Source organism: Heteronotia binoei, chromosome 5, assembly GCF_032191835.1.
Source record: "Heteronotia binoei isolate CCM8104 ecotype False Entrance Well chromosome 5, APGP_CSIRO_Hbin_v1, whole genome shotgun sequence".
In the NCBI taxonomy this organism is placed as follows: domain Eukaryota; kingdom Metazoa; phylum Chordata; class Lepidosauria; order Squamata; family Gekkonidae; genus Heteronotia; species Heteronotia binoei.
Genome location: NC_083227.1, coordinates 36,141,208 through 36,284,158, shown reverse-complemented (window position 1 = coordinate 36,284,158; position 142,951 = coordinate 36,141,208). Strand labels below are relative to the sequence as shown.

At 45.3% G+C, this 142,951-nt stretch overlaps 4 protein-coding genes across 5 annotated transcripts; 2 read left to right on the top strand and 2 right to left on the bottom strand.

The window, feature by feature from the left end:
* Positions 1 to 22,627: 22,627 nt before the first annotated feature.
* On the bottom strand, positions 22,628 to 56,766 carry LOC132571943 (C-type lectin domain family 2 member D-related protein-like). Its single transcript, XM_060238735.1, has 8 exons — positions 56,620 to 56,766; positions 55,749 to 55,876; positions 39,953 to 40,020; positions 38,742 to 38,837; positions 35,579 to 35,683; positions 30,052 to 30,236; positions 27,980 to 28,083; positions 22,628 to 22,781 (listed from the first exon to the last, which is right to left on the bottom strand). Exons 1-8 carry the CDS (start codon positions 56,764 to 56,766, stop codon positions 22,643 to 22,645), a joined length of 972 nt encoding a protein of 323 aa, XP_060094718.1. The 3' UTR covers positions 22,628 to 22,642.
* An 11,441-nt stretch (positions 56,767 to 68,207) lies between these two features.
* Positions 68,208 to 90,369, top strand: CCHCR1 (coiled-coil alpha-helical rod protein 1). 2 transcript variants are annotated; one of them, XM_060239161.1, is made up of 18 exons: positions 68,208 to 68,275; positions 69,955 to 70,038; positions 73,577 to 73,808; positions 74,387 to 74,897; positions 75,045 to 75,187; positions 75,292 to 75,412; positions 75,492 to 75,602; positions 77,363 to 77,506; positions 78,504 to 78,614; positions 78,868 to 78,974; positions 81,318 to 81,430; positions 82,872 to 82,950; positions 83,519 to 83,649; positions 84,523 to 84,732; positions 86,093 to 86,194; positions 88,164 to 88,315; positions 89,283 to 89,385; positions 90,155 to 90,369. In XM_060239161.1, the coding sequence occupies exons 2-18, from the start codon at positions 69,972 to 69,974 to the stop codon at positions 90,310 to 90,312; spliced, it is 2,595 nt and encodes an 864-aa protein (XP_060095144.1). In that variant the 5' UTR covers positions 68,208 to 68,275; positions 69,955 to 69,971; the 3' UTR covers positions 90,313 to 90,369. The 2 variants fall into 2 exon arrangements, with proteins under 2 accessions (XP_060095144.1, XP_060095145.1); XM_060239162.1 differs by lacking the exon at positions 68,208 to 68,275 and adding an exon at positions 68,285 to 68,802.
* Positions 90,370 to 93,479: 3,110 nt separating this feature from the next.
* On the top strand, positions 93,480 to 103,855 carry TCF19 (transcription factor 19). Its single transcript, XM_060239163.1, has 3 exons — positions 93,480 to 94,871; positions 96,264 to 96,897; positions 100,399 to 103,855. The coding sequence occupies exons 1-3, from the start codon at positions 94,598 to 94,600 to the stop codon at positions 100,631 to 100,633; spliced, it is 1,143 nt and encodes a 380-aa protein (XP_060095146.1). The 5' UTR covers positions 93,480 to 94,597; the 3' UTR covers positions 100,634 to 103,855.
* A 1,971-nt stretch (positions 103,856 to 105,826) lies between these two features.
* On the bottom strand, positions 105,827 to 131,940 carry POU5F1 (POU class 5 homeobox 1). The gene is made up of 5 exons (XM_060239138.1): positions 130,586 to 131,940; positions 111,746 to 111,857; positions 110,257 to 110,387; positions 109,664 to 109,825; positions 105,827 to 107,575 (listed from the first exon to the last, which is right to left on the bottom strand). Exons 1-5 carry the CDS (start codon positions 131,207 to 131,209, stop codon positions 107,279 to 107,281), a joined length of 1,326 nt encoding a protein of 441 aa, XP_060095121.1. The 5' UTR covers positions 131,210 to 131,940; the 3' UTR covers positions 105,827 to 107,278.
* Positions 131,941 to 142,951: the final 11,011 nt, after the last annotated feature.

The following is a 142,951-nucleotide window of genomic DNA, read 5'->3' as shown; positions in this document are numbered from 1 at the left end:
TTCCAATTTTCCATCTGAAAATAATGCCAACACATTGTGCAACGTCTTCTGCACTCCATTGAGTGAGCATGGGGAATAAATACCATAGAGAAGTTTGCCTGCCAAAACCAGACAACTGGCAAGCCCATCACTTGTCCTCCATATGTCCTAGGAACATAACAGAAAATGCCAAAAATGGGATCTAGTGATTAGAGAGTTGCTTGAGCCGCATTCACGATTTTCTTCTGCTAGGGGACATGGGGGTAGGGGCAGTGTAGGAAGGACCCAGCAGTCTAGTAACACAAGGATTGTCAACTTTTTCTTCCTAGCAGGGTTCCTGTCTCTTTAATAACTGCCTGACATGCAGAAATGCTGGGATATGCGAAGTGACAGGAAAGAGGAGTATATCTGAGTACGGGCAGAATAACGTCGCAGGTGGGCTCCCAGCCAGGAAGACTGGATTTTATATGTGAGGAAAGTGGCGTCAAGGAGGGAGAGGATGCAGAGAAGCAGGACTCCCAGATTCTGTTCCAAGCCCAAACCAGGGCGGGGAATATGATCTTGCTGTGAGGCAGTAGCTACTCTATACGTGAGTAACGGGAGCTGCTGCTACTCAGAGGGTTCCCCTTGCTGATGTCAGACCCTGCTGGCGTCTGGGCGGTGATTCCAGTGTCTGACCCTCTGGGTGTAGACACAGTGAGAGAGGGCAGGTTGCACAATCCCCTGAATTGCGGGGCTGGTTAGAATTGGTCAGTAGCTGACCTTCAAATCCGGCTTCTCTGTTTTCCTCCCTTCAGGCAACTGAACTCAGACACCCCCCCTAGCAGTAATACCGTAACTCCATTGCAGGGGGTGGAAGTGATTGGGGTTAGGCAGAGTAATAATTAGACCAGCTTCCTGGATTAATTGCTGGACCTTCAAACAAAATGCATATTATGTGGGAAAGACTTTTCAAAAACAGCAACCATCGTGTAGGTATGTATATGATCGTACACCCCGGAGGGCTGAGAGAAATGCCAGCTGTACAAACAGTCGTTTAGTGCAGCAATATTTTTATGGGTGCCAGAAGAGCAGCGGTTGATTGAGCTGACAGGCGTATCCCAGCATTCCTTGCCATTTGTCACTCAGTGCCCCAGGGGCAGCTCCTGGATTGCACAGGGCAGCTTGCAAAGGCAGCAAAATATCCTGGGCCAGTTCTGGGTGTTGTGTCGGCATGAACAAATTTAAGAGATTACAGTAGCCGGAGAGCAGGATTTAATTTCCCTCTCTGTTTTGCACATGTTGTGTTTTTGTAGACCAATCTAGGGTTGAGAAGTCTTGGGTGCTGGATTGGAACTGAAAGGACACAGGAGCAGTGGTGGGGGTGGGGTGATTGTAATGGCAGAGACTTTGACAGAGAGAATAGAACACTTTGCAGACTTCAGAGCACTCTAAATGTTTCATAGAAGCAACAGGCACTGAATGGGACAACATCCACGCACTAATGTGCACAACATGACTCTCCGTCTCCTGTAGTGTCCTCTAGGGAGGGAAAGTGTCACTTTTCTGTGCAACTCCTGGCACACAGTTAGCAATTTCTAGACACAAAAGCAGATGAAAAGTGGACTGTTGCCCCTGAAGTTCTCCAAATGACTAAGAACAGTTTGTCTGAAGAAAAGGGTTGCTTTGAAGGGTGGATGTTATGACACTGAATCCTTCAGAGGTCCTTTCTCTCCCCAGACTCCCCTAGGCTCAGCCCCTCAGGTCTCCTGGTGTTCCTCAAACCAGAGCTGGCAACCCTTGAAGGAATTATGGGATTATTTTCTCCTTGTAGAGCCAATTCTGGCAATTTGCAACTTTGTGTACATCCTTCATGTCCTCTCCTTCCCCCCATCTCCAGAACAGAAGTTTCTCAGTACAGTTTCATACTTCCTGTCCTTTTCGGAAGAAGAAGACTGCAGAAGACTGCAGATTTATACCCCGCCCTACTCTCTGAAACAGAGACTCAGAGTGGTTTATAATCTCCTATATCTTCTCCCTCCCACAACAGACACCCTGTGAGGTGGGTGGGATTGAGAGAGCTTTTTACAGCAGTTGCCCTTTCAAGGACAACCTCTGCCAGAGCTATGGCTGACCCAAGGCCATTCCAGCAGGTGCAAGTGGAGGAGTGGGGAATCAAAACCGGTTCTCCCAGATAAGAGTCCACACACTTAACCACTACACCAAACTGGCTCTCAGCTCCTGTTACTCAAGTATAGAGTAGCTACTGCCTCACAGCCAGATCATATTCCCCGCCCTGGTTTGGGCTTGGAACAGAATTGAGGGTTGCAATAAATTGGTTGCAATTGGTGACACCTCACTTTCTACCCTTTTCACACATCAGAAGTAACTCACTAGGCATGTGTGTGGGGTTTCTCATATATGTGAGTTTTATTTTTACACATAATTTCTCAATATTCACATTTCCTTGTTTTGATGCTCCCTGCTCCCCTGAAACCACCATCTGTTTTGTTTGCTGGAGGTGCCCCCAAAGCAATTGCAGAGTTTCCTTTTTCCCAGGATGCCCTGCCACCAATCATCTGCTTTTGGGTTAACCCTGAACAGGCTTCCTGCTTGCGTTCCTAACAAGTTCAAAGTGGATCTCGGGGCCGCTTCCTTGTGGATGCAGATTCTTGGCGATTTTGAAAAGCCTAGGAATGAGAAACATCTAAGAAGAACAAGAAGAGTTAAAAAATAATAATAAGTAGCAGTTGCAGGGAGACACATTGGTTCAAAGCATTTTTCATAAACAAGAGCCATAATATCTTTGAACTAAAAAGGTAAAGGTAGTCCCCTGTGCAAGCACCAGTCATTTCCGACTCTGGGGTGACATTGCTTTCACAATGTTTTCATGGCAGACTTTTGACAGGGTAATTTGCCATTGCCTTCCCCAGTCATTTACACTTCACCCGTCCCCCCCCCCCCCCCAACAAGCTGGGCACTCATTTTATCGACCTCAGAAGGATGGAAGGGTGAGTCAACCTTGAGCCAGCTACCTGAACCCAGCTTCTGCTGGGATCAAACTCAGGTGAGCAGAGCTTAGGACTGCAGTACTGCAGCGTTACCTCAATAAAACACAAATCATTTTGCAAACTTTTAGCATAACTGAATGTTAAGGGGGGGATGCTTCAGGCCCTGATCTCTTAAGATGTCTAAGAATTCTGATTGGGAGGGAAGGTGGCCTGGTATAGCCCAATCTTGTCAGAAGCTAGTAAGGCATGCCAGGTCTGCGTTGGAAAATACCTGGAAACTTTGAGGGTGGATCCAGAAGAAGGCATGGTTTGGGGAGGGGAGGAGCCTCAGGATGGTACAGATGGGCCACCCTTCAAAGCAGCCATTTCCTACAGGGGAGCTGACCTCTGCCAGCTGGAGATCAGTTGTAAAAGTGGGAGATCTCCAAGCCCCACCTGGAGCCTAGCAACCCTAGAAGCTAAGCAGGGTGGGTGCTTGGAAGGGAGACCACCAAGGAAAGAATGAGGAAGGAAGTGGCAAGTTGCTTCTACTTCTCACTTGACTTGGAAGCACCTTGTTGAGGGTTGCCATAAATTGGCTGTGACTTGGTGACACAGAGAGAGAGAGAGAGAGAGAGAATTACACAAAGAGAGTTAGTGTCAGGTTATAATTTTGATCTTCTGGAAAGAAGGACCCAAGTTCCTTCCAAGGTTAAAAGCAGAGGAAAATACATGGTAGCCTTCATAGTAACAACACTGGAGACTAATTTCAGATGATGCAGTAGGGCAAAAGTTAGTGGAAATGAAATAGGGTAGTATTAATTGGGGGGAGGGGCAAAGAGCCCCTCCAGTGTTGCCAGAGTGTTACAGGAATATTGTTTCAGGGGTTCCATCTAAAATAAATGAAATATGAACTGCTGACTTCCATTTCAATATTTCTGAAGAAGTATGCTCCTTCTAGAGCTTGGCAATGCTAGCCTGGAGACCAGTTCTGGGAGCATTCCCGCACCCACCTGGAGAATTCCCATGCCTAGGTGTGTCTCAGCAGAGAAATGGAAGAATCCCCTGAAAGGGAAGGGGGGTGATGCATAGCAGCAAACTTCCTCAGGCCATTTTGAAAGCAGAACTTGGCCTTCCCCCCTCCCCGCCCTCTCTACAGTGGCAATGGAGGGAATGTGCACACACCCTCCGGGAACCCTTCTGAACATTCCCACTGAACCTAAGAAAAACATATTTTGTTTTTGTTTGACTCAAAGGGGAAAGCCCCAGGAACTTTCAAATTCATGCTCAAAATGAGTATGATGTTGCATGGACTTTGAACCACATACAGGCTTCCTGCTTTCCATGTGGTAGGGAAAAAATCCCTCTGTCTAAATCCCCTTGTCTAAATTCCCCCTCCATGCATGTCTAATTTGCCTTTGCGAAACACCAAAGCTGTGAGTGACAAAAGCGCAGGACGGTGTTTCTGTGCATTCTTGCAAAACAGCCAAACGAATTTCTGGGGCAATAGGGAAGGACAGAAGCACAGGTGTTAGAGGAACAGGTCAGGGCAAGCCAAGAGGCCTGAGGCAATCTGGGGATGAAGTACACACAGCCCTACAGGGTGACAAACTTGATGGAGCAACACTGGGAAGGGATATGTGACTACGAATATCCCAGAGACATTCTTAAGGGCTGAGACACTTTAATGGAAAAGCACTAGCCCACAATCATTCCGATGACAATGGAAAATTACCAGGGGGGAGTCCCCAAAGAAAACGGTGCCTGAAGAGCTGGGATTGACTTTCCAATTAGGGTTCAGAGCACATTAGCTCAGACCATCTGTTAGAGACACCCCCCCAAAAAAAAAATCAGAGATAGTCTAATGCATGTTGGCAGATTCTAATAAAAATCATAAAATAATGAGCAAGACTCTGAGTTCCTCTGAAGTCTTCTTTTATCATGGGTGTTCAGAATTTTGAAAAAAGGGGAGGGGAGAAAGGCATTTTAGGGCCAAAGTTCACAGTTTGTTAAAACCCAGGGTTTTTTTACAAGGGAACATCCAGGAGAAGTTGTAAATGTAATGAGTCCTGATGGTATTGGATGGAAAAGCAGTTCTCAAGTTGCACCAAGGGGCTCCGAGACAGAGAACGTGCTGCTACTGAGACAACAACTCCAGGCTGGGTGTTTGGGTTATGCCCAAATTCAAGAATCTCATTCGGGGTACTGTCTGAGCAGGGTCTCCTCCCTCCCTTGCCTCTGGTCCCATGGGATCATTCCTTTGTAGTTTGTATTGTTGGCTGTTATGGACATTGATTGAGTTGGCTAGCCATATTACTCTGTGGCAGGAGGAAAGAGCAAGAATTCAGCAGCACCTTAAAGACTATTAAAATTTGTGCAGGGTAGGAGCTTGCATGAGACCATGCTCACTTCTTCAGATAGATAGATATGGCTATTATGGAGTATTTTTTAAAAAAACATCTGCCAAGAAATACATGGCAATTTTGGAGGGCAGGTTGCCTTTGAACTTTGCTTTAAATGGTTCCCTCAGCAGTAAACCCCCTGAAATGGCATTCAGGGTATTTTTAATCATTACAGAACATGTTTGTGACCCCTGGCCTTCTGCAACTTGCCTGCTTTCAAGACTTCCACCTTTTCTTGTCCTTCCCTGCATACCTAAAATGCTTACTTCTGGTCTCTCTGGGTAACTGTGCCCAAATATAGATCTCCTTTCTTCATCCTTTCTTACAAGCTTCTGAGATGATGGTCACTTTAGCTGTGAGGCAATGAGTCATGCTATAGGATCAGTGAGGCCCCTTGTAGGGAGAGAATTTCAGGAGAGCAGACAAAAAGGAGAGTCTGGACAGAGTCATCCGCTTTCAGGGGGGGTGGGGTGGACAGCAGGCCCAGCCTCCTTCCATCCCACCACAGAGAATGAAGGTGACTCAAGGCCATAAGAGGCATCTCCCATTAGGATGCGGAAGCCAAGGGGTCACACATCAGAAGTTCCACTGAAATAAAACCTCAACGTACTTTGATTGCATGTTGGAATTGAAGGACAGAGTAGACCTTTCCGTCCAGTGTTTCAACTGTTTGTTTTTTAAGACAGACTAACTTCAAAGTCTCCCCCCACCCACTCACCGAACTCCAGTGCCTCTATCCTGAGACTCCCTCATTTCCTGGTGCGGCTTCAAAGAAAAGAGTGGAAAACTAGCAATTTCCTCATAACCAACAGGGACTTATAGAACGCTGTCTCCAAGCCCAAGTGTCTCTGTGTATTTTTGTATATATGAATGTTTAGTGTGAGAAACGTATGTGATTAAGAAGAGTTATTTTTAAGTTCTGATGCTTTTGCCTTATTATAATGTCTGTCTAGGTATCCATTTCTATCTCACCCTTCCTCTGTGGAATTTGGGGGGGGGCATGCATGGCTCACTCCCTCTGTTGTTTATCTCCACAACAATGCTGTGAGTAAGGGAAGAAGAAGAAGAAGAAGAAGAAGAAGAAGAAGAAGAAGAAGAAGAATTTTGTTATGTGTGGAATTAATCCACTTGATACTACTTCATCCAATAAAGTTCTGTATAACTTGGAATTTTTACAATAAATTTATCATAAGTTAAAAAAGAAGAGGAGGAGGATTTATAACCCCACCCTTTCCTTGGAGTCTCAGTGCTGCTCACAATCTCCTTCCCTTCCTCTCCCCAAAACAGGCACCCTGAGGGTAGGTGAGGCTGACAGAGCTCTGAGAGAACTGCTCTTGAGAGAACTATGACTAGCCCAAGGTCACCCAGCTGGGTGCATGTGGAGGAATGGGGACTCTACTCTTAACCACTACACCAAGAGCCCACTACTCTTAACCACTACACCAAGCTGGCTCTCAAGACGATCTTGACTCAAGACGGTTCAATAAGCTTTGTGCAGAATAGACATTTGGACCCATCCAGTCCTGTTCCAAAACTCTAATCACTGTATCACACCAGAATGAAAATCTCTTCCTTAAACAAAGAACTTGCTTGTTACCACTTTTAATTGCTTTCCCATGCTCCCAGCCAGACGATAAACTTAGGGAGCAATCTAAGCTGCCTAGTTGGAAGTAAGCCCTATTTTATCCAGAAGGTTTTACTCCCAAGAAAGTGCTTGCAACCTTTGTCATGGACATGGTTAAGTTATGCCAGTGGTGTACCGAGTCCGTTACAAAGTGCTGGTTATCACCTTTAAAGCCCTATATGGCCGAGGACCTGCCTACTTGAGGGACCGTCTTTCCCCATACAAGCCCCAGAGAGCACTGAGGTCAGCAGGGAAGAACCAGCTGAATATTCCTGGGCCAAGGGAGGCCAGATTGAAGACCACCCGGGATCGGGCCTTCTCCATTGCAGCTCCACTGCTGTGGAATCAGCTCCCGGAGGAGGTACGGGCCCTACAATGCTTAGACCAATTCCGCAGGGCCTGTAAGACCTACCTCTTCAAAATAGCCTTCACCTAATACCGAGCCAAGAAAGTGCCACTGGACATGTTTTTAGCCACAGAATTTTACTAAAGACCTAAGTTATAGCACCACAATGTTAATTTTGATACAACTTGTAAATTGATTTAATGATGATTTTATAATTATAATTGTAATCACTATGTATGGTTTTATTGTATATTACATTCGTATGTTGTGAGCCGCCCTGAGCCTGCCCTGGCGGGGAGGGCGGGATACAAATATAAAGTATTATTATTATTATTATTATTATTATTATTATTATTATTATTATTATTATTATTATTATTATTATTATTATTATTATTATGTGTTCTCACCTACCTTGTTGCTAGGCTTATGTGCATGCTTACTCCTTCTAGGCTTGCTCCTATTTTAATTAAAGCGCGGTTGAATTTTACTGCCTGTGTTGGTGTAGTAGCTGCATGGGGATGTTTTTCTGCGATCATGATAAGGATGGTGATCTTGCAACATCCAATGAACTTGGGGAAACTTGGGTGGGCTGAACTAGGCAGGCCAGTGTGTACACTGGAGTGCTTTCACTTGTGAGGTGTGCCAGATACCATCAGATAGTCTCCAAAATATCTAATTTTTTTAGAGGAGGGTGTCAGGCCACAAATGTAGAGGTCTGATAGCTCCCCAAAAACCTTAAGTAGGGAAAATCATTGTATTCAGTGGAACAGCGCACCCTGCCCTGTTCCCAAATTAGCTGTTGGGGTTGCCAACCTCCAGGCAGTGGCTATAGAACTCCTGAAATTCTGACTCTCCAGGCTTCAGTTCCTCTGGAGAAAATACTTTGGCAGGTGGACTCTATGGCATTATACACCACTGAGGACCCTCACCTCCACAAATCCTGTCCTCCCCAATCTCTGACCCCAAGTTCATCAGCAATTTCCCAACCCAGAGCTAGCAACCCTATGGTCCAGGTGAGGAAATAGACATTAACCACTCCATTCCACCTCTAAAGCATCTTCCCACTTTGGCAGCATCTCTCTTTATTCTCCCTGCTTCTTTGTCACAATCCCATTCCCATGGCAGTGTAAATAGATGAGGCACCAGGCCTGGGACCCAAGATTGCCAACTTTTTTGCTAGCTGCTGTTGCTGGGCTGTAAATAGCACTCAGATTTTAGCTGCTAAGTGTTAACATTTATTTCTGTGCTCTGCTTCACATGCTGATTTATGCATTTGAAATAGGGTTGCCAAGTCTCTCCGACACTGAGGCATAAGTGACATCATCGAGTAGAACATGTAGTGCCGGGGATGCTCTAGGATTCACAGTAAAAACCCTATTATACAATGGAATTTTACCACAAATCCTAGATCATCCTGGTGTGGCATGCCCTGTGTGATGATGTCACTTCCAAGTAGGGTTGCCAAGTCCAATAAAAGAAAAATCTGGGGACTTTGGGGGTGGAGCCAGGAGACTTTGGGGGTGGAGCCAGGAGACATTGGGGGTGGAGCCAAGAACAAGGATGTGACAAGCATAATTGAACTCCAAGGGAGTTCTTGCCATCACATTTAAAGAGACAGCACACCTTTTAAAATGCCTTTCTTCCATAGGAAATAATTAAGGATAGGGGCACCATATTTTGGGGCTCATAGAATTGGACCCTCTAGTCCAATCGTTTTGAAACTTGGGGGGTATTTTGGGGAGAGGCACTAGATGCTATACTAAAAATGTGGTGCCTCTACCTCAAAAAATAGCCCCCCAGAGCCCCCAATACCCACAGATCAATTTCCTATTATTCCCTATGGGAATCGTTCTCCACAGGGAATAATAGAGTGCCTCGTAGACATTTCCCTCCCCCCCCCACGCTTTCTAAAGGGGGGGAGGGCCTCCAAACTAGGGAATCCCCTGCCCCCTCCCTCTCTCTCACACACACACTTACCAGATCTTCCTCCGGACAACTCTACTTCCTGTGAAAACGAAAGCAAAGAAAGGGAGGGGCCGTTCTCAAAAGCCCTTCCTGCTTCCGGCTTCCTGCCCAGCCTTAAAGGGGCAGACATTTTGCAAACGGCTCAGGAGCTCTACATGAAGCCTATAGGTATGTTCTCCCCCCCCCTCCACCCCCGCTTCCAGAGTTTTGAAAAGCGGGAGGTGAGGCTGTGAAACCAGAAGTCTCCCGCCAGAGTGGGAGATTTGGGAAGCCTACTTCCAAGTGACATCATTGTGTGGGGCACATCGCTTGACGACAGGACTTTTTTGGGGTGGGGATTCCCCTGGTGGCCTGCTCTGTGTCTGTGGGTTGGGGCCCCCCAAACGGGGGGATCCCTCACATCTAGTGGGAGCTTGGCAGACCTAATTTCAAACTGCTATAAAAAGCAAAAGAGCAAGTCAAGCCGTTTGTTTTGGTCATTTGGCAGCCCTATGCATTACAAGGTGCACAGAGTGACTTCGGACCACAGAGATCCACAGACAAGAAAGATCCCCAGAGGACACCCTGGGGGGCGGGGCTCTGTGGCCTTATACCCCGCTGAGGTCCCTCTTTTCCCCAAAACTGGTGCCGGGGTCTGCTTCTGCCCCTGGCCCTGGGCGCTATTTTAGTGGCGGGAACAGAGGCTGGTGGTGAGAACGATTCTCCCTGCTGCTCTCGCTGCCGTCTTCCCTTCCTGCCACTAAAATAGCATGTTGGGTCAGGGGCAGAAGCAGCTCCCAACCCCTCCTACAAGTTAAAAGGTCAGATCTGCTGGAGGTCTGGGGGCTGCTTCTGCCCGACAGCTATTTTAGTGGCGGGAAGGAAGGGCAGCGGCGTTGAGAGTGGCAAGGAGAATTGCTCTCACCACTGGCCTCCGTTCTCACCACTAAAATAGCAAGCAGGGCGGGGGCAGAAGCAGCCCCCGGCACCAGTTAAAGGGCCTGCGTGGATCAGCTGGGGGCAGCTCATGCCCCCGGCCCCGGCTCTATTTTAGTGTCGGCTAAGAAAGAAAGGCCAGCAAGAGAGTGGCTCTTGCTGCTGCCCTCCCTTCCCTGCACTAAAATAGTGTGCAGGGACAGGGGCAGAAGCAGCCCCTAGCCTCCCGCACTAGTTAAAGGGACTGCCGATCAGCTGCTGATCGACAGTCCCTTTAACAAGTAAGGGAGGCTGGGGGCTGCTTCTGCCCCCTGTCCCCGCACACTATTTTAGTGGCAGGGAAGGGAGGGCAGCAGCAAGAGCAGCAGGGAGGGAGGGGGGAGGAAGGAGAGAAAGGTTGTGTGGGCGCTGGGGGGGTTGAGTGCCCCCGACAAATTTAAATGCCCCCCAACCTTCCATATTCTGACTACAGCCCTGGCAGAAACTGGTAAAACTATATAGTCTATAGAAAATTTGGAATGGCCTCCTCCCAGATGTCATGACATCACTTCCAGTTTTTGCCAGAAATGTAGAGTTGCCAGTCTCCAGGTAGTGGCTGAAGATCTGGAATTAAAACAGGTCTCCAGGTTACAGAGATCAGTTCCCCTGGAGAAAATAGCTGCTTGGAAGGTGGACTTTACGGTTCCCAGCAGTGGAGGCAGCTGTTTTTGAATGGGTACTCCCTGCAGGTATAAAGGTGATGCCTCCTGGGTCATTCTGAAGCCTGTTCTGTTCCAGTGAGGTGAAGGTAAGCCAATACTGGCCCTTTGCTTTGGGGTAGAAGCCAGAAAATAACATGAGCACCAAGAAAGCCATTGGTGGGTGCCATGCTGGGGAATCATTACCCCATCTATTCAGCATTCCATGGATAGCAGCTCTCTTAAACTAATTATCCCCCTTCAAATGCACAGTATTTATATTCTGTAACATAACAGCTCAGTCAGCAACCAAGGTGGCTTCACAGATTGGTCATGTTGTTGTTCAGTCGCACAGTCAAGTCCGACTCTTTGCAACCCCATGGACCAAGTCACTCCTGTCTTCCACCATCCTCCAAAGTCCACTCAAATTCATGTTAGTTACATCAGTAGCACTGTCCAGCCATCTCATCTTTTGCTATCCCCTTCTTCTTTTGCCTTCTGACTTTCCCAGCATCAGGGTCTTCTCCAGTGAGTGCTCCCTTCTCATTTGGTGGCCAAAGTATTTGAGCTTCAGCATCTGACCCTCCAGGGAACAGTCAGAGTTGATGCCCCTTAGGACTGACTGTTTTGATCTTCTTGCAGTTCAAGGGACTCTCAAGATTCTCCAGCACCACAATTCGAAAGCATCTGTTCTTCACCCAGGTTTTAACTCATGCTAGGCTTGCCATCTCCAGCTTGGGAAATTCCAGGAGATTTGGGGGTGGAACTTGAGGAGGGTGAAGTTCTGGAAGGGAGAAGAGTTCAGCAGGAATGTAATACAACCTCCATGGCTGCCATTTTCTTCAAGAAAACTGAACTCCGGTGTCTGGAGATAAGTTATAATTCTGTTCTTATGAGATCTTCTGGTCCCACTTGGAGGCTGGCAACCCTAAACCCATCCTCCGATATGCATGTGGAACAGAGGAAAATGTCACAGCTGTAACCCAGCTAGATCTCTTTTCTTTTTACCCGCCCCCCACTGCCAAGTTACACGTGCAAGTTATACCCCATTAGTCTCCAAAGGTGATTTTGAACCAAGTTACTTATTATCAGTCACTGTTCGGATTTCCGCTTGCTCTTTAGGGTGGGGGAAGATGTGGATCAGAGCATTACCAGTCCTGGAGGCAATGCTAATAGGAATCTAGGAGGTAGGGTGCAAGGATAGCCTGCATGAGCGTGCATTGTTTTGGGCTTGATTGAGGCCCCTGGGAGAAATGCATAACCAATGGTGGTGGAGAACTGCTAAGGAATGCATCTTTGTATTGAAAATAAAGAGCAAGTCTGACCTGGATAGGCCAGGCAAAACCAATTTCGTCAGAGCTCAGAAGCTAAGCAGAGCCAACCCTGGCAAGTATTTGGATGGGATACTCCTTGGAATACCAGGGTTGGGAGGCAGAGGCAGGCTGTATCAAGCCACTTCTCTGAATGTCCTCCATGCCCCACTAGGAGTTGCCAGAGGTCACTACCAGGCCATGGGTACACACACACACAAATGCAGAAATACCAAAAAAGAAAGAAAAATAAAATAAAGGGCAAGCAAAATCTTAGATTCCTGCCTCCACCACTGTTTCTTCTGAAAAGTGTTCATTGACAGTGAACCAGCTCATACAACTTGAAGAAGTCTCTTTTGGCATTACTAGGCTTGTTGTTACAGTCTAGAAGGAGAACAGATGTCTAAAGTGCTCATTAAAAAGGAGAAGCATCACTTTACAAAGAGGACACACAGAAGTGGGGTTGCCAGCTTCCGGCAGGGTGAGGGCGCTGCAGTTCTTCCAGAATTCCAACTGATCTTTAGACTGCAGCAATCCATTCACCTGGAGAAAATGGCTGCTTCAGAAGTCAGACTCTGTGACATCACTTCCCCACTGAGCTCCCTTCCCAGGGTCACTGCCCCAGAAATCTCCCAAGAATTTCTCATTCCATAGTTGGCAAACTCTGCCTGGAAGCCTCCTGTGTGCACTGGCTGATCCAGGAAGGAGGAGGAGGAATTGGATTTATACAACACCCTACACTCTGGATCTCAGAGTGGCTTACAATCTCCTTTACCTTCCCTTCCCCCTCAACAGACACCCTGTGAGGTAGGTGGGGCTGATAGAGCTGTCCCAGAAGCTGCCCTTTCAAGGACAGCTCTGCCATAGCTATGGCTGACCCAAAGCCATTCCAGCAGCTGCAAGTGGACAAATGGGGAATCAATCCCGGTTCTTCCAGATAAGAGCTGGCGCACTTAATCATTACACCAAACTGGCAAGCAATAGATTGCTTCCTCATTTCATGCTTAAAACTGGTGTTCTGCCCAAATGGCAAGCCAGCTCTTGGTTTTCAAAAAAGCAGAGACATGAAGGTAGAAAAGAAACAAAGCCTGTATTCTACAGAACCGTGGCTCCATCTGTCTGTGAAGGCCCTGTTGTGCCCCCTTAATTGATGGCGGCAGAAACTTTCATGAGCTAGCTGCAAGAGCACACTTTATCACATACACGAAGTGAACATGCATGCAGGAACACACAAAGCTCCCAGGCCACCGGTCCATCAAAGTCAGTTCTTTCCGCTAAGACAGGCAATTGGCCCTTCAGGGTCTCAGGCTGAGGTCTTTGGCATCACCTACTACCTGATCCTTTTAACTGGAGACGCCAGCCCAGAGATTGAACTCATAACCTTCTGCAGGCCAAGCAAATGCTCACTGAGACACAACCCTGTGGGTTTTCCTTTGTCAGGGTTTATAGCTCTGTATCTCCATATTCAGGTGTGTAGGTCTGAAACAGTAGAACAAAGTTTGAGACCGGTGTTACCTTTAAGAACAAATAATATACACCTAAATTCTCCTGAAATTCCTCCCCCCCCCCCCCCGTTTAAAAACCATATGGCAACTTCTAGGGGCAGTTTTCTTTAAATTATATGGGATGGTCACTCAAAATGAATCAAGCAGAGGGGCACAGTTGGTAGATACTGCCACATGGTGGCTAAATTCTGTTACTGCAGTTGGTCACGCTGAGCATTTAAAAAGGGGCTTCCTTCTAAGCTTTTTCTCCTTTACCCACCCACCCCCAAACTCTATACCAGCCATCTGTTGTCCAGATGATGATTGTGCATGGACTTTGACCTTCACTCATGCATGTGCTACATGAAAGGATCTATGGATTGTCAAGCACTAATCACAGCCCAGAATTGAGTATCTGGCCCTCTGAAACTTTTATGCAGCAGAAAAATATCAATAGAACAAAGCAGTGGATGGTATCCAATGGCTGCATGAGCCCAGCACACTCACAGTGACCAGACTTCAACCTTTTCCCACAACAGCTGTCTGGTATCCCAGGAAAAAAAATGGCAGAAGTCAGGGGAAGCCATTGGTTGACGGCCTTTCATACGACCTTTACCTTCGCCAATGAAATCTTTCTTGAGCAATGTTCCCTCTAAGCTGCAGAGTCTTGTGAGCAAAAATTCTACTTTGTGAGCTACTGGCATTAAAGTTGTGAGCTCCTGCATAAATGAATTTGCTCTAGAGCCATCCTTTTTGAGCTAAGACAAAAATGTGTGAGCTGGAGGCTAAAAAATTGTGAGCTAGCTCACACTAACTCAGCTTAGAGGGAACATTGCTCTTGAGGGGTAGATTTTAAAATGAATCTGAAATAAATACTTTCTGACAGATGATCAGTCTGGTATGCTCTCTTTAGGAGTGCTGTGATTTTATAATGTGATTTCCCTCTGTCTCCTTGGTTGGCCTATGGGCATAATTGTAAACTGCCATGGCTTGAATAGAAATGGCAGAATATAAATATCATAAATAAATTAATCCCACTCTAGCTGCCAGTGTTTTCAAGTCACCCCCCTTGATGTCAATGGGGCTTACATCCAAGTAACTGTAAGTAGCATGTATCTTCCCTCCAATGGCATGTTTGCTGTTTTGTATGAGGGAGTGGAAATATCCCCTGGACCGATTTCTGAAGTGGGATGGGGGGGACACTTCCCAAGGTTTGTCAGGCCGTACCTGGCAAAAACAGGAGCTTGAGGGGCATAGATGTTGGAGGGACACTAGTATTGAGTATGCTGTGATGTCATTTCTGGTGGGAAATAGAAGTGGTCTCACATTGTTTTAGGAATCCCTGGGAACCCTACGCTTAAACCATATACTTTCTGGGAGTTCCTCAAACAACATGACATGCCATGTCATGCTATATGCGATGCCAGCTTTCTTTTTCTTCTACCACTTCGAGCAGCAGCAAGCAAAAAGGGGTGCCCGAGAGAGGCCGCTTGCAATAGAGGGAGGCCTGACAACACTACTTCTTTCCCGCTTCTTTGTTTTTGCATATTGTGTTGACTATTCTGTTGTTTTTGTGAGCTACTTTAGGTCTCCATTTGGAGAGAATGGTGATATATAAAAGAATAAATGAAATGGTATGACATGAAATAATTTCTCCCCTTCAACTGTAGATCCCCATTTCTTCCCAGTGCTGTTCCTGAGAACCTGATAAAAACAACCCAGGTGGGGTGGGGGGACTCAGTAGCTGCAGCAGAAGGAAAAACAAGGAAGTCCAACTCCACAAAATCCATGAGTGGATGGGAACATGGCAGTATGTTTATGGACAGATACCGAGTTTCACTTACAGAGCTTGAGTCCAATGGCACCTTTAAGACCAGTGAAGTTTTATTTTGTGTGACACCATGCCCCTTTTGCCTGCCAATGTCAGATTACGCTGGTACTATGGAATGAAGAAGTCTCTGATATCCTAGACACAATAAACAAGTTAAAACAAACCAACAAACACCAGCGCTCTGAACTGCGTCTCAGGCCTAATCAGAAGCCAATGTAGATTGTTCAGCAGGGGGGCGGCTAGCTCTCACTAATGGGAAAGAGGGCACTGTATTTTAAAATGAATGGAAATTTCCAGACAGTCACCAAAGGTAACAAAACCAATTATAACAGCATGAACTGAATGTTCTGAGGACTCATATCCATGGTGAAATTACCATTCTCCAGGAGCAGCTGCAGATGACATAGCAGACCGGGGAGGCAGGGGGTGTGATGTCAATGGCCTAAGTCAGTTCTCTGTCAGATCTTCGGGCTCTAACAGAATAGCCAATGGACCATTGGCTATTCTGTCATAGCCCAAAGATCTGACAGAGAATGCCAAGGAATATCAAGAAACTATTTTGCTCCATCAAGCTTTGAGGACAGCCCATATGCCCCCCCCCCACACAAATTGCTTTCCTCAGACCGACCCTGATCTGTCCATGACAAGAAGAGATTGATTCCCATGTTCCAAAGCTGAGTTCTCTCAAATCTTAGATGAGCCCAAATCCTAAAATTCTCTGTTCTGTACAACTATTCATCTCTCAGCTCAACCTACCCCTTGGTGGGGTTTTTTTTGGGGGGGGGGGGGGATAGTAGGATGGTTTCTGCAGCCTGGCCCCACTGGTGGGCCTCCTGATGGCACCTGGTTTTTGGGCCACTGTGTGACACAGAGTGCTGGACTGGGTGGGCCATTGGCCTGATCCAATATGGTTTCTCTTAAGTTCTCTTATGTCACCTGTGGGGTCATCATTGTGAGGATAAAATAAAGGAGAAGAGAGTGCTGTTGTGAGCAGGGCTTCTTTTGTAGAAAAGGCCCAGCAGAAACTCATTTGCATATTAGGCCACACCCCTGATGTCACCATTGTTTCACACAGGGCTTCTCTGTAGAAAAAAACCCAGCAGGAACTCATTTGCATATTAAGTCACATCCCCAATGCCAAGACAGCCGGAACTGCATTCCTGCTCAAAAAAAGCCCTAGTTGTGAGGCACTTTGGTGCTCTGTGAGGGAGAAAAGTAGGATACAAATACGTAAATAAATAAGACAAAGAGCCTTTCCTTCTTGTGCATATGGCAACCCTACATCAAAATCCTTTAAAGGCATCTTCCCCCTCCTAATGCAGACAAAAGGACTTTTGTTCACTTGGCAGTGTGGTAGTATTGCCTTGCTGGCAATTACTATTTCCACTCCAGTTATACATTGATGATTTAATTGCAATTTAAAATGAGCAGCATTTTGCTTATCCATAGTGGGCAGCAGCTAAGCAGGGTTGATACTGGCAAGTACTTGGATGGGAGATCTCCTTGGAATACCAGCAGTCGAGAGGACAGGGACAGGCTTGATTCAGCCACCTCCCTGAATATTCTCCAGCCCCCCCAGTAGGGGTCAGTCACCAGAGGTCGCCATGACTTCCAGGTGTGCACACACAAATACAAAAATAAAATAAAAAATCAGTGCTCTGACCTGGATAGCCCAGTCTCGTCAGATCTCAGAGACTAAGCAAGGTCAACTCTGGATGGGAAACCTCCTTGGAATACCAGTAGTCAGGAGGACAGGGGCAGGCTTTCTTCAGCCACCTCTCTGAATATCCTCCAGGCCTCCAATAGGGGTCAGTCAGAGGTTGACATGGCATCCAGGTGCAGACACACATACACATACACACAAATAAAAAAAAATCAGTTGAATTTTGACTGGCTGTGTAGCAGTGCTCATCCGTTGGGTATTATTTATTCATCATTTTGGAGCATGCTCAGAGCTTGCTGGAATTGCAGTGTCCACAGCTCATTTCAGAACACTCATCAGTGAATACAACCATACTGAATGTTGTAAGGCTGGCTGGCCAAATGGGCAGGGCTGGAATCAATGTTGTCATTTTCCTGCTGCGGGAGAGGGGGGAGAAATCACTGTCAGACTGTTTTCCCTAGAAGTAACATTTCTTTGTTTACGTTACATACGAACATATGAAACTGCCTTATACTGAATCAGACCTTTGGTCCATCAAAGTCAGTATTGTCTTCTCAGACTGGCAGCGGCTCTCCAGGGTCTCAAGCTGAGGTTTTTCACACATTATTTCTAGTCCTCCTTTCTCATTGGGACTCAAGGCAGCTTATGTAGAATAAATCAATGCTATCAACAGAGTGGGACATCCAATAAACAGTGCAGTAAGATCTGGCTTGTAAAGCTCTGAAAACCAACCAGCATGTGTTAAAATGACACATAAAACAAAAACAAAATTGACATAGTAGGAATCTACTTACAGCAATATATAATACTATACACCAGGGCTGGCCAACGGTAGCTCTCCAGATGTTTTTTTGCCTACAACTCCCATCAGCCCCAGCCATTGGCCATGCTGGCCGGGGCTGATGGGAGTTGTAGGCAAAAAAAGTCTGGAGAGCTACCATTGGCCACCCCTGCTATACACAGTGGTATAATCTACAGCCCTTAAACCCCAAGCTTCTTTCTGAACTGCATTGTTACAGTGCAGCTGTATTCCTTGTGCAAAAAGCTTTCTTGAATAATTCAGTTTTGCACAATTTGTGGAAAGCCAGGAGGGAGGGAGCATTCATGACCTCATCAGGCAAGCCATTCCAAAAGAGCATGCACGTGTATGGGCTGCTGTTGCATTTGCTCATTTGCAGGGTGGCACCTGCACAAGGCCCTGCTCTCATGAGTGAAGCTGTTGTGGTGGAGCATAGAGGGGCCGTACCGCAAATATGAAGGATCAAGGCCATGGAAGCCTTTGTGTGTGATAGCCATAGGCAGCCGGTAGAAGATGGTAGGACACATTGCTGTTGTCACACAGGAAGTGATGTCATCATACCAGCAATTTCCAGGTGATGCTCTGGTATTTGGGCAAAAACTCTCTGGTAAAACCAGAGTTTTTGCCCAAATACAAGAGCATCACTTGGAAATCACTGGTGTCATAATGTTACTCTCTGTGCAGCACCAGCAATGTGGCCTAGGCCTTCCTCTTTCCACTGGAAAGTCCCCCTTGTCAGTTGATCAGCTGCTGGGGAACAGGGCCTGGTGGCATGGGACCCCCACCTCCACTGAGAGGGTCTGGCAACCTTAGATAGCCAGTTCCTTGAACCAAGCGCTATAAATGATGGGTGTCCAATGAAGTAACTACAGAATGGAAGTAATAGGCATGATCCATCTGGCTCCCAATAATAACCAAACTGGCAATCTGTACCAACTGGTGTCTCCAAATTGTCTTTGAGAGGGGGATATATGTAAAGGCATCACAATTGTCTATTCTCTGTGCTTCCGTGGCATGGATCCAGGTGGTCAGATGTCCATATCAAGGTACCAGGGCCATCTTCCAGGCTAGGCTGAGTTGTGAGAAGGTGGGCTTTTTTATTTCCCCAGCTACATTTCCTAGACCTCAAAGGTTTTCTCTTCCTCTTTCAGTTCGGTTGTTGCCACCACTTGGCCTTTTTAAGGAACTCCCTGCTGAGAGGACCAGGGCTCCCAGCTTCCCTTGTCTGCATAGCCATTCCATGGCCTTGACTCCATGGTTACTACGGAGACATCATTCTACTCTTGGAATCACCAGAAACTCTATGGTGATTCTGAGAGAGGCATGACATGGCTGCCAGGTTTTCTCAGCAAATGACATTACACCATCGCCTGACAGTGGTCCCCCACGTCCCCACTGCCCTGGGCTCCTACCAGTTGTCAAACCAGGCAGCTTTCAGCCCCTGCTTCCTCCTCTGCAGGTTCAATACAGTGAAGGAAAGGCATTTCTTCTGTAAGTTTCTTTTTTAAAACAAAAAATCTAGTTGCTTCATCGCTTCATAGGGACAGGGACAGCTGCAGGAAAGCGCTGTGAGAACTTCCATGAGCAAAATATTTGTGACACAGCATTTCTGAACGTTTGATGAAAGCAGAACATTTTTTGAGTATTTGCGGGTGCTGTGTGTGGCGTACTCCCTCATCGCTAGTTGTTGGCTCTTGTCTCTTTGGACCTTTGAAAGTGGCTCCACAGTGCTGTGCTTTAACATTAGTCCGGGTAACGGATACTGTATCTATGCACAGTATGACAGCTATGTCCCCATACATGAATATGATAGGGAACACGGGTTGCTAGCATGGCTCCAGCAGAGCCTTGCTTCTAGGAAATGGTCCCTCTACTAGAGTAAAAGTTATGAAGCAATAAATGTGCCAAAGAAAAATCCTCTTAGTTATCTCTACATTGACTGATAGCAGATCGCCTCTACTTTTACACTCTTATTTCTAGGTCACGATGACTTCCATTCCTGCAGGGCTAAAAATATCTTTGTAGTACATGCTGTGTGTTTTTCAGATCACCATTTCTTTATGGGAGTGGGCAGGAGCAACCTTCAGCTGCAGAATACTAATTCTCTGTCTAAGACATTTCTATACTGGGATTTAACCATGACAGAAGACAAACCTTCCTGCAAGAGCAGGGGCAGCGCACATCCAGAAATGGTTGACCTTATTAAATTTTATTAAATTAAATTTGCCAATGATACTAAATTGGGATGGATTGCAAATACAGTAGAAGACAGAAACAGGATACAGGATGACCTTGACAGGCTGGAAAACTGGGCTAAAACCAATAAAATAAATTTTAACAGGGATAAATGTAAAGTTCTGCATTTAGGTAGGAAAAATCCAATGCATGATTATAGGATGGGGGAGACTTGTCTTAGCAGTAGTATGTGCGAAAAGGATCATATGCTGAACATGAGTCAAAAGTGTGATACGGTGGCTAAAAAGGCAAATGCAATTTTGGGCTATATCAACAGAAGTATAGTGTCCAGATCACGTGATCAATGTTTCCTCTAAGCTGCAAAGTCTTGTGAGCAAAAATTCTACTTTGTGAGCAACTAGCATTAAAGTTGTGAGCTACTGCATAAATTATTGTGCTCTGTGGCCATTTTTCCTGAGCTAAAACAAAAATGTGTGAGCTGGAGGGTAAAAATCTCTGAGCTAGCTCACACCAACTCAGTTTAGAGAGAACACTGCACATTATGTGATGGTATCGCTTTACTCTGCACTGGTAAGACCTCACCTGGAGTATTGTGTTCAGTGTTGGGCACCACATTTTAAGATATAGACAAACTGGAACAGGTCCAAAGGAGGGCGACGAAGATGGTGAGGGGTCTGGAGACCAAGTCCTATGAGGAAAGGTTTAAGGAGCTGGGGATGCTTAGCCTGGAGAGGAGATGGCTGAGAGGTGATATAATAATAATAATTTTTAATTTATATCCCACCCTCCCCGCCGAAGCAGGTTTAGGGCGGCTCACCATCTTCAAGTACTTGAAGGGTTGTCATCTAGAGGATGGTGTGGAATTGTTTTCTGTGGCCCCAGAAGGTAGGACCAGAACCAATGGGTTGAAATTAAATCAAAAGAGTTTCCAGCTCAACATTAGGAAGAACTTCCTGACCGTTAGAGCGATTCCTCAGTGGAACATGTTCCCTCGGGAGGTGGTTGGCTCTCCTTCCTTGGAGGTTTTTAAACAGAGGCTAGATGGCCATCTGACAGCAATGAAAATCCTGTGGATTTAGGGGGAGTTGTGAGTTTCCTGCATTGTGCAGGGGGTTGGATTAGATGACCCTGGAGGTTCCTTCCAACTCTATGATTCTATGATCTCAGCTGCCAGCATGCAGGACATATTCTTAAGAAAGCACTACCTTTGTATCATACAGGATTGTTCCTTTCTTGCATCATGATGTCCTCCTTTGGGGCTGGCTGGATGCAGCTTTTGAGGCAAATGGGGAAGACAGGGTTAGTGTTTTAGCAGAAGAGTGTGTGCAGAGGTTTAGTGGCTAACAGCCAGCTAGATGGGTAAATCCCCAATATGGCGTCTGTGGATTCCATGACATTTTCAAGGAGTACCCATTCAGAAACAGTTTCATCACTGGATGCTTGCCTTGGAAACCCCCAACATTTTGTGATTGTCTCCATGGCAGATGTTTTGTGGCGGTTCCCATTAATTCTTCCCAAAATTCCAAAAGTCCTTACAGGCTTTATGTGGCTGGAGATCCCTGGGCTAGAATGACCAATAAATTGACGCTGCAAAGGCACACTCTCATAGGACACCAGTTATATATTGTGTTTATTAGATTTTCTCTGAATAGCTCAGTTGCCACTCACGATTCAGTCATTTAGATACATACTCACGACAGCAGGACAGAGGCATACCTTGAGTGGAAGATGTTGCCTTCCACCAATACCTGAGACTTTAAGAAAACTAGAGGCCTCCTGACAAAATCCAAAACCTTTAGGTTAGGCCCTGAACAATCAGTAGGCCTCAAATATCATGAGTCTGAATCATGAAGTTTTTAAAAATGGAAGGCTTATATGTTTTTTCAGTCTTTCAGTTACATCTTAGGTTGTGTTCTCAGGGATTTCTCACAACTCCATCCAAAAGGAAAGCTGAGGCAGTTGGCTCAGTTTAATCACTGCAGACAGTGCCCTTTTTGCTGTAGACAAAGCCCAGCAGGAGCTAATTTGCATTTTAGGACACATCGCCTGGCCTGGGAGCACGTGGCTGCCACATGGCAGGTGAGGCCAGCTGGAGCTCTGGCCAGCCCCGGTGGAGCTCTGCTCCTGTGGGCTCCTGCAGAAAAAAAGCCCTAATTGCAAGATACCCTTCATCCAGGCAGCAGGTATCTACTATTGTACCCTAAATTTGCACTATAATAACAAGACGTGAAAACAACTCTAGTTTTAGGGTGTTCTCCTACGATACTGTAGGCCTGATTTCCAATCTACTGGCTCTGGAAGTCATACTCTTAGAAAGCCTGGGCAGAAAGGATCCCCAGATCCCCAATGTCTCTGGCAAGGGATGCCATCCTAAGAGACCAGGGGCTAACTGACGCACCACTGCACATGCACGCAAGTGGCAGCTAACAACTTGGGAAAGCACTAGTAGCTTGTCTGAAAAAGCTCATTCCTGAAGCGTTCACGTTCCTTTGCAATGGCCGGGGGTTCCTTGTCTTGCTCTCTGGCTGCACAACCATTTCTTCTCAGTGGAACAATTAGCGCTGCTCACAACTCTGTTGTTTAGATAAGCACACGGCCCTTCTCCTTCCACTTCAAAGCTGCAAGAGAAGAACAATAAAAGGGGCTAGTTTGCATATGCACATTGATATGTTTGTTTATGATATTTTTGCCTTTCCTTTCTTACATACAGGGCTATTTTTGAACAGGAACGCACAGGAATGCAGTTCCGGCTGGCTTGGTGTCAGGGGTGTGTGGCCTAATAAGCAAATGAGTTCCTGCTGGCTTTTTCTACCAAAAAAGCCCTGCTTACAGATGCAGTCCGAGTGAGGTGTATGAAACCATAAAGAGCGGAAACAGACCCAATTAAACTTTCTAAAGCTAGCCCTGACATGGATAGCCCAGGCAAACCCAATCTTGGAAGCTAAGCAGGGCCAACTCTGGCAAGTATTGGATGGGAGATCTCCTTGAAATGCCAGAGGTCGGGAGGTGGGGGCAGGCTTTACTCAGCCACCTCTCTGAATATCCTCAAGGCTCCCAGTAGGGGTCAGTCATTAGAGGTCATCATGACTTCCAGGTGGGTGCACGCACATATCCATAAAAATATAAAAATACCCCCCAAAAAAGGGATGAAGAAAGTTTAAAACTAAAAGAAACAAACAAACAAAAACTTTAAAAGCCTGAGGTCTCTACAGATCTACATATCTAACAGACACGTGTAGCCCCACTGTGTGGACCAAAAGATCTGTACAATGGGGCCACCCAGGGCTAGGATAAAGATTTCTCAAAACTAGGGGGACCCTCAGGTTTTCCAAGGGGAACATTTTTAAAATGAGGAGGGAAAGTAGAAAAAAATGCATGAGAAGACGTTGTAAGCTTTAGGCACAATCCCAAACAAGCCAATGCCTTGCATACAGTGTGCCAGGGAAGTCAAGGAAGGGTTCGGATCCCTACCCCAAGCACTGAACTAGATGTCTACTAATGCTGCAGTGAGCTGGAGAAACCCTGTGGGTTGCATATTGGGGGAGAAGAGGGGGACACGGAAGGGGAAAGTGGCAGCTGATGAGAGCGGAATACAGAAATGGCTTTAGGAGCAAGCGACAGTGGAAAGGGAAGAAGGGAATGGGGAATGGAGCTGGAGGTGATGAGATAGGAGAGGAAGGAAGTGGAACACAATGGAGGTGGAAGGAAGCAGAGACGGAACAAGTAGACATGGAAGGAAAGCAGGCCCAAAGGCAGTAGAGAAGCACCAGCTGGCAAGGTGGGGGGAGCAAGTGGGGATGTAAGGTGCCAGAAGTAGGGTTGTCCTCTGTGTGGTGGCAGCATGCTGCTCCCAGTTACAGTCCATTGCTTCACTAATTTTGGCAGTGGGGGGGAAATGGGGAGGGAGAAGCATTGATGGTAACATTCTAGGAATTTCCCCCAACCACCATGCTAAAGACCATTGGGAGAAATTCTAGAGCAGCACAGAGAAAGTGATGACAGACCTCCAAACTCCACCAGGCCTATAGCCAGGATTTTAAAAGGGGGGGGGGATGTAAAAAAGTCAGGGGGCACTTAGCAGGTCCCCTCCCCTGTCCACCGCTGCCATGACTCAGGGCACCCAACTCAGGGTGCCTGATCTTTCCTCCTACCCCCCTGCCACCACCACCCCTTGATGGCCCTTTGGTGTGGGAGGGGCAGCAGCTGCTCCTGGGTATCCCTCCCATGCATTTTAAATCATGGGGGGAGGGGGGAACAGCCCCTAACCTCTCAGCTTTCAACCCCACGGTGGTGGTAGGGGGGAAAGGGGAGGGAGGGAAGGTCAGGGGCATCTAAGTTGGAGCACCTGACAGAGAAGTCAGGGGGCAGGGCCCTTACAGGCTCCCTGTAGCTACAGGCCTGAGCTCCACCCTCCACGGGCATCCCCTAAAAATCTCCCAGCATTTGCTAGAGCAGGACTGGCAGCCCTAGCCAGAAGCCTCCTTTTTGTATCTGTGTTAGGAATTAAAGCAAAGTTGATGTAAGCCTTATGTGTGAAAACATCCTCAGGAGGGCCTGTGGTTTTTTTATTCATTCATTCATTCTTATATCCCGCCCTCCCCGCCAAAACAGGCTCAGGGCGGCTAACAACAATTTAACATCAGACAGTAAAAACAATAAGCAAACAATTAAATTTGTAATCCGTTATCAATTAAATAATTAAAACAATTTAAAACAGTTTAAAAGTATTAAAACAATTTTTGGTGCTAAACAATTTTGGTACAGTATGTTCAGTGATGTTGGGCATCTACATAGTTGGGCTGAAGGCCAGTCGAAATAGAGTTGTTTTGCAGGCCTTGCAGAACTGGGCAAGGTCCTGCAAGGCCCTTACCTTTTCTGGGAGTTGGTTCCAGCAGTGGGGGGGTCGCAATTGAGAAGGCTCTTTCTCTGGTAGCCTTCAGTCTCGCCTCCCTCGGCCCTGGGATTGACAGTAAATTCTGCAATCCAGATCTAAGTACCCTCTAGGGAACATGTGAGGAGAGACGGTTCCTAAAGTAGACAGGTCCTCGGCCATATAGGGCTTTAAAAATAATAACCAGCACCTTCTAGCGAATCCGGAATACTACTGGCAGCCAGTGCAGTTTGCGCAGTCCTGGCTGTATGTGTTCCCGTATAGAGATACCCAGTAACAGCCTGGCTGCCACATTCTGCACCAGCTGCAGTTTCCGGATCCGGGACATGGGCAGCCCCATGTAGAGGGCATTGAGTAGTCTAGTCTGGAAGTGACCATTGCATGAATCACAGTTGCTAAGTCGCTGTGCTCCAGGAAGGGGACCAACTGTCGTGCCCGCCTAAGGTGGAAAAAGGCGGATTTTGCAGTGGCTGCTATCTGGGCCTCCATAGCCAATGTGGGCTCCAGTAGCACCCCCAAGCTTCTGACTTTGGGCGCCGATATCAATGGTGCCCCATCGAAAGCTGGTAGGGGGATTTCCCTTCCTAGACCACCACAAACAAAGAACCTCGCTTTTCATTGGATTCAGCTTCAGACGACTCAGCCTGAGCCACCCTGCCATGGCTTGCAGTGCCAGGTCTAGACTTTCTGAGGCAGAGGTAGGCCGGCCATCCATCAGCAGATAGAGCTGGGTGTCATCAGCGTACTGATGGCAACCCAGTCCAAATCTCCGGACAATCTGGGCAAGGAGGCGCATATAGATACTAAACAACATCGGGGAGAGCACCACCCGCTGAGGCACCCCACAATTAAGCGGATGTCTCTGGGACAATTGTCCCCCAATCGCCATCCTTTGTCCCCGACCAAGGAGAAAAGAGAAGAGCCATTGCAAGGCCAACCCCTGAATCCCTGCATTGGCGAGGTGGTGAACCAGCAACTGATGGTTGACCGTGTCAAATGCCGCCGACAGGTCCAACAACATCAGCACTGCCGACCCACCTCGGGCCAGATGTCGCTGAAGATCATCCACTAAGGTGACCAGCACTGTCTCCATCCCATGGCCTGGGCGAAAGCCAGACTGGTGCGGGTCTAGGACGGCAGTGTCCTCCAGAAAACTCTAACTGCAGCGCTACTGCCCTCTCAATGATTTTACCCAAAAAGGGTAAATTCAAGACCGACCGAAGGGTGCCAATTCGGCTGGGTCTGATGTTGGTTTTTTCAAGAGGGGAAAGACTATCGCCTCTTTGAGGGGCCTTAGAAAAAGCCCCTCAGAGAGGGATCTATTTACAATATCAAGCACAGGATACTGATGCTCCATCCGGCACACTTTAATCAGCCAGGATGGACAAGGGTCCAAATCACATGTTGTTGGGCGCGCAGTAGAGAGGATTCTGTCGACTTCCTCCAAGCCGAGTGTTGTAAAACTGTCTTGAACTGATCCGGAAAACAGGCACGGAGCCTTGAGCTCACATACTGTTTCAATTGTGGCGGGGAGGTCGCGGCAGAGCAATGAGACTACGAAGAAAGTTGCAAAAGCCTCACAGCCTATTTCCAATTCCCTATGACTTGGTCTGCCTTGCAGCAGAGTTGTAAGAGTCCAAATGATACTAAATAATTGAGCCGGGCACGAATTCGCAGATGTAATCTTGGCCGCAAAGTAAGCTTTCTTTGTGGCTTTGACTGCCATCTCATAGGATCTCATATACTCTCTATAAGATGTTCTGGTCACTTCATCGTGAGTATGCTGCCACTGCCACTCTAGCCGTCTGAGCCTCCGTTTCATCAGCTGCAGATCCGTGTTGTACCACAGTGCCATCTTTGAGCGGGGGTGCAGAGGGTGCTGGGGAGCGATCTTGTCGATGGCCATGGTGAGCCAATTTTGCCAGGACTCGACCATGTCATCAAGTGAATCGCCAGGGGGCCACGGGCGAGCTAAAATATGCTCATCGCCTAAACGGGTTTGGGGTGGCACATCCACACGGTCCTTCAGGACATAGCGGTCCGACCATGGCACTGCACCAGCAGTAATTCGGGCCACTGTAACCCTCAATGCAAAGATCAAGTCCAGCATGTGCCCGGCCTGATGTGTGGATGTTGTTACAAATTGAGAGAGTCCTAGCGTAGCTATGGATGACACTAGGTCCATCGCCTGATTGGAGTCCACGTCATCGGCATGGACACTGAAATCACCCAGGATTAAAAGCCTTGGGTGTTCCAATGCCCAGCCTGTTGTGGCCTCCATCAGGGACGATAAGGCGCTGGCTGGTGTGTTAAGTGGTCGGTACACCAGCCAGATGACCAAACCCTCTCCAACATCCCACTTCAGACCTGCACATTCAATGCCGTCAATCTCTGGAGCCGGGAGAGCCCGGAAGGAGTAAGCCTCCTGTATGAATAGTGCCATGCCTCCCCCCCGCCCGCTAGTCCATGACTGGTGAAAGACTGAGTACCTTGGGAGGGTCACTTGGGACAGGGCTACCATCTCCCCGTCACGTACCCAGGTCTCAGTCACGCATGCCAGGTCCATATACTGTTCGCACAGGAAGTCCTGAAAGATTGAGGTCTTATTATTTATGGACCTGGCATTACATAACACCAGTGATGGAGGCGAGTAATTCAACCTGGCCCCACCCCTTATCACCATTGGGATGGGACGCAGACTGGAAGGGGGCCGAGCACCTACATGTCTCAGCCGCCTTCCATTACTTTTATGTCTGTTCCCACCATCATACCTTCCCCTCCCCAGGAGTACTGGAATCCCCAGGCCGGTCATCCCCCCCCCCCCACTATGGTCTCCGCAGCCACCTCAGACCAATATAGGATGCCCTGTTGCAATCCTGTATTCCAGTTCTTGAACATACTTGAGTTAAGGAAATAGGAACTCACTAGTTGTTGAAGGCAGTACCGTCAGGCCATTTCCAGCTCTCTCCTGGTTCTCTGAGAAGGCCCACCCAGTAGTTGAAGGATACTTTGTGAGGCACTGCAGAATTCTGATTTTTAAAACAAAACAACCAAGAAATATTGCTTTTCAGAAGAAGGACTTTCCCATATAAGGATGCCAACTGATTTGAAGAAAACATATTTTTTCAATCTCTGAGCAACTGGTAGAATTTTGTGTATAAAAGCCAAGATTTCAATGGGTTTCACACTTTTTTGAGGGGGAGTAAATGTGCAAAGTCATCAGCAAAAATGTCACACTGGACACATGCCTGTCCAGTGCAGTTCGTACCAGCCCCAGAGTCAAGCAGAAAGCTCTTGCAGTTAGTTCTACGCCTGTTCCCTGACTTGTCCTAAGTGTTACCCTTTGTTCCTAGCCTGGATAAAATGTGCAATCTTATGCACATTATAAAGGCAAGACCTGATATCTGATAGCACGAGAGGCAAACTGCAGTAGACAGTACTTTCTGTCGTACTCAACCACACCATGACCCATACCTCCTTCCTTTTGAACCACAGGTAGTAAAGTGAGGTGACCATCTTGGGTGGCAGATTTCAGGTACCATCAATGATGGCAAAAATGACAGTGCCAGATTAAACCCTGTAGAGACCCCTAGGCAGTTGAAATCTTGGGGGCCCCCTTACAAATTATCTCAGAGTCTGAGCACCCACCCCACTACCCCCAGCCCCTGCTGCAGCCTGCAGGCCTCTCTTAAAAGCCCCTTTGCCAAAGCTGTGGGAGACGCAAAGAGTGGCAAACTTGGCGATGATGCCAGCATCAGCTGCACCAGGCAAGTCGGGCAAAGAGCCGCTCAGTTGCTGCCTGTATGAGCAGGCTATGAGGGTTGCAAGCAGGGGGGAAACTGGGGGTGAAAGCCAGCCCAGGGCCCCTAAAAGTGTGGGGGCCCATAGGCCAGTGCTTACTTGGCCTAATTGTTAATCCGGTTCTGCAAAATGAGAGCGTTGACCTGACCAACAGGAAGATCTCCCGCTCAAACTCCTCTGGAATGGAGTTCCATATGACTCAGGATGGCTTCTGTACTCATCTCTTTCCTCTGACTGACAGTCCAGGGCTTTTTTTGTAGCAGGAACTCCTTTGCACCCCTCTTATGTAGCCAATCCTCCAAGAGCTTACAGGGCTCTTACTCCAGGACCTAATGTAAGCTCTTGGAGGATTGGCTACATTAGTTGGGTGTGGCCTAATATGCAAAGGAGTTCCTGCTACAAAAAAAGCCCTGACTGACACCATAGGCAAATGAATTTTTTGGTGGATGCTGTCAGTCATCTCAGAGCTGCTCACCCAGAATGCAGGCGAGTAGCAATTCTTAAAGTGAGGAATTGGATAGAATTCTGACTAAATGAAAATTCAGGGAATAGAATGATGATGGGGTGGAACCCATTGTACCCTTTTGCATTTCAATGAATTGTTCTGTCTCATGTTTCACTGAACAACTGGGAGATTGCTGCCAAGTCACCAGAGAATCGATTGTTCCATTACTATCACTGCACCAATATTATAAACGCCATACCCTATGAGACTGCTGGAGGGTATTGGTAATGATGTTGCACCTAGTATTATAATGGAGTTTTAAATTTTATGTACTGTATCTTAATGTATAGAAACTTCTATTGACCGCTTTTATGATTATATGTTTTAAGGCCATAATGGCCTGTTAGCTGCTCTGAGCCTACTTATGGGGAGGGCGAGATATAATTTTAATAAAATGTAATAAAAATAAAATCCATGGTAACATTAAAAAATACTAAGATTCATACAAAAAAAAGAACCTTAAGAGAAAGCAACACCTTCAAACATGATATTCTCTGCAAGCTCATTTGCAGCGCAGTCAGATATAAAACCACATGCACAACAGCTGAAAGGCATTTTGCAGCTTGAAGCATAGCTGAGAAATATAGCTGCCCACTTTATTCAAAAGAAATTATGAGCTCACACCCAAACTTGTACAATGTTGGTGCGGCAGCTACGTTGTGGAGGCTGCATTAGCAGCTCCTTCTCTTACCAGTTTCTCTAAGTTATCAATCACCGCCAAGGAGGCCCCAAGAGAGGAGCAGTGCTGTTGGCCGGCTTCCCAGGCCCCTTCCAGATCCAAGAAGTGAAAGCAGCTCCCTTGGGTCGTGATCCAGCCACGTGGGCAACAAGGGGTGGCAGTGACGGAGGAGGAGGACGGCAAATGGGGTTTAGCCACTGACAACAAGAATCATCATTGTTTTATGGGTCATGTTTGTAATCTCCATCCTTTCCTCAAGGGGCTTGGGGTGCAAATAGACATTAGAGAATAGGGTTGCCAATCTCCAGTTGGAGCAGGGAAAAGCCTTCTGCGAAAACCAGCCTCACAATTATAAGCAAAGTTTGTGTTCCATTGACAATTCTAAAATTACAGATTCATCACAGATTTTCAGTATTACAAAAAAAGTGCAAAAGGAACAAAAACCCACACCTAAAGTCACTCCAAAGGCAGTAAATGTCCGATATTCCTCCACAGCTGGGCGTTGGCTGAAATTCCAAAGAAAAAATCCTATATGGAGATCCACGCTCTGGAGAATAATAATTCAGTAAGGCAGTTTTTCAAGGAGACCTACGCTCCATAAAATTCTTCCTCTGTACAGCAAGGGACAGACAGTAGAATGCAACGCGGCAGTACTTTATCCAGTGTTTCGCTTTCGCTTCTACGAGCTTTCAAGAAAAATTATAGTCACATTCAAATGCTGATGCTTACAGTAATTTCTAGTTGGTATAGTAAGTCTAAATACAAACTTTGCTTATTATAGTGAGGCTGGTTTTCGCAGAGGGTTTTCCCCTGTTTCCCTGCTCCATTATCCGCGTAGCTCTTTGATGGTTGCTCAATCCCTAGTTGGAGGCAGGGGATCCCCTGGTTTGAAGGCCCTCCCCCCACTTCAGGGTCATCAGAAACCAGGGAGGGGGAGGGAAATGTCTGCTGGGCAGTCCATTATTCCCTACAGAGACTAATTCCCATAGAGTATAATGGAGAATTGATCTGCTGGTATCTGGGCTCTGGGGGGCTGTTTTTTGAGGTAGAGGCACCACGTTTGCAGCATAGCATTTGGTGCCTCTCCTCAAAAGACTGCCCAAGTTTCAAAAAGATTGGACCAGTGGTGTCCATAAAGGTGTCCCTATCCTTCATTATTTCCAATGGAGGGAAGGCATTTAAAAGGTGTGCAGTCCCTTTAAATGTGATGGCCAGAACTCCCTTGCTTGAGTTTATTTATTTATTATTTATTAATTTCATTTATATCCCGCCCTCCCCCACCTTGGCAGGCTCAGGGCGGCTAACAGCAATCCATAAAAACACACCATAATAAATAAAACATTAGAATTACATTATAGAACAATAAAACATTAAAACATTAAATTAAAAACCAGTCTAGTAGATACAATTATACTGCGGTATAGATCTTTGGACCGCATTGGCGGATCTTTAATTACCATTTTTCTTAGCAGTCCGAATATGCTGATTTAAAAAGGATGGTCTTGCAGGCCCTGCGGAACTGTTCAAGGCTCCGCAGAGCCCGCACCTCCTCGGGGAGTCGGTTCCATAGGGTAGGGGCCGCGATCGAGAAGGCCCGTATTCTGGTGCTCTGATATTTAACTTCCTTCGGCCCAGGGATAGTCATTAAGTTTTTCCCCGTTGACCTCAGTGCTCTCTGGGGTTCATATGGGGAAAGACGGTCCCTCAGGTAGGCAGGTCCTCGGCCATATAAGGCTTTAAAGGTAACGACCAACACTTTGTACTGGACCCGGTATATAATCGGCAGCCAGTGCAGTTCACGTAGTCCCGGCCATATATGCTCCCGTTTCGGGAGTCCCAACAACAGCCTGGCCGCCGCGTTCTGCACTAGCTGCAATTTCCGGGTCCGGCACAGAGGTAGCCCCAAGTAGAGGGCGTTACAGTAGTCTAGTCTTGAGGTGACCGTTGCGTGGATCACTGTTGCGAGGTCCCGGCGCTCAAGGAAAGGGGCCAACTGCCTTGCCCGCCTCAGATGGAAGAATGCTGACTTGGCAGTGGCTGCTATCTGGGCCTCCATCGATAATGAAGGCTCCAGTAAAACACCCAGACTCTTTACCTGGCGCGCTGCTTTCAATGGCGCACCATCGAAGGCCGGGAGAGCTATTTCCCTTCCCAGAGCGCCGCGACCCACGCATAGGACCTCTGTCTTCGCTGGGTTCAACTTCAGCCCACTCAGCCTGAGCCATGTCGCTACAGCCTGTAATGCCCGGTCGAGATTCCCTGGAGCGGGGTCGGGCCGGCCATCCATTAGTAGATAGAGCTGGGTGTCATCTGCATATTGATGACAACCCAGCCCAAACCGCCGGGCAATCTGGGCAAGGGGGCGCATATAGATGTTAAACAGCATCGGGGAGAGAACTGCTCCCTGGGGCACCCCACAATCCAGTGTGCGCCTCCGGGACCGCTCGCTCCCGATAGCCACCCTCTGTCCCCGACCTAGGAGAAAGGAGGAAAGCCATTGCAAGGCCAACCCCTCGACCCCAATGTCGGCGAGGCGGCGCGTCAGTAGCCGATGGTCGACTGTATCAAATGCAGCCGACAGATCTAACAGCATCAGTACCGCAACGCCGCCCCGATCCAGTTGCCGTTGGAGGTCATCCACTAAGGCGACCAGCACCGTCTCCGTCCCATGGCCCGGCCGGAAACCAGACTGACATGGGTCTAAAACAGAAGCGTCATCCAGAAACCCCTGTAGCTGCAACGCCACGGCCCTCTCAATAATTTTACCTAAGAACGGTAAATTGGACACCGGCCGGTAGTTCGCCAATTCGGCCGGGTCTGCTGTAGCTTTTTTCAGGAGAGGGCGGACCAAAGCCTCTTTCAGAGGTGTTGGAAAATGCCCCTCTAAAAGGGATCTATTTATGATGTCCCGTAAAGGGCATCTAAGCTCCCCTTGGCAAGATTTAATCAGCCAGGAGGGGCAAGGGTCCAGATCACATGTTGTCGGGCGAGCAGCAGAGAGGATTCTGTCGACTTCCTCCAGGCTGAGTGGGTCGAAGTGGTCCAGCACTAAACCTGAAGACAGGCACGGAGCCTCAATTTCACTCACTGTATCTAATGTGGTAGGCAGGTCTTGGCGGAGCAGCGAGATTTTATCTGCAAAGTATTTCGCAAATGCCTCACAGCCTATTCCTAATTCTCTAACATTTGGTTTGCCTTGTGGCAACGTTGTAAGATCCCCAATTATTCTAAATAATTGTGCTGGGCGCGAGTTTGCAGATGCAATCTTGGTTGCAAAGTAATCTTTCTTTGCAGCCTTGACTGCCACCTCATAAGACTTCATAAACGTTCTATAGGATGTTCTCGTTGCTTCGTCCCGAGTATGCCTCCACTGCCTCTCTAGTCGTCTGAGCCCTTGTTTCAGCTGGCGTAACTCCAAGGTATACCATGGAGCCAGCTTCGTGCGAGGGCGCAGAGGGCGCCGGGGTGCAATTTCGTCGATAGCCCTGGACAGCTGGCCCTGCCAGATTTCCACCAGGTCATCGAGGGAATTGCCAGTGGGCCAGGGATCCCTTAGGGCCGTTTGGAACCGTTCCGGGTCCATCAAGCCCCGAGGGCGAGCCAAAATAGGCTCTCCGCCCATACAGGGTTGGGGCGGCATCCCCACACGGGCCTTAAGGGCTAGGTGATCCGACCATGGTACCGCTTCTCCGGCGATATCGTTCACCAAAATCCCGGCTGCAAAGATCAGGTCTAATGTATGCCCGGCCTGATGCGTGGGAGTCGTGACAAATTGAGAGAGTCCCAGTGTCGCCATGGACGAGTTCAATTGTGTTTGTCACAACCTTGCCCCTGGCTCCACCCACAAAGTCCCCAGATATTTCTTGAATTGGACCTCGCAATGATATTACAGAAAGAGTAAAAAAGCTGCCACTCCATGTCTCTGAACTCATTTCCTCACAGTGTCTAGTTCAGAGGATGGCAAATTATGGCCCAAGATAGGGTTGCCAACTTTGAGTTGGGAAATTCCTGGAGATTTTGGGGGGGGGGGGTAGAATCTGAGGGGGGGCATTGTGGGAGGACCTCAGCAGGGTATAATACAGTAGAGCTCACCCTCCAAAGCAGCCATTTTGTCCCGGGGAACTGTTCTCTGTCATCTAGGCTGCAAGTGGAAGCACAGAAATCATCTGTTTGAAAAGCTTCCCAAATCCTGACCAAGTGACTATACTATTTGGCAGGATAGGTGGGAGATAGGTGGCCAATCAAAGGCAGGACCATTGCCATTTTCAGGGCTTTTATTGTAGAAAAAGCCCAGCAGGAGCTCATTTGCATATTAGGCCACACCCCTGATGGCAAGCCAGCTGGAACTGTATTCCTGTGTATTCCTGTTCAAAAATAGCCCTCGCCATTTTTTTTAAAAATGCAAGTTTTTAAAATCAATCTTATATTCTGACATACTTGTAATAGTAAACCATTGTAAAACAGATTTTATTTTAAGTGTGCTAGTGATGGAAGGTATAATAATGAATTTAATAGTGTTCTTTGTATAACTACATAGCAGCTTGATTTTAAAACAGATTTATACTTGAATCGACGGATATATTAAAATAATGTTACATTAAAAGACAAAACAACCACAACAAAAGATGTTCATTGGGCATCAGCCAGTTACCCATCTGAGGGACCAGATGTTTCTTGCTACTTCTTGAGCTAAACAACCTGACACAAGTTTCAGATAAGTGTGAGCCAACTGTTGCCCTTTCTCAAAAGAATATTTGTATGCCATGATTTCATTGGTTATAATACATGACCAAGCTTGGGCCAACACTAAAGGTGTTCTCTTTGCAAAACCAATGTGAATGTTTCCCTTTCACACCAATATTGATTCACAATTAGAAATGTTGTGAAGTCAGTGTTTTCCATATTACGGGGGGTGGGAAGAGTGTCATAACAAGAAGTATTTCTGTGGACTGATACCACCCCCCCAGTGGTCCCCCCCCAAAGAATAACAAAAAGAAAGGCGCAACTTGAAAATATACAATAATTGCCTTTGTGAAAGGGTAGAACCAAGTATTAAAGGTCAGCCAGACAAGTTTGTGTGCACAACAATTTGGAAACAATAATTTGTTGATGCTTTTGCCATCAAGTCACAGCTGACAAATGTCAATCCCTGGTGTGGTTTTCGAGGCAAGAGACATTCAGAGGTGGTTTGCCACTGCCCGTCTCTGCATCACAACCCTAGTATTTCTTGGTGGTCTCCCATCCAAATACTAGCCAGGGCTGACCCCGCCTAGCTTCTAAGATGAGATTGTCAAGTTAGTCTGGGCAATCCGGGTTAGAGCAGGAAACAATAGTACACTCTATAGCACACGAAAACCTGCTCACCTTTGGAACAGTGGTACCAAATATGTATATGTGTGACAAAATAGGTGCACCTGTGGGCTTTCACACTTGATGACATAATCAGGTGTCAATTCACCCTAAATATTATCTGTAGGCTACAGACATGGGGTGTGTGTGTTGAATTTCTAAATTTCACTGTACGTTAATTTCCACTCACTTGTAAAAACAAAGACAGTTGTTATCAAGCCCACAATCTGGATGGTGAAGACTATCAGAACAATCCACGTGATAGAGTTTTGGACCCTGGAGTTTGACCGAACATCTGCAGAGTTTAACACAGAAGATAATTACAATCAGGTTTTCCTGTTTATTTCCATTCCACTCTTCCTTTAAGGAGATCTAGTCCCTTGTTTACTCTCTCAGTGACTGTGCGAGGCACGGTATGTAGAAGACAAGCACCTTCCCCAAGCTGAATCTAGAACCCTGGCCACTTTCTACACTGGCCAGCAACTAATTGGTGAGGTGCTTTGGAGGCCAGTACCATAATCTAGAACTCCGAAGAACCCATAATGAGTAGAGAGATTCTTGTAGAATGACCTGCCTCATTCACTGATATGGAGAGCTTTGAAAAAGTGCAGAGTAGACCTTGAACCACCATCACATGTTAGATCAGGCCCAAAGGCTCCTATGCTATTCAGGGCTGGACACAGGAAGTCAATTATTAGCTGTGACTTAGGGAGATCTGCAGGAGCACTGGTCACTTTCCCTTGATATTGCAAATGACTAGAGCAAGTGTGGCTATGATAGTACACAGTCAACATGGCATAACGGTTAGCATAAGACAGAGAAGGAGTAACGGTACATTATAAATAACCACAGAACATAAAGGACAGTCACTAGCATACTATGAACAACTCAAGCCCAAATAAAGCAATATAGCCATTAGTAGCAGGAAAAGACACTTATGTTCATGCAGTGATGTTCTTGTTGTCCATGAAGTCCATAATGAAGACCCCAGGTTCTTTATTCTCCATTTCAGTTTTAAAAAATATTCTGCAGATAGTATATGCTTCAATTATTGAATGGGACACCAAACAGAGGACTATTGCAATCTGTGATCTGCTTTTTGTTGTTCAGTCGCACAGTCGAGTCTGACTCTTTGTGACACCATGGACAAAGTCAAGCCAGGCCCTCCTGTCTTCCAACATCCTCCGAAGTCTGCTTAAATTTGTGTTCGTTACATCAATAATGCTGTCCAGCCATCTCCTCTTTTGCCGTCCCCTTCTACTTTTGCCTTCTGTCTTTCCCAGCATCAGGATCTTCTCTAGTGAGTGCTCCCTTCTCATTTGGTGGCCAAAGTATTTGAGCTTCAGCATCTGACCTTCCAGGGAACAGTCTGGGTTGATTTCCCTTAGGACTGACTGATTTGATCTTCTTGCAGTCCATATCCCGTTCTGACAGTTGCTTCTTGATCCTTATACAGGTTTTTCAGGAGACGTGAGGTGGGCTGGTACTCCCATCTTTTTAAGGACTTGCCACAGTTTGTTGTGATCCACACAATCAAAGGCTTTAGCATAGTCAATGAAACAGAAATAGACTTTTTCTGATACTCCTGTGCTTTCTCCATAATTCAGCGAATGTTGGCAATTTGATCTCTAGTTCTTCTACCTCTCCAAAACCCAGCTTGAACTTCTGGTAGTTCCTGATCTACATATTGCTAAAGCCTAGCTTGTAGGATCTTTAACATGACCTTGCTGGCATGTGAAATGAGTGCGATGGTGCGATAGTTTGAACATTCCTTGGCATTACCCTTCTTTGGGATTGGAATATAAACTGACCTTTTCCAATCCTGTGGCCACTGTTGCGTTTTCCAAATTTGTTGATATAATGTGTGCATCACTTTAACAGCATCATCTTTTAGGACTTTGAATAGCTCAACTGGGATACCATCATTTCCGCTCACTTTGGTTAGTAATGCTTTCTAAGACCCATTTGACTTCACACTCCAGGATGTCTGGCTCAAGGTCAGCAATTTCACTGTCATGGTTGTCAAGGACATTGAGATCCTTTTTGTATAATTCTTCTGTGTATTCTTGCCACCTCTTCCTGATCTCTTCTGCTTCTGTTAGGTCCCTACCATTTTTGTCCTTTATCGTGGCCATCTTTGCACGAAACGTTCCCTTGATTTCTCCAATTTTCTTGAAGAGATCTCTTGTCCTTCCCATTCTTTTATTTTCCTCTATTGCTTTGCATTGTTCCTTCAGGAAGGCCTCCTTATCTCTCCTTGATGTTTTTTGGAAATCTGCATTCAGTTGGGTGAATTTTTCCTTTTCACCTTCGCCTTTTGCTTTCCTTCTTTCCTCAGCTATTTGTAAAGCCTCATCAGACAGCCACTTTGCTATCTTGCATTTTTTTTGGGGGGGGGGATGGTACTGATTGCTGCCTTCTGTACAATGTTATGAAACTCTGTCCATGGTTCTTCCGGCACTCTGTCTATCCACTCTAATTCCTTAAACCTATTCTTCACCTCCACTGTATATTCATAAGGGATGTGATCAAGGTCAAACCCAAATGGCCTAATGACTTCCTCAGTTTTCTTCAGTTATGTGTCTAATTCTCCTATCGCATACAACTCAGCCTAAACCAGGACTCAATCCATATGCAAGGTTAGATAAGGATAATAAAGTACCTGGGGTCTTCACTGTGAACTTCATGGACAACTAGAATATCACTGCATGGGTATGAGTGTTTTTTCCTGCTACTAATAGTTCTATTGCTTTATTTGGACTTGAGTTGCTCATAGTATTCTAGTGATGGGTCTTTATGTTCTATAATGGTTAGCATGTCATACTAGAATCTGGGAGACTGATTCAGATCTCTGCCACAGAAGTTCGCTGGGTGACCTTGGGTCAGTCACTATCCCTCAGTCTAACCCATCTCACAGGGTTGGGCTGTGAGGATAAAAACAGGAAAGGAGAATGTCATAAGCTGCTTAGGAAAAAAGCAAGGAATAAATGTTTTTAAAATATACAAAACAGATTAGGTTTGAAATACGGGGAATCAGCATTCTGTACCTTCAGCAGAATCTGCTGTAAGTATATTTTTATATCTGAGGCTTAAATGGCTTTGAAGCTTCTTTTGGCACATTTATTTGGAAGCTGATGGACATAGCTTGCAATAAAAATGAAAAGTTCTCACCAATACAAGTATTGTCAACTAATTTATACAGAAGCCACTTTAAGCCTCACATATATAAAAAAAGGCTCCACATCAAGTTTTCTCCAGCTGTGTTCAGTTTGCCAGCATCTGAATAACTTTTGGCTGGGCCTTTGATCTGATCCAACAATGTGGACTTTATGCTCTTGAGAAGCTCAATTTACCTTTTCTGTTGCTATCGTTGAAGTTGAAGTCAACCCACTGCTCAATCAGCATCAGCTCATCCGTATGGTCCTTCTCATTCTCACTGAATGTCTCTCCTTTAAAGGATAAGTGACAATGGATTCCAGATTGTAATTCCCACAGAAATTTTAGCTAAAACTGAACTGAATAGTAATGAGAAAGATTGCAGGGAGGGGTGTCTTCGAGGGCTAAATGGTACTGTTTGGAGACTGGGCTTTGTCCACAGTTGGCATTCAGTGGGACAGTGGGGGAGGGAATCAGTGGAGTAAAAGACAACATCCATCAACAACTCAACATCTCTTCCAGCTGCATAACAGGAAGTGACATCACCACACTGCAGACTAGAAATCTTAGAATGTTCCATAGCTCAGAGACATCAGCCACAAGTGGTGTTGTGGCACCAACAGATTTCATTTTGGTACGTCCTGCCCCCCACAATTTTCATGGGTGATAATCTTACTAGAGACTGATGTGGCTTGGAAATACCCTACTTTCCATGGTGGTCTTCCCAACATGCACCTATGGAAATACATAGATTTAGGCAGGGGTGGAATTCTAGCAGGAGCTCCTTTGCATATTAGGCACACACCCCTGATGTAGCCAATCCTCCAAGAGCTTACAAGGCTCTTTTTTGTAAGCTCTTGAAGGATTGGCTACATCAGGGGTGTGTGGCCTAATATGCAAATGACCTCCTGCTAAAATTCCACCCCTGGATATGGTAACTTCGTTCAGTTGGGGCCATATGCAAAAGGAAGCAGGTTTAACACAGATGTTCTTAGCTGGCTTTGGAATTGTATGTGAAAGTGGATATTGAGTGTACAAGTGCTCAGCCAGGGTTGTGTGCATGTAGCTCTAAAGTATATTGAATCCCCTTGGTCAGCTGTTTGGCAAAGTAGAAATGGCCACATTCAAATCCGCCCCCCTCCAAGTAATTATCAGTACAATGTTAGCTTTCTTTAAAGGCCCACATTTATACAATCTTGGTGGTTGTTGTTACACACTATGGGACAAAGGAATCTGACTCTGTCAGGTTGCCTTGGAGTTTCCTGCCATTTGATGGAACAGGAGAAATGAAACAATGGAACAACATTATGGTAAAAGTATTTATTTACTTCCAAAATGTCTCCTGTGATTATGCTTCCAGATGTTACTAGCTCTGCATATGTCAGGCATAATATCCAGATTTCTTTACCTTTCCCTTTGGAACCAGGTGTCGTGTCTGAGTTTCCAGAAGCGGTTGGCTGTGAATTTTCTTTCTGCCTGCAAATTAGAAACTCCAGAATTCATTCGACATAATCAAAAACAGTTAAAAATTATCACAGGTGGGTAGCCATGTCAGTCTGTAGCAGCAAAACAAAATCTGAATCCAGTAGCATCTTAAAGACCAATAACGTTTTTCCTGGGAGATTCAAAGCTCATGCAGTCAGATGTAATGCAGTTAAGATTTATAATGCTGAATGTCAACAACTATTTTTTTGAAATGCCATCAAGTCACTTCTCTACTCTGTGCCCTGTTTTGTACATCTGCTTTGTTATACATGAGGCCTTTATGATGTTCACCTCTACCATCCCTCCCCTCCCCAAGAGAAATGTGTCAAAGGAGGCAGACAAAAAGACCACCTACCTAGTAAGTGAGCTTCCAGTTTCCTAGTTTAGAGGGAAAGAAAACTTTATTTTACTAAAAAAACCCCAATGAATCAGAGATAATAACTACAAATAGAATGCAATCTTATACACCCTTATCTGAGTGTAGGCCCTGTGGAAACCATGTGGCACTTAGTTCAGAATGAAAATGCATAGGATTGGGATGCTACTTGAATAACCATTTGGATTTTAACTGATTAACAAAATCCAATTAATGAGAATGGGTTATAGCTAAGAAGCAACATCTGCCTTGCACTATGTTATCAATAAATAGTGCATTGCCCCTGTAACTTTTCACTTTCAAGAAGAAAAGCATAGTGATTTTTTAATAGACACATGCAATGGCCATTCAAACCTTCCTAGCTTTCGGCCAGACTAATGTGTTTCATGTGGGGCTGCCCTGGATGACTGTCCAATAAATTAGTTCTACTTAGAGCTTTTTTTTGTAGAAAAAGCCCAGCAGAAACTCATTTGCATATTAGGCCAAACCCCCTGATGTCACCATTGTTTCACATGGCTTTTTGTAGAAAAAGCCCAGCAGGAACTCATTTGCATATTAGGTTACAAACCCCACCCCACCCCTGATGTCAGGCCAGCCGGAACTGCATTCCTGTGTGTTCCTGCTTAAAACAAAACAAAACCCCCTGGTTCTACTGCAAATGAAGATTTCTGAAAAAGGTTGTTTAGCCAATGAGGGAATATTAAGCTTCCTCATTTTCACTGGCTTATTACCTTATGGATAAAATTCACAGTGCTGGTTTTAAACCCACCTGGTTACTTGTACTTGTCATCTGTTCCCTGGGAATCACAATATGTGATTCATGAGCCCCAGATTCTCTGCAGACAGTACAAAGTGGGATTTGATCCTCCACGCAGAAGAGATGTACATCGTCTTCATGTTTTTCACACACGTCCTCTGCTGTGAGTTCTGTTTCCTCTATGGTTCTAAGTCTAGGGCTATCTCCCATTTTTGCAGGAGGTTCCAGATGTGGTTGTGTCCTTTTGTTCTGGATGATTTCTCTGTCACTGGAGCAGGTGACTTTCTCTTTTAGATCTTTCCTCTAAGGACTGCTTGGTGCGCGTGTAACCTCAATTGCTAGGGATTACACAAGTCATAAAAATTGTGTTCGCAGAGTCAGTGGTCAGATGTTGAGAGAAGACTCCAAACAAACCAAATGCTTTATTTTAAAGTATACAGGCAGAGAGCTCACTGTAGAAAACAGAGGAGACATTCTTACATACTCAACAGAAGTTATAAGAGATACACAAAATGTAAGCAGTTAAAGTTTTCATGGGTGGGTGGAACTTCGTTTTGGGCTGCAGCTAGTTAACTGAAATCCCATTGAAATTAATGGGCCTGGTCCATTGTTATTTCAAGGGAGGGGGAGGAGGAGAAGGAGGATGAGAAGATTAGAGTTATACAGCACCCTTCACTACCTGAAAGAGTCTCAGAGCAGCTAATAAACTCCTTTCCCTTCCCCTCTGAGAGGTAGGTGGAGCTGAGAGAGCTCTAACAGAAACTGCTCTTGAGAGGGACAGCTCTGTGAGATGACTGACTCAAGGTCACATCAGCAAGTACATGTGGAAGTTAGGAATCAAACCCAGTTAATCCAGATAAGAGTCTGCACACTTAACCACTACACCAAGCTGGCTCTCCTATGATGTAAGTAATGTTAGGTGGATCAGGGTCTATGTTTTTCACCCTTTGTTAACACCACTACTGACCCAATTATCAGTGAGGTAATATATAAAAGCGCTTGCCCAGAGGGATAGCCGTGTTCAGCTGTTACAGGAAACCAAAAACTGATTTCCATAACACCTTAACAGAACCTATGTCATCAGATGCATATAGTGCGTCTTCACTTAGCAGACATGCGGGCATAGGAAAATCAGACAAATGCTGGAGTCAGGAGGCCATGAAATGCAAGAGGTACAGTCTGTGAAATTTTTAAGTGATGTTAAAATGTAGACCAGTAAGGCACTATGACTGTTCACAACACAACCACAGTAATGTATCACATTTTTTATCACGCAGAAACTTGTTCTGTCTGTGCATCGTGGTCCCAATTTGAATTGGGGTTCTATGAGATTGTAAGGTTGCAAGCACTCTCTTCTAAGGAATAATGCTGGGAGTGCTATGTTTGGGTGACGTTCTAGGATATTCCCCTAATTGCTATAGCAAAGACCACAGAGACATGGAGAATTTCCTAAAGTGTAATTACAGAGGTAATTTTCCAGCCATTTTTTTTCCAGTTCTCAGTTCTTTGATGGTGGGGGATTGAGACTGAGGGTGGGGGTTTTCCTGACAGGCAAATTACATGCCTATAACAATTGAGTTCTCAGCAGGGAACTCGTAACTGACACTTGACTAAAAATCTTTGTGGAGGACAAGTGTAAAATATAGTGAGTAGGTAAGCCCTTGGCAATCCTAAACCAGTGCTTGGTAAGCATGAAAAAAGTGGAATCAGTGGGGGCTGAGAATGTTAAAAGACTGCCCTATTTAGGCTGCCAATGTGGCATGGGAAATTCCTAGAGTTTTTGGAGGTGAACAGCACAATTTGGTGTGGAAAGAAAGCTTAAACAGGTAAAGTTATCAGCCTCCAGATAGGGCCTGGAAATCTCCTGGATCTAGGCTTGCCAATCCCCAGGTCCCAGCGGGGGTTCTTCCACTTTCCCACGCTTCTTCCCGCCCCCAGTAAGCTGGCCGGCAGGGGAAGCCCCGCCCCCAAAGCCACCATGTGACTTTCCACCTCCAGAGGCTCCAGTCTCCGATTGGAAAGGCTTCCTCTTGGGATGAGGTGTCTGTGTTACTTGGAAGAAGTTGGCTGCAACTTGTGAGTAGGCTTTTGCTTTTGACATGTACTGGCTGCAATAGGTTTGCCAATCCCCAGGTGGGGGCAGGGGATCCCCTGGTTTGGAGGCCCTCCCCCCGCTTCAGGGTCATCAGAAAGCGAGGGGGGGGGAGGGGAGGGAAATGTCTGCTGGGAACTCTGTTATTCCCTATGGAGATTTATTCCCATAGAAAATCATGGAGAATTGATCCACGGGTACCTGGGGCTCTGGGGGGGGCTGTTTTTGGGGGTAGAGGCACCAAATTTTCAGTATAGCATTTAGTGCCTCTCCCCAAAATACCCTCCAAGTTTCAAAAAGATTGGACCAGGGGGTCCAATTCTATGAGCCCCAAAAGAAGGTGCCCCTATCCTTCATGATTTCCTATGGAAGGAAGGAATTGAAAAGGTGTGCCATCCCTTTAAATGTGATGGCCAGAACTCCCTTTGGAGTTCAATTATGCTTGTCACACCCTTGTTCCTGGCTCCACCCCTAATGTCTCCTGGCTCCACCCCCAAAGTCTCCTGTCTCCACCCCCAAAGTCCCCAGATATTTCTTGAATTGGACTTGGCAACCCTAGGCTGCAACTTAGGCTTCCCAATCCCCAGGTCCCAGATCCTCCGTTTTTACAGGCTTCACCCTGCCCCCAGCCAGCTAGCTGGCAGGGGAAGCCCCGCCCCCCACAATCACCATGTAGTTTTAGAGCTCCTGCAGGTCTGTTTTTAAAATATGTGCTTTTAAGGCTGAGCAGGAAGCAGGAGGCTGGATCTCCCTCATCTCTCACTCAGGAAAGGGAAGCAGAAAAGGCAGCTAAAGGAAGTGATGGTGTTTAGAGAAGCTGCTTTTGAGGCCCATAAAAGTTTGTGCTGAAAATTAATATTTTAAAGAAAAAGTCTACATATCTGATGCTGTCAGGGCCTTAGATACAGGACCACAAATTTCTTTGCCTTAAAGGGCCCCAAACACTTTAAGGAATAAGATGAGGAGCAGATATTGTCATTACGGTACCTGACTGTATGATGGAAGTGAAGACCTAATTAATCCCCATTCAGTCAAAAAGCTTGCCAAGTGGCCTTGAGCCACTCACTCAGGTTATTGTGTGGATAAATGGGGGAAAGTAGAACAATGTTAGCCAATCAGCTCCACAGAGAAAGTGTCGGATACAATGTATGAAATAATTAACAATGGGGATTTTTCTGGAAAAAGAGGTGCTAGAACTCTCAAGAGGGAAATGAAGGAGAACCACATGGGTGCCCCTGATGAACTTTTAAACATTTTTTTAGAATGTTGTTTCCACAAAACAATTCCATTCTACCACATTCCCTCAGAAAAAAAGCCCTGCTTAAATCTGTATACTCATTTACATGAAAAATCTCATTTGGCAGCCAGACAGCAGGAAGAAAAAGGGTTTCAACCAGAGGACAAGGAGGAGAGTTGGATTTATACCCTGCCCTTCATTCAGAGGGACTTAAAATCTCCTTCCCTTCCTCTCCCCCCGCTCCCCACAGACACCCTGTGAGGTAGGTGGGCCGGAGAGAGCTCTGAGAGAGAACTGCTCTTGAGAGAACAGCTCCATGAGAACTGTGACTGGCCCAAAGTCGTCCAGCTGACTGCTTGTGGAACGGCCAAGTCCGCATTTTTTCACCTTAGGCGGGCAAGGCAGTTGGCCCCCTTCCTGGAACGTGACGATCTAGCAACAGTGATCCATGCAACGGTCACCTCGAGGTTGGACTACTGCAATGCTCTCTACATGGGGCTGCCTCTGTGCCGAACCCGAAGGCTGCAGCTAGTGCAGAATGCCGCGGCCCGGCTGTTGTTAGGGCTCCCAAGAAGGGAGCACATCCAGCCGGGGCTCCGGGACCTGCACTGGCTGCCGATAGCTTACCGAGTCCGGTACAAGGTGCTGGTTATTACCTTTAAAGCCCTATATGGCCTAGGACCTGCCTACCTGAAGGACCGTCTCTCCCCGCATGTTCCCCAGAGAGTACTGAGATCAGGAACTAAAAATCTCCTAGATATCCCCGGGCCAAAGGAAGCCCGCTTAAAATCGACAAGGGACCGGGCCTTTTCTATTATGGCCCCCTCCTGGTGGAACCAGCTGCCGGAAGAGGTGAGGGCCCTGCGGGACCTCGCCCAGTTCTGCAGGGCCTGTAAGACAACCCTCTTCCGGCTGGCCTATGACTTGCTGGTACAAGAAACTGAGCGTAGTTATACTGGATGTCTGCTGCCCCCAATTTTTAAATGTTTTAAATGGTTCAATGTTTTAAATGGTTTAATATTTAAATTTAATGCTCTATGTTTAACGCCTATTTATGTTAGATTCCTGTGTTGTAAGCCGCCCTGAGCCACTTGTTGGGAAGGGCGGGATAGAAGTCATAAAATAAATAGATAGATAGATAGATAGATAGATAGATAGATAGATAGATAGATAGATAGATAGATAGATAGATAGATAGATAGATAGAGTGGGGAATCAAACCTGGTTCTCCAGATTAGAGTCCACTGCTCTTAACCACTACACCAAACTGAAAAACCAGCCAGTTGACCCAGGATTGCCATCAGTTGGTTACATAAAGATTAACCCCTTGCCCCTGCTTGGATGCACACCTTAATGTGGTGAGCAGGTTTTTGTGCGTCAGCAGAGTAAAATCACAGAATCATAGAGTTGGAAGGGACCTCCAGGGTCATCTAGTCCAACCCCCTACACAATGCAGGAAACTCACAAACACCTCCCCCTAAATTCACAGGATCTTCATTGCTGTCAGATGGCCATCTAGTCTGTTTAAAAAACTCCAAGGAAGGAGAGCCCACCACCTCCCAAGGAAGCCTGTTCCACTGAGGAATATAATGGTCAGGAAGTTCTTCCTAATGTTGAGCCGGAAACTCGTTTGATTTAAAATATGTGAAATATCATAAGGAATTTAGATCGAGATGGGTAGCTATGTTAGTCTATCAGTAGCAGTAGAAAACAGTAGTAGTCCAGTTGCACCTTAAAGACTGATATCTTGGATAGTTTCTTCATAGGGCATTTTAGCTTGGTTTTTATTGTTTTAAACTTATGTATTTTGTATTCTGATGTGCATCTCCCAGACCCTGGTGTGAGCTGGGATGGGGCAATTAATTAAGTCTAATATATAAATAAATACTACAATTTGTGGCAGATATCTTCTTCAGAAAGCTCATACCCTGTAAGGAATTTAGACTCTGTCAAGAGGCTAAACTCCTTGCAGAGTCACTCAAGGTGGAATGGTCACAGCTGAGACACCAGACGTAACCAACCTCTTCAGGGATAAATGGCCACATCAACAAAAAAGAATAGACAGTTCCAGTGGTGATGGGAGTGCAGAAATCCTTGAAGGGTAGCTACTGGGCAGCAACAGTAGTGCAAGGTGACAGTGGTGGAGGATTTTTCATTTATTTATTTCCTTAAATTTCTATGCTGCCCTCTCCGCAAGCAGACTCAGGGCGGCTAAAAGACATTTATATTTTCATAGACAACAGCAGTGACACTTCACCTAAACCTGGTTAGTACTTTGCAGAAGGCAAACTACTTCTGATAATCTCTTACCCTATGAAGAGACTATGCAAAATGAAACAAGATATAGTGCTGGAAGACAGGACCTCCCAGGTCAGACAGCTCTCAATCAGCTACTGGGGAAGAAGTGCAAGTAGTGCTATTCTTAATGACGCAACTGAACTAAAGCCAAAAGGACATTCAGTTGTTATTTTAGCATCCATGCACAGCATTCAACACATACAATAAGAACAAAGAATGTGAGAAGTAAGAAAATGAAAATGAATGGTAAAATGAAAAGCAGAACACAGCAATCCTGAGAGTTAAGTGAACTACAGCAGACTGGATTAGGACGTTTTCAGTCAGAAAATTACGAAGTGTTTTACTCTGGAAATGACAAACACAGAAGTAATGTAGTTGCTCTAGCACTGAGGTGAGATGTAGCACAAGCTATCAGGGGCTATAATATAAATTCTGACCAAATAATACCAGACTTAATTGAAAACCTATCAACGTAAACATAATTCAGGTTTATGCCCCAACTATAAATGCTAAAGAGGAAGAAATGTAAAAGCATTTATCCAGTGTTTAGGAAGAAACTGATCACGCACCTAAACAAGATGTGTTGATAACCATAGGTAACCAGAATGCAAAAATAGGAAACAAAGGAGAATTAGATATTGTGGAAAGATTTGAGCAAAGAGCATGAAATGAAGCAGGAGAATGATTCATAGAATTCTGTGAAGACAAGTTTTTCATTGCAAACACACATTTCAGGCAACTGAACAGACTACTGCACATGTGGACATCACCTGTTGGGCAATACAGAAATCAAATAGATAACATAACTGGAATCAGAAGATGGGAGATGCACTATTCTCTCTGCTAAAATAAGACCAGGAGCTGATTGTGGTACAAGCCACAAAATCGTTAAGGCCAAATATTAGAACAAAACTGAAGAAAAGCACCAGAACATTCGTAGTGCCAAAATACAATCTAAACAACATTCCTGAAGAGTTTAAAGACCATGTAAAGAAAAGATTTACTAGGTTCAAGTGAACATGAACTGGAAGAATTACCAAGGAAGAATGCACAAAGGCTACTCCTTTAGCCAAAAGAAAAGAAAAGCCTCAATGGATGACTGATGACACAAAATTATTCTGGATGCTTATAATATAGTGGGTTCAATGCATAGAGGAGACGCGGTTGCAGTGATCAAAGCTCTTTATTGAGTTACAGCATGGTAACTTGCTACTAAGAAGACTGCTGAAATGGGCCAACGGGGCCAACTATATACAGTTCAAGGTTCCCATGCTAGGACACCATTGGATCATTCAAACCAGCAGGGGGCCCGTGATTGGAGCAGGGCAGCAGGGATTTGGATCCTACTGCCCATTGTTCCTGAGTCCCCAAGCTCAGGCCTCAAAGCTCCAATGAGCCAGGCAGGAACACTAGTAATAATATACACATTGGTTCACATACACAACAATGCTGAAAACCAAGGCTGTCTGTAAAGAGCTCCAAGAGGACCTCCACAAACCGGGTGAGTGGGCAAATGGTTCAGTGTTTGTAAGTGTAAGGTGATACACACTGGGACAATAAAATCTAACTTTTAAGTATAGGCTAGTGGGGTCTGAACTTTCTGAGCCTAAGCGGAAAGATCTTGGGGTTGTAGTGGATAGCTCCATGGAAGTGTCAACCCAGAGTGCTGCAGTGGTAAAAAGCCAAATTCTATTTTAGGGATTATTAGGAAAGGGATTGAGAATAAAACATCTGATAATGTAATGCCCCTGTACAGATCTATGGTGCAGCCTTATTTGGAATACTAGGTACAATTCTGGTCACTGTGTCTCAAAAAGGGCATTGCAGAGCTGGAAAAAGTACAGAGGGCAACCAAGCCAACCAGGAGGTTGAGCACCTTCCCTATGAGGAAAGGCTGAAGAGTCTGGGACTTTTCAGTTTAGAAAAGAGATGACTAAGAGGGTACATGATAGAAGTTTATAAATGCAAGGGGAGGAGAGAGTTGACAAAGAGAACCCCCCCCCCAAAAAAAAATTCTAGAGCTTGAAGACATCCAATGAAGTTGATGGGCAGTAGGTTCAGAATGGACTAAAGGAAACACTAATTTACATAGAGAGTGATTAAAATGTAGAATTCTCTACTGGAGGATGTGGTGATGGCCACAAGAATAAACAGCTTTATAAGAGGATTAGAGAGATTCATGGAAGATAAGTCTATCCATGACTACTAGCCATGGTGACTGAGAGGAACTTTCACATTTAGAGGCACTAAGCTTCTGGATCCCAGAGCCAGAAGACAACATCAGGAGAAGGCCTTGACCTCTATGCCCTGATGTTGGTTGTCCACAGGAACTGTTTGGCCACTGTGCGAGACAGTGCAAAGTAATGCACATTGGGGCCAAGAATCCCAGCTACAAATACAAGTTGATGGGGTGTGAACTGGCAGAGACAGACCAAGAGAGAAATCTTGGGGTCGTGGTAGCTAACTCACTGAAAATGTCAAGACAGTGTGCGATTGCAATAAAAAAGGCCAACACCATGCTGGGAATTATTAGGAAGGGAATTGAAAACAAATCAGCCAGTAACATAATGCCCCTGTATAAATCGATGGTGCGGTCTCATTTGGAACACTGTGTGCAATTCTGGTCACTGCACCTCAAAAAGGATATTATAGCATTGGAAAAAGTGCAGAAAAGGGCAACTAGAATGATTAAAGGTTTGGAACACTTTCCCTATGAAGAAAGGTTAAAATGCTTGAGGCTCTTTAGCTTGGAGAAACATCGACTGCGGGGTGACATGATAGAGGTTTACAAGATTATGCATGGGATGGAGAAGGAAGAGAAAGAAGTACTTTTCTCCCTTTCTCACAATACTAGAACTTGTGCGCATTCAATGAAATTGCTGAGCAGTCGGGTTAGAACGGATAAAAGGAGGCACTTCTTCACCCAAAGGGTGATTAACATGTGGAATTCACTGCCACAGGAGGTGGTGGCGGCTACAAGCATAGCCAGCTTCAAGAGGGGTTTGGATGAAAATATGGAGCAGAGGTCCATCGGTGGCTATTAGCCACAGTGTGTGTGTGTATATATATATAATTTTTTTGGCCACTGTGTGACACAGAGTGTTGGACTGGATGGGCCATTGGCCTGATCCAACATGGCTTCTCTTATGTTCTTATGTTCTTAGTATGCTGGACTAGATGGACTGATCCAGCAGGGCTCTTCTTATGTTCTTACGGATGACTGATGTAACTCTTAAAACTGCTAAAGATAGATGTGAACCAAAAATAAAAGATGACAGAAATAGAATCAGAAGTCTAAATGCAGTGTTCCAATGACTTGCATGTAACGTCAAAAAGAACTACTGTGATAATCAGTGTAAAGAAACAGAAGAGATCAACAAAATAGGAAGAACAAAATGTATGTTATGCAAGATCCAAGTAAACAGAAGTAAAATTTAAAGCATGGCTAGGAATGCTGAAAGATCAACACAGAAATGCATTATATGAACAGGAGAAAATAAAGAAAAGATGTGAACAAAATGTGAAAAACTATGCAAAAGAGATGAAAGGATATCAGATTCCTTCCAATATTTTTTTTTAAATGAAGAACCTACAGTTTTATACGGTAAAGTAAAAGCTGCACTGAGAGCAATTGGGAGAAATAAATCACAAGGAGTAGATAGAGCATCAATAGAGCTATTCCAAGCCACAGAAACAGAGTCCATCAGATCTTAACAACATTGTGCCAGCAAATATGGAAAACAAACTAATGGCCGACAGATGACAGACATTCAATTTACATCCCAATTCCAAAAGAGGAGCTGTCAAAAACTGTAGCAACTATTGGACTATTGCATTAATTTATCATGCAAAGTGATGCTCAAAATTGTAAAACTGGAACCATATATGGAACGAGAAATGCCAGATGTTCAGGCTGGATTCAGAAAGGAAGAGGCACTAGAGATCATTTTGCAAATTCACGTTTCTTTATGGAGCATATAAGAGAATTTTGGGAGAAAATCAGTTTGTGTAACTGAGCTTAGAGGGAACACTGCTCCCAACCACGTGCTAAAAGGTAAAGGTAGTCCCCTGTGCAAGCACCAGTCGTTTTCGACTCTGGGGTGACATTACTTTCACAACGTTTTCACGGCAGACTTTTTTGTTGTGGTTTGCCATTGCCTTCCCCAGTCATCTACAGTTTCCTCCTGCAAGCTGGGTACTCCTTTTTCCGACCTTGGAAGGATGGAAGGCTGAGTCAACCTTGAGCCGGCTACCTGAACCCAGCTTCCACCAAGATCAAACTCAGGTCGTGAGCAGAGCTTAGGACTGCAGTACTGCAGCTTTACCACTCTGCACCATGGGGCTCTTTTTAACCATACGCTACTACCCCCCAAAGAATCCCTTTCAAGAGGGATGTGGCATTGGCCTTACAGAGGGACTTCACAGACACATTTTGAGGTCCCTCTGCTTCCTCAGCTATTGGGCTGTGTGTGCAAATATTTTAATACATTACATTCAAATGTAACAACAGATAGCAGCGGTACAGGGTGTGGGTTTTTAATGTTTGAAACATTTTAACATACATTTTCTTACTGCAGTGCTTACAATGGCTTTGTAAGGTACCTCTTATAGGATTACTATCCCCACGTTGGGGAGGAAGGCTGAAAAAAGTGCCTTGCCTGAGGAAGATACATAACACAGATAAGGTTGCCAATCTCCAGGTGGGGTCCAGTAATCTCCCGGAATTGCAACTGATCGCCAGAGGTCAGTTCACCTGGAGATAATGGCAGTTTCAGAAGGTGGGTATATCCTGCTGAGACACCTCCCTAAATGCTACTCTCATCAGGTTCCACACCAAACCTCCAGGAATTTCACTCCCTTGAGCTGGCAGCCCTACAAAACCTGAACTCGGGACATCCTGATTTGTGGTTGTCTTCTAGTTGCTACGCTGCTGAAGTTCTCATAAGAAAGTTGTGGAAAATAAGGCCCCATCCTGATAAATAGCAAACTTCTGATGACTCATGGTTCACATGCCTCAAGAAACAAGCTAGACTTTCCTCCCCACACATTCACACACTCCACAGATTCACCTACCAGCCTCCAGGTGGGACCTAGAGATACCCCAGAATTACAGCTTCTCTCCAGTCTACAGGGATCAGTTCTCTTGGAGAAAATGGATGCTTTGCAGGGTGGACTCTATGGCATTATACTGTATTGAGGTCCCTGTCTTCCCAGACTCCACCCCCAAATCTCCAGGAGTTTCCCCAACTTGTACCTGGCGATGATAACCCTCTCCCCCACTCGTGGCCAGGGAAGACCTGGCAACCCTACACACACCTCAAGTCATTAGCAATTGCATACCTGGGTTTCTGCAGCCTGGGCCTCCCTCTTCTAATCCTCAGACCAGTGTGTGTGTGGGGGGGAATTGGGCTCCTGGCTGAAATGTAGACCTCCCAGCATCTGAGCTTTAGTTCCATCCAACACCTGTGGCTCTGTCAGTTCTGACTTGTTTGAACCACCTCCCAAGAACACCAGCAAACTGAAATTGAAGCTGTAAAAATCATCATAGGATGGAGCTGGGCCGGGCCGGGGGGGGGCTAAGCAGGTTAAGGACAAGCTGGAAGGGCTAAATCTGTCTTTTGCAGCCTTCGCCAAGGCTAGTGAGGCCTTAAATGACAGAGGGATGTCAACACCAAGAGGGCAAAGGCTGTTTGGAGCGACAAGCACAAGTGTGACCCAGAGTGACCCATAAGCATGGAAGAAGGGAACTGCTTCAGAGAACAGATTCCCCTGGGCTGTAAAAGAGCAGAATTGCCAACTCCGAAGCTTCTGAAATTACAGACTCAGATTCCTGTTTCAATGGGACGTAGTTCTTTAAAACAGGAGAGAAAAGAACAAGGAATAAATTATAGGTCTGTGAGTTTTTTGTTTTGTTTTTTTAAATCTGTCTTCGGGATTCCTGTGGCCTTGGGTTAAATGAGGTCTTTTGGCAGGGGTGTGTGCTAGTCCCATTACAGGGGCACTAGATCTTGACATTATTGGCGGGTTTTGTTCGTCCCATTGGCAACATGGAGAAGCTAAGGCCCTCTGTGGGTGAGTGAATTTAGTACCCTAGATGGAATTATCCAAGTTGTTTCCAAAATTTCAAACAGATCCTGACTTCTTATATATATATATTTTTTTTAAAAACCATTGGACCAGTAAAGGGCAGAGGAGCACTGGGAGAGTATCTGAAGGTTCTAGATTCAATCCCCAGCACCTCCATAAAAGGGCCAGATAGCAGGTGGTAAGTCCCAGGAAGAGCTGCTGCCAGTCTGACTATACAATACTGCCAGACTAAAAGGCAGATTAAAACAAAATGAGAGGAGCCAAGGCTCAGTGGGAGATCATGTGTCTGATATGCCAAAATTCCCAGGTTCAATCCTTGGCATTTCCAGTTAAAAGGATCTGGCATTAGGTGATGTGAAAGAACTCTGTCTGAGACCCTGAAGAGCCTCTGCCAGTCTGAGTAGACAAGAGAATGATGGTCTGATTAAGTACAAGGTGAGCAACTAGGGATAAGGCGGCCAACAAGGGATAAGGTAACCAATTAGGGATAAGACCCACTGTGGAGAAAAATACAATGGGTTCTAGAAAGAGGCTCTTGGTGAGTGCCCGCCCCTTCCCACTCACCCAAGTGAAAGCATTCACTTCCCCCCACCATCTCAAGGCGAGCTGATCTCTGCCACCTGGAGAGCAGTTATAATTCTGAGTGATCTCCAGCTCTCACCTGGAGATTGGCAACAATGGTTCTCCAGGAGGAAATGGCATTGTACCTGTCTGAGGTCCCACCCCTCCTCAAACCCCACCATCTCTAGGTCCCACCCCTTAAATCTCCAGGAATTTCCTAACCTGGTGTTGGCAACCCTATCTCTTTCCCTTTATCTGCCCCTCTAACTTCAGCTTCCATCACCTTCCCCCTCCCTGCAACCTCTACATAGGAAAAGGACAGTCTTTCTTCACAGTGGGGAGGGCAAAGCAGCTTACATCATTCTCCTCTCCCCCCCATTTGATCTGAACAACAATCCTGTGAGGCAAGTTAGGCTGAAAGTCTGTGACTGGTCTAAAATCACCCAGCTGGCTTCCACAGCAAGAAAACTATGTCTAGTAGACCTTGCTGCCAGACTAATATTTTTGTATTGTTCATAAATTGTATTTATTGGTTTAATAATTACAGCTGTGAACTGAGAAAACAAATACTAATTTTTTGTATTGTTCACTTGTATTTATTGGTTTAGTAATTACAGCTGTGAGCTTTTACAGCTTTTGGTGCAGGTCTTTTTTCCCACCTTCCTCCCCAGTCTTTGATCCTCCAGGGCCTGACAGAGGTTCCCCCAGTTCTGGGGGCTCCAATCTGCCCGCCCACTGACTGGTAGGGAAGCCCCGCCCCCAAGTCCAACTGCCAGTGGCCACCCCTCTCCTGCAAGATTTAAAGGGCCCTTCAGCTGATTGGTGGAGAGCACATGGCCCACCAATAATTTGGAGGGCCCTTTAAATCTTGTAGGAGGGAAAGGTGTGGGTGCCTCTACTTCTTCCCCAAAGCATTTAAAGGATCCCTTTAAATGATACGAAGAAGCAGGGAGTAGTGTGTGCCTGCAATCCAAGCTGCCAGTCCCCAATGTGATGATATAACTTCTGTATGACATCATCACATTCAGTCTGTCCCCACCCCTGCCTGGAACGCCCCCCAAAGTTTCCTGCTGGGGGCTCAGAAGTACCTGGTAACCCTAATTATACCCCATTGAAGTCCCTCCCCTCCCCAAACCCCACCCTCCCCAGGTTCCACCCCCAAATCTCCAAGTATTTCCCAACCCAGAATTATGATGTCCAGTGGCAGCTCTCCCCTTAAGAGCCACAGCTTAACTCTTGCCCAGAAAGAGCTTCCAAGCCTCCAGATCCCAGATGGCCTCCCTCCCTCCTTACCCAGCGGAGTTACGTAGAAGTGAAGTAAAAATCTTCCACAGCTATTCCTTGCCTGTTCCCTTCACATAAATGTGACGGCTACCCACTCTCAGTCAGCTCATTTGGGAAGGAAATCCTCTCCTGAGATCCTCCTGAGAAGCTCTCCAGCTCTTTTGCCTGTCCCTACCACAGCCTCTCTTATATTCCTTTGTTCTTTGGTAGACACACAGAGAAAATGATCATTCTTATATCGGGAAGAAAAGAAATCCAAAGAAAAATTCTTCTGGAAAACCAGTTTACATTTGCAACGCAAAAGCCGCGGGACTTTGCGGCTCTTCCGGGTTCTGCAGAGCAAGCCGCGGGACTTTGTGGCTCTTCCGGGTTCTGCAGAGCAATTAGTGCGAAATCCGCGCAGACGCTGCGCGGTGAAGAGGGACGTCGCTCCCGATTAAGGTCAGTGCGAAAACGCTCATGGTAAAGTTCAAATCCCACAATCCTAAGCAGTATAAGGGAGACAATTCCCCTCCAGATCAGAGCCAGGGCAGATGACAGTCATCCCCTTGGAAGAAAGCCCTGCTGTCTCAGAAGTTGGAGGCTTCCTTTATTCACCAGGTTGAATAGCTCTGCTGTGGTTTGTCTACTTTTCCTTTTGTGAGTTACCCTGAGTTCCTCTTAAGGAAGGTGAGATATATTTTAATCAGGGGTGGAATTCTAGGAGGAGTTCCTTTGCATTAGGCTACACACCCCTGATGTAGCCAATTCTCCAAGAGCTTACAAAAAAGAGCCTTGTAAGCTCTTGGAGGATTGGTTACATCAGGGGTGTGTGGCCTAATATGCAAAGGAGCTCCTCCTAGAATTCCACCCCTGATTTTAATTAATGTGAGGGATTAGACAATTAATATGATCCCCTTTCAGAAGCACCAGTTAGTGGACACTGAGTGCCTCAAATTAACTTTGTGTTGTGTGAAGAAGTATTTTTCCCCCCGACTGAACTTCTCACTCATCAGATTCATGAAGTACCCAAATCACATCCAGCTACAATGAATCCTTACCATAGGAGAGGGCATCTTGGGCATGCTCCTGGACCTGCGCTCTCTGCCCTTCCTCTAAAGGAGCTCCTTCTTCTTCAGAGAATGTAGTGTCTGTCTTCACAGATAGTCCCCTCATCTGAAACAGCAGTGAGGAAGAGAGGTAAGAGATAGAATGGGAAAGAGACCAACGAATGGATCCTTCCCCACTCCCAGGCTCTGTGCCCTTTTATCAGCAGACCTGGTAAGTCTGCTGATACATTCCACAATATATTCCAAATCATAGTGTAAGGTCCTTAATGCCTTCAAGCAGGGCTTTTTTTGAGCAAGAACATACAGGAACGCAGTTCTGGCTGGCTTTGTACCAGGGGGTGTGGCCTAATATGCAAATGAGTTCCTGCTGGTCTTTTTCTACAAAAAAAAGCACTGCCTTCAAGAGTGGGTCTGGATAAGATAAATCCAAAAGCTGATGCTGAGATACACTTCTGGTATTCCTTTCACATTTCAGCATCAGGCATGCCCAATACATAAATGACAGAAATTTCTGGGTTCCAATTTTTAAGCTGTTTGGTCTGATGAAGGATGCAAAGGAAATAACCGAAATGTGTCTCAGCATCGGCTTTTGGATTTCTCTTATCCAAACTCACTCTTGAAGGCATTACGGACTTTGTATTATGAATTGGAATATATTGTGGGATCTAGGATATGAGGATTGCAATAGGAACTGACTGTATACTGGTCTTTGTGCACAGGTGAAATTGACTAGATGCCTGTGTGCATATTCCCAGTGTCTGAAGTCATGGCTGCCAACTATTCATATATAGAAATATCTCTAAGTGTTTTTTTCTATTGTACTTGCAAAAATATGCAATTTTGACTTACCATTGCATGAGCTGGACCTTCCATGGTCTTTGATTTATGGTCAGCTATTTGTACTTCAGACTTTTCTTGAGCTGTCTGCATCCTTCTTTGCTTTATAACTTGCACTATGTCATCTAAAGGAATATAATGCGCTGGAAACTCTGTCATCGGGACTTAACTTTCTGCCAGCAAATTCCATTGATAGGTGGTAATTGCCAATATCACAGACTCCTCTCAAAATTTCCTTTAGGTTGTAAGTCTGAAGAAAGTAAAAAGCCAGAATCATTTCATCCACGTGTTGTTCTTTCTCTTTGCACAGCCTTTTGAACACAGCGTTCATACTTTCCGATACATATGTTGTGACGCTGCTGGCTTCCTTATATATTCCTCTTTTTTCCAATAGCCATCTGCCACTGTTTCTCAAAAAAACTTCCTGCAGCTTCTGCTCAAAGTAACAGAGAAAACTAGCAGTCCACTTGACTTTCAGTTTTCCCAACAATTCCAGAAAGTCCTTTTCACTCTTACAATCCAACAGCTGAAGAATGCTGTTTGAGTAAACCAGCCTATCAGCTTTTCCTCCTTCATGTTCTGAGATCCAGATTTCCACATCTTTAATAATATGGTTCCAGCAAAGGACATATGAACAGTGTGGAATACCTTTTTGCATGCCTTGCATAACAGCTGTTTCCATGTCCGTGACTATCACTGTAGAATCATTGTTTATCTGAGGAACATGTTTCCCCATAAATGCAAAGAAAGTCTCATGCACGTTTGTGGTGCGCTTGTCATGAATCAAAATAGCCAGTGGTATTGCTGGCTTCTCCTCAAAAAATGTACATTGGAAAATTAGGGGGGAAACATAGAAATCTCCAAGCTGAAAAGTAGTGTCATAAGAAAGAAGCATAGTTTCATTTTGTGCCGCCACATATTCTTCAAATATATGAATAATTTCTGGGAGTGCCAGAATTACAGATTTCAGGGATTAGTGAGAATAGACATATAAACCCTTCCAGGGCATAGTGAAGCTCATACACAGCATATAAATCATCATGTCTGAGTCTCTTCTTCTTTTTCTTCTCATATCTGAGTTTGTTTTTTATTTTCTGCACGTCCTTAGGAAGCATCACTTTTACATGTCCAGGTGAAGCACTACCCATTGCTATTTTCTTCTGGTAAATTTTGCAGGGACAATCACATTTCTGCTCTGCAATCTCTTTCAGGACAGATGGCATGGTGCGTACAGAAGATCTGGTGGGATATTTTTTCATATTACTATGAGGCACAGAGGGCTGGGGTCTCTCATTTTGTCCAAGATAATGGACAATCACTCTGTTCACACTCCCATCCGGAAGTTCATATCCATATCGGTGGAACATCACTTGCTCTCCATTTATCAGTCTCTGGAAGTACATCTTTCGTATCAAAGGTTGCCCTCTTGGCAAAAGATGTCTTCCTTTATGGACCCATTGAAACTGGTCACACCTCCAGTCTTCTTTTTTATGCCGGTGTCCTTCAAAGCTATATAGAAACAGTTGCCCACATTTTGGATTGCAAGCAGGAAGAGTTGATAGTTTACTTACATCAGGGTTTCTTAGTATTTCTGCTGCTTCCTGGACAGAGAGTTGCTCAGACTTCATCATATATATTGTACTCATTGTTCATAAAAATCTGCCTCGCTTTCCCGACTTCTAGTAATATAGAACTGTACAAATTTGCTGTCTCTTAGCCAAGTGCACAGAGTGATTTTTGCTCACATGGGTGTGGTCTCTTTCATCTTCCTTTCTCTGCAAGAAATACAAAGCAGTTTAGCGTCCTCTATAGGAGAAGAATGTACAAGGTCATCCTTTCACCAAAAGGTATTTACAATGGCATTTGCTTGAATCTTATAAAAAATATTGACAGGAGAAAAATCCATAGCTTTCTCTAGTTTGCAATCCTTTCCCTCTGAGGGACATAGAGGTAGTAAATGACTAAGTCCCTCTTCATTCAAGAATTTTCAAGTTTTCCAAGGGGGGGTGTTGCTTTTTTTAAAAAAGTTACCTGAATAAAGAATAGCTACCTGAGTAATCCTGTGGCTTTCAAATAGATGTGCATACTACCAAAAATCCACATATGTAGCATATTAGGAGACAGGCTATTCATTCTTAGAAAGGAAAGGCCATCTTTTCTATTTTGTATTGTGACTGCCTAGCAAAATCAAGAGTTCATAAAATCTAAGGCCCACTAACTAAAATTTAAAACCAGTAATGAAAATTAACTATGGCTGAGAAATCAGCTAAGTTATAGCTAAGTGATCTAGTACTTAAACCAAATGGTGCAGGTAGCCCTAGTCTCTACCTGAATGTAGTACTAATGCAATCAAGGTGCAGTCCTATGGAACCCCATAGCAGAAAGGCAGAGTGTGAGCAACAGTACCCCAGAACCACTCCTGAAACCTGCACTCAGGTAGCAATGCAACCACTCAACTGTGGATAATATCCTTTCCAGAGTCAGTTGGGCCCAGAAAGGGTTAATGTTTCCATGTTTTGAATTTCAAAATATTATTCTGGAGTGTCTTAAACACATCCCACAGTTTTTTAGCAATGCTATTATTTGTTGAATGCCTGTTCCAAAGACATTTTGGCCCAGAGTGGGTTAATAAGAAGTGCATGATATTTTTGCATTTAGATTTCCAAAATATTGTTCTGGAGTGCCTCTAATACATCCCACTATTTTGGGTGGTACTATTATTTCTTTAACACCTATTCCTGCCTGTTTCAGGTTTTCCAGAGGCATCCAGGTTAATAAAAGCATGAGTGTTCCCCATTTTGATATTCAAAATCTTGTTCTGGGATGCCTTTAACACATCCCACTGTATTTTGCAAAACTATTATTTGTTGAATGCCTGTTCTGGGATGTTCCAGGGGCATTTTGGCCTGGAATGGGTTAATAAGGTGAGAGTTTCACATTTTCATTTCTAAAATATTGTTCTCAAGTGTCCATGATGCATCCCAGTGTTTTTGGGGGTATTATTGTTTCTTTAATGTCCATTCTGGCTTTTAGCCTGCCCTGAAAAAACAGTGGGATGCAGCTGCTCAAGAACAATATTTTTAAAATCCAAATGCAGAAGTATCATGCACGTATTAACCCTTTCTAGGCTATGATACCTCTGGAACACCACAAAACAGGCTGGAGCAGGCATTAAACAAATAATACCACCACAAAAAAAAAAGAAAAAGTGGTATGTGTTAAAGGCACTCTAGAACAATATTCTGGAAATACAAATGCAGAAATATCTTGTGCTTATTAACTTGTCCTGGGCCAAAATGCCTCTGGAACACTATGGGCTGGAATGGCATTAAACAATAACAGCTTCACTAAAAACAGTGTAATGAGTTAAAGGCACTTCAGAGCAATATTTTGGAAATCAAAACACAGAAATAATATGCACTTATTAACCCGTTTCCCAAAATGCGTCCAGAACAGGGAGGGGAAGTATTCTGGATCAAGACTAGAGTGGTTTAAGTCTTAGATACCAGAAAGTGTCCCATTTACAGTTCAAAACAAACTCACAAAAAGAACTGATTTTATTTCTACTGCACAGAAGTTCAGAGGTTTTAAAACTCACCTAGCTTCGGTATGCAGAATAGTACAGCTCGTTTTAATGAACAGGGTCTATTATCTTGGAACTTGGGACGGAAAGAACTTAATTTCACGCGTCTCCTTTGCCGATAAAGGATTAGAAGGAAGACAGGAAAAGAATAATACATTCCTATTTCCCGCCTCTAAGCTACAGGAAATGTCTCTTTTCTGAGCCTATGAAAAGGCTGCTTTGGAGCACCTGACTTGGAACTACAGTTCCCAAGAGGCATAGGGACTTAAAGATTTAAAGAAACAACAATTTTACTGACCCATCCAGGTGGGCAGCCGTGTTGGTCTGAAGCAACAGAGCAAAATATTCCAGCTTAATTTTACCGACTGTTACGGGCGTTTTACCAAGCTCTGCTGCAGCAGCACAGTTTACCAAGCTCTGCTGGAACAGCACAGGAGGTGTTCCACAGCTGAATGGTTGCATTCCTGCTTGAGTCTAACAGGAATGTTGCTGGATAGTAGTTGCTTACTCTCTTTGCCTTTGTGCTATGGGGTTCCGTAGGATTCCACCTTCCTTGTATTCAGGCAAAGATTAGGGCTACCTGCACCAGTTGGTTTAATTACTAGATCACTGAAGCTATCACTGCAGCTGATTTGGGAACTCTTGATTTTGCTATGCAGTCGTTATACAAAAATTATTAAAGATGCCCTTTCCTTCTACAAATGGAAAGTGACACTTATGTGTTAAATTGTAAGTTCAGACATTTCTATTAATACACCACATGTGGCTCTAACCTGGATAGCCCAGACAAGCCTGATCTTGTCAGATCTTTGAAGCTAAACGGGGGGGGGGGGGGGGGGGATTGTGGTTGGTACTTGGATGGGAGACTTCCTTGAAATACTCTGTTGAGAGGACAGTGGTAGGCTGTATTCAGCCACCTCTCTGAATGTCTTCCAGGCTCCCAGTGGGGGTCAGTCACCAGAGGTCGACATGACTTCCAGGTGCAGACAGACACAAACATGCTTTTTAAAAATGTGCCTACACACACGCTATTTTTAAAAATGTGCCACATATGAGGATTTTTGGCAGCATACAAATCTATTTGAAAGACAAAATTTTACTCATATAGCTATTCTTTACTCAGGTAACTATTTTTAGGCCCCCCCAAAGGCATTTGAATGAAGAGGAAGTTAGTCCTTCTCTTTCTCTCTCTCCCTTAGAGGCAAAGGATTGCAAACTAGAGGAAACTATGGATTTTTTATCCTGTCAGGTTTTTTTATAAGTTGAAATTAAGTATCACTGTAAACATCCTTTGGTGAAATGATGATCTTGTACAAGCTGCTTCTCCTAGAGAGGGTGCTAAAATGCCTGCTGTTTCTTGCAGAGAAAGATCTTTTCCTGTGCAAAAAAAGTGACCATACCCAGTAAGCAGAAATCACTTTGTGTACCATGCTAGGAGGTAATTTGTACTTCTAATTTACTTGAAGTAGGGAAAGTGAGGGAGATTTTCTGAACAAAGAGCATAATATATACGATGAAGTTTGAGCAACCCCTCACTGTGGGAAAAAAGCAGAAATTATAAGAACCCCTAACTCTTCCTCTTTGTAATCCAAAATGTGGACAGCTGTTTCTATATAGCTTTGAAAGATATCAGTATAAAAGATGACTGGAGGTGTGACCAGTCTCAGTGGGTCCAAAAACGACCCATGGGCCCAAGAAGGCAGCCTTTGATACAAAAGATGTACTTTCAGAGAGTGATAAATGGAGAGCAAGTGATGTTCCATCGATATGGATATGAATTCCCGGATGGAAGTGTGAACAGAGTGATTGTCCATTATCTTGGACAAGATGAGAGCCTCCATCCCTCTGTGCCTCATGGTAATATGAAAAAATACCCCCCAGATCTTATGTATGCGCCATGTCATCTGTCCTGAAAGAGATCGCAGAGTTGAAACATGATCATCCCTGCAAAATTTACCAGAAGAAAATTTTGCCAAGAAGCATTTTGCCATAGAATTTCAGTATTCACAAGTCATTGGATCCCAGGTTTCACCATGAGCCAACCAAAGCATCAAGTCCATTCACCACCACTAGGGTAGCCAACCTCCAGATGTGGCCTGGAAATCTCCCTTAATTAGAAGTGATCTCCCAGTGACAGTGAGGAGTTCCTCTAGAGAAAATAGCTGATTTGGAGGGTGGATTCTATGGCATTATACTACACGGAGGTCTCATCCTTTGCCAAATCCCTCTTTCCCCAGGCTCCCCCTCCAAAACCTCCAAGTATTTCCTGACTCAGAGTTGTCAACCCTAACCACCACTCCAATTCTCTGAAATGGTAGGAAGGTACTGTCATTCCTAGAAGGAATACTTAATTGACACATCTGAATGCTGTGTGGCTCCTTGTACTAACATCAGTGTTAACTATGTTTTTTCATAAACAGGGGTCTTAACAAACCATCCCAAACTCCCAGTTCAGTAGTTCCAAGGGGAGCCATGTTAGTCTACTGTAGTGAAATGCAGCAAACGTTCAGTGGCACCTTAAAAATGAACAGTGTTTATTTCAGCATGAGCTTCCATGAGTTGGAGATCACTTCCTCAGATGCAATGAAAGAAAGAATATCCTTTTCTTCAGTAAATGTGTACTGCAATCTGTAATTTTCTTCATGGAAATGAGGAAGATGATTTTCTTTCATTCATAGCATCTGAGGAAGTGAAGTCGGACTCACAAAAAGCTCAGCTGGAGTAAATACGGTCAGATTTTAAAGACCTATTGGATTCCTGTTTTGTTTTCCCAGCTCAGAGCCATAACTAGCTAATTTTGCGCCTGAGATAAAATTTTATTTATTTATTTAAATATAAAATTATTCATATCTTTGTATGTAAATAACAAGAATAACAACAATACAAGGTTTATTTTAGTGATGATATACTAATTCTGCACCCTTCAGCTTTGTGTGCCCCTTGTTACAACTTTCTCCCAGCTCCTTCCCAGCCCTAGTTCAAGGATATCTTTCTTATCTGCAAAATCCATTTCTATACCCTTGAAACAGACAGAAGCTCCCTTTATGCTTTAAGAGGGGATGTTAAGCAAGAGCTATCACCTATCAATCTTTTGATCTCCCTGGGCTTAATGGTTAGCCCTTTTATCACCTGTCTCCCTTGACCATTCTCCCAGTTCTTATCTGCTCCATTATTACCAGTGAAGGCAGATTTAAACTGTTTGGGATTGTAAAACCAAAGGTAATATGCAGCTTTCAGTCTCTGATGAAGGATAAAATATGCCAGACTTATGCTGTAACACCTCCTTGGGCCATTTTACTTCTTTAAGTCAATCAGTTAAAACTGACAAACAAAGGCTGAGTCCAATGGCACCTTTAAGACCAGGAAAGTTATACTTTGGGTACAAATTTTCATGTGCATATACACATTTCTTCGTATTATTACCTCATTCAATAAGAAGCTGGAGTATGATTGTTTTTTTTGAATGGCACAGGGTTTAATACAACAAAGTCTGAATCCAGTGGCATCTTTAAAGCCAACGTTTAATTCTGAATATAACCTTTTGTGTGCGTGCACAGTTCTTCAGATACTTGTAAAGCTTATACCCAGAATTAAACTTTGTTTTGGGGGGAGAGCAAGAGTGGGAGGGCTTCTGGAGTTCTGGCCCTACTGGTGGACCACCTGATGGCCCCTGGGTTTGGCCAGTGTGTAACACAGAGTGTTGGGCTGGATGTGCCTCTGGCCTGATCCAACATGGCTTCTCTTATGTTCTAATGATTTGGACAGAGCCCCTTCCCCTTTTTGTTCTCATTGATTTTAGCTCTGTGATCCTACAGAACTGTATCATTTATTGGCTGATTATTTTAAAATTTTATAATGCACTTTGAGTCTCAGTGAGAAAGTTTGTCTATAAATGAAGTAAACAAGCAAATAAATGACTATGTCACAGTTGAAGATATAGACTTTGGGTATGAGACTCACCGAATTAGTGTCCTTAATTTTAATACAAATCCATCATGCTCTTTCTTTTTCTAGCTCCAGACTTATTCCTATGGCTCCCTTACAAGGTATGAATGATAATTCATCCATCAAGGAACATGTGGAAACAGAAGCAGGAATGAAAAACTTGAGTTCATAGCCACATTTCTATTCTTCCCACAGCCAAAGGGGGAGGAGATCTGTGCTAAAACCTGGGATCATATAGCAGCCTTTTTGAGGCAGAGTTGAAGCTGGAATTCTGTCTGCTGGTGGTTGATTCTGATTTGGAGAAAGACCTGACAACTGTGAAGAAATTTGTGCAAGATAAAATGTGGGAGAAGAAAGTGGACTTGACTGACTTGAGAAACCAGATTACTGCCCTCAAAGAAGCTGAGTGGAAGTCTTGGGAAATGCTGATGGCAGGAGACCAATGAATTCAATGGATTGCAGACCCTAGTTGGGAATGGGCCAGGACAGACCTAATTAGGAAAAACAAGCAAGAATGCTCAGAATTCACAGGTTAATTACATTCTCATCTTAGTTATCTTGTGACATTTTATAAGTTTCCCAAAAATATTATCTTCCTTCTTAGCATAAATAGGTGACTTTGCAAACCTTCTATCTCTCTTCATGCTTATGAACTGATGGTGCAGGAGAGCATCATAGAGCCTAGAGGTGTGTACAACAACTTTAAAAAATTGTTTTGTAGTGCAGTTTCTGATTAACAAAGACAATGAATACAATGTGCTAGACCAGACCTAATTAGTACTGAAGTACCCAGAGGATCATCTCATCTCAAAGTTCTCCTGTCTACAGTCCTGAGGTTGTCAGAGAATGCCCTGCTGTGGGAATCCATAACGACAAGGCTGCTTTTCTTTGTTTAATGATTTTCAGGCCTTCTCAGCTGCTACCATGTTGTGTCCTAGGTTCAAATGGAGAACTGTTACTTTTGGAGGGAAGCTGAACAAGCCAAGCTTGTACTCCACACCAGGGTTCCAGAGAAGGCCTAAGCGTGCCCAATCAGGGGAAGGATTGAAACATAAGTAGCCAGTCAACATCTAGGCTCATACTGTACCCTGATAGGCCCTTAGGCCTCTGTAAATAGCCAATCCATGTACATAGTTAAGGTCCAATCAGAAGGGGGCAAGAATTGTATAAAGGAGCGGGAGGTTTGAATAGAGCTCAGTCTGTGTTGGTGTTCCTGAAGTAAAGCTTGCTGAAATCACTCTCCGCCTCTGGTCTCTTACTGCATCGACCCCAGTACTTTACATACCACAAAGCTTTGAATCTCAGGTTAGAATTTCCACTCTGTCATAGAAGCTCACTAGGTGACCTGGGGCTACAGTTTCTCTCAGCCTGATCAGCCACACCAGGTTGTTGTGAAGACAGGAGGGGAGACCGATATCGTAATTTACTTCAAAGAGAAAATGGGGGCTAAGTGTCTAAATGAAACGTTCAGAGTGCTCTGCCCACCCTCTTCTTAAAACCATTCTTACTATGGAAGACTTTTTAACAATTAATTTCTTGCCCTGATTTTATGTTATGTGATGATGAAGAGCTGGTTTTTATACCCCACTTTTCTGTACCTTAAGAGCACCGTGGCGCAGAATGGTAAAGCTGCAGTACTGCAGTCAGAGCCCTCTGCTCATGACCTGAGTTCGATTCCAGAAGAAGCTGGTTCAGTTAGCCGGCTCGAGGTTGACTCAGCCTTCCATCCTTCTGAGGTTGGGAAAATGAGTACCCAGCTTGCTGGGGGGAAAGTGTAATGACCGGGGAAGGCAATAGCAAACCACCCCATAAAAAGGTCTGCAATGAAAACGTTGTGAAAGCAGCGTCACCCCAGAGTCAGAAACGACTGGTGCTCGCACAGGGGACCTTTCCTTTTCCTTTCTGAACCGTCAAAGCGGCTTACAATAACCTTCCCTTCCTCTCCATGCAACAGGCAACTTGTGAGGCAGGTGGGGCTGAGAGCATTCTGAGAGAACTGTGACTGACCCAAGATCACCCAGCATGCTTCATATTGAGGAGTGGGGAATCAAACCTGGTTCTCCAAATCAGTCCACTGCTTTTATCCACTACACCATGCTGGTATGGTGTTAACTGATAGAAGCTGTTTTCAGCATCATTATTTTTATTGCCTTGTAATTATGGCTGGGAAGGTACTATCAGTCTTGGTAGGGTTGCCAGGTTCACCGCGGCCACCAACGGGGTCAGGGGAAAGGTTGCCAGATTTTCAGGTTGGGAAGCTCCTGGAGATTGGGGATGGAGTCTGGGGAGGACAGATACCGCAGTGAGGTATAATGTCTAGCCTTCAAAGCATCCATTTTCTCCAAGGGAACTGATCTCTGTACTCTGGAGATATGCTGTAATTCCAGAGGATCCCCCAGTCCTACCTGGAGGCTGGCATCCCTAAGTCTTGGCCTGTATCTCAGGCTGGAGTGGCAGCTTGTGAACAGTCTTAATAAAAAAACAGGAGAAAAAAAATAAATGATCATGCTGGTTCCAAGATCACCTGGTGAGCTTTGTGTCCAAGTAGGGATTTGAACTCACATCTCCATCCTGATTCAGCACTTTAACCACCACCCCGCAGCAGATTTTGCAAAGAGAACTTAGTGAAGGTACACTAGTATGAGTAATATAGCAATTTTTGATGAACCCAGACATGGATTTAACAAAACATGTCCAAAAAAATCCCTCCCATCCAACTCCAAGAGTTTTTCTATAATGCAGAAAATGGAACAAACTTTACTTAATTTTTTTAATGTTAGACGCACACAAGCATTACACACACAGGGTGTTTTCGCACTCACCTTCAAGTGGTGCGACCACCCTCCTCACGCCGGCGGATCTGCAGGGATTTCGCATAAGAAGCGCCGGAGCAGCCAAAAGAGCCGGAAAGTTCCGTCGCGAAACCCGCTCAAACGGAAACCGCCAAGAAGCAGGAAAACGTAATCCAAAATGATGTAGATCAAAGTAGCAACATTTTTCAGGGAAATGAGAGATTCTCAGAGATTATTAGGATATATTCCATGAAAGGAATGCCTTTTTTAGGGCTGTATTTTTTAAAAAACATTCTTCGGTTGAAGGTCAATAAAAGGGAGAGGCAAAAAACAGCCCGACCATGTGAATGAAACATCTTTTGCAAAAACACAGAAACTGCTTAGGAGATGTCTCGCTGACCTTGCAATCAGATGCGCTAGCGACCTCTGCAGGTATGACTGGCTAATTTTGAAAGGGCCCTGCAGTTATCTTCCCAGTCTTTTCTTCATAATACTCTATACTAATTTACTGCTTACCCTCTACATACATACACATACTTCTATCTGTCTGTCTGTGTATATGTATAAAGGTAGTCCCCTGTGCAAGCACCAGTCGTTTCCGACTCTGGGGTGACGTTGCTTTCACAACGTTTTCACAGCAGACATTTTACGGGGTGGTTTACCATTGCCTTCCCCAGTCATCTACACTCCCCCCGCCCCCCCCCCCCAGCAAGCTGGGTACTGGTTTTACTGACCTCGTAAGGATGGAAGGCTGAGTCAACCTCAAGCCGGCTGCTTGAACCCAGCTTCCGCCAGGCTCGAACTCAGGTCATGAGCAGAGTTTGGGACTGCAGTACTGCAGATTTACCACTCTGTGCCACAGGGCTCTTAGATGTATATGTATGTATATATGTGTATAATACAGAAAATGGGACAAATATAACTTGATTTTTTTAAAGAAAAAGAAACACAGCAACATGCATATAGTATCTGAAAAAAGGGGACCTGCACATGAAAGCTCATACCTTGAATGAAACTGTGTTGGTCTTAATGATGCCACTGGACTCCAACTTTGTTCGACACCTTAAGACCAACACTTAACCCCCCACCCGCCCCGTTCCTTTTCATCAAATATTAGCAGCGAGGTCTGAAGCGCGTGCCAAAAAGATTCGCTGATTGGACGATTTGCCAAAGAGCGGATTGCTCACCTCTCCTAGCAGCTAGCTGAATTTTAAGCACCACCCCGTGATACTCTGATTGGTCCAGCGTGCCAATGTTACCTCAAAGGCTCTGCAGGGGGAGACGGAGGGATGATCTGCGCATGGGCGCTGTAGAGTGAGGGCGGTCGACGGAACATTAGCGACCGTTGGTAGGACCGTGGGGGTGGGGGTGGTTTCCGCGCGCGGGCGCGCTGAATGAAGCACCCGCAGAGAACTAAGCGGGGAGGAGGAGGGCAGTCAATGAGAAGGGAAGGGAGGAAAAACTGGGGGTAGAAGCCATGAGGGGACCCAGAAGCCCCAACTGATGAAGTGAAAGTTGGAACCCGGAGAGCAGCCTATAGGCGAGGAGGCAGACGTTGCTCTGGGGAGTTGGGCAGAGGAGTCGAGATTGTCAACAAGAATGTCGGGTCATTGCCAGCAGGGTGAAAGGCAGATGTTGGCCCAGGGATACTTCTCCATGGCCGCAGCAACATCCTGAAAGCGAATCAGAAGTTTCATCTGCCAAGCAGCCCTTAAAAACATTGAGGGGGTGGGGGGTGGGGGCTGTTTATCATGACTAGTGATGAACTAGGGTCGCTGGTGAGTGGCAAACGAGAAAAAAGTTTTGAGTCCAGCACCTTTTTAAACCACCTTTAAGACCGACAAAAGATTCTAAGGGATACAGATTCTGCTGTCGGTAGGTTGGTAGAACAGGTCTAAGGCAATGCTCTCTCTAAACTGGGGAGTGTTGTGAGCAAAAATTCTACATTGTGAGCTACTGGCGTTAAAGTGGTGAGCTGCTGCATAAATTAGTTTGTTCTGGGGCCATTTTTCCTGAGCTAAGACAACAATGTGTGAGCCAGGGGTTAAAAAACTGTGAGCTAGCTCACACTAACTCAGCTTAGAGGAAACGTTGGTCTGGAGCACCTTTTAAAAAGGTAAAGGTCTCTGTGCAAGCACCAGTCGTTTCCGACTATGGGGTGACGTACCAACAAAAAAATGTTGGTATAAACTTAGTATAATCAAAGCTCCCTTTGTTGAATGTAGTATAAAGGGAAAGAGTGATCTGTGGAAACCTGGATATACGCTGCTTGTTTAATAATAATAATAAGGGAGAATTCAAAGAATTAAGTAACTATATGAAAATTTCCGCAGAATCAGTCAGAAAGGCCTTTTACGCTTTGCCTGTGGGGAAAATCAACTGCTTTTGCCTAGTGAACAACTTGGAAATTCCCCTCCGCGCCCCCCCCCCCCCCGAGAATAAATAAGCAAGTCACATCTTGACATATAGCAGTACATGAACGCATTCTAGAACAAAGTGATTCCATAAAGCAACCAAAAAGTGTAGCATGTATGCTTTTTGCCATTTTTCAAGTGTTCTTTTACAACTCAAATTCTATTGTATTGTTTATTGAATACCCCATCTTGTTGATTGTGTTGACTGTAATCTGCCTTGAGGCCAAGTGAGAAAGCTGGACTATAAATGATTTTTAAAAATAAACTCGATAGGCTGCCAAATTGCCAATTGTTTACTGCTTTGGGTTCAGGTGGCAATTTTTCTCCAGACCAGTTCAGCCGGGGTTCCTGGCGGGTTTTATTTTGCCATCTTCTGGATGTGGAACAGGAGTCAGTGGGGGTAGGGGGAAGGTATTTGTGAGTTTCCTGCATTTTGCAGGGGTTGGACTAGATGACCCTAGATTCTGTTATTTTAAATTGCTCTGCAGTGTAATGCCATTATTTTTACAATGATCTGGGCCTTGTATTTCAAGACAAAGTCTTGATATAAACTTGTGATATAAACTTGAATGTGTACAGCACATTTATATGATGTTGTCTGTATATTTCTCAGAATCAGAACTTGGAAACATGGACAAAAAAGATTTGGACAGACAGCTGGACCCTCCTGCCCTCTTCAGAGCTCCAAGGCCGGAGGGTAAAAGAGCAAGTTTGTTATCTTGTTCCCATGTATAGGGATTTGTTGGTGTTTATAGCCTGCCCTACTCGGAGAGCTTAAGGGTGTCTTGCATAAATATGAAGATAAATCCCTGTCCTCCAGGGCTCCCAGGGTGGAATTCCTCAGCCATAAAGTGCTAGTGAAACTAGAGAAATTGTAAATTATTTCTACTGTGAATAATCATTTATATTCAAATTTTACACAATTGTATCTTGCTGCATTTTATGGCCCTTTGATCTTCTTTTCATAATGGCATATATATATATATATATATATACACACACACACACACACACACACACACACACACACATGTATATATATAGAGAGAGAGCGCCTAATGAGGACCCGTTTCATATATCCGGCAAAGTGAGCCCTAATCCATGAACTATGTTGCTGGAATAAAATCTTCCTAGTCTTTAAGGTGCCACAAGACTCCTGTAGATTTTTGCAGCCACAGACCGACACAGCTAGCTCTGGAATGGTTGCTGCAAGTGAATTGTAAAGAATTGATCTGGATTGTTCAGTTCTTAATATAATAATGCAAACATTCTAATATCAGTTTTGCATACATCTCCTGAAAAATACTGTCATGGGGAGAGATGGGTTTATTTATTAAGCTCCATAAAGAAACACCTTGTGGAGATTTCAGGCATAATATTTATAAAAAGGCATGACAAGGAAAGAAAACAGGAATGGTAGGAGTTGCTTGCTGTGTGGGGGAGGAACATTCATGGCCAGGATTGGATTGCGATGAAGTGGAAGTTATATCTTTCGATAGCCCCCCACTCCCTCTGGTGGTCACAGCAACAGCCATTGTAGGTAGGGAAGTGGGTAAGGTGGGGATGCTGGTATTCTGTACTGAGATGTTCCAAGGAGGGGTTCACACCAGGCATCAATAGTTGCAGACAGGGTCTCCTAAAACTCAAGGAGGGAATGAGTTTAGACCAACCATGTCTGCTTTTGTTCACTACCTGTATAGTCACAGTTTATATGGGGACAATGTGTGTGGAGAGGAAGTGGGAGGCAGAACACTGGTCCAGCTGTCCCCACTGATGTGTGGTTGTTATTAATATGAGTTGTTTCTGTATAGGCTCTGTCCTCATGATTAGGAACTGCACTTTTTTGAACTTCTTGATCATGGGGATGCATTTTCCATACATTCAGCTTGCATGTGCATAGGCACTGATCACACTCAGACATGGGTTGGGACAGGTGTGCTGCCCCTGCTCCTCTTCCTACATGTGTTTGCTTGCATTTTCATGTGTTATGTAAAACACTACTGTTGGTTGTATGAATGGACTTGTAAAGTATGGCTGCCAGTTTTTCAACCAGCCCTGATAACTGTCTTTTTCTTTATTTTTGCAGTGAGATAGCAGTGATTATTTTCAAACTAGCAGAAGCTTTAACTGCTGCTCTCTGCAGATCAAACTGGTCTCAAAGGTATTAGGGAGTCTGTATGAAGCAATGAGTGTCAGACTAGGATCTAGGACAGGGGTGAAGGGACTGCCGCTCTTTCGCACATATTGTGCTTCTTTCACACATATTGTTTGGGTCTTGAAACCCCAGCTGCCCTGTCAGCTGGTTTGCAGAAGGCATTTGTTTTTTTAAATCACTTCTCTAAGCCAAACTAACAGGCAGCTTGGAGAATGCATTTAAAGTTGCTTTCTTTCCACCTCTCCTCCCTCCCTTCCCTCCCTCCAACATCTGACGTTCATGTCTTGCGGCTCTCAAACATCTGATGTTTATTCTGTGTGGCTGTTACGTTAAACAAATTTAGCCACCCCGATCTAGGATGTCCAGGTTAAATCCCCACTCTGCCATGACGTCTGCCAAGTGACTTTGGGCTGATCCCTTTCTCTCTCTCTCAGCCTAACATCTCACAGTTATCAGGGTAAGATAAGAGGGAACCATGTATCCTCTGAACTCCATAGAAACGGTGGGATAAAAACATATTAGGTAAATACAGTAGGCCAGGCTGGGTTTTTTTTTAAAGCTACTTGACATTTTAGCATAAGTTGATTTCATCTCCAAGAATTGAGCATTTTTTCTCACTCATATATTTACAGATAAATGATTATTTAAATGATCTGTTTCTCCCACCACCCTATGCTACAGGGTTAGATTAGAAAATATTTGTCATCTTATCTGGATAAACACACCTTCAACTGTTATTTTTGTCACCCTGCTTTCAGTTGCAATTACTGATTTGCTGTTCAGAAGGTTTTCGTATCCCATAATACTGACCAGTCTTCTACAACAATTGTTGTTGCCTTCTGTCGAGGCAGCATTGGACTTCCTCTTTCTCATTGTGATTTTTGGATTCCAGTCCTCACCTGTTCTTTGCATTTGCAGACTTTATTTGGCCAGCATCAACTCGTAGTAGTATGGCCACCACTTATCTGTAACAGCAGCATTCTCATCTTCCACTTGGAAGAAACTACTCAAGCAGAAATGAATAGAGATCTTACAGATAAGCGACTTTTACACCCTTCATTCTAGTTTTTCTGTGCCATGCTGTACTTCTTAGCCACTGTAACATGAAAGCTGTCACAGAAAGAAATAACAAATCAATATTGTGAGCCATTTGAGCATGTTGCCGGAATAGAAACTTTGTGGAGACCTTGGATTCCAAGTGAACTTTTACTGTGTATTGGATTCATTATTAATCCCTTGCCTTAGGAAGGATTCTGGAAACAGGAGAAAAGTCAGCATGCCTGTTGCAATATTATTTCATGAGATTAAGAAATGAGGATTCCACGTCCTTTTATGACTAAATTTGGACATCGAGGTTGGAGGCTTTCAATAGGAGTCATATGGACATTGAATTCACCAATGTTTGTTAGCACGATGGGGCTGTTCAGATGCACAGTATAATCAGTTGTCACTGCTGTTTCATACCGGATTAAAAGTGGCTGAACAGCAACATCTGCCTCCCAGTATTAACTCGTAGTAGCCCCCCCCCCCCACCATCCTTCTCAGAACCGGAGTATTTTGTTACCTGCTCCTTTGCGGTGTTTTTTGAATTCTCCGGTTTCAACTTGTAGTTTCCCCACCTGGATGTCTTAAGGCTGTCCTGGAGCAAAAGGAGCCTCAGACATCCAGTTTACGGTCGCCATTTGTTTTTACTACTTAACAATATGCACATAATTGCATAACCACATAATGTTTTAACCTATGTGTATGCGCGCATAAAAGGGGGGGCGGGGAGAACTGCATGGTGCCGTCGTGTGGATGGCAGAAGACAGTTTCACCGCGGAGTGATTCGAATTGCATTATGGCAGTCTGATAGATAATATCCGGAACAAAGATATTCAGAACAGAACCGGGTCAGTTTGACATGGACTCAACACGCTGTGTGAACAGAGCCAATATCCGCCAACTGATTTGTCTGTAAGATGGGGTTGAGTGTTTAGGATATTCTATGGACTGCTTGAGTTATAATTATTACAGTAAAGTTTTTTGTACTTCTTTGCCAAATTGTGTCTCTTGTTATCTGTTTCTGCTTCTTCCCTAGGTTCCAAAGGACTGATCCCACCATCACATTTTGAGAGCCAGCCAGGTCCTCTGCTAACGGCTCCTGTTGCAGGGCCTTGGAGTGCTCCTGCTTTACCTAATTGGGAAGTAGCTGAACTCAGAAGAGAAAATCAGCGATTAAAGGACGAACTTCGTAGATGGGCCCCAAAAAGAGATGTGGTCAGTGGGGGGAAAGTGCTAGACAAAACAGAAGAAGCTGGAGCCAGAACCAGGTAAAGGGCCCTGCATCTCATGAACAGTTGACCCTGAATTAAAAAGTGACATAGAGTTTTTAGGAAAGCTATAGTTCAGGGGTGGCCAATGGTAGCTCTCCAGATGTTTTTTTGCCAACAACTCCCATCAGCCAGCATGGCCATTGGCTGGGGCTGATGGGAGTTGTAGGCAAAAAACATCTGGAGAGCTACCATTGGCCACCCCTGCTATAGTTCGATGAACCCAAATTTCTGGTTCTTCTGTAAAAGTTGCAGTTTACAAAGACCAGTGTAGCTAGGGAGAGCTATTCTATTTCTGCATCTCAGTGGTCATCTACATCTGAAATGACAAAAAATTTCCCAGTCCAGACTCCAGAGTTAGTATCCCCTTTTTTTGTCTGCGTTACTGGTGATCACCCTGTACATGGTGAAGTTTCTGCTGATCTTAGATTCATTGAAGTGTGATTCTTCAGTCAGTGGCCCTTTGAGGGGGAACAGCACTGAAATTCATGCCTTGTATTCTCAACTAGTTGGTTCTAGAAAGGTGTCTCCTGTATGAGGCAGAACTTTGTGACATGCTTTTCTTCCCTACCTCACAGGTCCCTGGACAGAGAAGCTGAGCCCTCAAACACATGTCATATGTTGGCCATATCCCAACACGCTGAGATCATTTCTCACCAGCTCCATGAGATCCAGAGGCTGGAGGCTGAGCTTGCTTCCCTCCGAGTTGTGTCAGCCCAGCATGAGGCAGCAACAGCAGCCAGTCGAGAAGATACTCTGCACCTACAGGGGGAGATGGCAGGTCTCAGAAGGCAAAGCCAGGTGGAGTCCGCTGCCTTGAAGGCAGAGCTGGAGGAAGTCAGAAGGAGCAGCAAACTGAAGCTTGAGGCCCTGAAGGAAGAACTAGAGCAACTGAGAAGCCAGGCTGGCTTGGAGGCAGATGGCTTGAGAGAGGAACTCAAGTCGGTCAAGGAAAGATACGTTAATGAAATTGAATTGGCACAAGTAGAGCTGCAGAGGACACTTGAAGAGGCAGAAGCTGTGCGGAAAAGGCAGGAGGAGGGAGCCCAAGAGTACCTGCAGGCTGCTCTCAGGGAGCACCAGGCTGAGGTAAGTGCAGAAGGAAGAGCATTCTGGGAAATAAGATTCTTCAGGAAGGTGCAAATGAAAATGTCTTGCTCTAGGGCTTGTACAGTTCATTGTATAGGAACTGGGGAGGCTGACTGTTAAGAATTGACAGTTTTTTCCTTACCGCAGTTGCGTAGAGTCTCTGAAGCTCACCAAGTTGAAGTTTCTTCCTTGAAGCATCAAGCACAAATACTCCAGAAGGCTATGGAAGCACAGCAGAAACAAGCTGCCCAGCTACAAGAGGAAAGACAGGTTGTTCAGAATGAGCTCAGGTATGATCCATTCCTCTGGACTGCTCTGCCACCTTCCACCCAGGGCACTGTCAGGGTTTCTCCCCAGGTTGTCCCAAACCCAGCCTCATGTTTCTGTCTTCCAGTGTGGCCAAGGCAGAGCTGTCTTCCCAGAATGCTTTGCTGACACAGCTGAAGACATACATTGGGGAGCAGGAGTTGAGGAAACCCAATCCAGAGAGGGAGCAGCTGATCAGTAGAGTGCAGGTGAGTTCTCCAGAAGGATGCCTGTGCACTCCAGATGGCAGAGGTGCTCTTCAGTGACACCCTTTATCTCCTGCCTCAGCACCTGGAAGAGGAAAAGGAGACCTTGAAAGCAACAGCTGAGCTCCTGCAGATTCGTCTGGATTCACTCAACAATATCCTGACTCTACAGGAGACAGAGCTTACTAGGAAGGTAATAATATTTGGGCACGCTGGAGGGCACAGTTTTTTTCCATACCAAATTAGCGAGCAGTACTTAACATGACTGGTCAAAAGGGAAGGTGAAAATCCTGCAAAGAAGAAATATCTTTGGCTCAAACTTCATGGTAGGTCTGTGACTAGAAAATATGAACGTTTTTGGCCTTGAAAGTGTGGTGGTGGTGAGGATAGGTTTATTTATCCCATCAACTTTCTCCTTGATCAAATGCCCAGTTTTCAGTGCCAACAGAGAAATCAAGTACAATATGGCTATGTGTCCCTTTCCCATACCAGAGAATGGGAGGGGGGGGGGAAACTTGAGGAGAAGTTGGTGCTAAATAACTGTCAAGAGTTCCAATCACAGAACCCCAATATTGTGTATATTAGCACTTAGTAGTTACAAATCCTATGTGTGTCTATTCCATAATAAACCCTATTCAATTAACTAGGATTTACACTAAATGGGTATAGGACTACAAGTTTCTCATTGTTAAGTTTATAGCAATGTCATAGCCTAGATCAGGATGGCCAAACTTGCTTAATGTAAGAGCCACATAGAATAAATGTCAGATGTTTGAGAGCTTGCAAGGCATGAATGTCAGATGTTTGAGAGCCGCGAGTCAGGAAGGAAGGCAAGCAAATAGATGGAGGGAGGGAAGAAGAGGTGGGAAGAAAGCAATAACTTTAAACGTATTCTCCAACCCACTGGAAAGAGCCACATATCAATCGTGAACCACAATTTGGCCGCTCCTGGTCTAAATCAAACACAGTTTGTGAACTCTACTGGGAAGGTTACTTTCAATAACTAACGGTGACAATCAGTTTCTTTCCTGCAATTCCTGTGTAAAGGAACTGTAACAGTGTCTCTGAGGGTGTGTCTACACTATGAAACTGAACAGTTTTATAACTGCTATGGCTTTCTTTGTAGGTAATGCTCTTTAGCGGAACTACATTTCCCAGAATGTCATGGGGTGTAATTCTGTACATTCAACACATTTAAGGCTGTGTTTTAATCCTGGATCTAGTTCTCAGAAATAACAGAGAAGGTAATACATCTGTGTCTGAACTGTACCACTTCAGAACAAGCTCCCATGATAGATTGTACCTTCAGCAATATAGTCCACCCCTCCCAAAATCCCTCACGCATACATAAGTTGGAGGGGAAGGATTCTAGCCTAGCCTTTTCCCTGATATGCTATTGTTCTGGGATTTTTTTACTTTTGTTTTGTTTTTGATAAGAGGGGAGGCATCCAGTTTCACTTTTACACTGACCTATCAGAGGCATTACCCTCCCAAGCCAACCATTCACAAGGATCCCCAGATTCCAACTCCAAAGACTCCAAGAGAGCTATTTCAGCCCTCCTCTCATAGTTCCCAGGAGTCCTGGCTTCCCATTCTTCTCTCTGTCCACAAATTTTCTTCTGTATTCAGGAAACATATTCTCATCTGCATTCTAAAATGGGGAACAGTCTGACTTATATTTAAGCTTCAGCTTAATGTTTTTAGGAGAGCTAGGCATCATGGTCTGACCTAGATGGCCCAGGCTAGCCCAGTCTCATCAGATCTCAGAAGCTAAGTAGGGTGGGTATTTGGATGAGAGAGCATCAAGGAAGTCCAGGGTTGCTATGCAGCAGCAGGCAATGGCAAATCATCTCTGAATGTCTCTTGCCAGTACAAGGTACCATCAGTTGGCTGCAACTTGATGGCAGAAAAGGGGCATCATGATGCAAATATTGTATTCTTGAACCCTCTCAGGTCAAGGATCCTCTTCAGTCTGATCCATCTCAGAAACTTCAGTGCATCCTAAGCCGGTGGCGGGAGAAAGTCTTTTCTCTCTTGGTGCAGCTGAAATCTCAGGAAGTTTCCCATGTGGATGCCACTAGACTGCTACAGAGAAAGGTATGTGCTCAGAGACTCATTGAAAGCCCCAAATTCTTGGGCTTTATGAACATAGAGTGAGAGTTGTGAAGGAAGAGTAAGCAAGTTAGGAACCAGGAGTCCTGGGTTGTACAGGAGAAGATGATGATATTGGTCAGATATATATCCCACCCTTCCTTCTGAATCTCAGTCTCAGAGCGGCTCCCAATCTCCTTTACCTTCCTCCCCCACAACAAACGCTCTGTGAAGTGGGTGGGGGCTGAGAGGACTCTCACAGCAGCTGCCCTTTCAAGGACAACCTCTGTGAGAGCTGTGGCTGACCCAAGGCCATTCCAGTAGTTGTGAGTGGAGGAGTGGGGAATCAAACTCAGTTCTCTCAAAAGAGTCCACACACTTAACCACTACACCAAACTAACTGAGGCAGCTGATGGGACCTCCTCTTCCCATATGCCCCCCCCCCCCCGAACTCCATGGATCAACATCTGCTAGTAATCCTTGACCCAAAAGAAGTTCACTAAGCCTCAGCCTGGGCCATGGCATTTTCTGTCCTGGCCCCTACCTGGTGGAACAAGCTCCCATTGGAGATTAGGACCCTGCAGGGACTGTTGCAGTTCCGCAGAGCCTGTAAGACAGAGCTGTTCCACCAAGCCTTTGAGGCGGAGGGGTGTTTTATTGATTTATGACCTCCCTGCTGAAATTATTATTGACCCACTATCTTAAGGGTATGTCATCTGTTTCATACCAGCTGAAGGATCTATAGAAGTAGATGAACTCTGAGATTGCCATCTGCAGAATTTAAGTTTGTTTTTAGAGTGCTATGTTGCTTTTATTATATGAATTAATTTTAACTCTGTATATTTATTGATCATTGTTACCTGCCCTGAGCCCATTGAAGGAAGGGTGGGTTATAAATAAAAAATTATCTGGAGATCCCCATGAAAGCTTGGATGGGAAAAGGGTCCCAAGGGCTAATGCACAAGTGAGACTGGAAATCAGCACTTTATTTTCCTATCTACAGGTAAAAGTGCTTGAGGAAGAAATAGACTCCAAAGACCAGAAGGTGGCGCAGTTGCTTTGCAGCCTTAAGGACAAGACCGCAGAAGCTGATATGGAAAGAGTGAGGAACAAGGTAATGTTCTCGTAAGCTCCTTAGCAGTGTGACCTGAAGGCCCTTCAGGGAGCTAAAGTAAGCCCTGTGAGATGGGGTTGGACAGAGTCTCCATCACATGTCCAGAAATTCTCCAGTATAAATGTAATGCTAAATTAAGAAGAGGCATTTCATGGCTGCTGCTTAAAATGGGCTTTAATGGTGGAATGAAGGCCAGGCCACTAGTGTGTTTAGGATGTGATGTTGCTGACTGTTGCTTTCTCCTTTCTAACAGACTCTTAATTCAGAAGTGTCACACTCTAAAGAACTGGCACAGAAACTCCATCAAAGGGCAGAGGCTGGTGAAAATGCCCTTCGGGGACTGGTGGAATTGGTCAGCAGGTAACGAGGAGAGACAAAGCAAGAAGGGTGGCACCTCTTCATTCCATACCTCATAATCATCATTATATGGGTCATGTTGGTTTCGATCATGATATTCTGGTCCATGGAACAGCTTCTTCCTTTCTTCTTTTTAAGCTTCTCCTCTGAAGACTTTTTCTTCAAAAGAGCCAGCATGGTATAGTACAGGGGTGGCCAATGGTAGCTCTCCAGATGTTTTTTGCCTACAACTCCCATCAGCCCCAGCCATTGGCCATTCTGGCTGGGCCTGATGGGAGTTGTAGGCAAAAAACATCTGGAGAGCTACCATTGGCCACCCCTGGTATAGTACTTAGAGCAGGAGACTCAGGTTCAATTCCTCACAGAAGCTTACTGGGTGTGATCTAAGGCCACTCACACACACTTAGTCTAAGTCTTAGTCACAAGCATGGCCACCTTCAAGAGGGGTTTAGATAAAAATATGGAGCAGAGGTCCATCAGTGGCTATTAGCCACAGTGTGTGTGTGTGTGTGTGTATGAATTTTTTGGCCACTGTGTGACACAGAGTGTTGGACTAGATGGGCCATTGGCCTGATCCAACATGGCTTCTCTTACGTTCTTAAGCTATTATCAAAGAGTCCAAAACTGAACCCTGTGGGTTCCCAGGGGTAGTGTGTACAAGAAAATTAGTCCTTTGTAAAAAAAAATATGAATTTTATTAAATATTTTCAAAGTAATAGTTTTGCTTCTAGGCAACACAACACTCTCAATCTTGAAGAAGAAAAAAAAGAAAAAACATTACTATTTAATGTTTGGTGTAGTGGTTAAGTGTGTGGACTCTTATCTGGGAGAACCAGGTTTGATTCCCCACTCCTCCACTTGCACCTGCTGGAATGGCCTTGGGTCAGCCATAGCTCTGACAGAGGTTGTCCTTGAAAGGGCAGCTGCTGTGAGAGCCCTCTCCAGCCCCACCCACCTCACAGGGTGTCTGTTGTGGGGGAGGAAGGTAAAGGAGATTGTGAGCCGCTCTGAGACTCTTTGGAGTGGAGGGCGGGATATAAATCTAATTTCTTCTTCTAACACGTTTGTACTTTGCATTAGATGGAACAGTCAAGAGTCCCCAAAAGTCAAAGGCCATTGCTCAAGTACCCTCTGTGTAGCTGTCCTTTGCAATGCAAGCACATCATAGTTCGGGCCTTCGTCTAACAGTCACCATTCTTCTTTCAGGATCTTAGCTCAATTATAGTCTTGAGCCAACTGGTGCCAGGTGATGGTGACAATTCAATCATGTTCTTGCTGCAACCCTCTAGAAGGTTACGTCATCACTCTTGCTTCCCCCTTGCATGGGCCACAGGTTTCCAAGAAGAGCTAATTATCACATTCCTAACTCTGGCCTTGAAGATGATGGGGCCATGTAGACAGAGAGGCCCAATTACTAAGACCTGCAAGATGGAATAAGCCTGGTACTATTCACATTAACCCTTGGAAGGAGGAGGGGTGCTTTGCCTCACAGGGTTATTATGGGTATAAAGAGGAGAATATGTAAGCTGCTTTGAATCCCCATTGGGGAGAAAGATGGGTTATAAGTTAATTTCCACCCACCCCCCTCACAAATCACATTAGTGTCTCTTTAGTAGCTGAGCACTGCCATCCAGTTCTTCCTTTCTCAGTAATGTTTGTCAATCCTTTATTACCAGCTGCCTCAGAATAGAACTGGTCTTGTGCCTGAATTTAGTATCAAGCAAACTGATTGCATTAATTTAATTTCATAGCAGGGTTTTGTAATCCATGGCTGGAAGGTCAAATTCCACACCTAGGAGGTATCCTTATGGGCTTCACAAAGAATCTTTTTGTTTCCCCTCCCCTGTAAATTGTAAGTTCTTCAGTTTTATGTATGTTCATTGGTGCAATGATGCCTGTGATCCACTGCCAGTGTTTTGCTTCCTGGGTTATATTCCAGGTAGCAAAATTCTGCCAGGACAGAAGAGAAGCTTTGAAAGAAGATTTGTTGTCAAACTTCCGTAATCTGGTGTGAGTCTTCCTCACAGTAAGAAAGAGGCAGGCAGACTTACTGTAAGTGTTGTCTTGAAGCTTGTGGGATGATTTAAATGGCAAACAGGGGCCATTTTGGCCTGCTAATTTGTGACTTTTTGAACCCTGAAAATGGTAACATTGTGTTAACAGATTGATGTGGGGAGAGAACCTTGTAAGGATCTGGGACCCAATGTTTGAAATCACAGTTTATTTTAATCTTCATATTCCCTTTTCATAATGTAGCCTTTTTCTTGATTGTCCTTCACATCAGTCATTTGTTCTTCCATTCTAACATGCCAGCTGAGACACTCTACTCTGTCTTTGGCTCCACAGGCTACACCAACAAGTGATGGACCAGGAAGAGTCCTGGAAGGCAGCCTTGTCGCACCTGCTGGGACTGGGAAACAGAATCTCCTTTGCAGCCAAGAGAGTTGACACCATCCAAGGTGATGGAGAGCGATTATGCATTTTACCGTGCCATCCTAAGCAGAGTTACAGCCTTCTAAGTCAGTTGAAGCTTAAAGTAGGGGAACTTGGCTTAGGATGGTATTGTTGGGCTGGAATTTCCCCACCATAGCCTATGAAAACAATCTTATCTGGCCTTTCTTATCCCAAACCAGATGTGGTTTCTTCCATGTCACCAGTTAAAATAATTCCTGTGACATTAGCAGCACCTTGGCTCTTAGTGTTTTGCTCACTGAGTGTGATTGTATGCAGACGTAGCCTGCTAAAGGTTGTAATGTCTAGGGACTAACTTTTTTATTTGTTATTATTTTTTAAATTATGTATAGAATTTTGCAGGTACACTACACATTCAGACTTTTGAAAACAACTTGATACGCTTTATGTCTGCAATAAAAGTATTGAGCTTCACAACAGTTAGAAACAAGTTTCTTTTCAAGATCACTAGACATGTTTTGATTAACATCAGAATATTCTCTCCAGCATACTGGGCATTCTTCAGCCAGACCCCACCTCTCAGAGGGTGTATTGTATCTCATACTAAATGTCCAAAACTGTCTATGTTTACTCAGAAGTTAAGTCAGCTTTCATAGGAATAATAAAGCATTTTTTCCCCTAATGAACTAACATATTGCTTATATTCCTGTGTATACTAAAGAGACATCCCATGAAACTGAGGTGGGGCTCAAAGTAAACATGCAGAGCATTGGGGTGTTAAAGCACTTCAGAAGTTACTCTCTCTCTCCTCTGGGCTCTATAATTCCATAAAGAGACTTAGAAATCTGTACCAGAGTTCTTAGCCCCTTTAGCAAATTACAATGCCCAGGAATCTTCAAGGAAAGCCATATTCTTTTTTGTTTGTTATTTCTGATCTGCCTTTCTCATTGAAATTCAAGGTGGAGTACACAAATACAACTGATAAGCAAAGTAATAGGACCCTAGAAATTTCAGTTCTGTGGGGCTCTGATGGTTCTCTGTTAACGTTTTCTTTTTTAAAGCATCATCTTGTACTCCCTTCACAGGATTACAGTACCTTGAGTGTCTTGGTTAGCAGTTCTGAAAATTAAAATTGGTTTGAAACAACATTAAATGTGTAGTGTACGCATGCTTTGATATCTCTAAAGGGGTGAGGGAAATGTGATCTTTGGGCTAAATGAAGGAACTGTTCTGCTGTGTAGAAAAAAGTGCATTGACATTATTTGATTTTGTGCTCTGCCACACAGCCACAAACATGCAAGGATCCAGAGCTGTGCCACACAGGGTGTTTCTTCCAGTCGTGAGCATGGCTAAGCAGTTATCAACACTTGTATCTTTGCAGTTAAAGGGAACATCTTTGTGTATAGTTAATTCCTAAAGTGAGTTATGTCTGTGTTAAGAGAGTAGTTATATTCTTGCCACTAAGTAACTGAAACATCTTTCTTGTAGGACTGGTATGCCAGAAAATAGCACTGGCTAAGCTTCAGCAAGGGGAAAAATCGGGCCCTTCTAGATCAGACCAGGACAGGTAAGTTTGGAACCCTCACCCCAGAGCAGGATGAAAGGCAGCACAATTGAGAAGCTGTGACTTATTTTCTCCTTAATGGCAAAATGCCCTGCATGTGATTGCTTTGTCTTCACAGCGACAATGGGAGGTATGGATTATTGGGATTTCTATTTTGTATAAAGGAACTGAGACTGAAAGACAGTCAGTCGCCCAAGATCATCCAGTGGCCTTGGGGGACATGACTCAGTGGTAGAGCATCTGCTTGGCATGCAGAAGGTCCCAGGTTCAATCCCAGGCGTCTCCAGTTAAAGGATATGGCATCAGATGATGTAAAACCTCTATGCCTGAGATCCTGGAAGAGCCACTGACAAGACAGTATTGACTTTGATGGACCAAGGGTCTGATTCAGTTCAGGGCCTCCATTGCTGAAATGGCATTTAAGCTAGAGTCCAAATGCAACTCTTGATTTTTAAAAAATGTTTTGCCACTAGTGGCTTCAGATAACACTTTGAACAGAAGCAGTATTCCAGAAGAATGTTTACAGGGTTGCTGCTGGATTTCTGACCTCTTGTGTGGACTTTTTTCTCAGGCTTCATCCACCTTACGAAGACCTGCAAGCTGAGTTACAGATGCTGCATGAGGAACGGGACCGGCTCTCAATGGAGCTCAAACGGGGAGCGCAGTTTATAGAGAAGAAGGTGGCTGAAGTGCAATACAAAGGTGACTAACCCAGATCTCATTCTTGCTGAGGTAAACTTGTGCCCCACCCAAACAGCTTCAAGCTGCAGGAAAGGAAATGACATAATTGAATGTTATTCTGTATGAAAGAAGGCATCTATACTTAGAAACAGGGATCTTTTTTGGTAGAAAAAGCCCAGCAGGAACTCATTTGCATATTAGGCCACAGCCCCTGACATCACCATTGTTTCACACAGGGCTTTTGTAGAAAAAGTTCAGCAGGAACTCATTTGCATATTCAGCCCTAACGCCAAGCCAGCCAGAACTGCGTTCCTATGCATTCTTGCTCAAAAAAAGCCCTGTTTAGAAATCTGGTATGTCAAAGGAAAGGGTCCTTGGCCCACTTTAGTTTCTGTTTTTTTCAGGAGAAAAGTGAACTGAAAGTATTTAAATAGCATAGTCTTCTAACTGACATGCCTGTTTTCTCTGCTCAGCGGGGCTTTTTTTTGTAGCAGGAACTCCTTTGCATATTAGGCCACACACCCCTGATGTAGCCAATCCTCCTGGAGCAAATAGTAAGCCCTGTAATCTCTTCGGAGGATTGGCTACATCAGGGGTGTGTGGCTTAATATGCAGAGGAGTTCCTGCTACAAAAAAAGCCGTGCTGCTCAGAGAAACATTCAGCAGTGTGAGTTCTTGCCTGTGGTCTGAAGTAGTACAGCCCAGATACAGGCTTACCCCTTTTAATGAGACTGTCTCTAAGCCTGCTACTCTGTCACCTAGAAGCCAGGCATGGAAAGAGTCTTCATTACCTCAGGAGCCCAGGACAATTGTTTGTTAGGGGGAGGGGGAGAGGTATTCTTTCATTTTTAAGCAGTGTTTCTGTGTCTTTACTTGTCCCTCTCCATTCTACAGCAGAATGTGATCTCAAGGAAATGAGAGCGATGACACAGTGCCTACAAGGGGCTCTAGAGGCAAAGGTGGCAACAGAGCAGGCCTTGAGGCAGCAGTTGGAGGCCACAGAGAGGCAGCAGGAGGAAGCGCACCTGGACCAGCAGAAGGCCAAGGAGACCGCAGAGAGTTTGAGGCAGGAGCTGGGGCAGTTACGAGAGGAATACGAGAGAGGTGGGCATGTTTTGTCATTGAAAATGGAAGAACTGAGAACACGCACAGTTATTCTTTCTGGTTCAAGAAATTAGGCATGAGAAAGTAAGTGGTTAAACAAACTCTGGTTTATCTTTTCCCTACAGGGCTACAAGGATGAAAAAGTTTCACATGGGTAGTCTGTAGTACTAGAACAGATTTGAGTCCAGTAGTGCCTCAGACCAACAACATTTTCCAGGGTACAAGCTTTTGTAAGCCAGCACTGACTTCAGGAGATACAAAAGGGTGAAAGGGGCAATTGCCAGAGCCCTTGTCCAATCATTGGTTCAGTGATTATGAGAAAGGCTTATCAGTCTCATAGTTTGCTTCTGGTTTGAGGTCCTCGCTTTGAATCCTGGATTGGTTCTTTTCTTTCCTGACCAGGAGGGGAGGAGACAGGCCTGGATTTCACAGGACTTTAAAAAAAAATGTTATTTTTTTGACCAAACAAGGGACAGTGTGCAAGTGAAGCGAGACAAATCTAGGTGGATGCTTGTCACCACCCAGTGCATTCTGTGTCTCCGTGAAGATCCTTGTGTGGGCAGCTGCTTCAGTTTTCTTCTTCACCCTTCAGAGGTGGCAGGGTACATTTGTGCTACTGCAGAGGTCTGGGATTGGTAACTTCTGTGGTCTGTTCTGCCTCTTTTATTTACACTACAGACGCAACTGTTCTGTCCTTTGTATACTGGGTTTCAGTGACAGCTCTGCTGCCCCCTCTCTTGTCTCAGGCATCATCATATTTTTAATGTTTCTGCACACCTGTGATTCAAAAATGGCCACTTTAGCCTGTTGACGCTTGAACAGCTTGGGACCCACAGAGTGGACCATGGTCTGCTGCAAATATCCTCTCTGTTTCTGCAGTCTCTGACAAAGGGAGAAATCAGGAGATTTCCTAAGCATACAGTGGGTCCCTTTTGACATAGTAGGACACAAATTATGTCGACCTGATGCAGTTGTGTTTTAAAAGATAAGGATAGACGGCAATTATAAATCTGATAAATAAATAATAAAAAATTATAAGATCAGCAAAATCCACCCAAAGTAGAGCACACTAGGAACTGCAGCCCTGAGGGCCTGGGAAACTATAAATTTGGTTGCTTGCTCAGGGTTGGGCTGGAGATTTTGGGAGTGGAGCCTGGGGAGGATGGAAGGGACCTCACCAAGGTATAATGTCATAGAATCCACTCTCCAAAGCAGCCATTTTCTTCAGAGGGAGCAATCTTGGTCATCTGAAGTTCAATTTTAATAGCAGGAGATCTTGTAGTGAACAAGGCATAAGAACATGTATACACGTGGGGGGAGGAGTGCTTTCCTTAGCAACATCTAGAGCCTCTTCTCACAGCCCTACAGGAGAAGGTGAGAGAAGTGGAAACGCAGCAGCACAAGGATCTGTCAGAAATGGAAAAAAAGCTCAATGAAGCACGGCGGGAGCATACAAAGGCAGGTAAGCTGCAGAAAGAAGGTCCGAGAGAATTGTTCTTTCCTGAGGCAGAAAGTTCACATGGAGCCCTCTTCACTGTAGTTAAAATGCAATAATGAGCATGTCCGAGGCATAGTGTTTGAAGTATCTGCCTCTCTCCACCTGATGATAGGGCCACCTCTGGGTATGTGGCTCTGTGGTGAGGCACATGTTTTGTATACAGATGATCTCCAGCTGAGTTCTCCCACTTCTAATCGAACGATGGCAAATAGAGATGTAAGATTTCTGGAAATTTTGGCATCTTTGGGGGTTGGTGGTGAAGAAGCTTTGAGGGAAACTGACATACGCAGTGCATTTTTATGAACCCAACACTCATTTCAACAACACAAAATGCATAATGCAAAACTTAGTTACCATGTAATGTATTGTTGGGCATATTTATGGCATTTCAAAGTATACATGCCTTACAATACCATCCTGCAACTACTTTCCCAGGAGTAAGCTCCATGAAATAAAATGGGATTTACTTCCAAGTAGACACACTTAGTTTTCCAAAAAAATACAAATTTTCTGTTAAACAAAAATGTATGATTTGGACAAAAAAAAATCTCAGTAAAACTTTATCATACGGAACTCTTTGATATAGTACTGTCTTCATACAGATTATAGAATATGAATTGTGGATAAAATTAGTTTCCTTTAAATTTTCCCTGAAAATCTTGCATACATAGAAATTAATCACACACTAATCGTACTTCACATTTTGAGAGTCTGGTCTCGAAAAGCATTTTTATTTCCAGTGCACCCCCTCCCCTGCTTTTCTGTTGGAGAATTTGGGGGAAAAAATGAAGGGGGGGGGACAGGAAAAACAGATCCTTTGCCTGGTTTCACATTTCTACTAGGAGAGCAAGGCTGGGCCCTTCCCTGAGACTGAAGAGTAGCTACCAGTTAGTATAGTCTGTACTCAGCTAGAGGGATCAGTCCAAGAGTCTTAAGTTTAGATGGCAGTTTCCATCTTAGTGCAGGTCAACAGAAGTCTTCTTTGATCACAGTTAAGAACATAAGAGAAGCCATGTTGGATCGGTCCAATGGCCCATCTAGTGGCCAAAACCCAGGTGCCATCAGGAGGTCTACCAGGAGGGCCAGAACTCCAGAACCCTCTGAATGTTGCTCCCCCCCCCCCCCCCCCAGCACCAAGAATACACAGCAGAACTGCCTCAGACATAGTGTTCCACCTATACTTTGTGCTAATAGCAACTGATGGACCTCTGCTCCATATGTATCCCCTGTTGAAGCTGTCCTTTGCTTGTAGTCACCACTATTTCCTGTGGCAGTGAATTCCACATGTTAATTACTCTTTGGGTGAAGAAATGCCTGCAAGACAGCCCTCTTCCGGCAGGCCTATAACACCTAACTGATACTTTGGATGGAACATCTTTGGATGGAACAAAATGCTCTTATAGACCGCTGGCTTTATTTTATCTTGTTTTATTAACTATGCTTTTATTGTATCTGTAAATGTTTTAAATGGAATTGTATGAATTATTATGTTGTGAGCCGCCCTGAGACACTTCGGTGAGAAGGGCGGGATATAAGTCCATTAAATAAATAAATAAAAAAAATACTTCCTTTTATTGCCCAGCTTCAACAGATCCTTCTGGAGTGCCTCACAATCCTCCCTGATTCTCACCACCTTGAACAACTTAGTGTCATCTGTAGACTTGGCCACTTCACTGCTTACTCCCAACTTCAAATCATGAATGAACAAATAAAAAAGCACTGGACCCTGCAGTATCTCACTGCTTACCACCCTTCACTGCGAAAACTGGTCATTTATACTCACTCTGTTTCCTATTAATTAACTGTTTGTAATCCACAAGAGGAGTTTTCCTTTTATCCCATGAGTACTGATGAGGAACTTTATCAAAATCTGCTTTCTCTCTCTCCCGTTAAAATTTCCCTATCATTCTGCCATCTCTCTCTGTCCTTGAAGTGGTTTCCCTACGTCAGGCTGAGCGACAGGCAGCAAGGGACAAAGCACATAGCGAAGAGCTGGCCAAGCTGCAGGAAGCCACCACACAACAGAAAATAGCATGCCTTGAAGCACGTCTGCAGGAGTACGAGAGGGACAAGAACCTGCTGATGGTAGGGTAATATTGAGAGGATATAATAACTGTGGAGAAACGCCATCTTAGTTGGGAGGGAACATGAAACTGCTAAGCAGGCTTTGGCCTAGCCTCCCTCCAACCCCCCCTCCCTTCCAGAGCCAAACCAGTAACTCTAGGGGGAAAGCCTCCTAGAGCGGCAGGAAGTTCTTTTGTCCTTTGCATTTGAGTTAACCAGGAAGAAAGGCAGTCCTCAGCTGGCGCTCAAAGGAGGAGGTTGTGAGCATGGGGGCTCCTGACTGTGGGATAGGCCTACTCAGGAAAAGGAGGCCCCCAGGCAGTTAGACCAAGTAAGTCACCCACAAAGCAAGGCAAGTTTAGACCAGGGACAGTAGGATGCGTTTATAACCACCTTTTCTTTGTCATGCTGTTTGCTGTGCGGGTGCTTTGCAGTGCTAACCTTTTACATGCAACTGTTTTTGTTTTGTTCTTCTTTTCTTTTTCTCTTTTAATTAAATATTTTTACTGTTTTGAATGCTGGCAGTCAAACTCTGTACCACATAGATCCCCAACCGCGTTAGACCACGCTGCTTTAAGAAGGGGGCCCCAGGGAAGGGGGAAGGCATGCAGTTGGGTAAGGTGCCAATCCTCCAGGGGTTCCCCGAAGAAGTGCTGTGGTCTCTGTGACACCCAAGTACAGGGTGGCAGAGGACCTTGAGGCCTGGCCTCATAGCTGGAGAGGGGGATTGGGAGTCCTGTTCCTCTCAATCTGAACCCCTAGACTGAGCAGGTGGTGGCAGCGAGCCAAAGTGGCAGGAGGAGAAATAGCTCCCTCCAGGAGTTGGCGACTCAATAGGGAGTTGACGGCAGAATCGGGCCGGTTCTGTCACAATAACAATAAGTTTTTATTTATACCCCGCCCTCCCCGCCAAGGCAACCTTTGGAGGAGAATATGGCTGCCTCTTTGGTGACTGCTCATATTAAGGGCTGTCTCCCTCTTCGCACAGGCAACTTTACGCCAGGAAGGGATGTTGGCGCAATATCGGCTGAGGGCAGTTCAAGCTTCAGCAGAATTGACTGAACAGGGAGCAGATCAAACACCATCTAAAGGTATGGTATCGCCTTCCCAGAGTTCCCTGCTGTGTGCCACAGTGTGTCTCTTTTGCTGTCTCCCATAGCTGACAGTTAGAAGCCCCGTGGTGCAGAGTGGTAAAGCTGCAGTACTGCAGTCGGAGCCCTCTGCTCATGACCTGAGTTCGATCCCAGCAGAAGCTGGTTCAGTTAGCCAGCTCCAGGTTGACTCAGCCTTCCATCCTTCCGAGGTCGGGAAAATGAGTACCCAGCTTGCTGGGAGGGAAAGTGTAGATGACTGGGGAAGGCAATGGCAAACCACCCCGTAAAAAGTCTGCTGTGAAAACGTTGTGAAAGCAACGTCACCCCAGAGTCAGAAACGACTGGTGCTTGCACAGGGGACTACCTTTATTTTTATAGCTGACAGTTATGTTATCTTACCATTACCTTGTATTCTTGCATTCTGATCTTCCTGGATTCTTAGGTCCCAGTTTATAGGCTGCGCACGTGGATGGGTCAATGTAACTTCAGTGGGGCCATGTTTTCATGTAGTTTTTAAAGCTGCTTTATGTTTTAAATACAAATCTGCATGAAACCTATTTTGAATAAATACAGCTTCATTTCATCTGCATCTTTTGGTGGTATTTTATCCACTGACAAGAAACTGGAATCCTTCAGTGTTACCATTGCCCATCTCCCCTTATGCCCCAAATAGCTTCCAAGTTGAGAACGCTCTCTTATCACTGGCCTCTTCCTCTGGTCCCTCTCACTCCACATCTTTCACCGGTTTCTCTCCTTCCTCTCACAGAGTCCGTCGTTGCTATGCTGAGTGACCTGCAGGCCCTCGGTGCTGCCATCTTGGATGAAGAGAAGGCTGCAGAAAAGCTCAATGACAATGGAGGCACCAGTGCAGACACCTCAGAGCTGCTCTCTGAAGGAGAATTTTCTGGGAGGAGAGGGAGATGAGAGTAGAGTAAAGTAAATGGGTGTGAATAAAATACTGGTATTTTGAATTTTTAAAAAGTTATTTTATTATTTTAGTAGACCCAGGGCCTTTCTCGAGGGAAGGAGGACACTCTGATATGCTTGGGTTCCTCTTCCCACAATTCCTGGAGGCAGGAAATTGAAGAAGATGATGATATTGGATTTATATCCCACCCTTCACTCTGCATCTCCGAGTGGCTCACAGTCTCCTTTATTGTCCTCTCCCCCAACAAACACCCTATGAGGTAGGTGGGGCTGAGAGAGCTCTCACAGAAGCTGCCCTTTTCAAGGGCCATGGCTGACCCAAGGCCATTCCAGCAGCTGTCAGTGGAGGAGTGGGGAATCAAACCCAGTTCTCCCAGATAAGAGTTTGTGCACTTAACCACTACACCAAACTGACTCTCATTGATTGCACTGTCCATCAGGGGGAGGGGGTGGAGGCCACCCTTAGTCTTTTTCCTGCTTCCACCTGAGAGAGCAGCGGATTTAGAGAGCTCCTGAGATTTTCCTTTAAGTAGCTCCTTTGATTGCACTTGGTTTTTCTCTTTCATCCTCTGTGCCTTCATGTGTGCCTTTTTCTTTGTTTTTTTTAAAACTCCATTTGTTCTTCTGGCCTCGTCTCCCCCTCCCCGGTTGTTTGCCTTTTGGCCCTCATGGTGGTGATGTTTGCAACTGAGGTCTCTGATGGATTTTTGGTGCCAAAACTGCCCTCTACTGATCAGCTCAGTGCACCTTCTGCAGCCTTGAGAGAACAATGTGTTGAAGGGAGAAAATAGCTCCCCATAGAGGAGGGGGAGGGGAAGCCCAGGAGCGGGGAGAGCCCCTTGTTGTCCACTAGGCCTTCAGGACTAGCACTAGAACAATTTGTCTCCAATCAGAGAAGAAAAAAAAGCTCCTTTACCCTCCTGGAAAAAATAATACAAGGCCACTTCCCCACCTCCAGTCAAACATCTTTTAAAAATTTGCTATCTCAAGGCCTCTAGACACAGAGAAAGGCCAGGACTCCTTTTGGCCAACAAAGTACCTTTCCCATTACGAGCAATTATTCAAGTTTCTCAGACTACAGATCTGAAGATAGGGATTCCCCCTTGGGCTCAGAGGATTCTGATGCAGATCTGCAAAAAGGCAAGTCATCTGTCTGAGGATGAAGTCCAACTCACTGCCTCTTTTTCTCATGAGGAGCTTCCCACTCTTACATAAAGCATTAAAAATCCTACAGCTTATTGCCTCTAAGGTAGGAATCCCCAAGGAGGAACAGGATGACGATGATGACAAAAAAGGGGCCTCTCAGGTTTTCTCTATTGCTAGAGAACTGGGTTCAATGTTTTCCTTCTCTTAAAAAAACATAAAAGGAATGACCAGATCCTACCAATAACCATTTACATTCTGGCCAGGCTAAAAGAATGTATTATCTTCTAAAGTTAATCAGCTTTCTGAAAGTTCCAGTGGTAGATGCTCTTGTGGCTAGCTTAGCATCAGAGGTGGCTCTTCCAAAAGAGAGAGAGGGCACCCTTAAAGATCCCAGTGATTGATTAAGTGTCTCAGCTTTCCACAAAATTTGTTAGCCTTTCAGGTGCTACTGCACTCTTGCTGAGATCCATGAAATCTGCCATATTGTAGATAAAGTGACTCCTGGTCTCTGCCCTCAACCTGTTTGTGATGTGTCTGTGCAAGCAGCCTTCACATGACACTTAATGTAAGTGCTTAATGTCAAAATTCATGTCCTATTTTGGGCACCCTCCCTGCTAGTGCTCCCTCTTAAGATCTCTGTCTGTCTCTAGTGAACATATTTCTATTACAAGCTGGGGGAGGCTCATTGGGTGCAGGGAGGAGTGTGATGCTGAATCTGACCTGTCTGGAGCCTTCGTGGCAGCAGAGCGTATTGGAGAAATATGCTCTCCCTGCTGAGTGCTCACATCAGAAGTATGCTGTCCTGGTTCAGGAAGCAGGGCCAGTCTATTCCTTGAGAGCCTTTCACCTTTAAAAGGCAATCCTAGGCACCAAAGCCTGATTGGAAGCAAGTCCCATTTTATTCAGGAAGACTTATTCCCAGGCAAGGGTTTTTGGTGCCCCCCCCCCATCGTCACAGCTGATTCATGGCAGCCCTGTAGAGTTTGTAAGGCAAGAGATGCTCAGAGGTGGAAGTAATGCCTGCAAATGCAGGAAAGGTATTCTGAAATATGCATAATGGAGGGCAATCAGCCACCCATGGGGGGTGGTCTAGAGTTTCTTGGAATTACACCTGTTCCCCAGTTAGGTAAAATAAACCCATTCTCTAATCCCTGTAAACATTCTCCATGTTAATCTGAATGTACATTCAGGTGTTTGTGGGGATGTACAGGGACCAATCTGCATGGAGGAACTTGCTTTGGACGGTGAGCTCTGGCACTATACAGTGCTGAATCCTGCTCTCATGAACAACATTCCCTCTAAGCTGCAGTCTTGTGAGCAAAAATTCTACTTTGTGAGCTACTGCATAAATTAGTGCGCTCTGGAGTCATCCTTCCTGAGCTTAGACAAAAATGTGTGAGCTGGAGGCTAAAAATCTGTGAGCTAGCTCACACTAACTCAGCTTAGAGGGAACACTGGTCACCAGCTCCCCCGCCCCCAACTCCAGGCCTTTCTCAACCTCCTAGTTGGCAACCTTAGCTTGCACTTTAAAGAAATTACAATAAAATGTACTAAAACTGCAGACTGATTTAGTGGGATGTTGAATTAAATCAGTGTTTAAACATTTCTGCGGGTTTTAGACTTCGACGGCGTTGGCATCATTCCTATGCAAAGTTTTCGCACTCCGGCAATCACACAAAGGGACTCGGTCTGCCCGGCCGAAACAACAGGCAAGAAAGGACTGCTCCATCGAGCGGAAATCCTCTCGCGCATGCGCCAAAGGTACAGCAGTCCGCCCAATATTCCCCTCTCAATAGAATGTGCCCCGGCTGTCAGACACCCACCAATCAGCAGCTTCCTCCACCTAGCCCTTCCTCTCCAGCGCGCGCTCATGCTCCCCAACCGCCCCTTCCAATTTCAACCAATAAAGAAGGGAGGAGAAATACCATCTGGCCAATGGGGGACTGAAGCTGCGCCCTTCCTCCTTTCTCTCGCCGAAGCCGGACCAATCAAGGGGCAGCGCGCGGCGCTCAGAGCCCGGGCAGCTGTTGCGGGTAGCAGCGCCCGTGCGAACCGCCGGCTCCGGCTGCTGGGTGATGTCGCTCGCAAGAAACCGGACTTAATGAACAGAGTTGCCAAGGACTCCGGTGTTCAAGATTCTCCTCCCGCTAGAGTAGCAGGTTCTGGAGCCGCGCTGCTAGGGAAACCGGGGGTTCTCTGTAGCTTTAGAAGGAGCACGGCGACCATTATAGCTCGTTGCTAAGGGAGCACGCAGAGCTCTGGAGCTGGCCGAACGACCACCGCGATCACCGAGCGTGAGTCTCTCAACTGCTGTTCTAAAGCGGTGTTGCAAAAAAAGATTTCCAGACAGCCCATGAACTGCGCTTCCTCCTCGTTAAGGGGACAGGGAACTACGAGGACTGTCGAGGGCAGGGCACTGGAAGTTTCTGGAGCCAAGGGTAGGGTTTCCTCCCCAACGAAGTGGGCTTCTGGAGTAGGGTTTGTCACCCTGAAGTGGGCGTTTGGGGCATCGTTGGATGCATGGTAGTGCCCTTGCTAAAGAATATCTGCAGTCACCGCCACGACAGGGTCTTTATTCAGTTTGCACTAGGAACTCTTCAGCAACAAGCCTTTGAGAATGCCTAGGGTTAGCATTTCACTGTGACAAACTGGTTGCTGAACCGGGAGAAATCTTTGTTGTTGGTGTTTTGTGCAATGTGGCAGATCCAAGTAGGGGTTAAAAGTAAATGGATTGGTTAGGTTGTTGAAACACTCCCCCAGCTGTTTCGCTTTATGGCAAGTTGAAACTGTGTCTTAATAGTATCCGATAAACCCAACCTTTTTTACCTGTAGCAATCTCAGTTTGCACTGCTGGTTACTTTCTCTTGCACCTGGTGCTGCTATATTTCCAGCCAAGTGAACGGTGAAGGACTTGAGACTGAAAAAGTTTGGTTCCCCAAAGCACAGCTGTTAACGACTGTTGGATAGATTTACTGACCACCTGAGCAAACCCATGAGCCCTCCTACCGCCTAAACAGCCAGACTTCACCACCAGAGGACTCCCACTTGAACCTTCCATATAGAAGTTTGTCCCCCCTCCTGAGTGAACCCTGACAGGCATCCTTCCTGTGCTTCTGGAGACCAAAAGGAACCAAAGATGCTTTCGGAGGCCCTTCCTTGCTTCCAGTTACTTCGGATGGGCCCAGCTTCACCTGGGGACTCGCCCAATCGGGACCTTTACACCTTCCGACCCTCCCGGCCTAGCTGTACTTATCGGCTGGGCTGCCGAGCCGAGGTCTGTGATGTCACTCTGGTGTCGGAGCGGAACCCGGCCTTGATCTCACGGATCCATGCAGAGATTCACGCCGAGAGGGATGCGGACAGCACAGCTGGGGAGTGGAGAGTGGGCCTGGTGGACTGCAGCACTCACGGTGAGTTCTTGGAGCGCTCTTCCAGCCAAGGGCACGGGAAGGTGGGTCTGAATTCAGGCCTTATAGAGTCACTCTCACATTTTTTACTGGAGATGGTTGTGGGACAATTGTCCGGGGCCACGGAGGTTTAACCACCAAATGGTAGCATCTCTTTCCATTCCCTTTCAAAGGGCGGAGGTTCCTGGGGACTCCATATTTAACATAGAGTTATGCTAAAGGTAAAGGTAGTCCCCTGTGCAAGTACCAGTCGTTTTGAACTCTGGGGTGATGTTGCATCATGGCATTTTCATGGCAGACTTTTTATGGGGTGGTTTGCCATTGCCTTCCCCAGTCATCTACACTTCCCCCCCCAAGCAAGCTGGGAACTCATTTTACCAACCTTGGAAGGATGGAAGCTGAGTCAACCTTGAGCCGGCTATCTGAACCCAGCTTCCGCCGGGATCGAACTCAGGTTGTGAACAGAGCTTGAACTGCAGTACTGTAGCTTACCACTTTGTGCCACAGGGCTCCCAGAGTTGTTAGCCTTGTTAAATGCATACACCCCACAGTGGATCCTGCCCTCCTTTATAAAAACATCCCTGCATTCTGGGCACAGTTCCTAGGTGGGTTGCATAAAGTTATCCTAATGCACATTTGGAGATGTGTGGCCTGTTTTGTTAAGGGTGGGGTGGGGGGAGCCACCAAGGTTTTCAAGGGGAAATCAGTTTGAGACAGAAGCAAACAAACCAAAGGCTTCAGTTGACTTTATTTGCATTCAGCCCAAGGTCATCACAAATCAGAAAGTCTTTGCAAGTTTTTCAGCTTTGGCAAATGTAGGTGCTACCTCGTATCTGTCAAACCTAACACAGCCTCCAGAAGTCTTGTTCTAAACACAGAGAGAGTTTAAGCTGGTAGGAAATAGGCATGCATGATTTCCTTGTAGGGCTTGTGTTGCTTGATGTGTCATAACTAGTGTAGGCCTGATCCTTGAATGAGCTTTGGAGATCTCAAGTATCTCGATCGTATAGTCCTGGATAACTGGAGAATGAGTATGGTATAGTGGTAAAGAATGGTGGGCTGGGATCTGGGAGGACTTGTGTTTGATCCCCACTCTGCCATGGACTCTCTCTCAGCCTAACCTACCTCACAAGGGTGTTGTGAGGATAAAATGGAGAAGAGGAGAACTTTGGGTCCCCACTGGAGAGGGAAGAAAGAGCAGGATAGATAAATGCCGCTTTTCTGGGATGTTGGACTAAGGAAATAAATGCAGTTTTGCCTGCAAGGTTATGTTTTGTGTGGGATATTCCTTTCAAACCATTGGCAATCCTATGCATGCTCCAAGCCATTGCTGTGATGAACGTTCTCCTAAGAAACAGGTCAACACTTATCTCTGTTATCCAAAAATCTCTCCAGGTACTTACGTCAATGCCATCCGCATACCCCATGGCCAGCGGACAGATCTGAACGATGGAGACCTTCTGACCTTTGGCCATCCCAACCCAGTCCCAGAGGGCTGTGCTCTGTCACCCCCGCATGGTGACTCCGAGTTCTACTTCCTGTTCCAGAAAGTCCAAGTGCGACCCCAGGACTTTGCTGCTATCACAGAACCAAAAGCCCCTGGAGATTTCTCATGTGGCTTCCGGCCCGTGCTGCCTTCTGGCAACCACCGCATCCGCCCCCTGCCCCGTCTCTCACCCATCTCGTTCTCTTGCCGCTCCAAAGCCACCCTTATCCTTAGCTCTATCGGCAGCCTCAGTAAACTCAAGCCGCAACCCTTCACGTTTTCCCTGGGCCGGAGTCGGACTGCGGAGCCACCCGCCCAGCCGAGAGCCTCCCGGAATCGTCGCAAGTCAGCTCACACGCTGCTGCCAGAACTGGAGGATGAAATCACACGGCTCGAAGAGGAACAGCCACCACCGGAGAAGGCGCAGGGGATGGGTAGTTACATGCATTGTCACAACCCCTTGCAGCTCCAGCAGAGGGTGCCGGAGAGAAGCAGGAACTTGCAAGAGGATGTGGGACCAAAGCTTCAGATCACGCCCAGTGGGTGAGTTCCGTTCGTTTTTGGGAAATGTGCCAGGTTCAAACCCTGCTGCTTGTAGTTAAAGGTACTTGGACAGCCTCTGATGTTAATCAGAGTTAGGTAGACCAGCGGTCTGACTCCATTATTAGTCAGCTTTCTCTTTTCCACATTGAATTGAGCATAATCCACCCCAGAAGTGAACTATTATGATTCCTGAGCAGAAAGGGTGGTTGCTTAGTGGTAGAATGCATGGGTTTGCTTGCATGGTATCCCATGGGTTTGCTTGCATGGTATCCTTTTAAAATGATTTCAGGCCGCAGGTCTAGGAAGGACCTCCACTTTGGGGAGACTGTGCCAGCCAGAATAAACCATTGGGAGAAACAGCCTCTGTAGTAAAGCAACTGCATATGTTCTAATCTGAATACTTCCCTGACCTTGCAGTTCTTCCCTTGTGGGCTCAAAGCTTCCTCAATACCAGAATTCTCTAACCGGTTGAACCAGAATATGCACAATAGGGGAGATGGCAAATGCAGACTTGTGTACCTTGGGTGGTGGTGGTTCTTTTATATTCTGTTTTGTAACGCTTCACAATTTCATTAAGATCTGTAGTGGTAGGAACAGAGGGGTAGTGTGGGGTTGAAGGAATACAGTAAAATCTTCCAGGAGATCATAGAGAATTGGTGTGGTCGAGTGACCTATTATGGGAGACACAATATTTCAAACCTCCACTTTGCCATGATGGTCACAGGATGACTTTGGGCTGGTCCTCTTTCTTGCAAGTTTGATAGGATGGTTGTGAGGATAGGAGGGTAGGGAGGGAGAACATCTACACTGCACGTCTAGGAGGAAAATTGTGAACTAAAATTAGGTAAAAGGACTCTCTGACCTGGATTATACCACCCAGTGTAATAAATCCCTAATCTTGAACTGGAGATGAGGATTGTGGCTCCTTCTTATTGTGCTGTGGAGAAGGTGTTCTGATGAAGCGTGGGATGGTGCTGTTGAGAGCAGGGGAGCAGATTGCCCATGAGCAGCAAGATGGTTTGAGAGACAGAGCAGCCAGGGTAGGAAACTGGCTGTTTAGTAGCCTTCCTACAGGCTCAGTGGGAGAAGTCGATAGGAAACTAAAACTATGACTTCCCAGTTTAGAAAAAAGACAACTAAGGGGGGGATATGATAGAAATCGATAAAATTATGCATGGTGTGGAGAGAGTTGACACTGGGATTTCTTTTCTCCCTCCCCCAAAACATTTGAACTCTCGGGTATCCAATGAAGTTGATGGGCAGTGGATTCAGGATAAACAGAACTTTATGCAGCGAGTAATTAAAATGTGGATTTTGCCACCAAAGAACATAGTGAGGGCCACAGGCATAGATAGAATCACAGGAGAAAGGTCCAGGGCTTTTTTGTAGAAAAAGCCCAGCAGGACCTCATTTGCATATTAGGTCACACCCCCTGATATTACCATTGTTTTGCATAGGGCTTTTTGTAGAAAAAGCTCAGCAGGACCTCATCTGCATATTAGGTCACACCCCCTGGCACCAAGCCAGCCGGACCTGCGTTCCTGCTCTGGATAGGTCTATCTGTGGTGACTAAAGAGAACCTCCAAATTCAGAGGGAGTCAACCTCTGAGTCCCCGTGCCAGCAGCTGCAAGCCCCTTTGGGATTTTGAGGTGGGGGAGGCAGGATAGGAAAGGTCCCCTGTGCAAGCACCAGTCGTTTCCAACTCTGGGGTGACGTTGCTTTCACAAAGTTTTCACAGCAGATTTTTTATGGGGTGGTTTGCCATTGCCTTCCCCAGTCATCTACACTCCCTCCACCACCAGCAAGCTGGGTACTCATTTTACCGACCTCAGAAGGATGGAAGGCTGAGTCAACCTTGAGCTGGTTACCTGAAAACCCAGCTTCCGCCAGGGATTGAACTCAGGTCGTGAGCAGAGCTTCAGAATGCAGTACTGCAGCTTTAACACTCTGCACCACTACAAAATGGCTGGCATCAAAGATGAAGCCAAGCACACACATACACAAGAGGAAAGGTCATGGGAAATATAAAGACACACGAAACCCTGGCAGGGCTAAAGAAGACATAAGAGCCCCGCTGGATCAGAGCAATAGTCCATCTAATCCAGCATCCTGTCTCACACAGTGGCCAAACAATTTTTGGATGGCAAATAACAGGGTATAGAGGCTGAGGCCTTCCCCTGATGTTGCCTCCTTGCTCTGGGATTTAGTGGTTTAGCATCCCTGAATGTGGAGGTTCCCCTGAGTCATCATAGCTAGTTCATGAATCTCTCTAATTCCCCCTTTAAAGCTGTTTATTCCCGTGAGTCACCATAGCTAGTTCATGAATTCTCTGACAGAGAATTCCACATTTTAATCACTCTCTGTGTAAAGTATTTCCTTTTGTTTGTCCTCAATCTACTCCCCATCAGCTTCACTGGATGCCCTCTGAGTTCTAATATTTTGAGAGAAAAGATTCTGTCAACTCTCTTCACCCAATGTATAATTTTATAAACCTCTTATCATGTCTCCACTTACTTGTCTAAGAAAACTAATGGGGGAGAAAGAAAATACACAGAAAGATTACCACAGGAAGGGGGTGCATCCCAACACACATACCCCACCTCACAGCTGATGTGTGGGGTCCTGTTTACAATATATTAAAGCCTTCTCCAGTGTGGAGGATTACACTGAAGAGGCCCTTTTTTGTGTGTGGAAGCAGCAGCCAGTCACTGGTTCTGCCTTCACACTTGCCCCACCTACTTTCCTGAAGCCCATGGCACTCACCTGGGGAAGTGCCTGAAGGTACCGCATTGGAGATCCTTGTGCTATTGGATAGCTGTTAACTTTAACTAAGTCCAAATATGTTGCTTTCATTACAGGGGTCAGTTTTTCCCCATGCTTCTCAGAGGGCACAAACTAAGGTGCTCTTTCATGGCGCTAAGGGCAGCATTACCCAAAAGTGGGTTGTGAAGCTGGTGTGTTTTAGGCGTTTGCATTTTCATTCACTTGTGTGTGGACTTTTTGGGGTTGTTTTTTGGAGGGTGGTCACCATATCAAGTAAATTTGGACTTGTGAGTCACTGTATTCAGTGGTATATGCTGTATTCAGTCACTGGTATACAGAACTGCAGCTTGCATCTCTTTGCAGCATGTACACATCTCATACGTGTCAAACAGCACAATTTTGCATGCCCAAGTTATGAATGATATACATGCTGTAGAAGCACATAGATTTAGGCTTGATAAGAATTTTTCACTATGTTTTCTGCCCCTGCCCACCTCCATGGCTTCAAAACTTTTAGAAAACTCACTGCTGACCATATAGGGATGCTGCAGTGAGTGATGAACCAATGTACGCAAGATGCAAAGAATACTTAGCAAATGGGTTGAGATGGGGGGCGGGGCAATTGGCCACTGTGTGACACAGAGTGTTGGACTGGATGAGCCATTGGCCTGATCCAACATGGCTTCTCTTAGGTTCTTATGAGAGCGACAGTGCTCCTTTCTGATCTTCTTTTGCAGGAAACGGCGTGGTCGGCCACGGAAGAACCCTCCGGGGGGCACTTGCCAAGTGTTCTCCCAGACTCTGTCTGCATCGGAGCCGTGTGCAGCTCCCCGCTGCCGCCTTCCCCAGGACGAGACGGTGGAGTGGGTCCAGTGCGATGGCTGCGACGCCTGGTTCCATGTGGCCTGCGTGGGCTGCAGCTACCGGGCCGTGCAAGAGGCGGATTTCCGCTGTGCTGCCTGCCGCTCCTAATGTATGTGGGCAGCGGAGAGGAACAGTCCCCCCCCCAAAAAAAGTAGGTGAGGTAACAGCAGTGAATTCAAATGCAACATGTGCATGTGTGCCCACTAGAACTTTTGATAAACTGCCAAGTAGGGATATGCACACCAGTGAAACATTTGCACAACTAAAGATTAGTGTGATGAGCACCAAGCTCATGCAGAGAACTGATGAAAACTGAAACTATTGCAAGAACCTGACATTCCAGCAGAAATTGTTTTGCTGACTCCAATCCAACCTATCCTTTTTCTTGGGTAAGCGACACTGTTGAACTACCGGCTTCGTCTGTCTGAAAACCAACAAGGCCCAACCCACAGGACAGCTGATGTGTATATCAACATGATGTTGGCAGACAGGCTTTTGTGCCAGGAGCTGCAGGTCTTTGCAGCACGGGGGACTAAAGGACATGATGGAAGCTATTTGAACACAAACAATCCATTCACAAAGACATTGCCCCTTTGGCATTAATGGCTCTTGTTCCTCCAAGCCTGTAGCAAGAAAAAAAGGGGAGGAGACCTGCAGTTATGTTGCCTCAGGGCAATGGCAAAACCTTATGGAAATGTGAATACGTATGTCAGCTGACAGCAGTACAACTGTGCAGGTTTTCCAGTTGCATGAGTCACTTTATGCAAAAAGGTCACAGGCTGCTCGTTGCACCTTCTGCTCCTTACGCTGCCAGGGGAAGGGAATTAGCGTGTATTGTGTGCCTCCAGAAAACAACAGGGTGCTGTGAAAGAAGTTTGGTTAATGTTTCTCTGCTGTGCTGTCCAAGCGACAGCAAGTTCCCAGGAAGAAACATTTGAGAACGGTCACCCAAGGGCAACCAGCAGAGATAACATAATTATTAGAAAATTAGTTCTTGCCCTCTTCAGATCAATTTACAGGAACAGTAAAGCTAGAGAGAAAATAAGTTTTTAAAAACCTTCTAAAGGTGTTGAGTCGGGAGAAGTGGCCTTGTTGAGGTAAGAATATCCCTGCTGGAGGAGACCAGTAGTCCATCTAGTCCAGCATCTTGTCTCCCACAGTGGCCAGCCAGTTGCTCTAGATGGCCAAAAAGAGGGCCGAGGCCAAGGCTAGTAGCCATTGGCAGACATTCTCCACGAATTTAATTCCCATTAAAGCGGTTTATTCTTGTGGCCATCACTACAATGAATTCCACATTGTAATCACTGTCGTATTTTCTTTTGTCCATCCTGAACCTACTGTTCCTGAGCGTCACTGGATACCTTCAATTTCTAGTATCTTGGGGAGAAGGAGAAAACTGCCAACTCTAGGCATAATTTTGTAAACCTCAATCATGTCCCTCCTTAGCTGCCTCTTTTCTAAACGGAAACATCCCAGACTCTTCAGCCTTTCCTCATAGGAACGGTGCTCCAATGCCCTAATCATCTTGGTTGCCTTCCTCTGTACTTTTTTGTACCCCACCATGGTCTTTTTGAGATAGTGACCAGAACTGTACAGCATGCCAAATAAAGCCACATCATAGATCCATACATGGGCATTACAATATCAGCTGTTTTATTCTCAATCAGTTTCCTAATAATCCCTATCATAGTTTGCCATTTCACCGGTGTAGCACACTGGGTTGACACTTTCACAGAGCTACCCACTACAACCCCAAGATCATTTCCCTTCTCAGTCTCAGCAAGTTTAGGCCCCATTAGCCTATATCTAAAGTTGGGGATTTTTGTTCCAGTGCACACTAAACTTGGTTTGTCACATTGTCTTCTGCTCACAGGGTGTGGAGGTCCTCTTGGAGCTCTTCGCAGTCAGGGTAGGTGTAATGGGGCTGGGGGCGGACTCTACCTGTGTTCCAACCATTCATGGATAGAACAGTAGGGTGGAAAGTCTGTTTGTGAACACCAAAAGAGTATACAGGTGAGCAGAACTGAGCCCCCCTTCTCTCCCTCTCCCTGGCTCACTTCAAACATTTTTCTAGATTGGCTCACTTCTAGAACAGGAAGAGCGCTTGACATTAACAAAACAGGGGAAGCCAGCTCACTCCTTAGGGAAGAAAACTCACCCTAGGGCAATTGCACAAATGATGATCAGTTCCTGTAAAACAGCAGGATATTACGGCACCTTAAAGCCTAGTGTGTTTATTGTGGTATTAGCTTTTGTGGACAAGAGACCCTCCTCTGGAGCTTTTCTTTTAACTATATATAGACACTGACTCAGACTGTGTACCAGTTTTCTGGCAGAGAATGTACCCGAGTTGCAAGAGAGTGACCCATGTACTGCTGCAGCTGCTGTGCTGACTTCCCAGAGCCGTTGAGAACATGGGTTCAAATGCATGACTGCTTATGCCACAAGCAGTCTGCCAGTGGTTTTTCTTCAGAACCTTGGCAGGAAAGTGTTTTCAGCTTGTGATTGCAGATGGTTACAAACATATGTATGTAGAAGCCTACCCATTACCCCCTTGCACTCATAAGCTGCCCCCTTAAGCAGGGAGCAAGAACGAAATGATCACCAAGAAAACTTGCTGTCTCTTGGCAAGTCTTCCAGAGCCTCAGTGTAAACAACTGAGGAAACCCCCACCACCAATACAGCACATATCTTTAACTGAGATGCTCTCATCTGCATTTATCTATCTGGTTAGTCACATACGTGCTAGCACCTTCTCTATGGAACTCTTCCCCTCCTAGCACCAAGGCCTTTGCTTACAAGATGTAACCACAGTTAGCCTGGCCTATAGCCTTGGACCAGGAAGAATAAGAAATATACAGTGGGCACGAGGACAATATTTGGCCCAGCTGTTCCTCCAGCCGTTGGGGACTGTCGTGTCACATTCCAAGACAGCGCAAGTGATGTACTCAAAAAATCCTGCTTCAAACGGCCATAGCTGCTGATGCTCCCGGGGGAAGGGGGGAGAATTTTAGACAACCAGAATGCTCATCTGCTTTTGCTGTTTCTAGCAACCGCTTGCTAGGGAATTTGCTTTTCTGAAAGGCTGAAATCAAAAATAAGCTATGTGTATAGTTCTAAAGGAACTCTGCAGCAAGGAGAACGATGGCAGTAATAACCAAAGACTCTTACAGTTAAGGAAGGTGAAAATAAGATTTGTTGTTGCCAGTATGATCTGTCATGCTTTATCTTTGGGAGGGATGGAAGGTTTTACCCTTTCCCTTTGCTACAGTGTCTCTTGCTTCACAGCAGGCATTACTGGATCGAAATAAACCCAAACTGCAAATTCAATGTCTCCCATGAATGCATATTTATAAAAATCAGAGTTTCAAGTGGCCAATTCCCAGCTCATCTGTCCTTTCCTGATCTGCCATACCAAGGCAGTGAGGCGATTAAAGGCAGAGCGGACTGAGGACAAAACATCTGACAGTTTACACACAATTACTGATCACTTTCTACCATGTGATCCACAGGAGAAGATGCTCTGCACTCTTTTTGAAGCTAAACAGCAGAATGAATACAACCCTGAAGACCTTAGCAGCAGCCAGGGCATACTTAGCAGATAAGTGAATACAGGAAGCACTCTCTGAAGGGAGAAAGTGCCTGAAACCAACTATAATAAAAATCCCAAGATAACATGAAGCAATAGCCTTCTACACTAGCGAGGCATCCTCTAAAGCATGGGTGTTAAACATGGGCTGGATCTGGCCTGTGCAGAGCTCAAATCTGGCCCTGATCAACTTCCTTCTACTCCCTTTACCAGGGCAGCTGCATGGTAGCTTGTTTTTGCCCCAGCTTCCTAGTACAGGGGTGGCCAAATCATGGCTCAGGAGCCAAATGTGGCTCTTTCACATATTGTGTGGCTCTTGAAGCCCCAACCACCCCATCAGCCAGCTTGGAGAAGGCATTTCTCTCTCTAAATCATTTTACCAAGCCAGCTAGCGAATTGGAGAATGCATTTAAAGTTGCCTCCTTTCTACATCTCCCTCCCCCAATTTTCCTTCCTTCCTCCCATCTTGTGGCTCTCAAACATCTGATGTTTCTTCTATGTGGCTCTTGCATTAAGTAAGTTTGGCCACCCCTGCCCTAGTGGCTCTTTGCATCATCTGTTCCTATCTGGATTTATTTTATTTCCAAAAGGCCTCGATTAGGAATTAGAACGCTTGGATTGGTCCTTATATCTTGGAGAACGAAGGGATTTCAGATGCTAAATAATAAGAGCAGACGTTGGTGATGAGACAGGAAAACTAGCTCTCAGTTCAGTTGAGGAGGATGCATTGTCTTGCACTTCACTATCAATTCCAGTTCAGCATTCTCCAATCTGAAATTCCTTTGTAAGAGCACTGCTATTCTTAGGTCAGCAACTGAATGTTGTGGCTTCTAATGTCGGACTTATGATGTCCATTTATTCTTTGCATCTTCCTGGACTGAATCCTCCTGTACCAAACTGAGACCTAGGTTTCCTGTCTCATTACCAGTGCTGGTATCTCCATGCCTGCCATCCCTCTGCATATCACACCTAATCCAATCAAGCCTGCTATTGATATTCACTGGCTATTGCCATTCAGCATCTGAAATCACCTTTATAAAGTTTATATCTCTGGTACCTCGCGTTATATTTTACGGGATGCATGACCGAGCCCAGCAAAGTGACATTTATATCAGATCCGGCCCTTGTAACAAATGAGTTTGACACCTCTGCTCTAAAGGCTGGGAATGCTTGTTCAAGCATGGCTGTGATGTAGGGCTGCCTACAGGCCCGTGGTCCCAGCCCCATATCTGTTCCTCTCCTAAATTCCTATATCCATCACCCTGTTGGGATTCTAGCCAGTAGCTGAGCAGCTGCTCACCACTGTGTACCCACACTTCATGTCTTGACTTTCAGGCTTGTTGAGCATAGTAGCATTTCCTTGGTTTAGTGGTGTAGTGTTTTGCTGCCCGTGCAAATAAATTTTGAGATGGGGACTGGAATAATGGATACCACCCTCCTAAAAGACCCTGCTGTCACTCTCAAGGAGAAAACACAGGCATCAGTCCCCTTTTTCAGTTGGATGGTATTCCCCATCTGCTACAACAAGGCATTCCAGAAGGGAAAGGCCAAGAGACTTGCGGAATTGTAGGACACTGTTATAGAAGTTCTATACAGCAGTAAAAACTTGATCTCATGGAGGGGCTGAAGAGAAGAAAGAAAACAAGATCCAAGCCAGGGCACATACCCACTCCACCAACATCAAGAGCTCCTGCTAGAAAACTGCCACACAGTAAGATTAGCAATTTTAATTGGGGGCTGTTATGAGAAATGTATACGTAGAACAGAACAAATTTAAGTTTCATTATGTAAACAAAACAGAACATCAAGAACAAATTTAAATTTCATAAACAATCTCAAGGTAAATCATGAATTTGGGTTTTAAAAAAGACCATCTCAAATTACACACCAGAGGCAACAATACGCATTGAAGAGGTAAGGATGTGTGGGAAAAATGATAAACACTTCCCTACCAGATTAATATTGCTGCAAAGGGTTTAACGGATTTATGAATGGAGCAAGATAAGACAGAAGATTCCATTCAAAACTTTCTGCCTTAGTAGTTTGCGCTGCACCTTTTAATGTGGGTAATTTACAGCATCAAAGAGCAGCCTGGATTTTCAGGGACAGGCAAAAAGGTCCACATGAGAATTCAGTCATTCCTCAACCCAGCCAGAGGGACCTTCAAAAACCATTATACATCTCCAAAGACAACAGACACACACACGGGCTTCAAAACTAATGTCTCTTCCTCCATATTGATTGAGATTGGAAAATAATAGCCGTGTAGGAGAATGGAAAAGGAATCTTTATAGAACCCACGCTAATGGTTCTCCCTAAACCCAACCACTCATTCTGCTCACTGCTACGTCTACAGCTTCTGGAGGACAAATACCTAGTCAAAATAAACTTGATCCAGTCACTGAACTAGCACATGCCAAAATAGCACACACAAGATACAATATAGCCCAGAATGAATTCTTTCAGAATATACTTCCCATGAGGGGGGCAGCTATATGTCAGGAGGGATAAGAGGTCATAGCCTATCCCTTCCCACTGGAGGCAACAATCTCCCCATGCAGGGAGGCACTGCAGCCCCACCATCCCCACCTGCAACTTACAGTGAGACAGTCTGGGAATGGTTTTGACATCTGTAAGTTGATGTGACTATAGTTCCAGTACTTACAAATCCCACATTTCAATGGTGGAATATTACTTTAAAAGTTCTTCTCTTAATCCTGACCATGTATGATATCCTGAAAACAGGATATTCTTTATTCTACAGGGGGAAAGGAAAAAAGCAGTAACAACTGGTTGACAGTCTCCTTCAAAGGAATTATGACAGATTTAACGGTGAATAGCATATAATCGATGAAAAGCACCTTGCAGCTCAGAGGTATTTGATCTATAACCATGATAACAGTAAATTAGATACCACATCCCCTTGCATTCTTGGGTGTGGGAAGTCTTATCCATGTTCCCTAACAAGAATACACCAAGACATGACAACTGACAAGAATACACCAAGAAGTCCTGAATCCCTGGTTTAAAAGACAAAAGCAAGATAAAAAAAATAAGGCTTCCCCCCTTCCCAAGTGACCCCCTGGTTACAAAAAAAAAAAATCTAAAGGTGGCACCCTCCCTGTGATTAAAAAGTAGAAAGGAGAGGTTTGTCAAAGGACCCTTCAGCTTGAATGCATTGTATGGCCCATAACTGGGGCGCCAGATGTGTGGGGGACAAAGGGGTCTCCTTCATGGAACTGGGGGAGGTAAAGGGCTGCAAAAGCAGCCGTGTTGTAGCCCTGTGGGTGAGGAGGAGGGGCTAGCTGGTGGTGGGTGGGGCTGAGCCCAGGGGGTTGAGCTTGAAGTGGCCCATGAGGGAAATTCGGTGGTAGAGGAGAACTGTCATATTCATCCCGAGAGCCAGCTCCTAAATTGCGTTTTCCCTTCTGGCGGCGATTGCAGAACCAAACACGGACAACCTACAGATGCGGGGGGGGGGGGGGGGAGAAACATACAGGTTACTGCCAAAGCAATGCCTCCCCATCTCTGGGCACAGAGGTGCCATTTTATGCCCGCCCTTTATTTCCACCCCCCGCCTTGCAAACTGATCAGAGGCACAAGCCCTCTCCTTTGGACACTGCCCCAGAGGGCATCAGAGAGTCAGCCATACTTCTAGAATCCCCACTTCTAGTCATTTGGAGACCTTGAGAAGTTACGCCCTCTAATCTATGGAACTGGAATAGTGAAAGACATCAAGGATATCAACTCTGAATGCCACTAGTAATTAAAGGTCAATGTGAAACAAGACTCTTTGGGTGAGTGAGCCAGTGGCATAGCACTAAGGATCTGAGAAACACTACCAACTACAAGTTTAAACTTCACTAATGATTCTTAAGCAGAACCCCCCCCCCCAACTTTATCACAGCTTAAACTACTTCAGAGTTCCACGGATAGTAAAATGAGAGCCCCTAATGCCACCCTGAGCTCAAAATGGTACAAGACAACTGAAGGGGTTGGTGAGAAAAGTCTACAGCATTCGGGGCTTTTTCTTTGCCTCCCCCATGCTGTTTCTGGAAAGCAACGATACTCAGGGACAAAACTTCAGGGAGCCCAAAGGGTTGCAACAGAAGAGGGCAAGGCAGGGAGCTTGTCCTTTATCTAGTGCACCTTTTGCTGACACTACAGAAGAGTCAAGCCTAAGAAGTTAGCAGCAATCGCTGGCCGTCTTCTGGCAGCTTGCACACCCATACAGGAACAGAGTTGTCTGCAGCATTTAGTCACATAATGTGAATGGGACTGCAGCTCTGAATACTGCACCATCTGCTCTGCTACCACACCACAAAAATATATGACATAACAAGTTTAAGATGGACTGACAGAAAAAGAAATTTAAATCTGCCCCATTGGGGGCAAGAAGAATCAAATAAGGATTTCTCCCCCAACTCTTATCCGGCCCTTCCTCCAAGAGCTCAGAGTGGCATATGTCAGGGGTGGCCAACAGTAGCTCTCCAGATGTTTTTTTTGCCTTCAACTCCCGTCAGCCCCAGCCATTGGCTATGCTGGCTGGGGCTGATGGGAGTTGTAGGCAAAAAACATCTGGCGAGCTACCGTTGGCCACCCCTGGCATATGTGATTCTCATTTTAATTCTGACTCTGCCCCACCCTGGTTAGCCCAGGCTACTCCAATCTTCCTAGATCTCAGAAGCTAAGCAGGATAAAGCCATGGCTATATTTGGAAGGGTGATCTCCAAGGAATACCAGAGTCACAATGCAGCAGCAGGTAACAGCAAACACCTGACACATCTCTTGCCTAAAAAAACAAGTCTAGCTCACCACCTAGTGGTGCATAATGCTAAAAGAGCTAGAACTTCTGGTGCTGGATAAACTTGAGACCCCCTGGCTATACCATACACAATGCCATAATAATAATTTATTATTATTTTAATTCTCACAACCATCCTTGGAGGGCCAGTCAGGCCGGCAGAGTGATTAGCCCATGGTGAGTTTTATAGTTGAGTGAAGATTTGAACCCATGCCTAGATTAACATTCTAACTACTACACCAATCTGGATCTGTAACTCAGGAGCAAAGAAGAACTGCAGATTTATGCCCTGTCCTTCTCTCTGAATCGGAGCAGCTTGTTTGTTGTTGTTCAAACTCTAGCTCCATAAACCTATTCTTCACCTCCACTGTATATTCATAAGAGATGTGATCAAGGTCAAACCTGAATGGCCTAATGGCTTCTCCAGTTTTCTTCAGTTTAAGCCTGAATTTTGCAACGAGTAGCTCATGATCTGAGCCGCAGTCAGCTCCGGCATACAATCCCCTGTATTTTCCTCCTCCACAACAGACACTCTGTGAGATAGGTGGGGCTGAGAGGGCTCTCACAGCAGATGCCCTTTCAAGGACAACTCCTACGGAGAGCTATGGCTGACCCAAGGCCATTCCAGCAGCTGTAAGTGGAGGAGTGGGGAATCAAACCTGGTTCTCCCAGATAAGAGTCTACACGCTTAACCACTAAACCAAACTGGCACTTAACCACTACACCAAAGAGGCAGGGCACTCACATCCTTCTCCAGGTGGAGGTCATCAGCAATCTGCGAGATCTCCTGTAGGTTGGGCTTGGGGCAGCGCAGGAAGTAAGTCTCGAGTGAGCCCCTCACAGTAGTCTCAATGCTTGTACGTTTGCGTTTCCGAGCCTGGATCAAGGCAGACTCCGAAGCACATAACTGGGAAACAGAGGAGAGCTGTGTCCAGCAACACTGCTCAGATGTTGCAAACCACCCCCCCTCATAGTTGGATGAGCCCCTCCATCCCCTGCTGCAGCCATAAGGATGCCATATCCCAGGTCCTTCAAAGGATTCTTGATGAACCTGCTTTGTAATAAATCAGACCATTAGTCCATCAAAGTTAGTACTGTCTATCAGGCAGGCCATGGCTCTCCAGGCCTCTCATAAGAGGTCTTTCACATTACCCACTATCGCAGCCTTTCAACTGGAGATGTCAAGGACTAAACATGGGACCTTCAGTGTGCCAAGGTGATGCTCTACCACTGAGGCACATTCCCTCCTCAGCTCACACCACGGACTCTACAGTCATGTCCTGATTTTTTTTTTTAAAAAAAAAACACATGCTGTACCTTCCCATCTTGGTAGCTCACCTGCTGGAGGTTTTCATTGCTGTCTGCCTCATGCAACCAGCGCTGAAGGAGCGGTTTCAGTTTGCACATGTTCTTGAAGCTGAGCTGCAGGGCCTCAAAGCGACAGATGGTAGTCTGGCTGAACATCTTCCCTGCAGGAGGACAGAAAGGGGGGGAATCAGGAACACTGGCAACACTTTAGCTGTAGGAACAACAAATCCAGCTTGGAAATTTCAGCTGGAAGTCAAATCCAGCTTGGAAGCCACATGTGGCTCTTGCACACATATTGTATGACTCTTGAAGCTCCCACCAGCCAGCCTGGGAAAGGCATTTGTCTCTTTAAATCACTTCAGCAAACCAGCCAGTGGCTTGGAAAATGCATTTAAAAGTTAAAGTTGCTTTCTTTCCACCTCCCCTCCCCATCTATTTCCCTCCCTCCCTCCAGGCTCTCAACCATCTGATGTTCATGTCTTGCAGCTCTCAAACATCTGACATTTATTCTATGTGGCTCTTACATAAAGCAAATTTGGCCACCCCTGCACTAGACCAACATGTTAACTTATTATGTTTCCTGTCTCCCCCCTCCCCAAGAAGGCCTCAAGGTAAGATACAGGTAAGATAATCAGATAACCAGACCATCGATAACATCTCCAGTGGTTTTAAATGGGGGAAAAGTCCAAAAACACATTTAACCCATCAGCCATTGCACATTACAGTCGTTCTTTCTCAAGTGTCATCTTAAATATAACTGCTTTTTGCAGCATTTCCTAAATACTGCTCAAGTCTCACTTCCCCAGGCAAGACATTCCAGGGGAATGGGGGTTACTACTAAAAATGCGTGCTAAAAATTATGCAGGCTAACAGGTTGAGAAAGGCTTTAAAGGTAAAAACTAATTTCTGGAATGGAACCCAGAAAAAAGCAGGCAACGGATAAAGGGGATTTCAAAAGAAGTGTAATACAGTCAAAGCTGCACACTTTTTTTTAAAAAATGAGCAGCTGGATTCTCTTCAAGGGCAGATGCATATACAGAGCATTACAGTAAAACACCCTCAAGTGTTTATATGGTACTACAAAAATACAAGGTTAAACCTTATAAATCAAATTTCAGGGGGGGAAATTGAATCTGAAAACTCCATGTGAAGACCTACTGAAAAACTGAACTAAACCTTGACTGTAAGAGACCTTCACAACATTTATATTAGGGAATAGACGTAAAGCAAATCAATAACAGATTTGTAAACTTTTTAAACTCTCCAAACCCTAAGTTTTATGCCCTGATATTCAGATAACTTCATGTTTAAAACCATTATTTGTTATAAAAGGATTAAAATAAGTGTAGAAAGGCTTTTCGTAAAAAGATTAAAATATTTTATTGAGGAAGGAAGAAAAATTCTCTTGGAAACCTGATTTTTAAATCAATATCCTTTTCTACTACTCAGGATCAATCTGACCCCCTTTTTTCAGGAAATCAAATCATCTTCACATCTAGCACTTTGCAGGGTTACCCACCATACAGCACACCCAGGGCAAGTCCCACATCTGCCTGAGTGAAGCCCAAAGTGATTCTTTTGTGCTTCAGTTCCTTGGCAAACTGTTCCATTTCTTCTGAGGTGGGAATCTCCTAGGGAACAAGAAAGAGGGGGGAAAGGGCTTCAGTTAGGAAAATGAAATCTTATTTCTCCTTCCACCACCCTACTGCCCGCATAGCTTCTAGCACTGACAACAAATTAGCACTTTACTGGTCTGACCTGTAAGACAGTGTTCTATCAGGTAAACAAGGCCAGTTTACAACAGATCCTGTCAGGTTCCCATTTCCTCAGTGATTCTGCTCAAGGGCCAGTAATTTTTGAAAGACATCAACAGCAAGGCTGCCTTATAACAGCGTCCTTGCAAGACAGCCCAATCAGTCAGCCTAAAACCACTTAAGTGCACTTAAAACTTTTAATGCTAGCTATTTCCAAGAGGTTTCTTGCTATTAGTGCTCGCTTAAAGCACACCACAGGACAGAAGTCTTCCTCAGTGGGTTAAACATGAAGCTGCCTTATAACGAACTAGACCCTTGGTCTATGAAGGTCAGTGCTGTCTACTCTGACTGGAAGGGGCTCTCCAGGGTTTCAGGCAGAGACTTTTCACATCACCTTCTGCTAAGGTTGCCACATCCCCTTGCCTACTAGCAGACGATGGGGGGGGGGGGGGGATAGAGCTGCTAAACCAGGTTGGAAAATTCTTGGAGATTTGAGGAGGACAGGGACTTCAGGGAGGTGCACTGCCATAGAGTCCACCCTCCAAAGCAGCCATTTTTTTCAAGGGAACTGATCTGTGTAGTTTGGAGATGAAATGTAATTCCAGGAAGCTGGCATGCTTGGTGCTTGGGAGGGGCAACAGTGTGAGGGATTCTAGTGTCCTGGCCTCACTGATGGACCTTCTGATGGCACCTGGGGTTTTTTGGCCACTGTGTGACACAGAGTGTTAGACTGGATGGGCCATTGGCCTGATCCAACATGGCTTCTCTTATGTTCTTATCCTTTTAACAGGAGAAGTTGGGGACTGAAGCTGGTACCTTCCAAATGGAAAGCAGAGGCTCTGCCACTGAGCCACACACTCTCCCTAGAACTGGACCAGCTTTTCACAGATGGTAATGCTTTAGCCATTTTTTAAAAATAAAAATCTACGACCTATCACATCAGTGAAACAGAGTTCACAAAGGCTAAGACTCAAGTCCAGTAGCACCTTAAAAACCAACAAGATTTCCAGGGTATGAACTTTTGAAGTCAAAGCTACTTTTATGATGCATTTCCCAACCCACAGCAAGCAACTCTCAGAAATGAGGTGTCTGAGGGAAGAACATTTAACATTTTTTTTCTTGCTCAGACATCCTGAGAACTTTGCCAGAAGGGGTGAAATGCCAATGGAAGAAAAGATAAAGCTAAGCCCTCCCCCATCCCACACCGCCAAGACTATGAGGTCATCTCTATCTACTAACCATACTATAAGGTCACTTCTATTTACCAACCATGTTCCAGACTTCCACAAGGGTAAAGCAACAATCTTTTGATCTAAATGTTGTTATTTCTATTGTTTTCTCTTAACTGAACACAAGTAAAAAATTAAAGGAGTTCACTAGATAAGAGCTAGGCAAGTCCGAGCCTACCGTGGGAATAACTAGGTAGAGCTGGACCAGTCAGAGGCCTACCCTGAATGTCTACACTTCTTGCCAGGAATCTCAGAATTCCTTCGAACTCCAGTTGGAAGCTACCAGGATAAATTCTGACCAATGACTGTTTGGCCCCACCACTCAGCAAAACCAGCAAGAAGTAGAGAGACCTGGGGATTGTGCAGACTTCCGAGAAACTCCCTCTCCCTCCAATCTATGCCAAATTTGTTAAGAGCAGATAATTAGTCCTGTATCCAAAAGTGTAACTTCTTCCAAGGGGTAAATATGGCTTTCCTTTTAGCGGCATGGGCTGCTTTATACGTAAGACTGTTGCATGTGAGACCTCACCACACACAAGAATAATGTATGTGGGTGTTGCTTTTGAAAACCACAATCAGATACTGCCAGCAAGGGATTCAGCCAAATGTACACACAGTTATCCCCATAGCAACACCCTAAGAAGGCCAATCCTAACCAGCTGATGTGTTTCTGTCAGAGTATACTGAAAACTATACTGGAAGCTCAGTTCCCAAGTGTGTGCAGATCTGAGTTATACCACAGCATATGGAGTAAGGAGGATGTCCATCAGGGGTCGTTTTGTAGAAAAATAGGTGGTGGAGCTCATCCAGGGATTGTTATGCAGCTGCACCTAATATTCAATAGACAAGGTGGGAAGGAGGAGGTGGAACTCTCAGAAAGGTTCAGGAGATGCACTCCTGTGAGCTCCTGCTGAATCCAAGGCCAGATCGCCATCCATTTCTTAACTTGAAATGACTACATGTAGGCCCAATCTCAGCAGATCTTGAAAGCTGAGTAGAGTCAGTACTTGGACAGGACACTGCCAAGGAAGACTCTGCAGAGGAAGGCAATGGCAAACGATCTCTGCTTCTCATTTGCCTTGAAAGTGCCCCTTGCTGGAGTCCCTATAAATCAATTGCAACTTGGGAACTCATGTCCGCATGTAGCCCAGGAGCTAATATTTGCCCTAACGGGAAACTTGCAAGTAGCTATTGAGAAGAAGAGATTGGATTTATACTCCGCCCTTCACTTGGGAGTCTCAGAACAGTTTACAATCTCCTTTCCTTCCCCCTCCCCACAAGACATCCTGTGAGGTAGGTGGGGCTGAGAGTGATCTGGCACAAACTGCCCTTTCCAGAACACCTCCTGACAGAGTTATGACTGACCCAAGGTCACTCCAGCAGTTGCATGTGGAGGAACAGGGGATCAAACCCGGTTCTCCCAGCTAAGAGTCCATGCACTTAACCACTACACCTAACTGACAATATACATTGTCAGGGCAAACAGCAGCCCCCAGTAGCCCAGACCCTGACCAAACTGGCACCCTACACACCTGGGTACTGAGTTACCAGAGGGGAGCTCCAGACATGCATCTGACAGAAAGACCTCATGGAAGTAGAAAGACCTCATAAAGCAGGGGTGGGGAACCTCTGTTCCGAGGGCCGTATGCGGCTCTTGAGGTCACTTGGTGTGGCCTTTGGGGATTGCTGGGCTGAACCGAGCCGTGTGGCAGCCTCCCTGGGGCCTGGCTGGCCTGTGAGGATTGTGGGGCCCAGCCGCCCTGTGCAGCAGCCTCCCCAGGGCCAGGCACAGATTACAGAGCCCAGATGTACTGTGCGGCAGCCTCCCTGGGGTCTGGCTGGCCGGCCAGAATGGCTGTAGGGCCTGAAAAAATTACTTTCACAGTTCAGTTTGCACTTGATTATCCAGATGGTGCAACCTAATATGCTAATATTAGGGGATGTGGTCTAATATGCTACTGAGTTCCTGCTGGGCTTTTTCTACAAAAAAGCCAAGCACCTATGCATTTGCCTAGAGCGACGGGCCGGGTGTGTGTGTGTGTGTGTGTGCCAGATTAGGCTCTCCCCACATGACTTCAAATAGAAAAACAATTATTTGCATTAATTTTGCTGGCCTGAATCATTCTCCCTTGGCGGAGCAATTTTTTAAGTTGATAATTTTTTATGGCCCGCTAATGATGTTATAAATATCCATATGGCCCTTGGCAGAAAAACAGTTCCCCACCCCTGTCCTAAAGTATAAATTGGCCTCTACTTGCAACCAGCACAGAAAGCAGTCTACGTGCCTACCCCAGGAAGCTCAGCCGCTTGGTTTTTTCATCATGTGAACCAATCGAAGAAAGCGGAGCCGACACTACTCAGGTGAACTTAGCTCTTAAACACCAGTGGACCTTCCTTTTGTTTGCTTTTGAAGCCATTTTGTCCCTAGACCATTAATGCTTAGGGTTGCCAATCCCCAGGTGGGGGCAGGGGATCCCCTGGTTTTGAGGCCCTCCCCTCGCTTCAGGGTCATCAGAAAGCAGAGGGGAATGTCTGCTGGGCACTCCATTATTCCCTATGGAGACTGATTCCCATAGGGTATAATGGAGAATTGATCCGCAGGTATTTGGGGCTCTGGGAAGGCTGTTTTTTGCGGTAGAGGCACCAAATTTGCCGGATAGCATCCAACATCTCTCCTCAAAAGACCCTCCAAGTTTCAAAAAGATTGGACCAAGGGGTCCAATTCTATGAGCCCCAAAAGAAGGTGCCCCTATCCTCCATTATTTCCAATGGAGGGAAGGCATTTAAAAGGTGTGCAATCCCTTTAAATATGATGGCCAGAACTCCTTTTGGAGTTCAATTATACTAGTCACAACCTTGCTCCTGGGCTCTGCCCCAATGTCTCCTGGCTGCACCCCCAGACATTTCTTGAATTGGACTTGGCAACCCAATTAATGCTTCAAGGAAAGCTCAGTAGCACTACTGCTTGTTACAGTTAAAAAAAACCTGAGTGCTGCTAGTCCTCAAAAAATAGTGTGTCATATCTGCAAAACTGTCCTTTTTTTCCTGCCAGATTTTCATGTTAGCACTCAAATCTTGCCAATATATAATATTCAGACTTAAAAATAAAGAACCTTTTACATGATCAACCACCAAAGCACACACAGACAGATCTAGAGGAGCAAGTGTGTTTAAGAAAGCTGCAAAGCACCCCAAACCAAGAGATTTTACTGCTCTCCTGGAGGGCCCAGGAACCCAGGTTTCCCCCTTCCTCCTACCAATCTCTTCGAATTGACTACAACCTCAGACTAGACCTTCCTTTGTCTGGAGGAGTCAAGCTAATACACAGACTCTCCATCCTCTATTCCTGAAACAAGAGAAGTAAATAAGTACCAGGTGGAAATACCTGGGAGATGCAATGAGGCATCTCTTTTTATTTCAGCAGACTTGTTCTTTTTCAGCCTAGGGCCAAGCTGTCAGCAAGGAACATTACCCAGGAATCTTGTTGCGCAATGGTCGTGGTATCATCTGCATTGAGTGATGGCTTCTGTTTGACCCCTGATGGCCCATTGAAGAGTCTCTCAGAAATCAAATTTTTATCTGAGCCACTAACTGCCCTCCTAGCAGAAAGCCAAAACAAAAAACACAAGGTCAAGACAAGAGATTTTAATCCTTCTCCTTGCCTTGGATGCTTGCTGGGCAGCCCCGGGCCGTTCACGCATGCCCAGCCTAACCTCCCTTGTGGGGTTGTAATGAACATTCAAAAAAGCCGGGGAATCTTGTTAAGACATTTTAGCTCCATTTTGCGGAGAAAAGCAAGATATAAATAAAATACACAAAACTAGCCCACAGCAGTCTCCAACAGTCAGAGACCCTGAAGCAAATTATAATCAGGGTACAATGAAAATTCATATATATTTTTTCTCTCCTTCTCCTCCACACACACTCTTTCCTCATTTATCCCCGTCATCCAACACTGCTGATAAACATAGAGGTTCAGTTCAGCCATTACAGACCTAACCTCTTAATCTGTGTAACTTCCCTCCCCTCCCCCCGCCCCTCCCAAAAAAGATGTAAGCAAATTGCACAGCTATGATTTCAGTTTGAGTTAACTGCAAAATCCAGAGGAGCACTGTTTAGCATGCTGCACTAAGACTCAGGAGTAGAACTAAGAAGTCTGCACTAAGACTAAGACTCCTGAGTAGAGCTACCAGCTCCAGGTTGGGAAATTGCTGGAGCTTTGCAGGCAAAGCATGGGGAAGACAGCTTTTAGAGATTGGAGGGACCTCCGCAGGGTAGGATACTATAGAGTCCACCTTCCACAGCTGCCATTTTCCCCAGGGAACCGATCGCTGTAGTTTGGAGACTAGGCTTGCCATGTCCAATTCAAGAAATATCTTGGGACTTTGGGGGTGGAGCCAGGAGACGTTAGGGGTGGAGCCAGATCAAGGCTATGACAAGCATAACTGAACTCCAAAGGGAGTTCTCGCCATCACATTTAAAGGGACGGCACACCTTTTCAATTCCTTCCTTCCATAGGAAATAATGAAGGATAGGGGCACCTTTTGGGGGGGGGGCTCATAGAATTGGACCCCCTGGTCCAATCTTTTTGAAACTTGGGAAATATTTTGGGGAGAGGCACTACATGCTATATTGAAAATTTGGTGCCTCTACCCCAAAAAAGCAGCTCCCCCAGAGCCCCAGATACGTGGATCAATTCTCCATGATTTTCTATGGGAATAAATCTCCATAGGGAATAATAGAGTTCCCAGCAGACATTTCCCTCCCCTCCCCCCGCTTTCTGATGACCCTGAAGCGGGGGGGGGGTCTCCAAACTGGGGATCCCCTGCCCCCACCTGGGGATTGGCAACCCTATTGGAGACCCCGTTGTAATTCTAGGAAATCTTCAGACCCCTCCAGGTTAGCAACCCTACTCTGAAGACATGGGTTCAAATCCCCACCCAACCATGGAACTCACTGGGCCAGTCACTCTCCCAGACTAACCTACCTCACAAGCAAGATACAATGAGAGCAGGGAACCATCTATATCACGCAGAGAGAATCACTGTGGGCTAAATGTGCGAATGACCAATTAAAAATGGACATAGAATGTGAAGTTGCACAGAAATGGAGGACAGAAGTGACAAGAACTTCTTTGTAGCAGCAAAAGTGCAAATTTTGCACACAATCATGGTGTCAACATGGAAACACATTGTACTTGGAGTGGTGGGGGGTGTGAGAGTGGGGAAAAAATGCTAAAGTTAATTTCAGACATGGCAAAGTAGCCTTAAATATCAGTCACACTCCCCCCTGGAATAAATACCATCTAAAGTCACCCTAGCCCTCATCTGGATAATCCATACTGACTTGATCTCATCAGATCTCAGAAACTAAGCAAGGTCATCCTTGGTCAGTATTTGGAGGGGTGACCACCAAAGTAGTCCAGGTAACTATGCAGAGGCAGTAGGGTTGCCAATCCCCAGGTGGGGGCAGGGGATCCCCTGGTTTGGAGACCCCCCCCCTGCTTCAGGGTCATCAGAAAGCGGGGGGAGGGGAGGGAAATGTCTGCTGGGAACTCTATTATTCCCTATGGAGATTTATTCCCATAGAAAATCATGGAGAATTGATCTGCGGGTATCTGGGTCTCTGGGGGGCTGTTTTTTGGGATAGAGGCACCAAATTTTCAGTATAGCATCTAGTGCCTCTCCCCAAAATACCTCCAAAGTTTCAAAAAGATTGGACCAGGGGGTCCAATTCTATGAGCCCCAAAAGAAGGTGCCCCTATCCTTCATTATTTCCTATGGAAGAAAGGCATTGAAAAGGTGTGCCGTCCCTTTAAATGTGATGGACAGAACTCCCTTTGGAGTTCAATTATGCTTGTCACAGTCTTGATCTTGGCTCCACCCCTAATGTCTCCTGGCTCCACCCCCAAAGTCCCCAGATATTTCTTGAATTGGACTTGGCAACCCTAAGAGGCAGGCAATGACAACCCACCTCTAAATATCTCTTGCCCTATGGGGTCTCCGTAAATTGGCTGCAACTCGAATGCTTTTGCACACGCACACAAAGCCACTCTAAGAAGACACATACTTTCTTTCCTGGACTCTATAGGCCTGCCCAGTAAGAGTTCTAGAAGGAGCCTTGGGATCCTCTAACATGGAGGGGGGTTCTGCAACAGGTACTCACAGGGTTGGGTGGGGGGAATTCCCTGAAGTAGAAATTTGAGGGGAGGAAGGAAACACCAGCTCACACTGACAAGTTCTTCAATGCAGCAACCCAACTGTTCCCTTGTGCCAGAATGAACAGCATGAACAGCTCAGGAACAGAACCGATTCATCTTCTAAAATCTAGGCCAGAAAGACTGGGGGTGGGGGAGGCAGTGTCAGGCAGAACCCTGCATCTGCCCTGATTTATTACAAGTTCTGGGTCGCTACTTTTCCTCTCTGCTTTTTTACTCCCTATCCAAGCAGAAGTGTGGGCAGCCTGCAGACGCATGGTATACTTTACTGCTGAAGCTACTGCTGGTGATGGTGGTGGAAAGGGCCATCAAGTCGCAGTTGACTTACACAGTGACCCCATAGGGCTTTTCAAGACAAGAGACATCCAGAGGTGCTTTGCCATTGCCTGCCTCTGTGTCACGACCCTGGTATTTCTTGGAGGTCTCCCATCCAAACTCTAACCAGGGACGACCCTGCTCAGCTTCCAAGATCTGATGAGATCAGGCTAGCCTGGGCTATTCAGATCAAGGCAAAATTACTGCTGCTCCTCACCCTAAGTGAGCGTAAACGTAGTCCCCTGTGCAAGCACCAGTCATTTCTGACTCCGGGGTGACGTCGCATTATGACATTTTCACGGCAGACTTTTTACGGGGTGGTTTGCCACTGCCTTCCCCAGTCATCTACACTTTACCCCCAGCAAGCTGGGTACTCATTTTACTGACCTCGTTAGTATGGAAGGCTGAGTCAACCTCGAGCCAGCTACCTGAAAACCCAGCTTCCACCAGGGATCAAACTCAGGACATGAGCAGAGCTCAGGACTGCAGTACTGCAGCTTACCAAATGGGCATATGCAATGCTTATAACATTTATTCACTTTTATTTATATCCTACCTTTCTCATCTAACAGGAACCCAAAGAGGACTACATCATTCTCCTCTCCTCCGTTTATCCTCACAACCCCCCTGTGAGATAGGTTAGGCTGAGTGTGGGTGAGTGGCCCAAGGTCACCCAGCGAGAGGTTTGAACCTGGGTTTTCCAGAGCCTAATCTGACACTTTAACCACTGTGCTATGTTGGCTCTCCTCAGAGAATAAAGGCACTCAAGAACTATAAAACTTTAAAGTGATTTAGAAAGTTCTGCAGACATGATAAAACAAATCAATTATCAATCTTCCCTTTTCTGAATGAGCAATGGTGGGCAGGTCTTTTTTTGAGCAGGAACACACAGGAACGCAGTTCTGGCTGGCGTTGCATCGGGGTGTGTGGCCTAATATGCAAACAAGTTCCTGCTGGGCTTTTTCTACAACCCCCCCAGGGTAGGTATGATCTTGTATTTGGGGGGTGGGGTTCCTGTTCATAGGATTGCTGATTGGGGCTGGGGTCTTGATATCTCAGAGTAGGCTGATAAGATCTCTTGCACCCAAGTAAGGAAGGAGTTTCCTCAACTCCTCACAATACCCCAAACATATCAGTTTTATCTCCTGTTTTGTAAATATATCTGGGATGGGCCAGCTCATTTAACAGCTGCACAGAACAGGTGGGGGAGAATGTTTTGGATCAAAGAAGGTGAAGTTCTCGGATCAAAGAAGGTAAAGTTCTCAGATCATTCTGAGATTACAAGAAGATGATCATAGCTTTCAATAGAAACCTTTGAATGGGAACCCTGAAGGGTTGCCACCATACATTCCCAGCATTGCTCCTGTGTTGTTAACAGCAAAAGTTCAACAGGTGAAGCTTTTTGCTACACAGCATTGGAAAAAGTGCAGAAAAGGACAACTAAAATTATTAAGGGAATGAAACACCTTCCATATGAAGAAAGGGTAAAAAGCTAGGGCTCTTGGAGAAATGACAATTGAGAGGTGACATGATAGAGGGTTACAAAAGTTACGCATGGGATAGAGAAGCTAGAGAAAGAAGTACTTTTCCGCCTTTCTCACCATACAAGAACTCTCAATGAAATTAATGAGCAGTAGGCTTAGAACTGATAAAAGGAAGTACTTCTTCACCCAAGAGGTAATGAACATGTAGAATTCACTGCTACAGAAAATGGTGGCAGGCTGCTGGCTACAAGTATAGGTAGCTTCAAGAGGGGAATGGATAAACATATGGAGCAGAGGTCCATCAGTGGCTATTAACCACAAAGTATACATGTAACACTGTCTGGGGCAGTGATGCTCTGTATTCTTGGTGCTTGGGAGGGCATAGTGGGAGGGCTTCTGGAGTTCTGCCCCAGCTGGTGGGCCTCCTGATGGCACCTGGATTTTCGTCACTGTGTAACCCAGAGTGTTGGACTAGATAGGCCATTGGCCTGATCCAACATGGCTTCTCTTATGTTTTTATATTCAGAGATGAAGGGATATGAAAGGCAGCTGCTTTGGCCTCTGAATGCCAGGGTGCTGTGAGACACAGAACCAGGAACAAAGGCCACAAACCCCAAGAAGTCCAATCTGAGTTTCCCCAGTCAGGGCAAGATTCAAAGTTATAGTTCCAAGTGATCACTTTCAATATTTACGCAGGCTCACAATGCACAAACCCTGACAGACAAGATGGACCCAGGTCCAAATCCTCACTCTGCCATGGAAGCCTGTTGGATGCCTCTGAGTCAGTCTCTAACCTACCTCACAGGATTGCTGCGCAGATAAAATAGAGGGACAACTATGTTTAGAGCCACACTAGGTCTCTTCTGTGAAGAAAAGCAGGGTATAAACATTTTTTGAAAACAAGAGGTTCTTGCTTCCCAGTATCCAACTAAGTAGATCACAAGCCTCAAAGAAGAGCATTTTCTCCCGCCACTGCACTCAGATCTTCCCATTTTCACTTTTCAATCTCACAAAAGTCTAGAGGGCAGCTTCACACATTATGCAAAAGCAATGGAAGCAACACACAATTTACCTCTTATTTTACCCCACAAGAGGCAGAAAAGAATCCCACCGCTCACACCAGGGGGGGATGAGTTATAAATCAAATCAATCAACCAACCAACATGTTTCCTATTTTGGCACTTCATGACTCCATTCTCAGAAGAAACAACTTTCAAACCCCCGTCCTTTACACAACCCGCCCCTCACAGTTCCTAGCCTTGTTTTCAGTCCCAAAGCGCTGGTTCTGGAATGCCACGAAATAATAATAAGTGCAAGTCTCTTTTTTTTTGTGCTAGGAGGTGAGAGTTTTACTAGTTCCTCTTTCTAGCAGACACTGATTTGCCTAACTTAGTCATTAGGAAGCCGCTGTTTGTCCAACCAAAGCATCTGCAATGAGACAGGTTAAAAACGTGAACACTGTAATCGGTTCACAAGTGCCTTGAAGCATGCACAAAGTTTCTTTAACCACCCAGCAATCACTGCTGTGCCCTCCTATACGACTGGGACTAGGGTTCAAGGCTGCCAGTTTGTAGCTAGCCCCACCACCTTCCTAAAGAAAAATAAACACCTTCACCCATTTTGCCTCTCTCCACCCAAGAATACCACCTTGCTTTGAATAATCTGGTGCTCTGTCTCCACCCTCCCCAGCTGCAAGCATTGAACCCTCCTGACAAGATTTTGGGAAGGGAAGACTTGGCTGGGAATGGAAGGCTTCTCTTTCAATTTCAAGGGAAAGGATAGAGTTGGGATGCCCCAGGAGCCAGAAAGATGTGAAAGTTTCCAGAAGCTCACCAGGCTCCGTTAGCATAAAACCTGTTTGGGAGAAGCCCTTCTGTTCTTGAAAGTGCCCCTTTGACAACCCACAGTGCTGACAGCTTCTCCTGTAGCTAAGCCTGTTTGCTCACTGATGTGCTTCCACCCAAGTCCTTCTTTTGTGCTGGGAAACATGTGGCTACCCCCCACGTTCCTTTGCATTTGAAAAGGCTACTCTAGGCTGTTCTTGGTGGTCAAGAGGGCAGAGCTTTTAGATTCCGAACTCAAGAGCTACCCAGCTTGCTGTTCTGAGACAGATGGAAATGTACTGCTCTACTTTGTAGCAGAGATTTTAAAAAATATTCAGCAGAGAACTCTCGTCAGAAAACATAATAAGCAAGAATTATGGGTAATAAATTAAAAACTCTGGAAATATAGGAAATGGCAGAGAAAGGAATTACTGGGGTCTGTTGCAGCTTTAACCACCTGAGTCACCACCTGGCATTACCAGTAAGGTTACACATCTTGCTCTTTACCATATGGTGGCCATTTTAACACACGCTCATACATTCAAATGGCAGCAGAAAGCAGCAACTGTGAAACCCGGATCTCCAAACCTGCTCTGCAGTGGAGATCTAGAATTCTCAGAACCCTCATAAAAGCCAGCATTCCTGCCATTATTTGGGTGGGGCAGGGAATAAAAGAGAGAAAGCCAGTTCATGCCATCCCAGGCATCAAAATCATTATCATTGGCTGAACCTGACCAAGAAGAAGATGATATTGGATTTATATCCCGCCCTCCACTCCGAATCTCAGAGTCTCAGAGCGGCTTACAATCTGCTATGTCTTCTCCCCCCACAACAGACACCCTGTGAGGTGGGTGGGGCTGAGAGGGCTCTCACAGCAGCTGCCTTTTCAAGGACAACTCCTACGAGAGCTACGGCTGACCCAAGGCCATTCCAGCAGCTGCAAGTGGAGAAGTGGGGAATCAAACCTGGTTTCCCAGATAAGAGTCTACACACTTAACCACTACACCAAACTGGCTCTCAGATTAACTTAATAGAATTTTTTAAATTCAGATATTATAAGGATATAGCAAGATCATGTGGTAGGTTTTTTTTTAAGGACTTGGTTGTTTCTGACAAAAAAAATTAGCGGCAAAAGTAAATATCCCTATAAATCTAGTGTAATTTACTATCTGTTTGATTACCTGGGATAAGAGTCATTGTAAATTAATCTCTCATGTTTTGCACATTGGCCTCAGCAGCAATGAGCCAGCTGCTAAAGAAGGCTGGTCAAAGCAAAGTGAAAAAATGGGGAGATGGAGATGCTGATTCGAGTTAATTGACAAAGCACAAGTCCTGAGACAGGAAGCAGGAATTCACTACAGCAACAGCAGCATCTTATTATGCCAATATCTCCAAATTTGTTTATGTTATTTTCTAACCTTTCAACTTCATTCAGGTGAAATCATGAATTAAAATAAGTTGTTTGAAGAGTGCTGGAGAGAAGAATTGTACTTTGTCTAAACGGTCTTGGTGGAATTATCTCACAGTTCAGTTCCAAAATATACTAAGTGGCAGAAGGCACTGGGTTGTAAATTAAATTCAAGTGTTTGGTCTTTTTGTTATCTAAAGGTTTCTTATTTTAAGGAAAAAATTGTAAAAAGTTGCAGAAATAAATATGACTCCATTAAGGTTAACTAGAATTTAGGGAAATTGTGCTAACACTTAATTTTGTGAAGTCAAGAGCTGGTTCTTCTTTGGTGACATTGTAGGAGGGCAAAACATTTTTGAAAAATGATTAATGCACTTTTAGAGCAACTTGGGTACAGATCAAGGTTCAATTGAGCTGCTGTTACTTAACTATGTGGCTACTGTTCCACAAAAATGGAATACTGTTGCACTTTGCTTTATAACAATGACAAGACTCTTCTTTGTGAAATGCTGGAAACTAAAAAAAATCCCCCCCAAAAGAGACTGGATTCTAAGGAAACATACAGCTCTACAACATGGTCAAGTTGTAGGGTTGCCAATCCCCAGGTGGGGGCAGGGGATCCCCCAGTTTGGAGGCTCTCCCCTTGCTTCATGGTCATCAGAAAGCAGAGGGGGGGGGGAGAAGAAATGTCTGCTGGGCACTCCATTATTCCCTGTGGAGACTGATTCCCATAGGGTATAATGGTAAGTTGATCTGCAGGTATCTGGGGCTGGGAGGGGACTGTTTTTTGAGGCAGAGGCACCAAATTGTCAGCATAGCATCTGGTGTCTCTCCCCAAAACACCCACCAAGTTTCAAAAATATTGGACCATGGGGTTCAGTTCTATGAGGCCCCAAAGAAGGTGCCCCTATCCTTCATTATTTCCAATGGAGTTCAATTATGCTTGTCACAACCTTGTTCATGGCTCCACTCTCAAAGTTCCCAGATATTTCTGAAACTGAAGCTGGCAACCCTATAAAGATGTCTGGAAACTGTAATAGTGAGGAATTATTTTTTCCAAAAAGTAGAAGCAATGAGATCTTACCCACAAACCTGTGAAAGAATGCATAGGGGGTTTTTTTATTTTAACAGTAGAAACTGAGAAGGAAGAGGCAGTTCAATCGGTTTAGGCATACAGTTGAGATGTTCTGTTAACTGCACACATTCTCAAAATATGGAGGGGAGTGCGGCAGGAAAGATGTTGCAAGATACCATAAAAAGCGGGGAGGGGAAGAAGGTAAGGGCCACTGGGTTGCTGGGGAAAGATTGTTAGGTTTCCTCCCCCCACCTCAATAAATTCTGTAACTGCAACACCTGAGGACACAACCAGGTTGCACAAGCTAAGTAAGCTACGGTTTGGGGCCTCAAATTATGAGGGGACTCTAAATAAAACATTAAGATTTACTAGATCACCACTGGGTTGTAATTGTCTTAAACTTGACAAAGATTAGTGCCTCAGTTTATCTTAAAACAGTCCTATTTGGAGAAAATATTTCTCATGTCCTTAAATCAAACAAGGAACCAGACAGCAGAACTTCTGGGGAGGGAGCAGATGAGTTAAACAGAAAGGGAGGCAGTGATGCTCAGATAACGTTCAGCAGCCATACCAGCCAAGCCATAGATTCTCACACACAGGGACCAAATGAGTAAGATAAAGTTTAACTTGAAGAGAAGACAATTGTGTGAGGTGATATGATAGCCATCCTCAAGTATCTGAGAGGCTGCCATACAGAAGATGGAGCTGAGTTGTCTTTTGTTACCTTTGGAACAGAAGCAACACATTGAAATTAAATTGAAAAAGTTTTTGGACAAATATTAGAAGAATTTCCTGACAGAGTAGTTCTTCAATGGAAAAGGTTTCCTCTGGAGGAGGTGGCCTCTCCTCCTTTGGAGATTGTCAAGCAGAGGCTAGATGGCCATCTGACAACCACATTGTTTCTGTGAATTTAGACAGATCCTGAGAGGGAGGGCAGGAATGGATGACCCACTGCTCAGCTCTAGTGGTCCTTTCTTATATGCTCAAGGCAAAGCCAATTGACACTTTGGGGTCAGAAGGAATTTTGCTCCAGGCCAGGCTGGTCTAGGGATCCTGGGTTTTGTTTTTGTTTTTTTGCTTTCCTCTGGGCATACAACAGGGGTCACTGGGATATTGTGGGGGGAAGGTAGTTGCGACTTCCTTGCATTGTGCAGGGGCTGAACTAAATGACCCTTGGGGGCCCTTACAGCTCTATGTTTCTCTGTCCACATATTCACCCACGAAACATGTACTATGTGGCTATCAGCTGTAACACTGCTGGAATGTTCATCTTGCACTTAGAAAGAATACAGCATTCCCCAAGCAACATTAACGTCTTATTTTAACTATTTGCTTTTACATTCTCACCGCAAGTGGTGGGGGAGTCAAATCATGGATGGTTTTATACCGCTGAATGAGAAGAGAGGTTTGGCAGAACAGATGGGAGACAAATGAGCCATCCAAAACATTTTACCTTTCCCAAAAGCTCTGGTAACAACTCACCAGTTACCAATATTTCCAATAACCAAGAATCCAGTCCCAATTCAAAGAGTAAGACAACTGTATTCTCACACATGCTTTCACAGCCTACCCTATGAAAAAATTTAAAATGAGTATTTCACATAGTCAAGAAATCCTTAGAATCTTCTGTCTCAATTCACTACAAATCTTCAGGGCAGCCTTGAATGCACCAATACTTAGTGGAGCTTAGCGAAGGATTGCCAGAAAGAATCTAAAGCAGCACTGTTTTTCCAGCCAATCTCACCTTCACAGACACACAAAAATAAAGTGGCACATGGCAAGCAAGTTAAAGATCTCCCAAGGATGTTAAGCTGGTGGATTTGAGCAGTTCTAGGTAAAAGCCATAAAATCACCTGTTCCCCAAATTCTAATGTAAACTAGCCTAGGATCTCAGCACCAGTGTATTAACGCAGCTGCCCAATATCTTGAAACTCCTAATCGTTAAGCCAGTCTCAAGAATTAACTAGTATCACTTATAAGATATGAATGCCCAGGATTCTTAAAAATAAAACGCATGAACAAACTGTCTTCAGGCAGCCTCAGTCTCATCCACCTTCACTCCAGACATTTTCCCCACATGCCTCAGTTGCCTCTCTTCCACCCCATAACACTTGGACAGCCAGTCTGCTACTCTGTTCCCAATCTTTAGGGATACCACACTGGAATTAGTTTCAGAGGACAACCATGTTGGTCTGCAGTTGAGTCAATTCAAGTCCAACAGCACCTTAGCAACCAACAAGTTCGGGGTACAACTTGATGGCACAATACACACCACCATGCAAGGGTCAAAGCTCCCTCTGCCAGATAATGGATACTTTGTCAGGTGTCTGATGAAGGCAGCTTTGACTCTCCAAAGCTTATACGCCCCCACCCCAATCTTGTTGATCTCTAAGGTCTCAAAATCTCCAATCTAAGATCTCAAATCTAGCAGTTGTATTGCAATTCTGCAGCCACATCATCTTCAAAATCACACTGAAGTGAGGCGCAGGAGAACAGCAACTAATTCCCAAAAGTAGCAATCAGAACACAACCATGCTTCTTAGCCAGAAAACCACTTCCACCTAAATTCTGACATGCCAGACTGGACTAGAGCAGCGTGTGCAAGGGAGATGGAGGAACACCCTTTACAAAATGTTGCCGGGTGAGGAGAACACTGATTCAGCTTCAGGATGCTCTCTTTCTCATGGGTACCCTTGACAGGACTTACCTGAATTAAAATTCTAGGACTGACCTAACATTAAAACAGGTTCCATGGCCACATAGCCCTGAGGTAGGGTTAACATGACATTTTCAATTATGCCTGTTCCAGTGGGGCTCCACACACAGAATCTGAGCTAATTTCAAGATGTATCTCACTTTTGCTCTTTCCTATGCTGCGGAATAACACACCCACAGTGCACTCCTAAACAGAGTTACACACTTCCAAACCCACTGTTAATTTCAAGAGGGACTAGACAACATTCTTTACAAGAATTTTAATTTGGGGTGGGGGGAGAATCATGATATAGAGTTGTAAATTATATGGAGACAATGGGATGCTACAGACATCCCCAGTAAAGCATACTAGGACTGTATTTAATATTTATTCACCAACATAGATTTTGAAACAGGCAGACAACAGAAGCAGGAAGCTACAGCCAGTGGCTTTAAAAGAGGACATTCCCAAAGGACAGATTATTAGCCATGATGGTGGCTTGGTGAAACTTCCATGTCAAGAAGCAACAAACCTTGGAATACCAGCTGCTAAAACACAAGAAAACTATTACTTTTGTACTGTTTCCAGGCTTCCCAGAAACACTGGGATGGCCACTGTTGGAAAAACATGATTAACTAGATGGACTTTAGTCTGATCCAACAGAGCTCCTCCTATCTAGTAACAAAATTGAGAAGGAAAGGGCCAACAGTGTGAATTTTACAGTCAATCAAGAAAAGCCTGATTAAATCCCCTTTTGCACTTTAAGAGATGGCCTTGAGAAAATTATTCTCCCAGCCTCCATTCCCCCCTCTGGGAAAAAGGCTATAGTGACCAAGAAACCTTACAGGGCTGTTTTGAAGCTGTTACCATAAGGCAGCTCACACCTTAACATTTAGAAAAATAGTTAACTGCATCATTTTTTCATCTGAAACAGTAAATCAACATTCACCCTAACCTTCCCTGCTTTCCCGTTTTTCAGACTCTTAAGCTTCATTGCGCAGAGGCCTGTCATTCTCTATGTTAACTGTTATTTCTATGTTAAAGACATCATAAAACTGATTACAGTATTTTTTTTACTTCATTTATATCCCACTTTTCTCCCCAGTGGGGGGCCAAAAGAGCTTACAACATCCTCTCCTCTCTGTTTTATCTTCACGACAACTCTGTGAGATAAATTAAGCAGAATATCTGACTGGCCCGGAAAGCTTTCATGGCACAAGGGTGTTTTTTTTCCCCAAACATGACCCTCCCCGCTCCTAGTCCAACACTCTAACCCTACAAGGTTCCGTTTTCCACAACTGTCAGCCACCCTCATGGCCAACCAACATGGTAGATCATAATAATCCCCAGTTTCTGAAGAGCAAAAATCAGTCTGAAAGAATTATTACCTACACCCCAATTTGAATAGTAGGTCCAGACACAAGGGCTCTGGAACAATTCTACCAGCCCTGTCACTGTAGCACTGCAAAGGTGGGGATGCTACACCTGATGAAGTTCTGCCCTCTCCAGATTTCTTAGCTAATGTGTCCAGACACAGTATCAGATACTGGAACCCAGAAGAAGAAGCCATCCATCATCCAGGATGTCAGGACTCAGTTTGCCTCAACGCTGAGCAGCGTCACAACAGTCTTCTCAGGGTTCCAGTCACTTTTACTTGCAAGACGTGCTTATTGAAACATTTTTATTTCATCATTTCCTTTGGCTCAATGCATTTTAAAATACTAATTAAGACAAAGGATAAACCCCTAATCCCCCTCCCCAAAACACACACCACATTGACAACCCCATAAAGTATGTTAAACAAGGTGAGATGGCAGATCACCCAGGGGCACCACCACCCAAAAAGCTGCCTAATTTAATCATGGATTTAAGTTCAAGGCTTGTGACTACAGGTCTAGCATTCTATCCCCTAACCCCGCCTGCCCTACAGATTTAATTACCAAGCCTTGACAAACCTAGAAACTTCATCGAGTCAGCCTGAGAAGCACATAGCCACCTTGCAAACAACATCCTGCAGTAGTACAGAAAAGCTGGTAACAATACAATACAAATTAAGCAAGACATGTCTAAGAGCTAGTTTGCCTAAAGCACGTGGTCATGCTGAACAGAAAAACAAACAGCCTGAAGACAGGACCCCACGTGGCTACATACCAGTATTAGCACAGACCTCTTAATGAAATCCTGGGAGGATAGCCTTTGCTATCAAAAGTTACGGGACAGTCTCCATTCACTGCCTCTGGAAAAGCAGGCTACTCCACACCCAGAGCAGACAGTGGTCCCAGAAGGGTCACAAAACATTTACAAAGTCATCAGAGGCCCTTTGAGGTCTCCTCAGCCCTTACCATCACAACTTCCTTACCTCATCGCCGCTGCCCACTTCTTCTTTGACTTCTCCAGAGACTATAATGGGCTCCTCAGGGCTCCTGCTGCCATCACTTCTTCCGGGGCTGCTGTCAGCGCTGCCAACCTTCTCAGGCTGGCTTGCAGGGCTGCTGGGAGGCTGGAGATCATAGCCAGGTGACATGGTCTCCCGGCTGTTGCCAGGTGCCCCTGTACGGGCTAAGGTGGGAGGCACAAGGCAGCCTCCAGCCCAGGACTGTCCATAGTAGGGCCCTGGCTGGTCACAGTCTTGTTCCACCTTGATCTCAGGTTTTGGGCCTGGGCAGGCCTCTCCAGACTGAAGGACCCCATAAGGCCCCATCACCACCCCAGGATGGTGACCCCAAGCATCCCCAGCAGCTGAGAAAGGGTACCAAACTCTGGGAGCATCTCCTCCACCAGGGAGGGATTCCACCACCCCTCCCTGAGGCCCATAGTCAGGCTTAAATCCGTAGCCCTGCCCAGGAGGGGCCCCATTGAAGGCTTCAGGCAAGAAGCCCCCAGCAGTTTCATGATGGGAAACAGCAGGAAGGTTATTCAGATGGAGGCTTTGGACAGGGAAAGGGTACGAACGCCCCAGTTCTCGACCCAAGTGCCCTGCCATAGTGAGAGAGAGGGATGAAGCTTAGGAATCTAGAAGGAGAGGGCACACCTGAGGCAAAAACAAAGCAAAAAAGAAACCTGCAAAAAGTGGCAGAACACCAATAGGGACCCTAGGCAGCCAACCCCAAGAAGCAGTCCCCAGTGCCTCTCCTACTGCCCCCCACTCACCCAAGACTTCAGGCAACAAAGTGCAGCCAATCTTCCACGCTTTTGCGGGCCTTACCACGAATCCAAGAAATGCTGAAGCCACGGAATTTGTAGGGATCCTTAATCTGAATGTAAGTGATGATAAGCAACTGTGACCAGCACAGCTTCAGCCAAATAGCGGTGGGGGAGAGGAAATATATAGGAGGTTAAATAGCTACGGGGAGCGGGGAGGGCGAGAGAGGAAGCAAATTAAGTTGGAGGCAAGATCCAGCTACCCAGGCTTTTTTTAAAAGTTAGAGAACCCGCCTTCTCCTGTAAACCGCCTTGGAAACCCGGGAGTTCTAGAGACTAGGAAGGGAGGGGAGGGGAGAATCCACAAGAAACTCAACTAAGGATGGAATGAAGAAAAGGAGCCAAGAAGAAATGAAGCTAGTCAAGAGAAGAGCTTGGCAGGGAAAAGGGACCCAAAGGACTCAGGAGAAGCTGAGAAGAAAAAAGAGGGCACTTCCCACGGACAAGAAACCCGCATGTCTGGAGGCGAATGGGTCTGAAAAAACTGAAGGTCCGCCATCCTAAGCTTTCAACAACTCCTGGCCTCATAAACCCGCCCCGGCCACGCCTCCCCTCCAGGTACCGGCCAAAGAAAGGTGTTGGTGGGCTGGAGGGGGGAGAGGTTTCCATGCATGAGGCAACCCCCATTCCTCCCCATTGGTAGCTTCAAAAGCCCAGTCAAGGTGGAGTTCTAATGGAGCCTCTGCGCTTCCCTTCCCCCTCCCACCAAAGCCATGGTCCTTCTCAAGGACCATTCTGCAGCCCATCAGGGCCTATTGAGGCCTAGACAATAGAGCCTTGGACCCGCCCTGGGGGGAAAGCTAGAGATTGCTGTGCGAGATGGCGGGGGGGGGGGGGGAGAGATTTGGGAAGAAGCGATAGAGTGCTTCAAAGACGAAGGGGGAAACGAGGGAGGAGACTTGAAGTCTCAAAAGAGGGCCCACACAGGGACCAGCACTCCTGGGTTTCTTGGCTGGGGAGGGGGAGACCAACAGTATCCCCCCTCCCTAAGAAGGGGGTCTGCGGGAATGGAGGGAGATACAAGAAAGCTTGGGTGACTCCAGGAAGGGAGAAATGGAAGGTGTTAGTATTGGTGATGCAATTAATAATAGTAATAATAAGTAGCCCTTATACTGGACTTTTCAGTGTGGAGAGCCTCTTGCCCTTGCCTTAGTAATGCCACCATTCTGGGATGATAGGGGCAGAAGGCAGGCAGAGGTTCCACAGGCAAAGCTTTCTATTTCACATCCCTGCGCTGAGCTTTGTGAGGGATGTGAGGCAGCTGTTACTAAACCTGGTGGATTTCTGCCTGTCACTAAAGGAAGAGAGGCAGGGACTCCACAAGCATAGCTTTATGCTTAGCCCCACATGCACTGAGCTTTGAGAAGGGCGGTTTGTCACCTGGTGGATTTCTGCCTGTCGCTAAAGGGGCAGGTAGAGGCTCCACGGGCAAAGCTTTATACTTAGCCCCCAACACACACAGTTTTGAGAGTGTTAGGATTGCCAAGTCCAATTCAAGAAATATTTGGGGACTTTGGGGGTGGAGCCAGGAGACATTAGGGGTGGAGCCAAGTCAAGGCTGTGACAGGCATAATTGAACTCCAAGGGAGTTCTGGCCATCACATTTAAAGGGACGGCACACCTTTTTAATGCCTTCCTTCCATAGGAAATAATGAAGGATAGGGGCACCTTCTTTTGGGGCTCATAGAATTGGACCCCCTGGTCCAATCGTTTTGAAACTTGGGGGATATTTTGGGAAGAGGCACTAAATGCTGTACTAAAAATTTGGTGCCTCTACCTAAAAAAACAGCCCCCCCCCCAGAGCCCCAGATACCTGTGGATCAATTCTCCATTATTTTCTATGGGAATAAATCTCCATAGGGAATAATAGAGTTCCCAGCAGACACTTCCCTCCCCTCCCCTCCCCCCCCCCTGCTTACTGACGACCCTGAAGTGGGAGGAGGGCCTCCAAATGGGGGGATCCCCTGCCCCCACCTGGGGATTGGCAACCCTAGACGGTGTGATAGTTGGCTGTTAGCAAACCTTTTGGATTTCTTCTGCCTGTCTTTAAAAGGGAAAGAGGCCCTGCCATGTAAAGATAGAAAGTGGAGTGGGAGTATGGGGTGGGAGGAGCAGGATACTTGGGTCCTTGGGCTACAGTAGGAGGATGGGAGGACAGAGTGGGGGACTCCATTTCCATATCAGTTTTAAGAGGCTCTTATTCTCATATTAAGAGCCCCGTGTCACAGAGTGTTAAAGCCCCCCCCAGAGCCCCAGATACCTGTGGATCAATTCTCCATTATTTTCTATGGGAATAAATCTGCAGTCCTAAACTCTGCTCACGACCTGAGTTCGATCCCTGGCGGAAGCTGGGTTTTCAGGTAGCCAACTCGAGGTTGACTCATCCTTCCATCCTTCCAAACTCAGTAAAACTTGCTGGGGGTGGGGGGTGGGGAGGAGTGTAGATGACTGGGGAAGGCAATGGCAAACTACCCTGTAAACAGTCTGCTGTAAAAACAATGTGAAAGCAACGTCACCCCAGAGTCAGAAACGACTGGTACTTGCATAGGGAACTTTTCCTTTCCTATTCTCATACAGTATAGGTGTTGCAACCACAGCTATGCAAAGTTGGACACACCTAAGGCCATTTAGGCACCTACAGCCCCACATTTTCTGTTCCCACCATTAAGGCATCTGCCACCTTTATTCAAGTGCAGAGTTAATTTGGTTTAATAAACTCCTTACAGAACCCTTTTAAACAGATTTATTCAGATGTAAGTCTCCTTGACTGTAAGCCTAAGGATGCTTTCCTGTGAGTAAGCCTACTGGAAAACAGGGGACTTGCTTCTGAGTTAAAGCTGTTAGGATTGTTGCCTGTTAAGTCTTCTTTCCTGATAACTATACTTGGAGTGGCAGCTTCAGTGTTCCAGTTTGAGGATTGATCACTGATGCGGGAATAAATCTTAGATCAGTCAAAATTACTTCTGAGGAAACATGCACAAGAGTAATTGCTCATAGTATGAGTAAGGCTGCAGCTGTATGTAGTTCCTTTTCCCAGGGAACAAGGTCTGTTGAGCAGTGGCACATACTTACGAATAAGCCTGCATAAACTGTATGCCCCCATTAAGGCAATTTATTTCTGGGTAATTTAGCTTCAAAGCATACTGTATGCATTCTGTGGAAGGATGTTTGAGTCCAGTGGCACCTCTAAGACCAACAATCTTTGAGCCCAGTGGCACCTTTCAGACCAACAAACAAACTTAAAGGTGCTATTGAACTCAAACTTTATTCTACTGTTTCAGACCAACATGGTTGTCCATTTGGATCCATTTATTCTTGTGAATATTTATTCAGAAATAAGTCCTGTTGCACTTCATTTGTTTTTGTTTTATTTATTAAATGGGATGTGCAGTTTTATGCAGGTTCTTTTGGGACTGCATACCATTGTTCAGTTCCCCCCCAAAACTGGGATCTTAGGATCTTACTCTCTGGGATTTTATGTTTAGGGTTTAAATGTACGCTTAGGAACTGTGCATCCTAATCCTATGAAATCATCAGAAGTAAATCCCGCAGTGTTCGATGGTACTTACTCCCTAAATTGAACAGAAGTCTAAAGGCATATTAAAGATAAAATAAAATTTATTCAAGCATAAGGTTTTGTGAGACAAGTTCCCTTTGTTAAATGACTCATGATGAAGCTACTGCTGGAATCAATATTGTTAGTCTTTAAAGTACCACTGGACTCCTGTTTTATTTTGCTGTACGTAGCAAGCTACTCCTGGAGTGACTTAGTCCCTTGGAAATGTGGCTAGTATTGCAGCCTTACAACATGGTGTATGAAAAAATTCCCACTGTTTATTAATGCCGGTTCCCAGGTTAATGAGCATAATCTTTCAGCATATTTTGACTCCTGTGGTATTTTACTGGGGAAGAAACAAGCTAACCACTCTAATCCTACATCCAGATGTGCCTAGTTAGTTAGTGCCACTATAGTGAACAAAGTTGCTGCCAAGAATAAACATAATATTAGGCTAGACACAAAGAAAAGGGGGAGAAGAAAGAAAGAAAGAAAGAAAGAAAGAAAGAAAGAAAGAAAGAAAGAAAGAAAGAAAGAAAGAAAGAAAGAAAGAAAGAAAACCATTATCAGAGTCAGGATTGCACCTGCATGTTCCCCAAAGGTGCATAATCAAGAGATGTTCTAGACCAAAGTTTGAGTCCAGTGGCACCTTCATGACCAACAAAGTTTAATTCTGGGTATAAGTTTTCATGTGCAGGCACTGGCACTCTTCATCCTCATGAAAGCTTAACCCCAGAATTAAACCTTGTTGGCCTTAACATTGACACTGGATTCAAGCCTTGTCCTGTTGCTTCAGACCCACACAGCAACCCACCTTATCTATCACCAAAGGAAGTATGGTTTGTTTTCCTCAAGAGCGGAGGTGGACTTGGGATATGGCTTCAAGGAATGTGATTGGTCTGCAAGATCAGATTAAAGGCCCATCAAGTCTAAAATCCCCCTCCTTTCAGCAGCTAAACAGATCTCTGCAAGAGGACCCAGTAATAGCTGTTCCCCCACTCCCACTCCGTTTCCCCTCCAGCTGAAAATTCCCAGCACCTTCCCATCCAAGAGCCTTGAGCCACCTTCTCCTTGAAATGTGGGGGAAGGGTGTGTTCGCATAACACAACCAGGGTGCAGTGGGTTGTTTTGTGATTGGCCTCCAAAATGGAATTTGCTCTGTTTGATTGGTGAGGATGAGTTTGCTGTAAATATTACCTAGTTGTTTATATCTAGCAAATGTTTTAACAGCTTTTGAGTTTATTGTTCAGGATAGGAGAGGTAGTGTTGCAGGATAGAAAATAGAGGATGCCAGAATGTCTGTATAAAAATATGGTTATTTGATTGGATTAGTTCATACACACTGCCTTTGCAGAAATGAAACAAACATATCTTTTTTTTCTTTTGCTTCTCTGAGTACTATCTGAAATCCAGACAACACTCATATACGAAAGTGGAACATATCTTTAGGCCTATAGTTTCACAAGTTTATGAAACAATGTGATCAAAGGTCTATCCAAATGTTTTTTTCCTGTTAGTTTCATGTGAATTCCCCCCACCACCACACACACACATACACACAAAAATAATTTCAGTTTTAGTAACATTGGTGTTTGGGTGGCTAAGAGTCTTCAAGTTTATTCACACAACTGAAAATCAGCTCTGTCTACACAAAGAGGTACACTAGGACTTGAAACCAGGGTTCACCAAAGAAGGGGTCTCTCTATATATTTATATTATTTTGTATTGTAGAGTGTCAGTCTGACATAATGGTTTGGATGCTGGATGAGGATTTGGCAGAGACTAAGATTGCTGACTAGCCAGGAGAAAATTGCCCTGTCCCTTTAATAGAAGTCTACCATGTGGAAATGAGCAGTGAAAGCTTTTTCATGGTCTGGAGGTAAAGATAATATCGCCTGATATTTGCTGCTGATTAAACTGATATTAAAAGTACAGATAGAAGGACCAAATTAAAAGCTGGAAACTCTAGGGGAGACCAAGTTCAAATCCCCACTTCGCTATGATGCTTATATGGTGGGTCTGTCACTCTCTGTCAGCCTAACCCACCTCACGGGTTGTTGTGAGGGTAAAATGGAGGACGGGAGAGCCCTGCCTGTTATTTTAACCTCCTTGGAGGAAGAAAGGGACAGATGAAAAGCTGCAATAATATTGTAATTTACTTCTCTTTATTTAATAAAGAAATAAAACATTTTCAGTGCCCCAGTTAGGCACTGCTGTAGTTATTGTTGCTAAAAATCCAAAAGGAAGGTGTTGTGGAAATTTATCACATGATGACCCATTAAGAAGAAGACGACTGCAGATTTGTACCCTGCCCTTCTCTCTGTATCAGAGTCTCAGCAGTTTATAATCTCCTTTATCTTCTTTCCCCACAACAGACACCCTGTGAGATAGGTGGGGCTGAGAGAGCTCTCACAGCAGCTGCCCTTTCAAGGATAACCTCTGTGAGAGCTATGACTGACCCAAGGCTATCCCAGCAGCAGCAAGCAGAGGAGTGGGAAATCAGACCCGGTTCTCCCAGATATGAGCCTGCACACTTAACCACTATATCAAACTGGCTCTTACATCCACAACAAAAGTCCCTGGAATAATCGCATGCGTCTACTCACTCACTCTCAGTTTAACCTACCTACCTTACAGGATTGTTGTGGGGCTTGGAGCAAAGCTGGGATATAAATCTAATACTGTACTCAATTAAAATAGTTATGGCTTCACTGTCCAAATAATATCAATAAATCCACCCATAGCAGTGATATATTGGCTTGGCTTTACTTAGTTCTCACATTCATCCCTTCCTTCTCTTCTGTTTGAGTGCTGGCATGCCATTCCACCACCAGACAATAAAAATCCCTACAAAATCCACCCCACTCCTCCCCCAGTCTTTCAGAGAGTTCCTTGATTCTGCTTCTAACCACTATACACCACTGTCCCTCAGACATTGCAGTAGGGCTTGGCTGACATTTAGTGCTCATCAAGGCTTATAAAGTGATCAAATCTCAACAGATAGCTGAAAGATAAAGCCACAGGAGTCAAGTTCTCTCCCTCCCTTCTCTCTCTCTACCCCTCCCTCCCCTAGAGGTGTCAAAACCCTGCAACCAGGACAATGTATCAAAGGGCCTTCAGTCCCCATTCTTTTGCTAAATGAGCTGTCAATGTATCAATGGCTCTTGCCAAGGCCTTGATGGGTCTCCCGTGGGGTTGGTTTCCTGGACTCCTATTCTCTCCTGGCCAAGCGGGGTTGCAGGGCCCCCCTACTGCCCATCTCCAAAAGGTCCCATCAGCTTCCCCCCAACAATGAGGCATTCACACCTCTCTAGCTTCTGCCAGTATCCCCTCCCCAAATTTATCTACTTTGGATGTAAACAAATCCTTCCACCCCCCACCCCTAAGGTGGAAATCAAGGTCATCTCCCCTTCTAAACTATCCCTCTTAAGAACAGCATCCCTTTTCATCTGAGTGTATGACATACACACTGAATATTCTGCTTGAATATCTATTCTGACAGATAGAACAGAGTTTGAGTCCAGTGGCACCTTTAAGACCAGCAAAGTTTTATTCAGGGTATAAGTTTTTATGCACGCTTCTTATGACAATTTTATGTCATAAATTCATTCCATTTTTCATTGCCGTTCATCATCTTGCTCCGTCTCTATGAAAATAACATTTTATATTTCAGAAGTGTTTGTGTGCATATATACCTATAATCTCATTTTTAAAAAAGTTGATATTTTCTCAGTTGGCAGGATGACAGCCTAGATTATTTCTGTTCCTCCCAATTAAATTATGTATTTATTGCATAATAATAGATACATATAAGCTTTGGAGAATCAAAGAGCTAGTTTGGTGTAGTGGTTAAGTGCACGGACTCTTATCTGGGCGAATCGGGTTTGATTCCCCACTCCTCTACTTGCAGCTACTGGAATGGCCTTGGGTCAGCCATAGCTCTCGCAGTTGTCCTTGAAAGGGCAGCTGCTGTAAAAGCTCTCTCAGCCCCACCTACCTCACAGGATGTCTGTTGTGTGTGTGGGGGGGGGAGGTAAAGGAGATTGTGACCACTCTGAAACTCAGAGTATAGGGTGGGATATAAATCCAATTTATTTTTTTCTATTCTTCTTCTTCTTCTTCAGTATTTCATCCCACCCTTCCATCAAGTAACTGGTTCTTTCCCTATCACATTTAATCCTCCCAGCTACCACTTCAGGCAGGTTAGAGACAGAGAAGAGTAACTCACTCATATTCTCCCAGTGAATTGCATGGCTGAATTGAAATTTGAAGTCAGGTCTTGCAAGTCCTAGTCCAGTACTCCAACTACAGCACCACACTAGCTTCCTACTAAAAGCACGGGGCATTATATAGTTTAAAACAGGGATGGTCAACACAAGCCTGACTTTTTACCACCTCACTTTTCAAAAACATTTTAATCCAGCTGGTGACATCCCTATGAAATTTTGATTTAAGACCAGGTAAAAACTCTTGGCCACTCTTTGACTTGTAAAGGAAAAAGGGAAATATTTGCCAGTCATTTAATTAACATAGTTATAGAATCATAGAATAGAATAGTAGAATCATAAAGTTGGAAGGGATCTCCAGGGTCATCTAGTCCAACCTCATGCACAATGCAGGAAATTCACAAGTATCTCCTGCCTACATCCCTCCAATGACCCCTGCTCCAGAAGAAGAAAATGATGATGACAAAGAAGAAAAAGACAAAAAAGAAGCTCTCCAGAATCCCTGGCAAAACTGGCCAGGAGAAAAATTGCTGCCTTATCAGAAGAGTGGCAAACAGCATTTCCCTGGGTGTGTAAGGAAGCGCCACAAGAACTAGGAACTGATCCAACTCCTCCTGCCCTCCTTCTTATGATCTGCCCAAGTTCATGTAATCAGCATTGCTGTCAGATGGCCATCTAGCCTCTGTTTAAAAACCTCCAAAGAAGGAGAGCCCACCACCTCCTGAGGAAGTCTGTTCAACTGAGGAACCACTCTGTCAGAAAGTTCTTCCTAATGTTTTGTAAAAAACAAAAACTCTTCTGATTTAATTTCAACCTGTTGGTTCTGGTTTGACCTTCTGGGAAAACAGAAAACAACTCTATATGATAGTTCTTGAAGTACTTGAAGATGGTGATCATATCATCTCTCAGTCATCTTCTCTTCAGGCTAAACATGCCCAGCTCCTTCAGCCTTTCCTTGTAGGACTTGGTCTCCAGACACGTCATCATCTTCGTTGCCCTCCTTTGGACATGTTCCAGCTTATCTATATCCTTCTTAAATTGTGCTGCCCCAAATTGAACACAATATAGCATACAACCTTATCAAAAGCCTTACTGAAATCAAGATAAACAATATCTACAGTATTCCTCTGATCCAGCAAGGTAGTAACTTTCTAAAAAAAACAGATTAAGGTTAGTCTGACATGACTTGTTCTTGAGAAACCCATGCTGGCCCTTAGTAATCACAACCATCCTTTCTAAATGCTTAAGGACTGACTGATGATTTGTTCTAAAACTTTTCCAGGTCAAGCTGCCAGGACAATAGTTACCTGGATCCTCCTTTTCCCCATTCTTGAAGATGGGGACAACATTTGCCCGCCTCTATTCTTCCAGCACCTCACTTGTTCTTCAATAATTCTCAAAAATAATGGCCAGAGGCTCAGCGATTACATCTGCAATTTCTTTTAGTACCCTTGGATGCAGTTCATCTGGTCCTGAGGACTTAGTTTCATTTAGCCACTAAGCCAAGGGTGGCCAAACCGCAGAGGCACCAGATGTTATGCTGAAAATATGGTGCCTCTACCTCACAAAACAGTCCCCCCAGATTCAGAGCCCCAGATACCCACAGATCAGTTCTCTATTATCTCTCTCGGCTTGACTTTGCGAACGAAGATTTAAGAAGGGTGCAGTAGTCCATGTCTGCTGCAGGCTCGCTGGTGGCTGACAAGACCAATGCGGGACAGGCAGATCCGGCCACAGTGGCTGCAGGGAAAAGTCTGATTTGGGGTTGGTGCTGTAGCAGTGCGATTCTTCCTCAATCTCCTTTTGTCCTCAAGACCAGCTATGCGTGCGTTCTCAAAGGAAGAGACAGCCTGGTGGATGGTATGCCTCCATGCTTTGCGATCTGAGGCTAGGTCAGACCACTGGTGATGGTTGATGCGACAGGTGCCAAGGGATTTCTTCAAGGAGTCCTTGTACCTCTTCTTTGGTGCCCCTCTATTTCGGTGGCCGGTGGAAAGTTCGCCATACAGAGCAATCTTGGGAAGGCGGTGGTTTTCCATCCTAGAAATATGCCCTGCCCAGCGCAGCTGCGTCTTCAACAGCAGTGCCTCGATGCTTGTAACCTCCGCCCTCTTGAGGACTTCAGTGTTGGTCACAAAGTCACTCCAGTGGATGTTGAGGATGGTGCGAAGGCAGCGCTGATGAAAGCGCTCAAGGAGTCGCAGGTGATGACGGTATAAAACCCACGATTCAGAGCCGTAGATGAGGGTTGTCATCACAACCGCTTTGTAAACATTGATCTTTGTGCCTTTTTTCATATGCTTGTTGCTCCACACACTTTTGTGCAGTCAGCCAAATGCACGGTTTGCCTTTGCCAGCCTGTTGTCAATCTCCTTGTCGATCTTGGCATCTGAGGAGATGATGGACCCCAGGTAGCTGAACTGCTGGACTGTCTTCAGAACTGATTCACCCACAGTGATGCAGGGAGGGTGATAATCTTCCTGGGGTGCAGGCTGGTGGAGAACTTCTGTCTTCTTCAGACTAACTTCTAGGCCGAATAGCTTTGCAGCCTCTGCAAAGCAGGACGTCATATGCTGCAGAGCTGATACTGAATGGGAGACAAGTGCAGCATCATCAGCAAACAGTAGTCTCGGATAAGTTTTTCCATTGTCTTGGAGTGAGCCTTTAGTCGCCTCAGGTTGAACAGGCTGCCATCAGTGCGATAGCGGATGTAGACACCATCGTCATCATCTAGTTCTACTGCGGCTCTTTGAAGCATCATGCTAAAGAAGATCATAAAGAGAGTTGGTGCGAGAACGCAGCCTTGCTTTACACCTGTGCCTATTGGGAAGGGCTCCGAGAGGTCGTTGCAGTGTCTGACTTGGCCTCACTGGTCTTCATGTAGCTGGATGATCATGCTGAGGAACCTTGGGGGACATCCTAAACGTTCCAAGATTTGCCACAGGCCTTTCCTGCTAACGGTATCGAAAGCTTTGGTAAGGTCGACAAAAGTCACATATAGACCCTTGTTCTGTTCCCTGCATTTCTCTTGGAGCTGCCTGAGAACAAATACCATGTCGGTGGTGCTCCTGTTAGCTCTGAAGCCGCACTGGCTCTCTGGGAGGAGTTCTTCTGCAATGGTGGGCACCAGTCTGTTCAGGAGTATTCTGGCAAGGATTTTGCCTGCAATGGAGAGCAGGGTTATCCCCCGGTAGTTGGAGCAGTCTGACTTTCCCCCTTTGTTCTTGTGTAGAGTGATGATGATTGCATCGCGAAAGTCCTGTGGTAGTTTGCCTTGTTCCCAGCAGGTAACAAGTACTTTGTGAAGTGTGCTATGTAGTACTGTGCCCCCATGCTTCCAGATCTCTGGTGGGATTCCATCAACTCCCGCTGCCTTGCCACTTTTCAGTTGCTTGATGGCTTTAACAGTCTCTTCTAGGGTGAGGATCTCATTCAACTCTGTTTTCACTGGTTGAAGTGGGGTGAGGTGGATTGCTGAATCTTGTACTACGCGGTTGGCACTGAAGAGAACCTGAAAATACTCCGACCATCGGTTCAGTATGGATGCCTTGTCTGTGAGGAGCACTTGGCTGTCTGCACTACGCAAGGGACTCTAAGCCTGATATGATGGGCCATATACTGCCTTCAGGGCTTCGTAGAACCCTCTTAAATCACCAGTGTCTGCACACAGCTGGGTTCTCTCTGCAAGCTTGGTCCACCACTCGTTCTAAATGTCTCGAAGCTTGCGCTGGAGGTTGCTACA

Excerpts from the sequence above, each read along its gene's own strand:
- LOC132571943 (XM_060238735.1), bottom strand. The coding sequence starts at position 56,766 with ATGACAGAGTTTCCAGCGCATTATATTCCTTTAGATGACATAGTGCAA. Across the intron at positions 40,021-55,748 it reads TCCTATGGTAAGGATTCATT|GCAGAAAGAAAATTCACAGC; the intron begins GTAGCTGGATGT and ends TCTAATTTGCAG. Across the intron at positions 28,084-30,051 it reads TTGATAACTTAGAGAAACTG|AATTCTGCAGTGCCTCACAA; the intron begins GTAAGAGAAGGA and ends TTTAAAAATCAG.
- CCHCR1 (XM_060239161.1), top strand. The coding sequence starts at position 69,972 with ATGGACAAAAAAGATTTGGACAGACAGCTGGACCCTCCTGCCCTCTTC. Across the intron at positions 82,951-83,518 it reads TCTAGATCAGACCAGGACAG|GCTTCATCCACCTTACGAAG; the intron begins GTAAGTTTGGAA and ends CTTTTTTCTCAG. Across the intron at positions 89,386-90,154 it reads AGATCAAACACCATCTAAAG|AGTCCGTCGTTGCTATGCTG; the intron begins GTATGGTATCGC and ends TTCCTCTCACAG.
- TCF19 (XM_060239163.1), top strand. The coding sequence starts at position 94,598 with ATGCTTTCGGAGGCCCTTCCTTGCTTCCAGTTACTTCGGATGGGCCCA. Across the intron at positions 94,872-96,263 it reads GGTGGACTGCAGCACTCACG|GTACTTACGTCAATGCCATC; the intron begins GTGAGTTCTTGG and ends AAATCTCTCCAG. Across the intron at positions 96,898-100,398 it reads CTTCAGATCACGCCCAGTGG|GAAACGGCGTGGTCGGCCAC; the intron begins GTGAGTTCCGTT and ends CTTCTTTTGCAG.
- POU5F1 (XM_060239138.1), bottom strand. The coding sequence starts at position 131,209 with ATGGCAGGGCACTTGGGTCGAGAACTGGGGCGTTCGTACCCTTTCCCT. Across the intron at positions 110,388-111,745 it reads TGCCCTGGGTGTGCTGTATG|GGAAGATGTTCAGCCAGACT; the intron begins GTGGGTAACCCT and ends GTCCTCCTGCAG. Across the intron at positions 109,826-110,256 it reads GCAATGAAAACCTCCAGCAG|TTATGTGCTTCGGAGTCTGC; the intron begins GTGAGCTACCAA and ends TCTGTTTCCCAG.